The sequence below is a fragment of the Chlorocebus sabaeus genome, chromosome 12, assembly GCF_047675955.1.
Source record: "Chlorocebus sabaeus isolate Y175 chromosome 12, mChlSab1.0.hap1, whole genome shotgun sequence".
Lineage (NCBI taxonomy): Eukaryota > Metazoa > Chordata > Mammalia > Primates > Cercopithecidae > Chlorocebus > Chlorocebus sabaeus.
The window spans coordinates 64,936,416-65,048,729 of record NC_132915.1 but is presented as its reverse complement, the minus strand read 5'-3'; the positions used below and the strand labels follow the sequence as shown (position 1 = coordinate 65,048,729).

Sequence of the window (112,314 nt, the reverse complement as noted above, 5' to 3'; positions counted from 1 at the left end):
TCATGTCTTTACCTCTAGGGCCCAGAACAGGGCCTGGCACATAGCAGGGGTTGAATAAATGTGTGTGTGTGTGTGTGTGTGACGGAGTCTCGCTGTGTCACCCAAGTTCAGTGGCACAATCTCGGCTCACTGTAACCTCTGCCTCCCAGGCTCAAGCAATTCTCCTGCTTCAGCCTCCCAAGTAGCTGGGATTACAGGCGCACACCACTACCGCCTGGCTAATTTTTGTATTTTTAGTAGAGATGGGTTTTCACCATGTTGGCCAGGCTGGTCTCAAACTCCTGACCTCAAGCGATCTGCCTGCCTCAGCCTTCCAAAGTGCTGGGATTACAGGCTTGAGCCACTGCAGGCCAAATAAATGTTTCTTGAATGAAGGAGTGGAGAGTAACACTTGGGCTCAAACTGGTTAGGGGTTGGTGGGAACGGCCCAGTAAGGAGTGAATGTTAGAGGAGGAGCAGGTTTTGGGAAGAGTAAGGAAGGAGAGCAGAGTACCCATGAGTGACGAGGACCGGGCTTCCCACGCTGGGAGGTGCCAAGGGCAGATGTCCAGTAGACAAGCTGGATGATCGCACCCAGGGCTCTCGAGAGAAACCTGGGCCATTGGGTGTTAGCGTGTAATTGTGGCAGCTAAGACAAGGCTTACTTCAGGAGGCCTCAGAAGGAAACCTCCTTTTTAGGAGAGGACTACCCCTTTTACTACTAGAGGAAGATTCCTCCCTTCCAGGTTAGATCCAGGGTGAAGACCTTCTTGCGAAAGGCCTCAGGGGCTGTAGAGAGCCTCCAGACAGGTGGGGAGCCACGCCACCTCTGCCATCCCAGGGCTGCCTGGGGGCCTTGGGCCAACTCCACCTTCTTCAGGACCCTGGGCCTGCTGAGCTGGGCAGGGCTCCTCTCAGCTGAGGGATGCACTGCGGAGACCTGGCAGAGACAGGCCAGAGGAAGGCTGCCATGGCTCCCGTGACTTGCCCAATTCTGGGTGAACCACCTTCCTGGACTTGTGTATCTAATGAATTAGGTTCAAGTCAGTCATTACTAACCCAGGCAGAGTGAGAGCCGCCCGCACATACCACACGCACACAGAAACTGCAACCAGCAGCAATCCCTGGCCCGTGCACAGAACTCAGATGCCATCAGCTCAACTGTCCAGCATCCACGGGGCCCATTGTCCAGAGAGGGCATCGCCTGTCCCACAGGGACTGGCTCACTGTGACACTTCCTAGGAATCCACCACCCAAACCTGACTTGGAACCAAAGGCCATGCTGGAGGGAAATGCCCCAGAGTTTCAGCTCACAAAGATGTGGACAGAAACTCAGGCCCAGGCAGCTATTTCTTTTCTTTTTTTTTTTTTTTTTTGAGACAGAGTCTTGCTCTGTTGCCCAGGCTGGAGTGCAGTGGTGCGATCAGGGCTCACTGCACCCTCCACCTCCCGGGTTCATGCCATTCTCCTGCTTCAGTCTCCTGAATAGCTGGGACTACAGGCACCCACCACCACGCCCGGCTAATTTTTTTTTGTAGTTTTAGTAGAGACGGGGTTTCACCGTGTTAACCAGGATGGTCTCAATCTCCTGACCTTGTGATCCACCTGCCTCGGCCTCCCAAAGTGCTGGGATTACAGGAATGAGCCACCGTGCCCGGCCCCAGGCAGCTATTTCTTTAAGGCTCCTCAGTGCGCTCTGTGAATTGCACAATAAGTAGCCATAGGGGCTGCTTGGACAAAATGCCCATGAGGAGAGAAAAAGCAGGAAGCTGGCAGAAGTCATAGGCACAAAGCTCCTTTCACAGCAATCCACCTGTGGGAAGCCCCTGGCCGAGCTCACAGGGGCTCGCTCCCTGCTGCTGATCTGCAACGCAAGTTGCAATTTCTGCTTCTGGGCTATCAGTGCAGCTCATAATGACAGTATCTGCCGAGGCCCTGGGAGCGGGGCCCGGTCAGCGTCCATTTTGTATGATATGACCTGCCCCCTGTGCCATGGGGTGTGCCTTCTCTAGCATTTTGGAACTGAGGGAGGATGAAAACAGTGATGGCCAGGAGTGGTGGCTCAGGTCTGTAATCACAGCACTTTAGGAGGCTGAGGCCAGGAGATCGAGTCTAGCCTGGCCAACATGGCAAAACCCTGCCTCTACTAAAAATACAAAAATTAGCTGGGCGTGGTGGCAGGCACCTGTAGTCCCAGCTACTCGGGAGGCTGAGGCAGGAGAATCGCTTGAACCCGGGAGGCAGAGGTTGCAGTGAGCTGAGATTGCACTACTGTATTCCAGCCTGGTGACAGAGCGAGACTCTATCTCAAAAACAACAACAACAAAAAAAACAGTGACCGTAGTGGCCACCTTTTCCTGCTGCAAGGCCTAGAGGAGCAGAGAGAACCTGACTGCAGGAAGAGAGAAGAACAGAGCAGAGACAGAGAGGAGCAGAAGGGGAAACAGAGCATCCCGATGGTGCTTCAGTCCCTGATCGTGTCCTACCTGGACTTCAGCTCTCAAGCTCCATGAGACACCCATGGATCCTTAGGACAAATTCCTCATGTTTTGGTTTTTATTTTTGAGACAGGGTCTCGTTCCTAGGCTCCCATCTCAGCCTCCAAAAGTAGCTGGGACCACAGGTTTGTGCCACCACTCCCAGCTAATTTTTAAGATTTTTTGTAGAGACAAGAGGTCTCATTACGTTGCTCAGATTGGCCTCAAACTCCTGAGCTCTAGCAATCTGCCTGCCTCATCCTTCCAAAGCGCTAGGATTACAGGGGTGAGCCACCGCGCCCAGCCAGTTCCCCATGTTTTGACTTGGCTAACATAACTCCAATTCGTTGAGAATCCTAATTAACACCAGGGATGTGCCACTAATTAGCAATGTGTCCGTGGGTCATTCGTATAACCTCTTCAGGCATCATTTCCTCGTCTAGCAAGTGGGGATAAGAAGATACTTCACAGGATCAAAGGGATGCAGATAACTAAGTGAGAATGAAAGTGCCAGCTATGGTATACCCACATGCAGGCTCATTAACCGATGCCTTTCCTGTGTGCAGCCACCTCCAACGGTCTGGAGAGAAGGTCCTGGAATCATTCACATATTAATGATATGTGGCTGAAACTTAGCACTGAATGAAAAATCGATTATTTTGCCCTCGAGAGCATTCAGTTTCTTCTAAATCAAGAGATGTAATCTTGTCTTCTTAAGTTCTTGGGTTTACAGATCTAGACCTTTTGTCTAATGAACATTTTTCATTGCCTACCAGTATCCATCACCATTCCTCGAGGCAAATTATGCAAGAAAGATAGAGAGCTCTAGTCTTTTTTTTTTTTTTTTTGAGACCAAGTCTCACTCTGTCACCCAGGCTGCAGTGCAGTGACGCGATCTCAGCTCACTGCAACCTCTGCCTCCCGGGTGCAAGCAATTCTCCTGCCTCAGCCTCCCGAGTAGCTGGGATTACAAGTGTGCACCATCATGCCCAGCTAATTTTTGTATTTTTAGTAGAGACGGGATTTCACCACGTTGCCCAGGCTGGTCTTGAACTCCTGACCTCAAGTGATCCACCTGCCTCAGCCTCCCAAAGTGCTGGGATTACAGGTGTGAACCACCGTACCCAGCCAGAGAAACCCAATTTTTTTTTTTTTTTTTTTGAGACAGTCTTTGCTCTGTCACCCAGGCTGGAGTGCAGTGGTGCAATCTCAGCTCACTCCAACCTCCGCCTCCCGGGTTCAAGTGATTCTCCTGCCTCAGCCTCATGAGTAGCTGGGATCACAGGTGCCCGCCACCAAGCCCAGCTAATTTTTGTATTTTTAGTAGAGACGGGGTTTCACCATGTGGGCCAGGCTGGTCTCGAACTCCTGACCTCAGGTGATCTGCCTGCCTTGGCCTCCCGAAGTGCTGGGATTACAGGCGTGAGCCATCGCACCCAGCCGATTTTATTTTTTAAGATGAGGGTCTCACTATGTTGTCCAGGCTGGTCTCAAACTCCTGGGCTAACGGATCCTCCCAGCTCATCCTCCCAAGTAGCTGGGATTATAGGCACATGCCATGGCACTCAGCTTTCAAGCCTTTTATAACCTATAGTAACCTTATAACCTATATTGTGGGATTGACTTGCCATCCCTTTGCCATATTCTTTGGTCGCACAGGCCAACCCTGGAGCACTGTGGGAAGGGACTGCCTAAGGGTGTGGATATCAGGAGGCTGGGATCCCTGGGGCCATCTTGGATGCTGGCTACTACAGAGAGTACATTTCAAGATTTCCTATCAAAATATCCCTGAGGGCAGAGGGGAATGACTGTGAATGGACTCTGCCAGGCCTGGAGGTTTGGCACCAACAGCAAATAGCTCACTACAATGGAGAAATGTCCAGACAGCCAATTTCTCTCTCTTAAGTACATAGTAATTACATTACATCCCCTTTTATACCAGAATGTTTAAGTAAATGTGATGCTTTCAGAGCCCCGTGACATACACTGGGTAGGCCCAGTGCTAAACATCTCCCAGTTTAAAGAGCAGGGCAGGGGAACCTGTTTGGAGACTGGTTAGAGGTCTAGGGAGGCGAAGTGACAATCGCTTACAAGAATTGGCAGCTACAATGCCTGAGGCATTTTTTGTTTTTTTAACTTATTTTAAGTTCAGGGGTACATGTGTAGGTTTGTTATATAGGTAAACTTGTATCACAGATTATTTTGTCACCCAGGCATTAAGTCTTGTATCCACTAATTATTTTTCTTGACCCTCTCCCTCCTCCGACCCTCCACCTCCTGACAGGCCCCAGTGTGTGTTATTCCCCTCTATGTGTCTATGTGTTCTCATCATTTAGCTCCCACTTATAAGTGAGAACATGAGGTATTTGATTTTCTGTTCCTGCATTAGTTTGCTAAAGATAATGGCCTTCAGTTCCATCCATGTTCCCTCAAAGGACATGAGCTCATTCTTTTTGATGGCTGCATAGTATTCCATGGTGTATATGTACCACATTTTCTCTATCCAGTCTACCACTGATGAGCATTTAGGTTGATTCCATGTCTTTCCTATTGTGAATAGTGATGCAATGAAAATGTGTGCATGTGTCTTTATAATAGAATAATTTGTATTCCTTTGAGTATATACCCAGTAATGCGATTGCTGGCTCAAATTGTATTTCTGTTTTTAGGTCTTTGAGGACTCACCATACTGTCTTCCACAATGGTTGAACTAATTTACACTCCCACCAACAGTGTAAAGGCATTCACTTTTCTCTGCAACCTGGCCAGCATCTGTTCTTTTTTGGCTTTTTAATAGCCATTCTGACTGGTGTGAGATGGTGTCTCATCATGGTTTTGACTTCAATTTCTTTAATGATCAGTGGTGTTGATTTTTTCTTCATGTGGTTTTTGGCCACATGTATGTCTTCTTTTGAAAAGTGTCTGTTCATATCCTTTGCCCACTTTTTAATGGGGTTGTCTTTTTCTTGTAAATTTAAGTTCCTTATAGATGCTGGATATTAGACCTTTGTCAGATGCCTAGTTTGTAAAATTTTTCTCCCATTCTGTAGGTTGCCTGTTTACTCTGTTGATAGTTTCTTTTGCTGGGCAGAAGCTCTTTAGATTCCATTTGTCAATTTTTGCTTTTGTTGCAATTGCTTTTGGCTTCTTCGTCATGAAATATTTGCCAGTTTCTATGTCCAGAATGGTATTGCCTAGATTGTGTTCTAGGGGTTTTATAGTTTTGGGTTTTATGTTTAGGTTTTTAATCCATCTTAATTTTTGTATATGGCATAAGGAAGGGGTCTGGTGTCAATCTTCTGCATATGCCTAGCCAGTTATCCCAGCACCATTTTGAATAGGGAATCCTTTCTCCATTTCTTGTTTTTGTCAGGTTTGTCAAAGATCAGATGGTTGTAGGTGTATAGCCTTATTTCTAGGCTCTCTATCCTATGCCATTGGTCTACGTGTCTGTTTTTGTACTAGTACCATGCCGTTTTGGTTACTGCTGCTCCGTAGTATAGTTTGAAGTCAGGTGGCATGATGAGAGGCATTGTTTATAATATTAATACTAGCACAGGAGCTCACACACAGATGTGACGTGTATTGTACACACACATAAACAACCCAATGTCCATCAGTGAAAGCCAGTCAAATAAATGATGGTATAGTTATGTGACTGGACATTAAGATGGGATTATTTGTCTCCAATTCAGCTGAGACCTCAAAGTCTGAGAATACATAAAAGATGCATAGTTCCCCTGCATCCCAAGGGAGGGGCAGGATCACACATGCAGAACACACTAAGATATTATGAAACCAGGTCTGCTGGCATCCTACCCCATCCTACCCACCAAAGGACAGAAGGGTTGATGAGTCAGTGGAGTGCTGAGGCCTCCCCAGCCCTCCCTTCCACACCCCTGGGGAGGTGGGAGGACCTGCCTGGGAGGTGGAGAGGCAGGAGGGAGCAGGCTGGGGGGCACTGCCCAGAAGCTACCCTCCCACTGCCCAGTGCTTAGTGCCAGTGCTCCCAGATCACACCAAGGGGCGAGCTGCTTATTTTCATGGCCCAATACTGAGATGCAGATAAACTGGGAAAGAAGAGAGTTTTTATTTCTGTAACCAGGTGCAGGGAAAAGGCCTGGAAATTATCGCCAGACCAACTCAAAATTTCGAAGTTTTCCAGAGCTTATATACCTTCTAAGCTCTATGTGTATGTGTAAGTGTGCATTTATCTAAAGACGTAAGTGATTAACTTTTAATCTATAACTAAGGTCTCAGCCCTGAAGACCTTCCTCTGGAGCCTCAGTAAATTTACTTAATCTAAACGGGTCCAGGTGCTGCGGTGATTACCCTTATCTTGTCTCCTGCTAAGTCACGGAGGTTTGGGGAGTTCCTTTCCACCTCCAATAAATTTGTTTGTGGAGGGCTGGGGAGCTTCTTCAGAAAAACTTGTTTAATCCTAAACAGATCCTGTTAAGAATGCCTTCGTTATTTTGTCATGCTTTAAGGCCCAGGAAAGGCCTAGGCGAAACTCTGGGTGGGGTTTTGTTACATTCCAGCCTTCGTATAAGGACACTGGCTCTATCAGCTTTTAACATTTAACTTCACCGCAGGGTGCTGAAACAGTTGTTACGGAGGCCCGCAATCCTGAGGCCTCGCCTGCCACACCACGGGATTGAAAGGAGTGGAAGAGGAACTGTGATATTTGGATTCAAATACTTCTATATTGTCTAACATAAACATGTTTATATGTTACCAAAAAAAAAAAAAAAAGGAAAATAAAGGAGTAAAAAAGCATGTACAGTAAGCACCTAATAATTAATCGTTTGTTCTAGGAGCATCCCTGGGAAAACATTTCCAGCAATTTCAATTTTTGTTGTTTGAATTTTTTACAATAAGCATGTTTTATTTGTAGAAGTAGAAAATATCCAAATATAGCATTTTATAAATAATTATAAAAAGCTACCAGAAGACCCAGCTTTTCACCCCTCTCCTCCTCCTCCCTCCCTTAAAAACTCAGCCCAGCAGGGTGGGCCTGCAGCCCAGGCAGCCCTGGGAGAACGCTTCCTTTCTCCGGCTGCCCACGCCCAAGACGGGACTTCCAAGCAGGACAGGGAACACGTCCCTGTTCCGGTCCAGGAATCAGCTGGGACACCAGCGCCTTGAACCTGACTTCCCAGGCCAGGACTCACCCCCCTCTGTGGAACCCCATTGCCCCCGGACTCCCCCTGCCTCAGCCTCGCCCACTCCACCGTTTGCCGGCCTGCACCCCAGTTCTGTCCCCTTCTGCCTCCCCAGTCCACTCACCTTCAGCCGGTAGTGAGCTTTCCCAAGAGGAAACTGAGGCACGCTGGGAAAAGGGAGCTACTTCAGGTCGAGCAGCAGCTCAGCGACAGGGCCGGGACCCAGGCTTCCCCGGAGCCGCTGCGGTGCGCTTTAAATAACACCACACACCTGAACGGCTGAGGCGCCTGCGCCTCCCCTCACTACACTCCCTCATTCCAGGTTGAAATGTGCACCGTGCTCCGGCAAAAACAAACAAACAAACAAACAAACCAGGCTTTTCTCACAAAATCAAACCAGAAGGTAAGATGTGTGTGGCAGAAACAAGCTTCTTAACTTCCCTAAACCTTATTTTCCTCCTGTGGAAAGTGAGTTGATTAGTTCCTGCCTCGCGGCATTGCGGGGATCTAATGGAACGATGTGGTGCAGCTGGTGCACCATAGCTGGCAGCTGTGGTTTGTTTCTCCCAAAACCGGCCACTCGGGCCCCAGCCTCTCAGGAGCTATTTTGGGTGGCATTCATCTGGGTGGTGGGGAGCAATGGAACTTTTTCTTTTTTCTGAGACAGGGTCTTGCTGTCGCCCAGGCTGGAGTGCAGTGATGCAATCTCATCTCACTGTCACCTCCCGCTCCCTGTAGCCTCCACCTCCCAGGCTCGAATGATCCTCTCACCTCAGCCTCCCATGTAGCTGGGACTAGGCACACACCACCACGCCCAGCTAATATTTGTATTTTTTGTAGAGACGGGATTTCGCCATCTTGCCCAGGCTGGTCTCGAACTTTTGGGCTTAAGCAATCCTCCTGTCTCAGCCTCCCAAAGTGCTGGGATTACAGGTGTGAACCACCACACCCAGTCCCAACGGAACTTTTTCTTCCTCATCCAACAACGTATACATTTGCTCTTAAGTGAGTAAACAGTTGTTGTTGTTGTTGTTTTAAACAGCACTGGATTCTAGGAAAATTGAAAAATGAAGTGCATGCTTTACTTACTGTGCCCCTGTGTAATAAACATCAACTTTACCAAAAAAGAAACCTGAGGCTGTGTCCACACTGCGATTATCTTCCTAGAATCTCCATTTCTCCTTAATCTACAGATTGGCTGGGGGAAACTGAATGAAATATTCCTGGTGCAGTAAACCTGATGGTCAAACCTTCCCAGAGCTCCAGGGCAGCCAGCTGCCAAGAAGCCTCCCCCTCTGGCCCACGCCCTTCCTGTTGGCTCCTGGCCACACCAACCCATCGCCTGGGAGGATGCTAGAGAAACGGGGTTGCTCCAAGAGTCCACGTGTCCTTAACGCATGGCCAGACTCAACAATAGGCTTCTTAATGAAACCGGGAAACTGCAGAGTTGAAGTGGGTGTTGGTGCTGAGCCTTGGCTCATTCCCTCACGGATCAAATATCAGCAGAGTCATTGGGTAAAGGCCACCAAGTTCACCTTCACCTTCCTGAGGAAAAGACGTTTAGGGTCTCAGCTTTCTTCAGCAGACAGGGTAGCTCCCCGGCACATGATAGAAGCAGGCTAGGAGTTAGAAGGCAGACAGTGGCCGGACATGGTGGCTCATGCCTGTCATCCTAGCACTTTGGGATTACAGGCCGGAGGATCGCTTGAGGCCAGGAGTTTGAGACCAGCCTAGGCAACACAGTGAGATTCCCACCTCTGTAAAAAAGTAGCTTTGCGTGGCTGGGCATGGTGGCTCACACCTGTAATTCCAGCACTTTGGGAGGCCTGAGTGATCCCGACGGATCACCTGAGGTCGGGAGTTTGAGACCAGCCTGACCAACATGGAGAAACCCTGTCTTTACTAAAAATACAAAATAAGCTGGCCATGGTGGCACATACCTGTAATCCCAGCTACTCGGGAGGCTGAGGCAGGAGAATTGCTTGGACCCAGGAAGCAGAGGCTGCAGTGAACCCTGATGGCACCATTGCACTCCAGCCTGGGCAACAAGAGGGAAACTCCATCTCAAAAAAAAAAAAAAAATGAGCTCTGCATGGTGGTACATGCCTGTAGTCCCAGCTACTCAGGAGGCTGAGGTGGGAGGAGCACTTGAAAGCCGAGATCCAGGCTGCAGTGAGCTGTGATTGCACCACTGCACTCCAGCCTGGGCAACAGAGCAAGACAGTGTCTTTTCAAAAAAGCTGACATCTGCTGAGTCTGTCAGGGGCTCGCAGATGCAGGTGGAGGGGCTCAGATTCCCTGTGCCTGGATGCTGGGGCTGGGGTGGGAGTATTAGCCATGGCCTTTTTTCCTCAATATCTCCGTGGCGTTCTACCCATTCCTCTCCACAGCTCCATCCTGTTCTCTAAGTTGGCCCTTGATCAACTTTAGACCGCAACAGACGTGAGCAACAAAGGGCTGTGTGTCTTCTGAAGCGGATATTGAACCGGACCTTCACACAGCTGTGCTTTCAGAGCCTCCCCCTGCCAGCTGCCCTCCTCAGTTCTCACCCTCATGTGCCATGCTCAGCAGCCCGGGGAGGCAGATGGACGGATTCTTGGAGTTATGTTCTTCATGCCTAAAACAAGCACAAAGGACTCCAGACAGAACATGCTGTATTGAAATAGTTATTAAAATGTAAACAAACTCAGGCAAGATAAACACTACTTTATTAACGCATTGCGTGATAAGATCTGGCAGTCGTTCTAATAACAATGACGATTTTGAAGAAGTGACGAATGTAAGACATTTCAAGGTATCTGCAACAAATGCAGTGGGAAGTGAAAATATTTCAGATTCAAATTGCGCCAGAGTCACAGGTGCCTCTGATACACCCTACTTTGTTGCATACATTAACTGAAGGAATAGCTAAAGTTTAGTTAGGGGTTAATGAAAATAAGTGTGTAATTTTTTCTTTACTGAATGTACAGCCCTCTCAGTTCTGTCTGTGGGCCCCTGACTTTGAGTGTCCAGGTCAGCTCGGCTCCTGCCAGCAGTACGATGTTCTCTTTGCCTGGAGGACATCATTTACTAGCTGGTAGGGCTGGTCTGGGCCCTGCAGCCAGGCTCCCACTTTTATTCCCTCACCTCTCTACCTTTCTCCCTCTCTCCCTCTCCCTCCTCCTCTCCCTCTCCCTTTCCCCTCTTCTCCCCCTTTCTCGTCCCTCTCTCCTCCCTCTGTCCCTCCCTCCCACCCCTCCTTTGGTTTCTCCTGGGGTCTCCTCACTTAGGGCTGAGATTTAAACATTTTCAGATTTCGAGTAAGTTGGGAAGAAGCAGGAATTAGATATGACTCTCTCAGCCAGTAGACAGGTAGGTGGTCATGTAGCAGGACCAGCCGCAGACAAAACCTCTCAGACACCGAGTTGTAGAAGGAAGGGCTTTATTCAGCTGGGAGCATTGGCAAGTTGTTGCCTTAAAATCTGAGCTCTTTGAGTGCACAATTTCTGTCTTTTTTAAGGGCTCACAACACTAAAGATTTCACATGAAAGCGTCCTGATTGATTTGAGCGAGCAGGGGGTACGTGACAGGGCCTGCATGCATCAGTGGTCAGAGAGACACAGAACAGGGCGGGGAGTTTCACAGTGTTCTTCTATACGATGTCTGGAATCTATGAATAACATCGGTTTCTAAGTTATGAGTTGATTTTTAACTACTGGGTTTAGGCCAGGCAGGCCCAGGCCTGGTTTTGGGCCTGGCACCTGGCTGACTGTCTTCGGTTTTACTTCCTTGTTTTTTTCTTAAAACAGGTACTGAGTATATAAAACAATATGAGAGGGTCTCTCTCTTTCCTCATTCCCCCCTTTTGAGACTCTCACTTTTTATTAGTGGGAGTTCTTACTCTCGCTTCTTATGTCTTTTTGTGCAATAAATTGATAGTGATTCATATAGTACACTTGTGCGGAAGCATTTTGGTGAACTAAGGTAGCAACAAAGCTTTTTATCATTTGGAGAAGTCCAGGTATCAGACAAGGGAGCAGTAAGTAGGTTTTTATTACTATTATAACTTTTATTATAAGAATTTTAGGCTGGGCGCAGTGGCTCAAGCCTGTAATCCCAGCACTTTGGGAGGCCGAGATGGGCAGATCATGAGGTCAGGAGATCAAGACCATCCTGGCTAACACGGTGAAACCCCGTCTCTACTAAAACATACAAAAAAAAAAAAAAAAAACTAGCTGGGCGAGGTGGCAGGTGCCTGTAGTCCCAGCTACTCGGGAGGCTGAGGCAGGAGAATGGCGTAATCCCGGGAGGCGGAGCTTGCAGTGAGCTGAGATCCGGCTACTGTACTCCAGCCTGGGCGACAGAGCAAGACTCCGTCTCAAAAAAAAAAAAAAAAAAGAATTTTAAATCCTCCTAGTGCTGGGAATTAATTTTTAAACATGGCTTCAGGGTCGAATTTGTGATACACTTGTATGGGCACATGTGACTATGTCTTTAACTACTTGCCTTTGATTATCTATGTGTAGACAGTAATTAGTAAGGTTACATTTCTTATAGATCTTTTTTTCAGCTGCTAGCAAGTAATCGAGAGCTAATCTATTTTGATAGATAGCATTTCTTATCTGAGTTTCTTGCCGGACCAGAATAGTCAAGCCTTGACCAGTTTTATTAGTAACAATTTCTTAAACAGCTTGTAACCGTATAATTCAGTTGAGCAGGTAGATGGGGGTCTGATATCTTCATGAGCCATCTTGTGCTCAAGTGGCTATGCTTCGTTTTTAGTGGGAATCATAGACTGGGAAGCCTAGAAGTTCACTTGTTCTTATGGGCAGTAAGAAGAAAGATGGTTTAATAGTGCCAATAACACAACCGCCTGTCCACTGGTCAGGCCGCTTAGCGTAGGCTCTATGTCTGCATATCCAGTATAACCCGGTGGGGGCCGTCTAGTCCTGGTGGAATTCTGGGTGGGCCTAGACAGTCTGCAACCTTGGAAATTTACTGAATGGGTTTCTTTCTGTATAATTGGAAGTCTACTATGTAACTGTTTTTGCGGTGCTATTATACAGCTTTTGCCTAAGACAACTAAGCCGCCCTACAGGATGAGTGAATGTTTTTCTTCTTCTAGCTATGCAATACTGTCTAATAATTGAGACGTTTAGAACTTAAAAATTGTCAGGGTAGTTCTTTTGGGCTGGGAATTCATCAGGAACTGGGTCTGTAGGAACTAATTCTTGGGCTTCCTATGGCCATTGATCTCCTGTTACGGTTCCTCTACAAACATAACATGAAGTGACTTTTAGAGACTGGGCTACATGTTCGGCTAATTGCAAAAACAAATTTTTAGTTTTTTCTGGAATCTCAGGTACTGGCACATTTAGTTCATCATGGAAAGTCTGAAATACTGGTTCTGGAGAGCGTCTTTGAACTTCTTCTTTTATTAGGATGCTTACACTAGGATCTAGTCTTTGTTTTAATCAATGCCTAATGTTACGTATTTTTTTTTTTTTTTTTTTTTTGAGACGGAGTCTCGCTCTGTCTCCCAGGCTGGAGTGCAGTGGCCGGATCTCAGCTCACTGCAAGCTCCGCCTCCCGGGTTCACGCCATTCTCCTGCCTCAGCCTCCCGAGTAGCTGGGACTACAGGCGCCCGCCACCTCGCCCGGCTAATTTTTTGTATTTTTAGTAGAGACGGGGTTTCACCGTGTTCGCCAGGATGGTCTCGATCTCCTGACCTCGTGATCCGCCCGTCTCGGCCTCCCAAAGTGCTGGGATTACAGGCTTGAGCCACCGCGCCCGGCCTGTTACGTATTTTTTTAATTCTGTTTTGGGTCTGAGGGGTTTGTGATTACTGATTTTAAAGGGTTGCAGCTCCTACTCGTGCAGGAGGGGCTGACCTTTCTTTTTTGGAGCTAAATAGGATCTTTTTATTTTATTTTATTTTATTTTATTTTTAAGTCGCCTAAATGACATAAAACCAGTATTGACACATTTCACATAAATATGATTTTTGACAGATATGCTTATTTTCTGCTGTGTAACTTTTTTCTTAATCTAGAGAACCGCATCTTATCTTATGCTGTTTACTATTAATAGTGGCACAGGCGTCAAATTTTAAGGTTACATTTTTGGGAACTTCTCTTTGTTCTCTTCTAGCTATTACTTTACTTGTGTCACTTAGAAAAAGACTAGTCCTTATTCTTATTTTAAAAACTGTGATCATGGGAGGCTTAAAATGAGTCATAACATGCATCAGGTTGGTTATTTCCTGGGCTACATACCTTGGATAGAATATCATTATACAAACAAGTTTCTTTTAGAGTCCTGGTACACTTATAATAACTATAAAATCATAGAACTGTAGCAATCTTTTGTCTTACCTTAGTGACTTGATGTATACACTGGGAACAGCCCTCAGTCTGAGGAAGGTCAGTTGAAGTCTTTACTGCACAAGTCTAAATTTTAAGGAAAATGAGTCCCCCGATGAGTTTCCTCGTGCGTCAGCCTTGCGTGGACCAGTCAGCTTCCGGGTGTGACTGGAGCAGGGCTTGTCTTTTTCAGAGTCACTTTGCAGGGGTTAGCGAAGCTGCTGCCATCCACGTACAGCTCCTAGTCTACAGATGTTTAAGGATGGTCTCAGAGGTTAGGCCTACTAGAATAAACTGAGTCTAATACTTTTACACAGTTATATTTAACTGAGCTCTTTGATACCAGGAGCAAGGTGGCGGGTTTAGCCTGTTGCAAACTTCAATGGTTATGCAGGGAATTTTTACAGAGCAAGCTTTGGTATGTAGTTAGTCGAGCATTTATTAGCTAATGGTGTCCTTTGGTATTTATTAAAATCACCACAGCATGGGGGGACTTTATGTTTGGGTTTTTCCTAAGAGTTAGCTCATCTGCTTCTTGTGCTAACAGGGCCGTTGCTGCCAGGGCCCTTGGACATGGGGGCCAGCCTTTGGAAACCTTGTCTAGTTGTTTTGAGAGATGGGCCACTGGCCTTGGCCAGGGTCCTACAGTCTGAGTTAAAACTCTAACTGCCATTTTTTTTTTGACATATAGAGTGTAAAGAGTTTTGTCAGGTCAGGGAGCCTCAGGGCTGGGACCAACATGAGTTTTTCTTTTCAACTTATGAAAAACTCATTGCTGTTGATTGTAACAGATGTAGTTTATGTAATCTACATTTTTATTGACTGTCATCTACTAAAATATTGATTTAGATTTTGTAACTATTTGATTTCAAGCTTTAAATTGATCTGGTATTTCTTGTGGGGCTCTAATTGCATCTAAATGGTTGTGAGAGTTGAAAAACCCATAAGGGGCTTCTCTCGCTTTACAATGTCTTATTATTATTATTTCTGATTGATGAAATGCCAGGGTGAAAGGAATAGCCAAATGGACTAAAGCACAAGTGCCACTCTAGTTATTTGGCAGAGTGCCTAGTAAAGGTCCACCACAATACCACCACACATCTGCTCGGGGATGAACAAGGGCTGATAGATAAGCTCTTGAAAATTCTTAAGCTCACTGCATCTCTTCAGGTCTCCAAGGAATATTAAGTCTCCTCTTTGCCATGAGAGACACGAAGTGAACTTAGTGTTGGGAGACGCAAGCTGGATAGCCCTCGGGGGCTGACCTGCAGGGACTTTGGGATATAGCAGAGAGAGCCTGGCATGACTTATTACTCCAGGCTGTAGAATCTTGGAAAAGAGCTACCATGCAGCCCACGCCTGGTCGACTGGAGGACCACCTTAGTGGAAGGGGGACAATCAGGGCCTCTGGCCTGCCATGTGCACAAGCATAACAACTGCTTTTGTTTAACGTGCAGATGGAATATTTAATCCATTTCAACTAGGCATTTGCATCTTGGTATTCAGTCTTAATTGCCAAAGTTTGTTTTAAGTCTTTAACTTCTATGATCTTCTAGTAAAATGAATGTTTTCTTTAGCACCTATTTTTATTAGTTTTTAGACTAAAGAAAAGCTAAACACCATTTTATATTTAATAATGCTTTTTGTATGATTTTTATACTAGATAAGCTAAATTTTACTTTTATATTAGTGTGTTATTAATTTTAATAAAACCTTGTAGACATATTTATCTAATTTTTTATGTTTGACCATCAGATAAGATTTTATAGACTTTTTTTAACCTTTTATAATTTTTGTTAAAGAGCAGGTTGATGTTTTAAGAAAAACCTGTTGCATTTTTACTTTAATGTCCAGTTCACAGAAAAACTGGATGATACTTTTTTAACTTTAGCTATTATGTTTACACACAGAACTTTCTTTACAACTGATGTTTTAAAACTTGCCTAAACTTTCAAAACAATAATTTTTTGACCTTTTAATGTAGGTAAAAATCTACATTCTTATGCCTCTTTATAATCTTTTTACTAAAGGTATATTTTACTTTTTTATATACCTTGCACATAAACTATTTTCTCAATAGTACTCAGGAGGCCTTATTACTTTTAAATTATATAACATTTTTTGCATAAAAAATTTTTTATAACTTTTTTCTTTTATGACTTTCACAGACAATTTTTTGACATGTCTCAACTTTTTGACTTATTACAAACTTTTTTAAAATAACCATTTAATTTCAGGATAAGAATTTACTATATAACATTCTTTTTATATAAATTCTGCTTCCCCCCTCCTTTTTTTTTCCTTAAAATTTTTCAACATAGTTCTTAGTGGGGTGGGCTTATTTTGCGCCTGACCTATGTTTTCTCAAGACAAAATACCACACTCATGCCACACACATTCACCGCAAAACAAAGAATGGGTAAAGAGGGCACACGCACACTTTTATCCTTTATACCAAACTAAAATCAAAATACTGCGAAATTCAAAATCTGAGTACCAAGATATTTAAGCCAAGTCAAAACTAAAACTAAAGTATCCAGCAATTCAAGTCAAGTCAAAACCAGAACAAAAGTGCCAATATAGGTACACCGTGGGTGATCAGGCCACGCTTCTACTCAAATGGAGTGGGGCAAGTTCCAAAGACTAGTCTTACCAAATCAAGTCAAGTCAAAACCAGAACAAAAGTGCCAATACAGGCACACCGTGGGTGATCAGGCCACGCTTCCACTCAAATGGAGTGGGGCACATTCTAAAGACTAGTCTTACCAAGTTTCAGATGTCCGGACTTCAAGTGCCAGTTCCTTCCCCGTGTTCAGCCACTGTGTTAATCTTCTGTGGGGGCCTGCTACACGCTGCTCTGATGAGGCGTTCCACCGGGACAATTGCCTACCCGGGAGCGCTTTTTGGATCACGTCACAGGTTGGCCAGAGTCCCCCGCAGGGATGCTCCACAGGGCAGGCCTAAGCCACCTAAGAGGCTGCCCTGGCCGTCTGTCAGTTACCTCGCTTCCCGGTCAGGGAACCAAGAAATGTAGCAGGACCAGCCGCAGACAAAACCTCTCAGACACCAAGTTGTAGAAGGAAGGGCTTTATTCAGCTGGGAGCATTGGCAAGTTGTTGCCTTAAAATCTGAGCTCTTTGAGTGCACAATTTCTGTCTTTTTTCAGGGCTCACAACACTAAAGATTTCACATGAAAGCGTCCTGATTGATTTGAGCGAGCAGGGGGTACATGACAGGGCCTGCATGCATCAGTGGTCAGAGAGACACAGAATAGGGCAGGGAGTTTCACAGTGTTCTTGTATACGACGTCTGGAATCTATGAATAACATCGGTTTCTAAGTTATGAGTTGATTTTTAACTACTGGGTTTAGGCCAGGCAGGCCCAGGCCTGGTTTTGGGCCTGGCGCCTGGCTGCCTGTCTTTGGTTTTACTTCCTTGTTTTTTTCTTAAAACACGGTACCGAGTATAAAACAATACAAAACAATATGAGAGGGTCTCTCTCTTTCCTCAGTCAGACTTCAAACCTCTGTCTGTCTTTTTCCAAAATCCTGTCTTCCCAGTGGGTCTGGAACTTTCCGGCTCGTCAATGTGTATTTCTCCCAGAACGCCAGGCACTGTCCTTGCCTCCAGAAAGCCAATGACTATCCTTTCCTCAGTCTGGCTCTAGAGAGGGCTCACCTAAAAAAAGGACAGCCTTCGGCCTAGGGAAGGGGACTTCCCAACGCTGTCAGGTACACAGGTGCCTTGGCCATGCCTGTCTTTTCTTCACAGGGCTCTGCCCTTGTGCCCTCCAACGGGAAGGGGTTTCAGAACATCATTTGGCAAAGATTGAATAATGCCCGGCCCCATCACAGACCCTGCTAAAACTGGAAAAAAAGACCCAAACCAAAACTTCTCCTTGCCCAGGCCAGGCACTTGTTTATATTTGTTGTCTCTGTGTCCTACAAACATTAACCAGAAAGCCTCTTTGACCAGACACACGGCGAAACCCCGTCTCTACTAAAAATACAAAAATTAACGGGCGTAGTGGCGTGCGCCTGTAATCCCAGCTACTCAGGGATGCTGAGGCAGGAGAATCGCTCGAATCTGGGAGGCAGAGGTTGCAGTGAGCCAGGATCGCGCTATCACACTCCAGCCTGGGTGACAAGAGCGAGACTTCATCTCAAAAAAAAAAAAAAAAAAAAAAAAAATACTATAAAGCAACTAGACCTAATAGACATCTCTAGAATACTCAGCAATAGCAGAATACATATTCTTGTCAAATACACATAGATGATTCTTTAAGATGGACCATATGGTAGGCCATTGAACAAATGTTAATACATTTAAAAGGATAAAAAACAATTTAAAACATGTTTTCTGACCACAATGGAATGAAATGAGAAATCAATAACAAAGAAATTTGGGAAACATACGTCTGTGGAAATGTGCATGACAATCTCCAAGTATCATTATTCAATTCTGTTTCTCCCCTCCATTCTGTTAATTTTTGCTTTATGTATTTGGGTGCAAAATACCATACCATACATATATGTAAAAATTAACTCAAAACGGATCATATACATAAGTGTAAGAGCTAAAACTATAAAACTCTTAGAAAGAAACAGGCATAAATCTTTGTGACTTTGGATTAGGCAATGGTTTCTTAGTTATGACATCAAAAGTACACACAACAACAAAATAGACAAATTACACATTATCAAAAGTTAAAACTTTTATTTTTATTTTAAATTTTTATATTTAAATATATATTTTTTGAGACAGAGTGTTGCTCTGTCACCCAGGCTGGAGTGCAGTATGGCAATCTCGGCTCACTGCAACCTCCGCCTCTCAGGTTCAAGTGATTCTCATACCTCAACCTCCTGAGTAGCTGGGACTACAGGCGCACATCACCACGCCCAGCTAATTTTTTGTATTTTAGTAGAGTTGGTGTTTCACCATGTTGCCCAGAGTGGTCTTGAACTCCTGAGTTCAGGCAATCCACCTGCCTCAGCCTCCCAAAGTGCTAGGATTGGCACGGTGGCATGAGCCACCGTGCCCACCTAAAAGTTAAAACTTTCATTTTTCAAATGAAACCATCAAGAAAGTGAAAAGACAACCCACAAAATGAAAAAACATGTTTACAAGTCATATATGTGATTTAAAAAAAAATCTACAACTCAATAAAAAAAAGTTAGCCCAGCTAAATGCAGAGGATTTGAACGGATAACTCTCCAAATAAGATCTACAAATGGCTGCCCAGGCGCGGTGGCTCATGCCTGTAATCCCAGCACTTTGGGAGGCCGAGGTGGGAGGAGTGCTTGAACCCAGGAGTTTGAGACCAACTCTGGGCAACATAGTGAGATCTCATCTCTACAAACAATGAACAAAATTAACTGTGCGTGGTGGCATGTATCTGTAGTCCCAGCTACTTGGGAGGCTGAGGTGGGAGGATTGCTTGAGCCCAGGAGGTCGAGTCTGCAGTGAGCCAAGATCATGCCACTGCACTCCAGCCTGGGCAACAGACCCTGTCTTAACAACAACAACAACAACAACAGCAACAAATATATATAGATAGATACACACACACACACAAATGACCAATAAGCACATGAAAAGTGCTTGACATGTTTAACCATCAGGAAAATGCAAATCAAAACCTCAGAGAGATACCACTTCACACCCACTAGGATAATTTAGAAGACAGACAATAACAAGTATTGGTGAGAACACAGAGAAATAGAATCTTCATACACTGCTAGTAGAACTGTAAAATGGTGCAGCGACTTTAGAAAACAGCCCAGAGGCACCTCAAAAGGTTAAACTGAGTTACCATATGACACAGCAATTCCACTTCTAGGTGAATATCCAAGAGAAATAAAAACATACATCTATACAAAAATTTGTATGTGAATATTCATAGCAGCATTTGCTGCGTGCGTTGGCTCACACCTTTAATCCCAGCATTTTGGGAGGCCAAGTTGGGTGGATCACCTGAGGTCAGGAGTTTGAGACCAGCCTGGGCAACACGGTGAAACCCCATCTCTACTAAAAATACAAAAATTAGCTGAGCTTGGTGAGGGGCGCCTGTAGTCCCAGCTACTTGGGAGGTTGAGGCATGAAAACCACTTAAACCCAGGAGACAGAGGTTGCAGTGAGCCGAGATCGTGCCACTGCACTCCAGCCTGGGCCACAGAGCGAGACTCCATCTCAAAACAAAAACAAACAAAACAAAGCAACAAATATTCACAGCAGCATTATTCTAATAGCCCAAATGTGGACACCCTCCAGATATCCCTCCAATGGTGAGTAGATACATAAAATGTGATACAGTGAGACTTTATTGGGTAATACAGAGAAACAAAGTACTTCTAACGAGCTACAAAGTGGAGGAATCTTAAACACCTTATGCTAAGTAAAAGAACCCTCACACAAAAGGCCACATATCATGTTTCCACTTACGTGAAAGGTTGGGAACAGACAAATCCATAGAGACAGAAAGTGGATTGTGGTTGCCTAGGGCTAGGTAGGGAGAGCGGAGGATAGGCAGAGTTGGGGTGGAATGGGGAGAGACTGCTGCTTATGGGTTTGCAGTTTCTTTTAAGGGTGATAAAAATGTTCTACAATTCATTGTGATGACTACACAACACCTTGAATATATTTTTAAAAACCCATTGAATTGTAAACTTTAAGTGGCTTTTCAATATTATATTTCAATAAAGCTGTTACTTAAAAAAAAAAGTTGGTAGTCTTTCTGTGTAAATGAGGAATCTGTAGTTATTTTTAAAATAAAAACTAAAACCAACTTTTTTTTTTTTTTTTTTAGATGGAGTCTTGCTGTCACCAGGCTGGAGTGCAGTGGCGCGATCTCGGCTCATTGCAACCTCCGCCTCCCGGGTTCAAGTGAGTCTCCTGCCTCAGCCTCCTGAGTAGCTGGGATTACAGACATGCACCACCATGCCTGGCTAATTTTTGTATTTTTAGTAGAGACAGGGGAGCTGGTCTCAAACTCCTGGCCTCAAGTGATCTGCCCGCCTCAGCCTCCCAAAGTGCTGGGATTACAGGCATGAGCCACTGTACCCGGCCTTCTTTTTTTTTTCTTGAGATGGAGTCTCGCTGTCTTGCCCAGGCTGGAGTGATTCTTCTGCCTCAGCCTCCAGATTAGCTGGGATTACAGGCACCCACCATCATGCCTGGCTAATTTTTTTGTACTTTTGTAGAGACGGGGTTTCACCATATTGGCCAGGCTGGTCTCGAACTCCTGACCTCAGGTGATCCTCTCGCCTCAGCCTCCCAAAGTGCTGGGATTACAGGCATGAGCCACCGCACCAGGCCTAACTTTTACATAAACAAACAAACAAACAAACTGTTGGAAGGGCAGAAGACTGCTGCTAGTGTTAAGAAAATCAAGCTGTTTAGGAACTACCAATGAATTCAGCTCCCTGCAGCACTGAGGTGAACACCTTGCAAGAAGACACCAGGAACATGTGGCTGAAACCTTTCCAAAGCCTGAAGTCTGCGCACCTGCCTGCCGTGCCAGAAGCAATAATCCTCTCTACTCCTCTCACTCTCTCAATCTTGCAGATACACCATTTATTGGCAGAACCTGCACTGGAGCCCTGAAGATGAGCAGGTACAGGAACCGCCATGTCCCAGATGCCAGCTCCTGTGATACTGGGGACAACACAGGAGGAAGTGGGAATGGCACTGAGCAGCCACACAGAACAGGAAGTGAACTCACCTTCTGTTTAAAATGAGGAAATTGAACCCGAGATCGTAGAAGTAATTTGCTCAAGGTCACATAACTTGCTAGTGATAATGTACCTACTGTTCAGCTTAGGGCTTTCGTTGGCGGGTTGCGGGGGGCAGGTACAAAAACCATCTGTGTGAATTTTAGGAGGCATAATAAACGGACTATCAAGTTACTATTCTGATTTAACACCCAGAAAACAAAGATACCAAAGATGGTTTGTGTAGGAAAAATCCTGGTGCTGTAGATTTCAGGCCTGTCCAAACATTACACTTCAAACAAATGCCTGATACTGCAAAGCAAAAGCTCATTTCATAGGTTTGGTGGTTTGTCAAAAAATCCTTTAACATGATATTTTGGCGCACACACAAAAAATTCCACATATCATGAGCAAAAAGTCTGAGCGGAGTTTCGCTCTTGTTGCCCAGGCTGAAGTGCAATGGCGCAATCTCGGCTCACTGCAACCTCTGCCTCCCAGATTCAAGCGATTCTCCTGCCTCAGCCTCCCTGGTAGCTGGGATCACAGGCATGTGTCACCACACCCAGCTAATTTTGTATTTTTAGTAGAGATGGGGTTTCTCCATGTTGGTCAGGCTGGTCTCAAACTCCTGACCTGAGGTGATCCACCCGCTTTGGCCTCCCAAAGAGCTGGGATAACAGTCATGAACCACCAAGCCCAGCCTGAATTTTTTTTTTTTTTTTTTTTTTTTTTGAGATGGAGCCTTGCTCTGTTGCCCAGGCTAGAGTGGAGTGATCTTGGCTCACGACAACCTCCACCTCCCTGGTTCAAGTGATTCTTCTGCCTCAGCTTCCTGAGTAGCTGGGACTACAGGTGCATGCCACCATGCCTGGCTAAATTTTTTTGTATTTTTAGTAGAGACAGGGTTTCACTATGTTGGCCAGGCTGGTCTCGAACTCCTGACCTTCATGATCTGCCCACCTCAGCCTCCCAAAGTGCTGGGATTACAGGCATGAGCCACCACACCTGGCTAGTCTGATTTTTTATTAAGATTTGCTTACTGAGAACCAGGGCTCCAACTACCCATTCACTCATTCTTAAATTTGTTCATTCATTCAGCAAATATTCCCCAAACATCCCTTAAGGGGCTTTCTTCAGTGAAGGAGACAGAAATGTAAAAAGTGAATAAAATAAGGCCAGGCGTAGTGGCTCACGCCTGTAATCCCAACACTTTGGGAGGCTGAGGCAGGTGGATTACCTGAGGTCAGGAGTTCGAAACCAACCTGACCAACATGGAGAAAACGCATCTCTACTAAAAATACAAAATTAGCTGGGCATGGTGGCACATGCTTGTAATCCAAGCTACTCGGGAGGCTGAGGCAGGAGAATTGCTTGAACCTGGGAGGCGGAAGTTGTCGTGAGCCAAGATCGTGCCATTGCACTCCAGTCTGGGCAAAAAAAGCAAAACACCGTCTCAAAAAAAAAAGAAAAAAAGTGAATAAAATATATATGAGACTGATAAACTTAGTATAAGAGTATAAATATATGTAAACTGATTAATTATAAATATAACAGGGCTGGGCACAGTAGCTCCTGTCTGTAATCCCAGCACCCAGCACTTTGGGAGGCTGAGGCAGGAGGATCACTTAAGTTCAGGAGTTCGAGACCAGCCTGGAAAACCTAATGAAATCTTGTCTCTACAACAAAAGAAAAAGTAAAACGTGACAAGGCACAGTGACTTATGCCTGTAATCCCAGCTCTTTGGGAGGCCGAGGCGGGCGGATCATTTGAGGTCAGGAGTTTGAGATCAGCCTGGCCAACATGGTGAAATCTCATCTCTACTGAAAATATAGAAATTAGCCAGACCAGGCACAGTGGCTCACGCCTGTAATCCCAGCACTTTGGGAAGCTGAGGCGGGTGGATCACGAGGTCAGGAGTTCAAGACCAGCCTGATCAACATGGTGAAACCCCATCTCTACTAAAAATACAAAAATTAGCCGGGCATGGTGGCAGGCACCTGTAATCCCAGCTACTGAGCAGGCTGAGGAGGAGAATCGCTTGAACCTGGGAGGTGGAGGTTGCAGTGAGCCGAGATCGTGCTACTGCATTCTAGCCTGGGTGACACAGTGAGACTCCGTCTCAAAAAAAAAAAAAAAAAAAATTAGCCAGGCATGGAGGTGGCTCTCGTGGAGGCAGCTAGCGTGAGGCTAGGGAGCGCTGAGCCGTGCCTCATGCCCTGCGCTACCCAGACTAGTGAACAATACAGTCAGGATGGCTAAAGGTGACCCCAAGAAACCAAAGGGCAAGGTGTCTGCTTATGCTTTCTCTGTGCAGACATGCTGCAGCGGGATAATGAAGGAATCACAGAGACCAAGGGGTGGAGGAGGAATTATTTATTATTTAGGTGCACCAGCCCAGTTGGATTAACATCCACAGGACTGAGCCCGAACAAAGAGTCAAGCTACCTTTTAAGCATTTTGTGGGGTGGGGGGAGATCTGTGCAGGGTAAAGCATATTACAGAAGCAAGAAATAAAGACAGTTATTTAATTAAGACATGCATTACATCATTTATTACTTTTCAAGGAACAACATGTTTTATGACTTGCGATTATCTGCCTAGTGACCTTGCAGCTGCACAGCTAGAGAAACAGAGTCTTCACAATTCCTGGGAAAGGGAGAGATAAGGCTCACGAGCCACAGAAAAACAGGCAGTTAATTTTTAAAGGACTTCAGCTTTTTTTCTTTCTCAGGGAGAATTGGGTTTTCTTACATACAACTGAGTTTTTGCTCACATATTCTTGAATTTCTTTCCTTTTTTTTTTGAGACGGAGTTTCCCTCTTGTTGCCTAGGCTGGAGTGCAATGGCACGATCTCAGCTCACAGCAACCTCCGCCTCCCGGGTTCAAGCCATTCTCCTGCCTCAGCCTCTGGAGTAGTTGGGATTACAGGCATGTGCCACCACGCCCAGCTAATTTTTTGTATTTTTAGTAGAGATAGGGTTTCTCCATGTTGTTCAGGCTGGTCTCGAACCCTGGACCTCAGGTGATCCGCCCACCTCGGCTTCCCAAAGAGCTGGGATTACAGGCATGAGCCACCACGCCCGGCCTCTTTAATTTCTTTTAATTCCTGTTCCAATGCAAAGAAGAACATAAGAAGAAAAACCCGGAGGTCCCTGTCAATTTTGCAGAATTTTCCAAGAAGTACTCTGGGAGGTGGAAGACAATGTCCAGGAAAGAGAAATTTAAATTTGATGAAATAGCAAAGGCAGATAAAGTGCTCTATGATCGGGAAATGAAGGATCATGGACCAGCCAAGGGAGGCAAGAGGAAGAAGGACCCTAATGCCCCCAAAAGGCCACCATCTGGATTCTTCCTGTTCTGTTCAGAATTCTGCCCCAGGATCAAATCCACAAACCCCGGCATCTCTATTGGAGACGTGGCAAAAAAGCTGGGTGAGATGTGGAAGAACTTAAATGACAGTGAAAAGCAGCCTTACATCACTAAGGCGGCAAAGCTGAAGGAGAAGTATGAGCAGGATGTTGCTGACTGTAAGTTGAAAGGAAAGTTTGATGGCACAAAAGGTTCTGCTAAAGTTGTGCGGAAAAAGGTGGAAGAGGAAGATGAAGAAGACGAGGAGGAAGAAGAGAAGGAGGAGGATGAGGATGAACAAACAAACTGTTTATCTGTCTCCTTGTGAATACTTAGAGTAGGGGAGCGCTGTACTCAACATATCTCTTATTTGAGAAGTGTCTGTTGCCCTCATTAGGTTTAATTACAAAATTTGATCACGATCGTATTGTAGTTCCTCAAAGTGCTTTAGAAATTGTCAGTGGTTTACATGAAGTGGCCATGGGTGTCTGGAGCACCCTGAAACTGCATCAAAGATGTACATATTTCCAAACATTTTTAAAATGAAAAGGCACTCTTGTGTTCTCCCCGCTCTGTGCACTTTGCTGTGGGTGTGACAAGGCATTTAAAGACGTTTCTGGCATTTTCTTTTTATTTGTAAGGTGGTGTTAACTATATGGTTATTGGCTAGAAATCCTGAGTTAACAACTGTATATCTCTATAGTTTGTAAAAAGAACAAAACGACTGAGATAAAGTCTGGATGCTCCTTGCTCGGCGTTGAGGCTGTGGGGAAGATGCTTTTTGGAGGGGCTATAGCTCAGGGTGTGTGCACTGTGAGGCTGGACCTGTTGACTATGCAGTGGGCATCCATTTCGCTTCAGGTTGTCTTGTTTCTGTGACATAGCATTCTGCTGCCATCTTAGCTGTGGACAAAGCGGGGTCAGCTGGCATGATTTTTTTTTTTTTTAGTTAAGTGCAGAAGTTTTTAAACAAACTGTAGAACTCTTCATTGTCAGCAAAGTGAAGAGCCACTGCATTAGTGAAAGTTCAAGAACCTCCTGTACTTAAACACGATTTGCAACGTTCTGGTTTTTTTTCGTATATTTAGAACACTGAAATGGTTTTGAAGTTAAATGAACAGTATTACATTAAACAAAAATTAGCCAGGCATGGTGGCGGGTGCCTGTAATCCCAGCTACTCAGGAGACTGAGGTGGGAGGATTGCTTGAGCCCAGGAAATCGAGGCTGTAGTGAGCCAAGATCATGCCAACTACTCCAGCCTAGTTGATAGAATGAGACACTGTCTCAAAAACAAGCAAGCAAACAAACAAAAAACTCTGAAAGAAGCACTAGCAAAGAATTATGGGAGCATCCAAAAGGAATAATAATAACTCTTTTTTTTTTTTTTTTTTTTGAGACAGAATTTCGCCCTTGTTGCCCAGGCTGGAGTTGCAATGGCGCAATCTCAGCTCACCGCAACCTCTGCCTCCCGGGTTCAAGCGATTCTCCTGCCTCAGCTTCCCGAGTAGCTGGGATTACAGGCATGTGCCACCACTCCTGGCTAATCTTTTGTATATTTAGTAGAGATGGGGTTTCTCCATGTTGGTCAGGCTGGTCTTCAACTCCCAACCTTAGGTAATCCAACTGACTTGGCCTCCCAAAGTGCTGGGATTACAGGCGTAAGCCACCGCACCCGGCCACAATAATAACCAACTCTTATTGGACACTCACTATGTTCTAGGCATCTTCTAAATGCTTTACATGTATTAATTTGTTTAATCTGCACAAAAATCCTATGATGTGAGTGGGTAGCACTCTTTTTTAGAAAACTCAAGCGCAGAGTGTTTTAATATTGAAGGGGAGGAAAAATAACTTTTTCTTCTGCCCTTCATAGTTCTTAGACAGTATGAACCTCTGTAACACAGGACAGATAACAAGAGAAAAACAGGCCGGGCACAGTGCTCACGCTTGTAATCCCAGTACTTTGGGAGGCCTAGGTGGGAGGATTGGTTGAGCTCAGAAGTTTGAGACCAGCCTTGGCAACATGGCTGAGACACTGTCTCTACCAAGAATACAAAATAAAATTAATTGGGCAGTGGCAGGTGCCTGGAGTCTTAGCTACTTGGGAGGCTGAGGTAATAGGATCACCCGAGCCCAGGAGGTTGAGGCTGCAGTGAGCTGAGATTGTGTCACCACACTCCAGCCTGGGCAACAGAGCAAGATCCTGTATCGAAACAAAACAAAACTCCAGAAGTTTAACAACAGGTATACCTCTTATGTATCCATAGGAGATAAACAGAGAAAGGAGTAAACCTCAAAGAGGTGGCTTTGAATTCAGGTTTCAATACCATCGTTTGCCAGACAGAGAAAGAAGGGTGTGGGGAAGGCTGATAATGAGGGAGCTGCCAGGAAAAGCAGAGTAAACAAGAGTGAGGTTTGCTGCACAGATTTAAGCCAGAGCCATCTATACTGATGAGTTCCTAGTGATTTAGAATCATCCTGCTTTTCCTGGTACAGAAAGGAAGGCACCCTTACAAATGGAGACTTCCGGCCAGGCCTGGTGGCTCATGCCTGTAATCCCAGCAATTTGGGAGGCCGAGGCGGGTGGATCACCTGAGGTCACTAGTTCAAGACCAGCCTGGTCAACATGGTGAAATTCCGTTTCTGCAAAAAACACAAAAATTAGCTGGGTATGGTGTCATGCACCTATAGTCCCAGCTACTCAGGAGGCTGAGGCAGCAGAATTGCTTGAACCTGGGAGGTGGAGATTGCAGTGAGCTGAGATCATGCCACTGCACTCCAGCCAGGTGACAGAGCGAGACTCTGTCTCAAAAAAAAAACAAAAACAAAAACAAAAAAACAAATGAAGACTTCCCTTATAGATTAAATTTCCTTTACAAAAGGGTAATTTCTACTGTTTTCAGAGCTTCTCCTGTATCTGTAACTTCTCAAAATCATCAGCTCAAAATAGTCCTTATGCTAAGGAGGCATATTTCATGTTGGCATATGCTGGTCTCCTACAATAACTCGCCAAAGATCACAAAACTAATAAGTGAATTCAGGCAGTCTGGCTCCACGCCTGTGTCCTGCGTCATCTCACTGGAGATCTTTTACAGGACAAGGCAAGTCATGTGGTAACTTCTAATTAGAGGGATCAAGGAAGACTTCATGGAAGAGGCAGCGTTTGAATTAAGGCCTGAAAGTAAAGGAAAAGAGCATTCCAAGTTGGGAGTGTAGATACAGAGATGCAAAAAGAAATATGTGGGGGTAAGCATTTGGCCTGGCACAAGAAGGTGGAAAATATTGAGGGGGAACTTGGACTCTCTGGTAAGTGTTGGCACACTATTGTGAAGGTATTGAGAAGTCAAAGATTTTTTCTGAGCCCTTTTTTCTAGCCCTTTAATACAAAATAGCTAACACCTATGCCCGGCATGGTGGCTCAAGCCTATAATCTCAGCACTTTGAGAGGCCAAGGCAGGAGCATTGCTTGAAGCCAGGAGTTCAAGACCACCCTTGCCAACATAATGAGACCCCCATCTGTATATTTAAAAAAAAAAAAAAAATCAGGGCTGGGCATGGTGCTCATGCCTGTAATCCCAGCACTTTGGAGGGCTGAGGTGGGCGAATCACAAGGTCAGAAGTTCGAGACCAGCCTGCCCACTATGGTGATACCCTGTCTCTACTTAATTTTGTAAAAATACAAAAATTAGCTGGGCATGGTGGTGGGCACCTGTAGTCCCAGCTACTCAGGAGGCCAAGGCAGGAGAATTGCTTGAACCTGGGAGGCAGAGGTTGCAGTGAGCCAAGATCGCACCACTGCACTCCAGCCTGGTAACAGAGTAAGAATCCGTCTAAGAAAAAAAAAACAAACAAAAAAACAAACAAAAAAAAAACCTAACACCTAATATGGGGTGGTGGTAGAGGAGAAAAATTTCTGGTATCTATTCTAGAAGTACAACTTCATTGAAAACACAAGACATAAGAACACTAAAAAAAATGATAGAAAAGTTTAAAAATGTGATACAAGAGATGTTTCAACGTTGTGCATGATTAGTTGTTTAACAAACCACATGGTTTTTGCAAATTTAAGGTTATATTAACTGTTTCTTTGGTTTGAATGGGGGGTTTGCAAGTAGAAGAAGAGTTTGGAAAAGGCTTTGGACAGTTGAGACAGGTTTTGGAAGGAAGCTGCTATGGTTTGAATGTGTCCCCCAAAACTCGTGTGTTGGAAACTTAATCCCCAATGCAACAGTGTTAGGAGGTGGGGCCTAATAAGGTGATTAGGTCATAAGTGCTCTGCTCTTGTGAGAGGATTAATGTCATTTTTGAGGGAGTGGGTTAGTTATCTTGAGAGTGGGCTGTTTTAAAAGTGAGTTTGGCTTCCTTTTGCTCACTTGTCTCGCTCTCTCTTGCTCTTTTGGCTTCTGCCGTGGGACGACTCAGCAAGAAGGCCCTTGTCAGATGCTGACACTTTGATATTGAACTTCCCAGACTCCAGAATTGTGAGAAATAAACTGATTTTCTTCATAAATTTCCCAGTCTGTGGTATCATGTTATAGCAACACAAAACAGACTAAGACAGAGGCCATAAATAATGGACGGCAAGCCCTATTGCCAAATGTGGGAATAAAATGGTTAATGCTGAAACTGACTGCCCAAGAACCCTCTCTCTTTTTTTTTTTTTTTTTTGGAGACGGAGTCTTGCTCTGTCGCCCAGGCTGGAGTGCAGTGGCCGGATCTCAGCTCACTGCAAGCTCCGCCTCCTGGGTTTACGCCATTCTCCTGCCTCAGCCTCCCGAGTAGTTGGGACTACAGGCGCCCGCCACCTCGCCCGGCTAGTTTTTTGTATTTTTTAGTAGAGATGGGGTTTCACCGTGTTAGCCAGGATGGTCTCGATCTTCTGACCTCGTGATCCGCCCGTCTCGGCCTCCCAAAGTGCTGGGATTACAGGCTTGAGCCACCGCGCCCGGCCAAGAACCCTCTCTTTACCTTCATAACGCCCCAGGGAGAGGAGAATCCCTGTAATGAGTGACTGGAAATAATAAACTGGCTCTGACAGGAGCTTAGGTGTCCAGATATAGGCAGCTCCAGGCTGACTTTGTGGTTCCACAATCCAGAGTGAGAAAATTCCAAGGCTTCCTCCTAGACCACATCCTTAATGCATAAGAATTGCCAGAGAAAATTATCCAAGATATGGAAATGGGCAAAGGAGATTATTAGGTTTCCTTTCAATGGAATTGTTACTACTGCCTATTGGAATTTCTGGAATTTTTGGATTTTATAGGGTTGTACAATTTAACTGATTTCTTATTGACTAGGTTATTTTATAATTTTGTAGGAATTGAAGTAATATTGTAAAAAAAAATCTGATGGTAAGGCAAATTCTTATCCATAGCAATGCAAATAAATTTTGCCTGATAAAGATATTGATTTCTCCTCTTCAGAAGAGAGAACACCAAACATTACATTTTATTGCACTGTAGGATATTAACCAGTTTTGCATCTATTTGCAAAACCGTTTTGTCTTTTCTCTTTGCCTCTCTGTTCCTCAAATTCCCTTTGAAATAATCTTAACATCTTACCAGTGCCCTCATTAATTGAATTGAATAAAATCTTTGACCTGTGTTCATTCTATATTTGCACAAAACCATGTTTTTGAATCTTTTTTTTTTGAGACAGGGTCTCACTCTGTCACCCAGGCTGGAATGCAGTGGCACGATCTTGGCTCACTGCAGCCTCAAGCAACTCCCAGGCATAAGCAATCCTCCCACACCTCAGCCTCCCTGGTAGCTGGGACCATAGGCTCATGCCACCACACCTGGCTAATTTTTTTGTATGTTTTTGTAGCGATGAGATTTCACTGTGTTGCCCAGGCTGGTCTCAAACTCCTGGTCTTAAGAGATCAGCCCACCTCAGCCTCCCAAAGTGCTGGGATTAAAGGTGTGAGCCACTGCGACTGGCCCTTGTTTTTACATCTTAAAATATTACACTTTAACACTGTTAATTCCTCCAGGTTTTCCAATTGCTAGGCTAATCAGAAGAAAGTAAATGCCACAATTTTCACAAATGGACCAAAAGTAGTTTCCAGAAACTCTATCTGCAGTGCTTGTTGGCAACTCTGATAATCCTAATGGAGTTTTAAACAGACGTTTTATGAGAAACTAGAAAAGAGGGGGAAAAGCATTTACAGGCACTGTATATTGCCAATTACTGTGCTAAATACACAGACGTTATCTCACTTATTCCTCAGAAAATCTTTGAGATCTTTGTCCTAATTTTGCAGGAATAAGCAGGAAATATTTGAGTAAGTATGGTAATACCCATCTGCAGATCAAGTCATGTAAGTGGAAAATTACAATAATGGTTCATGAACCCTGGTAGTTAAAAGGGCATACCATAAAAAGGGTGGACAATTCAGTAAACATGTGAATGAAAGGACAACCAGCAAGATTAAAGTCATAAACAAGAAAAACTGGGCCAGTGCTTGGGCGGGTGCTCTTAATTACATAGCGACAGCTTGAAGGCGTCTTTGTTTCTTTAGACCTCAGCAACAGATCTTCCGTCACACACCCACCTTCCGCCCTCTGCCTCCCTTCGTGAGCAAGAGAGGGAATTTAGTGTTCACTTCAGTACCTGCCTTCCTACATCAAGACCTATGTACATACCAGGCAAAATGAACTCTTTAAGTATAGAAGAAAAAAGACCTATGTACTGTGATTCTCAAAAGGATTTGTACTCCATGGCCAGAAGGCACAAGAATGACCAGAAGCTGACAGAACTGAGGTAGCCTCTTAGAAACAGAGAGTAGGCCGGGTGCGGTGGCTCAAGCCTGTAATCCCAGCACTTTGGGAGGCTGAGACAGGTGGATCACGAGGTCAGTAGATCAAGACCATCCTGGCTAACACGGTGAAACCCCGTCTCTACTAAAAAATACAAAAAACTAGCCGGGTGAGGTGGTGGGTGCCTGCAGTCCCAGCTACTCGGGAGGCTGAGGCAGGAGAATGGCGTGAACCCAGGAGGCGGAGCTTGCAGTGAGCTGAGATCGCGCCACTGCACTCCAGCCTGGGCGACAGAGCGAGACTCTGTCTCAAAAAAAAAAAAAAAAAAAAAAAAAAGGAAACAGAGAGTAGGTCCCTCCACTGTATCTGTGATATTGACTATCTAAAACACAAGATTTGGCTGGGCCTGGTGGCTCACCCCTGTAATCCCAGCATTTGGGAGGCCAAGGTAGGCAGATCACTTGAGGTCAGGAGTTCAAGACCACCCTGGCCAACATGGTGAAGCCCTGTGTCTATTAAAAATATACAAATTAGCCAGGCATGGTGACATGCACCTGTAATCCCAGCTACTCGGAAGGCTGAGACAGGAGCATCACTTGAACCTGGGAGGTAGAGGTTGCAGTGAGCTGAGATTGCGCCACTGCACTCCACCCTGGGCAAGAGAGTGATACTCCGTCTTTTTTTTTTTTTTTTTTTTGAGACGGAGTCTCGCTCTGTCCCCCAGGCTGGAGTGTAGTGGCCGGATCTCAGCTCACTGCAAGCTCTGCCTCCCAGGTTTACGCTATTCTCCTGCCTCAGCCTCCTGAGTAGCTGGGACTACAGGCGCCCGCCACCTCACCTGGCTAGTTTTTTGTATTTTTTTTAGTAGAGACGGGGTTTCACCAGGTTAGCCAGGATGGTCTCGATCTCCTGACCTCGTGATCAGCCCATCTCGGCCTCCCAAAGTGCTGGGATTACAGGCTTGAGCCACCGCGCCCGGCCACTCTGTCTTAAAAAATAATAATAAATAAATAATATCTGATGCAAAAAGGAATAATGCTAACTTTTTTATTTTTTGAGATGGACTGGCTCTGTTGTTCAGGCTGGAGTGTGGTAGTGTGATCACAGCTCACTGAAGCCTCAACCTCCTGGACTAAAGCAATTCTCCCACCTCAGCCTCCTGATTAGCTGGGACCACAGGTATGTGCCACCACACCTAATTTTTTATTTTTTGTAGAGATGGGGGTCTCACTATGTTGCTCAGGCTGGTCTTGAACTCCTGGCCTCAAGTGATCCTCCTGCCTTGGCCTCCTAAAGTGCTGAGATTAAAGCTGTGAGCCACCATACGTCAGCCAGCATAATGCTCATATTTAAAAGCTTGGTCGTTATATTTTTCTCTATTTTTGCCTCTATACTTGATATATTTTATGAAAAATAAGTTTACTGTCAAGAAAAAGAAAGAAAATCTGGGCCGGGCGCGGTGGCTCAAGCCTGTAATCCCAGCACTTTGGGAGGCCGAGACGGGCGGATCACGAGGTCAGGAGATCGAGACCATCCTGGCTAACACGGTGAAACCCCGTCTCTACTAAAAAATACAAAAAAAAACCTAGCCGGGCGAGGTGGCGGGCGCCTGTAGTCCCAGCTACTCGGGAGGCTGAGGCAGGAGAATGGCGTAAACCCAGAAGGCGGAGCTTGCAGTGAGCTGAGATCCGGCCACTGCACTCCAGCCTGGGCAACAGAGCTAGACTCCATCTCAAAAAAAAAAAAAAAAAAAAAAAGAAAGAAAATCTGGAGGAAAAAACTATTTAAATTATTTGTCTTGATTTTGAACCCCCACCCCACAACAGAAGAGAGATGGGAAAGTAGCAAGGTGCGGGCTGCCTTTTTTTTTTTTTTTTAAAACAGGGTCTCACTTTGTCACCCAGGCTGGAGTGCAGGGGCACAATCTCAGCTCACTGCAGCCTTGGCCTCATGGACTCAAGGGATCCTCTTGCCTCAGCCCACCAAGTAGCTGAGACTTGGGGCACCAGCTAATTTTTGTTTGTTTGTTTGAGACGCAGTCTCGCTCTGTCGCCCAGGCTAGAGTGCAGTGGTGCAATCTCAGCTCACTGCAAGCTCCACCTCCTGGGTTCATGCCATTCTCCTGCCTCAGCCTCCTGAGTAGCTGGGACCACAGGCGCCTGCCACCACGCCTGGCTAATTTTTTTGTATTTTTAGTAGAGACAGGGTTTGACTGTGTTAGCCAGGATGGTCTCAATCTCCTGACCTCACGATCCGCCCACCTCGGCCTCCGAAGTACTGGAATTACAGGCATGAGACACTGCGCCCGGCCACACACTCAGCTAATTTTTGTTTGTTTTTGTAGAGAAGGGATTTCACCCAAGCTGGTCTCAAACTCCTGGGCTCAAGCAATTCTCCTGTCCTGGCCTCCCAAAGTGCTGGGATTACGGGTGTGAACCACCACACCCAGCCTCCAGCTGCTTTTCTTTTCTTTTTTTTTGAGATGGAGTCTTGCTCTGTTGTCTCAGACTGGAGTGCAGTGGTACAATCTCGGCTCACTGAGACCTCCGCCTCCTGGATTCAAGTGGTTCTCTTGCCTTGGCCTCCTGAGTTTAGCTGGGATTACAGATGTGCGCCACCATGCCAGGTTAATTGTTTTGTATTTTTAGTAGAGATGTGGTTTCACCATGTTGGCCAGTGTGGTCTCGAACTCCTCACCTCAAGTGACCCGCCCTCCTTGCCCTCCCAAAGTGCTGGGATTATAGGAATGAGCCACCATGCCCAGCCTCCAGCTGCTCTTTTTTTGTTTGTTTGAGACAGAGTCTCGCTGTTGTCACCCAGGCTGGAGTGCAATGGCACAATCTCAGCTCACTGCAACCTCTGCCTCCCAGGTTTAAGCAATTCTCCCACCTCAGCCTCCCAACTAGCTGGGATTACAGGTACCCGCCACCATGCCTGGCTAATATTTGTATTTTTAGTAGAGTTGGGTTTTCGCCATGTTAGCCAGACTGGTCTCGAACTCGACCTCAAGTGATCCACCTGCCTCAGCCTCCCAAAGTGCTGGGATTACAGGCATAAGCCACCATGCCCGGCCACCAGCTGCTCTTAACCACCCCTCAGGGACCTTGTGCTGCTCTTGCTTCTCCAGTCATGGGCTCTACCAACCAGTGTCCGGCCTCCCTGGTCAGTATCCCTTTTTGTCTTCTACTTGATAGATGTCTCCTTCTCTTGGAAATTTCAGGACAGTTCATGGAGATCCTACACATACAAGATTTGCTGGCTTTGGCCACAAAAGTTTCTTCAGGCTTCATTTTCTTCTCCATCTCCCTAGTCCTGACTTCAGTTCTCACTCTACCCTGCCACCTGTATCTTCTACTTCTCCTGTGTTTGCATGTTTTATTTCATATTCTCATAAACAGATTCCCCATCCACACACACACACTGCCCAGACCTAATGCCTGTGCCTAATGGTTCCACAATTTATCAAAGAATATCTGCAGTTACCAAATCAGAGCCTGGGGACGCCTGCATGGTTTTCCCCAGGCAGCCTACCTGTTTCTGTTGTCACACTGCATTCCAGCGGGGCTGCCCAGGTCATTTGAAGGAATCTGGGCCTCCAGCAGCACTTGCGGGTGGCTCTGGGAAAGCACCCTTCACTCTGCAGGGCGCCTGCTTGCTGAACGGGAAAGCAGGGAGCTCTCTGTGGCCGCAGTCAGAACCTGCTCATGTGTTTTTTGTCTGTTGCTTTTTGAGACGGGGTCTTGCTTTGGTGCAGTGGTGCAATCACAGCTCACTGCAGCCTCGACCTCCCAGGCTCAAACAATCCTCCCACCTCAGCCTCCCAAGTAGCTGGGACTACAGGCGTGCGCCACCAAGCCTGGCTGATCTTTGTATTTTTTGTAGAGAAGGGGTTTCGAACTCCTGGCCTCAAGTGATCCTCCTGTGTTGGCCTCCCAAAGTGCTGGGATTACAGGCATGAGCCTCCACGCCCCGCCCTGCTGATGTTGTAACAGATTTTGCCACTGCCTGGTACCATACTTGTGATGAGGGTGGCTGTGTTAGGGGAGCCCTGAATCAGCAGAGGGGACCAGTGCCTGTGCACAGAAGTCTTAGGGCATGTCCCAGGCCTTTCTTTTCCCTCAACATCTCCTGAGGAGCTTGCAGTCACTCTGACACTGTCACAGTGCCTCTGGAGCCCCTCCTTTCCCTAAGTCCCATCTACAACTCCTTGGGACAAATGGTTTTGCATCACTCTCACCTGGCCCAGGTCTCCTTCTTGTCCATAGGGCTGCATGACAGCCTTTGATGGACACCTCTCTGAGACCAGGTGCCACGCTTGACCTTTTCCTGAACAGCTGATTTGCTTCCTGTCAATGGAAAGCAACACAACTGGTCTGGTATGTCTCATTCTTGATAAATCTCTTTGTTCTTCTGAACCCGCTGGCTCCAGGGATCACACTTCTTTCTGAAAACCTGAGTTGTTCCCATTGAACTTGCCAGCGGCCTTGTCAGGAGGCTTTCTCCATTTCCATTTTTAGTTCTCGGCTCCATGAGAGATGAGAATGAAACAAGATGCTGCAGCCCTGCTCTCTTCTCAGTGAAGGCTGAGGGTGTGTGGTGTGGAAGGTGAGAAGGTGGCACAGATGGGGTCGCTCCAAGAGAGGAGGAGTGCAAGGAGAGAGGAGAGGCGGCCAGAGGATACAGACCTCCGGGACCCTCAGGGGAAGGGCATGAAGATGAGCCAGGAAAAATCTTGAAATGGAACAGCACAAGGCCAGCTGGGGCCAGAGCCAAAGAGAGGGTCATCGGCCGCAGAGGTGGGTGAGGCTTCTGAGCACTCACTGCTGACTGTTAGGCGCTGCTGAGGGTATTGCACTCTCACCATATCAGCGCCATGAAAGGGAGGGAGGAGGCAGCACTGACGTGCAGAGGGCAGGAGGGCAGAGAGAACTGGCTTAGGCCTGGTTGTTTTTGTTTTTTCCATGGAGGAACATGTTGGTCCACAGAGGGGAAGCCTCGAGAAGAAAGGAAGACACTGAACATGCAAAAGGCGAAGGAAATAATTGACCGAGCCAAGTCCCCCTTGAAGGAGGAGCCTTGGAAAAGCATGCGAAAGTGGGAAGCTGCTGTGTTAATTGAAGCAGAGGGTGATACCCCAGGGTGCAAAGTCTGATCAAGTCTGATAAAGGTGGACAGAAACTCCCAGCTCAGCCTAAAGGTGGCATCTCCTCAACTCCTATCCCCCAGTCTGAATCTTGGGGTCTTATCAGTGCATGGGCCTGGAGACCAAAGCAATGTTGGGAGAAGGATGAAGACCTGTAGGGAAAATAAAAAGTGTGAGTGTGGCTGGCTTGTCCTGAGCCAATTGATTCATGGGGGTGCATGGAAAGAGGACATGAAGGAAGAGAAAGAAAGAGAATACACACACACACACACACACACACACACACACGCTAGCCAAACCCATAGGGCAGGCTTTAGTTCATTTTTTCCTGCAGTCACCTATAAGGGAGAATGAGATGAGAAGTGAACACAAGAATCCAGGCCCTAAAATAGATCCCTCCATGCCTTCTGACTTCCCTCCTGCCCACTGCATGGAGGCAGATGAAAAGTAGAAGAAAGCTTCCAGCACCAGGCCTGGGACTGGGTGCCCCCTGACTTGGGTCCTAGGTAAATACATCATGGAACTTCCTAAGTCATCGCTCTTCTCAGACAGGGGTCTGGGATCAGCACAAGTGCTCAAGAGCTTAGAAGTGTGCCAGGCTGTCCTAACATAAAAAGGCACCCTCCACAGCTGCTGAATGCATGACTACTTGAATGTATTCATTATAATGTATATGAGTTATATATTTTACATAACTAGCATGTTTATCCCTTTGAGAGCATAAAAGACACTCTAAATCTCTCTCTCTCTCTCTCTCTCTCTCTCTTTTTCGAGACGGAATGTCCCTCTGTCACCTAGGCTAGAGTGCACTGATGTGATCTTGGCTCACTCCAACCTCCCACTCCTGGGTTCAAACGACTCTCCTGCCTCAGCCTCCTGAGTAGCTGGGATTACAGGCACCTGCCACCATGCCTGGCTAATTTTTGTATTTTTAGTAGAGATGGGGTTTCCATGTTGGCCAGGCTGGCCTTGAATTCCTGACCTCAGGTGATCCGCCTACCTCAGCCTCCCGAAGTACTGGGATTACAGGTGTGAGCCACCACACCCAGCCCTAAATATCTCTTGAATGAATGACTAAATGTATTTACTGTTATTGGAACAAAATATATGATTGGCATGTTAAACCCATGGTTTCACAAATAATATTAGTTAGAAAAGGCTAAGTTTAAAAAAATGAATTGACTTAAAGTTGATTTCAAGAAAGATATAAATAGAACTGGAGGTTAAGTCTGCAGTGAGCCAGACTCACACCGCTGCACTCCAGCCTGAGTGATAGAGTAAGACTCTGTCTCAAAAGGAAAAAGAAAGGAGAAAGAAAGAAAGAGGGAGAGAGAAAGAGAGAGAAAAAAAGAGAAAGAAAGGAAGAGAAAGAAAGAGAAGGAGATAAAGAAAGGGGGCCGAAATAGAAAAAAGAAAGAGACAGATGGAGTGAAGAAAGAGGGGAGAAATAAAGAGAAGAGAGAGAGAAAGAAGAAAAAAGGAGAAAGAAAGAAAAAAGAAAGAGAGAGGAAGAGAGAAAGAGAGAAAAAGAAGGAAGAGAAATAGAAAGAAAGAAAGAGAAAGGGAGAAAGAGAAAAAAAGAAACTCATTAAATGTTGGGTGGTCAATGTGCACTTTGCCTAGGTATCTCCTTCACCTGCTCCCAGCCCTCTGAAATTTATTCCTCCAAAAGTATTATCAACCTTAGAGAAGTTAACTTGTCCAAGATCAATCAACTATAAATGGCAGAGGCAGAATTCAAACTAAGCTCTGCTGACTTTAAAGCTTGCTCCTTTCTACTCTGCCAGCTGAGTGGAAGAGAGCGGTCAGTGTATACAGCAATGTTCAGCTTGGGAGAGGAAGGACAAGGGAGTTGGCCTAGGAGTTTCCCTGTCTTCATGAAGTCAGTGGCGAGACCTTCTGCTGAGCTACTGTGGGGGAATTTGATAAGAAATCACTCTGACTGAAGCTTTCATCCTGTTCTGATAGAAAATTCAAAGAAATAAAAGCACTGGAAAGGGGAGACCCTTGGGGAGTAAATGTACCACCATCCATGACACTTTATGTTGGGACCAATGGATTTATCCACTGGGGTATATACTTTTACACTTATCCCCATGTTTGAGGAAGGGCCGAATTTTTATGATTTTCCCTTACTACAGAGATCTCTAACTCCTTGTTACTCAAAGTATGGTTCATGGACCAGCAGTAGGATGACCAACCATCCTGATTTGCCTGGAGCTCAGAGATTTTCTGGGACAAGGGACTTTCAGTGCTAAAACTGGGGTAGTCCCGGGATGAGTTGGTCACTCTAACCAGCAGCACCAGCATCCCCTGGGGGCTTGTTAGAAATGGAGAATTCCGGGCTTACTGGATCAGAATCTGCCCTTGAACAAGACCATATACACATTCAGGTCTGAAAAGCATTTCTCTAGGTTAAATATTGGCAGACTGGGTTGATTGGTGGGTAGGTTTTACCTAATCAATTGAAGACCTCAATAGAACAACCCCCTATATTAGTCAGGGTTTTCTAGAGAAACAGAATCTATAAACTTAGTTTAAGGAATTGGGTCACACAATTGTGGGAGCTCGATGAATTCAAAATCTGACGGGGGAGACCCAGGAAGGAGCTGCGGTTCAAGTCCAAAGGCAGTTAGGCTGGACACCCAGGAAAAGCCAATATTGCAGATGAGGTCCAAAGGCCGTCTGCTGGCAGAATTCCCTTTTGCTTGGGAAGGTCAGCCTTTTGTTTGATTCAGGCCTTCAACTGATTAAAGCCCAATCACATTATGGAGGGCAATTCACTTTACTCAAAGTCCATCAGTCTAAAGGCAAATCTCACCCAAAACACTCTCACAGAAACATCCGAACAATGTTTGACCAAATATCTGGGTACCATGGCCCAGTTAATTTGACATCAAAAATTAACCAACGCAGCAATCCCTGGAACCTGTGTTATCTTATCTGAAAAAAGAGTCTTTGAAGATGTTAGAAAGGATCTTGAAATGAGGAGATTATCCTGGATTCTCCAGGAAAGCCCTCAACTTAATGATAAGTGTCCTTATAAAAGACACACGAGGCCGGCTTTGGTGGCTCACGTCTGTAATCCCAGCACTTTGGGAGGCCGAGGCAGGTGGATCACCTGAGGTCAGGAGTTTGAGACCAGCCTGGCCAACGTGGTGAAACCCCGTCTCTACTAAAAAAAAAATACAAAAACTAGCTGGGCGTGGTGATGGGAGCCTGTAATCCCAGCTACTCAGGAGGCTGAGGCAGGAGAATCGCTTGAGACTGGGAGGCAGAGGTCGCAGTGAGCCAAGATTGGGCCTCTGCACACTAGCTTGGGTGACAAGAGTGAAATTCCATCTCAAAAAAAAAAAAAAAAAGACACACAGGCTGCCATGGTGGCTCACGCTGGATCGCTGGAGGCTGGGAGTTCAAGGTCAGCCTGGGCAACATAGCAAGACCCCCATCTCTATTTTACAAAAAGAGAGAGAGAGAGAGAAAGGAGAGACATATCAAAGAGATGAAGGCTATGTGAAGGTGGAGAAGAGACTGGGGTAATGTGGCCACAAACCAAGGAAGCCAAGGAATGCCTCCAGTCACCAGAAATCGGAAGAGGCAAAGAAGGATCCTCCCCAAGAGCCTGCAGAGGCAGCGTGGCCTGCCAACACCTTGATTTTGGACTTCTGGCCTCCAGAACTGTGAGAGAATGAATGTCTACTGTTTTAAGACACCAGTTCGTGGCAATTGGCTATGGGAGTCACAGGAAGCTAATACAACTGGGAAATGGCAAGAAGCTTGTCTATCTGACTTCTCTGCAGGGCGGTGGGTCCACACCATGCACTTGCACACACACGAGGAGGGAGGCCAGAGGCAGTCCTCGCTTCCTCAGGGACCCCTTCCTGTTGGTCTCCTCCCACCTCCTGCCTGGGTTCTGCTCTGCCACAGTAGCTCAGCTCTGTGTCCCCACCACTAGCCGGCATCTCCTCCCTGCTCTGCACCCCAGTCCTTTGTGCTTCACTCTGCAGACCCCAGGCTCCAAATATGTCATCTTTATTCTCTCTCTCAGGTCTAGAAGGCCTTCATCCCTCAGCCCTGGGCCCATCTGCTGCCACTGTCTCTCAAGTCACAAGCATTTATTGTGCATCTACTAGGAGTTGGGCACTTGAAGTGCTGGGGGCCCCTAGAAGTTCCTGCCCTCCAGAAGTTCACTGTCTGCTCAATAATTTCCCATCATCTCAACTCTCTGAAAACATGGCCTGTGGCCACTGATTTCTAGGAATCTGCTCAGTGCCTGCACCTGCTCCCCCTCACAGGATGCAAGGATACAGGTGTGTGGGATATTAGAGCCAAAATCTAACTGCAGTCTCTTTCAAAGGTGCACAGTTTAATCTGTTGGTTGTCACTGTGGAAAAAACCATACGCCAAATGAAAGTAAAGCAAGGGGCTGGGTGTGGTGGCTCATGCCTATAATCCCAGCACTTTGGGAAGTCGAGCGGGGGGGGTGGATCACCTGAGGTCAGGGGTTCGAGACCAGCCTGGCCAACATGGTGAAACCCCATCTCTACTAAAAATACAAAAATTAGTCAGGCATGGTGGTGCACGCCTGTGATCCCAGCTACTCAGGAGGCTGAGGCAGGAGAATCATTTGAACCCAGGAGGCACCCGGGAGGCGGAGGTTGCCATAAGCTGGGATCACACCACTGCACTCCTGCCTAGGCAACACAGCGAACTCTGTCTCAAAAAAAAAAGTTATGCTAAAGCTACTCTTCTTGTGCTCTATAAATGGAATAGCAAAGCCTAGATGACATCTTATCTGTTAATTAGCATGGTTTACTGAATATTTTAAGCCCACTATTGAGATTTACTGCTCAGAAAAAAAAAAAAAAAAAGATGGCTTTCAGAAAATTACTCCTCGTTGACAGTTCACCTGGTCACCCAAGGGCTCTGCTGGAGATGTACAAAGAGATGAATGTTGTTTCCATGCCTGCTAACACAACATCCAGTCCACAGCCCATGGATCAAAGAGTAATTTTGACTTTCAAGTCCTATTATTTAAGAAATACATTGGCTGGGCACAGTGACTCACACTTGTAATCCCAGCACTTTGGGAGGCTGAGGTGGGCAGATCACAAGGTCAAGAGATGGAGACAATCCTGGCCAACATGGTGAAACCCTGTCTCTACTAAAAACACAAAAATTAGCTGGGCGTGGTGGTGCGCACCTGTAGTCCCAGATACTTGGGAGGCTGAGGCAGGAGAATCACTTGAACCCAAGAGGTGGAGGTTGCAGTGAGCCGAGATTGTGCCACTGTACTCCAGCCTGGTGACAGACCAAGACTCCATCTCAAAAAAAAAAAAAAAAAAAAAAAAAAGAAATACATTTTGTTGGGCCATAACTGCCATTAATCATGATTCCTCTAATGGATTTGGGCAAAGTAAATTGAAAGACTTCGGAAAGAATTAATCATTCTAGATGTGTTAAGAACATTCATGATTCATGGGAGAAGGTCAAAATATCCGCATTAACAGGATTTGGGAGAAGTTGATTCCAATGCCCATAGTTGACTTTAGGGGGCTCAGGACTTCTGTGGGGGAAGTAACTACAGATGTGGTAGAAACAGCAAGAGAACTACAGATAGAAGTGGAGCCTGAAGATGTGACTGAATTGCTGCCATCTCATGATCAAACTTGAATGAAGGAGGTGTTGCTTCTTCTGAATGAGCAAAGAAAATCTTTTCTTGATGTGGATTCTACTCCTGATGAAGATGTTGTGGACGTTGTTGAAATGACAACAGAGGACTTAGAATATTACATAACATAGTTGATAAAGCAGTGGCATGGTTTGAGAGGATTGGTTCCAATATTGAAGGAAGTTCTACTGTGGGTAAATGCTATCAAGTAGTAGCACATGCTACAGAGAAATCTTTGGTGAAAGAAAGAGTCAATCGATGCAGCAAACTTCATCTTTGACTTATTTCAGGAAATTGCCACAGGCATCCCAATCTTTAGCAGCCACCACCCTGATCAGTCAGCAGCCACAACACTGACGCAAGACCCTCCACCATCAAAAAGATGACTCACTGAAAGCTCAGGTGATCATTACCTTTTTTTTTAGTATAAAGTGTTTTACAAGACCAGTGCTCTAACCCATGAGCTATGGAGCCATAATAAAGTATTTTAAAATTCCAGCTGGGCACGGTGGCTCACACCTGTAATCCCAGCACTTTGGGAGGCTGAGGAGGGTGGATCACCTGAGGTCAACAGTTCGAGACCAGCCTGGCCATCATGGAGAAACCCTGTCTCTACTAAAAATACAAAAATTAGCCAGGCGTGGTGGTGGGGGCCTGTAATTCCAGCTACTCAGGAGGCTGGGGCAGGAAAATCTCTTGAACTCAGGAGACAGAGGTTGCAGTGAGCCAAGATTGCACCACTGCATTCCAGCCTGGGTGACACAGTGAAACTCTGTCTCAAAAAGAAAAAAAAAAATTAAGGTATATATGTTGTGCTGGGTGCAATGGTGGAGGCCTGTAATCCTAGCCCTTTGGGAGGTCAAGGCTGGTAGACTGCTTGAGCCCAGGAGTTCGTGACCAGCCTGAGCAACATAGTGAGACCCTGTCTCTAAAAAAATACAAAAAATTAGCTGGGTGTGGTGACTCGTGCCTGTAGTCCCAGCTCCTCAGGAGGCTGAGGTGGGAGGCTCACTTGAGCCTGAAGGCAGAGGTTGCAGCAAGCCGAGATTGTGCCACTGCACTCCAGCCTGGGCACCAGAGTGAGCCCTGTCGTTAAGAAAAAAAAAAAAAAAAAAAAAAATCAAGGCTGAACAGACCTTTAGCACCAAAGAGACCACTCTGTCTCTCCTCTCTCAGGTTTAACTTTCTCATGAAAATCTTACCCCCAGCCCATTTTAACTTAACTCACAATATATGCCTGGCACTATGCAAGACTCTGGAAATGTGAAGCAGAACAAAATAGCTATGGCTGACCCCTAGTCAGCCATAGTTTATAGTCTACTAGAAATAGTTATCAAAGTGTGGTCTGGGGACCTTGGAGGAGGGAGGGAGAGTCCTTGGAGCCCTTTTGGGGCTGTGTGTGAAGCCCAAACTACATTCCTGTATTCATAATAATATAGCCAGTTCTCATTCTTCATGGTAGTTATGTTCTATAAAGTTGCTGTAACTGCTGAATAAGTGAATACTGAATTATTGCTCTTAAGGGAAATACAAGGTTAGGTTCCTACAAGTTTCTGGTCATTTTTGTCAACCAACCAATATGTAACCTTGTTTTCTGTGTATTTCTATTTAAAGATACATTAACATGAGAGGATGGTGGCATGTATGCCATCTCCCATTCACGTTCCTATCTTCCGTGGAAGGCTATTATGAGATGATTTCTTATGCTTTCCAGGTTCTGATGAGATTAGGGTTTTATGCCATGGCCTCCTCAGAATAGAGCTGCAGAATACTAAAGCCCTTAGCTGCAGCTAAGAATGAGCTTCTCGAAAGGGTGTCCCATGGCTTGCCTTGCAGTCACCTGACCCCTTTTGTTTTGGTGTTTTCCTTTTGGTGAGTGGGACAAAGACCATAGGAGCTGGCACCTTGAGCCACTCTTCCTTTTTCTGTTTACATAAGTGTCAAACAGTCTGATCTAAAAGTAGCCTGTTGTACTTTTCCCTTTCAACCAGGCAGGCCTTGTCCTTGTCCTTGTGTGTGCTCGACAAATAGGAAAGACCAAGAGGCAGATGTTGGATCAGTGTATTGCCCAGGCACTCCGCTCATTACTAGCCCATCTGACCCCTACATCTGCAGCCTGAAACCCAGTGATGAGAAAATTCTCCATGTTACAACCCTCGTAAATGGCATTAACCTCTTTTAGAAGAAGATGGATTGCAAATGATTTTTAGATGTTCTTGTGGATAATACTTGCAGTATCTACACATTTAACGTTTGTTCATATTGCCATCATTGCAGAACCCAGCGGTAAAAAAGCTGCGAGTTGGAGGAGGAATCTTTGCTTCTCCAAAGGAGACTTCTCTCCTCTCTTGCTCTCTCAGGAAAGAGGGGACTCTAAAGTAGTTCACTTACGGTGGACCACGCAACATGGCTAAAAATGAGGCCTGCCCAGAGCCCGAGGCTTGTCACAACTTCCTCTGTCATTCTGTGAAACTTAGCCTTAAACAGACCAGAGTTTTGCCTGGCTAAAAACTGTATTCTCTGCTTTATCTGAAGTGAAATGTATTTCTCCTGTTCCAGCCAGTGACCAATGCAATCACCTTATCCTAGAAAAAAAGTAAATTGTAAGCACCCGCAAGATGCATTCACTTTCAAAGTTTTATTATTTACTGGCTCACAAAGTAAGAATGCACATTGTAAAAAAATGTGCAAGGCCGGGCGTGGTGGCTCGTGCCTGTAATCCCAGCACTTTGGGAGGCCAAGGTGGGTGGATCACGAGGTCAGGAGATCAACACCATCCTGGCCAACATGGTGAAACCCGGACTCTACTAAAAACATAAAAATTAGCTGGGTATGGTGGTGCACACCTGTAGTCCTAGCTACTCAGGAGGCCGAGGCAGGAGAATCGCTTGAAACCGGGAGGCAGAGGTTGCAGTGAGCCAAGACTGTGCCACTGCAGTCCAGCCTGGCGACAGAGTGAGACTCCGTCTCAAAAAAAGAAAAAAAAAAAGTGCAAAACACAAAAAGTAGAAATAAACACACAAAAAAATCCGTCTCACATCTACAAGAAGGCAACAACTGTTAATATTCTAAGATACTTCCCTTTTTTCCTTTACACAAGCACAACTCTATATGTAATCTTGTACCTCACCTTTTGATTCACATCATTTCATATTTCTCCATGACTTCACATTGTAAGTATTACGTTGACTAACTGCATAGTGATTTGTGGATGCATCAAAATTTATCTAACTCTTCCTCAAATGTGGCATCTAGGTTAAGAAGCTTGTCACTTTTGACATAAGCTATCTGAATGAGTGACAGATGGTATGGTGTGGTTGAAACAGCAGTGACTTTGCAGTCACATTTTTTGACCTATGTTTGAGATCTGGTCAGTCACTTGTAACTTGTTTGTGTGACTTTAGGCAAACCACTTAATTTCTCTGAGCCTCAATTCCTTTCCCCATCTATAAAATAGGACCAGTAACTTCCACTTCACTGAGTTGTTCTAAGTCAGTAGTTGACAGACTATAGCTCAGGAGCCAATTCCAGGCCACTATCTGTTTTGGTAAAAAAAAGTCTCAAAGGCACACAGCCATCTCCATTCATTTATACATTCATTTACATATGGCTGCTTTTGTACCACAAGAGCAGAACAGAGAAGTTGTGACAGAGACATGGCCTGCAAAAATATCTGGCTCTCTATAGAAAAGATTTGATGACCCCTATTCTAAATAATGGACGTGAAAGTAATTCTGTAGACAGAAAAAAGCCGAACCAAATGTGAAAGATTATTCTTGGCAGAGCCCACGGTAGGTGCTCATTAAACATTTGTTCTAAGGATGTGTAGCTAGATGGAGAATTTTATTCACCAGAATCCCTGCAGAATGAGTCTCTGTTCAAGAGAAGCATGAAGGAGGAGGTAATTCAGAAGAGCATCAGCATGGGGTGAGAACCCTGTACAGAGGGAGAGGAACAAAGATTTTTAACACCTGGGAAACTATAAGGACAAGGAGAACTGCGTGAAGATGTTTAGAAGTTTTCTGGATGATGCTCTGAATAAAACTCCTATGCAGCCCAATTAAAGTAATCCACAGTAAAGATCAACATGGTTCTTTAAGACTTTCAGAGTAAGACCAGTGTTTATTTAACTTCAACTCAATGTAGGGATTGGATCAAAGGACTATAGCTTTCAAATAGATTATCAAATTGACAGAATAAAAATAACAACTCAGGCTGGGCATGGCAGCTCAAGCCTGTAATCCCAGATCTTTGGGAGGTCAGAGCAGTAGGATCCCTTGAGTGCAGGAGTTTGAGATCAACCTGGGCAACACAGTGAGACTTCATCTTTATATTTTAAAATAAGTCAATTAATTAAATAAAAATAAAAATGGGTGTGGTGGATAATGCCTGTAATCCCAGCACTTTGGGAGGTTGTGGCAGGAGGATCACTTGAGGTTAGGAGTTTAAGACCAGTCTGGCCAACATGCTGAAACTACATCTCTACTAAAAATACCAAAATTAGCTAGGGGCCGGCGCGGTGGCTCATGCCTGTAATCCCAGCACTTTGGGAGGCCGAGGCAGGCGGATCACCTGAGGTCGAGAGTTCAAGACCAGCCTGACCAACATGGAGAAACCCTGTCTCTACTAAAAATACAAAATTAGCCGGGCATGGTGGCACATGCCTGTAATCCCAGCTACTAGGGAGGCTGAGGCAGGAGAATCGCTTGAATCTGGGAGGCGGAGGTTGCAGTGAGCGGAGATCGCGCCATTGCACTTCAGTCTCGGCCACAAGAGCGAAACTCCGTCTCAAAAAAAAAAAAAGCTGGGCATGGTGGTGTGTGCCTGTAGTCCCAGTTACTCAGGAGGCTGAGGCAGGAGAATCACTTGAATCCAGGAGGTGGAGGTTGCAATGAGCCGAGACTGTGCCACTGTACTCCAGCCTGGGCGACAGAGCAAGACTTTTGTTTCAAAAAAAAAAAAAAAAAAAAAACCAGCCCTAATACTGAATTTATAACACAAAATTTTAATTATTAGCACTCCCCCATAAAGCACAGGGAAGAATATCTTATTTAATAAAAAGAGGATAATATTTCACTGGGCAGGCTGGGCACAGTGGCTCACGCTTATAATCCCAGCCCTTTGGGAGGCTAAGGAGGGCAGATTGCTTGAGCCCAGGAGCTGAGCAACGTGGCAAAACCTCATCTCTACAAAAAATGCCAAAATTAACCTGGTGTGATGGTGAGTTTCTGTAATCCCAGTTACTCAGGAGGCTGAAGCACAAGAATCACTTGAAACCGGGAGGTGGAGTTTGCTGAGCTGAGATCGTGCCATTACACTCCAGCCTGGGCGACACAGCAAGACTATGTCTTAAAAAAACAAAAACAGGCTGAGTGAGGTGCCTCATGCCTGTAATCCCAGCACTTTGGGAGGCTGAGGCGGGAGGATCACCCGAGGTCAGGACTTCAAGACCAGCCTGGCCAACATAGTGAAACCCTGTCTCTACTAAAAATACAAAAATTAGCTGGGGTGGTGGTGCCTGCCTGTGATCCCAGCTACTCAGGAGGCTGAAGCTGGAGAATCACTTGAACCTGGGAGGCGGAGGTTGCAGTGAGCCAAGATTGTGCCACTCTACTCCAGCCTGGGCGACAGAGTGCGACTGTGTCTCAGAAAAATAAACAAAAATAAATAAATAAAAACAAAAACAATTTTAAAAAATAGTAGTAAGGTCAGACTTTTGATCATATATTATTTTTGTGAGTTCCCTAGTGCTATTCTGCCAATTTTTCTATTGGACAGCTTTTTCTCCCCCATTGCTTTTGTAAGCTCTCAAGTGAGGTCCTATAGGCAGTCTATGGGCAGTATATTAAATATCGGATATTTTTGTTTATTTATTTATTGAGACAGCACCTTGCCATGTCACCCAGGCTGCAATGCAGTGGCAAGATCACACAGTTCATTGCAGCCTCAAACTCCTGGACTCAAAGCAGTCCTCCCAGTTCAGCCTCCTGAGCAGCTGGGACTACCAGCATGTGCCACCAAGACCAGCTAATTAAAAAAAATTTTTTGGTAGAGATGGGTGTCAAACTATGTTGCCCAGGCTGGTCTTGAATTCCTGGCCTCAAGTGATTCACCTGCCTTGGCCTTCCAAAGTGCTGGGACTATAGGTGTGAGCCACCATGCCTGGATATTTTTACTGGGAGGAGGGGGTGTCTGTCAAGATTAACCAAGGGGAAGTGAAAAAACACAACGCCGAGCGCGGTGGCTCATGCCTGTAATCACAACACTTTGGGAGGCCAAGGTGGGCGGATCACAAGGTCAAGAGATCGAGACCATCCTGGCCAACATCCCTGTCTCTACTAAAAACACAAAAATTAGCTGGGAATGGTGGCACACGCCTGTAATCTCAGCTACTTGGGAGGCTGAGGCAGGAAAATCGCTTGAACCTGGGAGGCGGAGGTTGCAGTCAGCCGAGATCATGCCACTGCACTCCAGCCTGGGCGACAGAGCAGGACTCCGTCTCAAAAAAAAAAAAAAAGAAAAAGCATAACAATTATCCATGAAAGCTGGCAAAGGGGTGCACACTTTTAGTTCCAGCTACTTGGGAGGCTGAGGCAGGAGGATCGCTTGAGCCCAGGTCTAGTCTGGACAATACAGCAAGACCCCACCTCTAAAAAATATTATCCATGGGCCGGGTGCAGTGGCTCAAGCCTGTAATCCCAGCACTTTGGGAGGCTGAGATGGGCAAATCACGAGGTCAGGAGATCAAGACCATCCTGGCTAACACGGTGAAACCCTGTCTCTACTAAAAAATACAAAAAAAACTAGCTGGGTGAGGTGGCAGGCGCCTGTAGTCCCAGCTACTCGGGAGGCTGAGGCAGGAGAATGGCATGAACCTGGGAGGTGGAGCTTGCAGTGAGCTGAGATCCGGCCACTGCACTCCAGCCTGGGCAACAGAGCTAGACTCTGTCTCAAAAAAAAAAAAAAAATTATTCATGGATCCACTCCTTTATCTGCCTGAAAAAAGAAGGTCCTGCCCTGGCACACTTAGAACTGCTCTCTCCTGCCTCTCTATAAAGATGGAGGAAGGGGAGAAGATGACTTTTTTTTTTTTTTTTTTTTTAAACAGACTTTTTAGTTAAGAGAGAAAAAAGAGCAGACTGGATGTGAGGAAACTGATGGGAACAAAGAGCAAAGAGTAGAGATTTAACAAAAAGTGTTGTTGAGGGTTATGTATACCTTTAACATATTTGAAAAATATAACATATTTGAAAATATATGAGCCAGGCGTGGTGGCTCATGCCTATAATCCCAGCACTCTGGAAGGCCAAGGCAGGTGGATCATCTGAGGTCAGGAGTTCAGGACCAGCCTGGCCAACACGGCAAAACCCCATCTCTACTAAAAAATACAAAAACTAGCTGGGCGTGGTGGCGTACACCTGTAATTCCAGCTACTCGGGAGGCTGAGGCTGGAGAATCGCTTGAACTTGGGAGGCAAAGATTGTAGTGAGCTGAGATTGTGCCACTGCACTCCAGCCTGGGTGATAAGAGCAAGACTCTGTCTCAAGAAGAAAAAAGAAAAAAGAAAAACATAAGAAAAAAATAAGTTATTTTAGCATGGTGGCTCACACCTGTACTCCCAGCACTTTGGGAGGCCAAGGTGAGAGGATTGCTTGAACCCAGGAGTTTGAGATCAGCCTGAGCAACATAGTGAGACCCAGTCTCTTTCAAATAAAACAAAACAGACTTCAGACCATGGTTTGCTTCAAAATCTATAAACATATAATAGTTAACTAAGAATTTCTGTGCCTGTGGGGGACACCTTTTAGTATAGTTCCCCTTAAGTGGAATGTAAAGTTGTGTGGTAGATAAGGCTAGGCTGTTCCTGTGGTCAAATGAGCATTGACCAGTGAAATGGAGAGTTGTTTGATAAGCAGATCATTGGTCAGTATCCCTTGCTACCAATCTGCCTGTGAGAGTCCCTAAGCACCAAAAGCAAGACAAGAGCAAGACTCCATCTCAAAAAAAAAAAAAAAAAAAAAAAAGTTTAGAATATATGTATGTGTGAAAACAAAGTGAAAAAAGACTTGAGATTTTGCTTGTAGATTTTTGTTTCTACCTTCAGAAACTCAGAAGAAAACTTTTTCTAGTGGAAAGTAAAATTATTGGATGGAATGGGAAATCCAAAACAGGGAAGTAACACTCAGATGCCGACTGATCACCTACTTTCGAGCTACTCTCCAGGAATACGACAAGAGTTCAGAGCCACATTTTTTTTCTTCCTTTTCAGAGAGGTGGGGCTTAAGATTTAGTCTGGACTTCAGATGCCTATTGGTGACTGCTCCGTGGCAGCTAAACCAAGAGAACAGCTGCTCTGCTCATTATTTCATACCACACCAGGGTACAGAGCTTGTGCTTTGGGATGGAAACCTATGGTTATCCGCAGAGGGAGTCATGCTTTCAAGGACCTCATGTAAGTAATTCGGAATTCAATAGAGCTCTATTATTGAAATTGCAATCAGAAAAAAAGGGGGAAAGAAGGAAAATTACAAAGAGGAAGAGGAAAGCTTTGGTTTTAAATCTATCAAATCCATCATTTTTAAAGACTTTTTAACTGCTAACTCAGGTTAGTCATTCTGTGGCTGCTACTTGCTTCTCAGTTACTGTGCTAAAATTCATGGTCTTTCTGCATTTCCAAACTGAAAGCTGAAATTGAACTCTTTTCTCCAGATTCCTGGCACTTTCATCAGATAAAGTGGGGTTCCTTTTACTTTTTGAGATCTCTGTTTCATAAATACAGTTTATTTTCAAAACATGCAATGTTTGTTTTAACTATTTTGTTTCTTTCCCTTTTGAAACATGGCATGTAGAGCTGCCTAATTTGTACTTCTTTTCCCTCAGTTATTTAACTATTTACTGACCACATGATTGGGGTGGGTGCATTTACTCCAAGTTAATTAGTATCTAAGTCAAATAAGAAGGAAATTGTCACATTTATCAATATATAAATGTGACATATAGTGTGCTACACTATAGTGTAGTTTATTAAACCTAATTTTTCATTGAGGCATATGGAAATCCAAATGTTTTCGGAAATCATCATCACAGTTCAATTAGGTGATTAAAATATATATTCAATTTAAAGATCATCTATAGTTAAGGAATGGCTTATACAAATGTGTGTGTGTGTGTGTGTGTGTGTGTGTGTGTTTAAAGACAGGATCTTGCTCTGTCACCCAGGCTAGATTGTAGTGGCATAATGATAGCTCACTGCAGCTTTCAACTCCTGGGCTCAAGGGATCCTCCTGCCTCAGCCTCCCAAGTAGCCAGGACTACAGACACAGACTACCACACCCAGCAAACTTTTAAATTATTTGTAGAGACAGGGTCTTGCTATGCTGCCCAGGCTGATCTCCAACTCCTGGGCTCAAGTGATGCTCCTGGCTTGGCCTTTCAAAGTGCTGAGATTATAGGTGTGAGTCCCTGTACCTGGCCTTATAAAAACTTTCCAATTAGATGATATTATTCCTGCAATTATTGCCAACACAGTTTACTCCTAGCTATATCACTAATGCATACTTTCTATTTGCCTTCTTCAATGAGAATTTATTTTTATTTTTTATTAGCACACTTAAATTGAAATTCAAGGTCAGACTTTCTGAGCTTCTAGCTAGAACTTGTGCGTTTTTTCCTCGTGTCATCAATAAAATCTGCTTAGAAATGGTTGTTTCCAGTTATGAAAGTAATAGTTGCTCTACTCATCTCTCCATCCATTTTTTTTTTGTATGACTGACTTTAAAAATGTGGCCTGTAGCCGGGCACGGTGGCTCACGCCTGTAATCCCAGCACTTTGGGAGGCTGAGGCAGGTGGATCACAAGGTTAAGAGATTGAGACCATCCTGGCCAACATGGTGAAACCCTATCTCTACTAAAAACACAAAAATTAGCCGGGCATGGTGGCACACGCCTGTAATCTCACCCACTTGGGAGGCTGAAGCAGGAGAGGCGGAGGTTGCAGTGAGCCGAGATCACACCACTGCGCTCCAGCCTGGCAACAGAGTGGGACTCCAACTCAAAAAAAAAAAAAAAAAAAAAAAAAAAAAAAAAAAAAAAAAAAATTATGGCCTGAAATGATCATTTCATTATTTGCCTAATGTTTGGTGGTTTTTGTGGCCACGCAAACTCTGAAATACTCTATATGGCCTTTAAGTTATCTTCCAAGTTTCTCTCCCACTTAATAATTCAATTATCTTTTCCAGTATTCCTCAATAAAACCTTTCTCCTGTCAGGCTGGTCTCCCCTGTATGCTATTCTCATGCCCATTTTATTGTCTTCAATCACATCATGTTCTCTCTTCCAGAAAAATACTCTTTTAACATGTGAAACTGATAGGGTTTCACGGCACACTGAATGTGAAAGAGAAAAGAGGTGGAGAGGCCAAGAATGCCTCCTAAGTTCCAGTAGGTGATAATACTATTCACTGAGAATTAGGACGGAAGAGAAAGCCCAGGTTTATGAGGAAGAAGAAAGCTCAATTTTGGACAAGCAGATTTGAAGTGTTTGTAGAACACATCCAAATAAAGATGTCCGATAAGCAGTTGAATATTTGAGTTTGGACTGAAAAGACTGGGACAGAAATTCACATCGAGGAATCATTTTAAATGATTGTGAAACCATGCAAGTGGCTGAAGTCATGCTGGATATATACTACAATGAGATATAAGGAAGACTATAGAATTCTAAAAAATACTTTTATTTAGGAGTTTGAGAAAGTATAAGAGCCAGAGAAGTTGGAAGTAGGCAGGAAATCAGGTGTTTTGCAAGCCCAGGATGTAAAATGTCTCCAGAATAAGGCAGTGACCAACAGTGTAAAAAAGAAGGGGTTAACAGAAGAGAAGCCAGAGGGCAGAGAAGACTAGGTACATGGGCAGTTGGAAAAAGAGGGAAAGTGGCCAGGAAAGCACCACTAAATATTTAACATAAGGTGCAAGAGCCTGGCACAATGGCTCACACCTCAAACTCCAGCACTTCAGTAGGTTGAAGCAGGAGGATTGCTTGAGGCCAGGAGTTCAAGATCAGCCTGGGCAACATAGCAAGACCCTAGCTCTAAAAAATTACAAAAATTAGCTGGGCATGGTGACACATGCCTGTAGTACCAGCTACTCAGGAGGCTGAGAGGAGAGGATTGCTTGAACCTGGGAAGTTGAGGCTGCAGTGAGCCATGATCCTGCTACTGTACTCCAGCCTGGATGAAAGAGCGAGATCCTGCCACAAAACAAAACAAAAAAAGTACCATAGACCGAAGTACCTGGGTTTCTGCAGAATTTTACACCCCATTAAATTTAGTGATGTCTAACAGTCATTCAGTTGTCTAAGATTTAGACAGCTACTATATGAAAAATACCATTAAAGAGTTCCAAATTGGCTAGGCGTGGTGGCTCACACCTGTAGTCCCAGCACTTTGGGAGGCTGAGGCGGGTGGATCATGAGGTCAGGAGTTCAAGACCAGCCTGGCCAAGATGGTGAGACGCTGTCTCTACCAAAACTACAAAAATTAGCCTGGTGCAGTGGCAGGTGCCTGTAATCCCAGCTACTTGGGAGGCTGAGGCAGGAGAATCACTTAAACCTGAGCCGAAATTGCGCCACTGCACTCCAGCCTGGGTGACAGAGTGAGACTCTGTCTCCAAAAAAAAAAAAAAAAGGGTTCCAAATTGGCCAAGAGTGACAGTAGAACACAGTCAGGGGCAGAAAAATCTGGTGAAACAGGTAGGGTAAGAAATGTAGCTGGTGCTTTGGGCTAAGAGTAAGCAGTGTATTTAAAAATATGTAAGGTTTATGAAATGTGGCCAGGCACAGTGGCTTATGCCTGTAATTCCAGCATTCTGGGAGGCTGAGGTGGGTGGATCACCTGAGGTCAGGAGTTCGAGACCAGCCTGGCCAACATGTCGAAACCCCATCTCTACTAAAAATACAAAAATTAGGCAGGTGTGGTGGCAGGCGCCTGTAGTCCCAGCTATTCGGGAGGCTAAGGCAGGAGAATTGCTTGAACCCAGGAGGCAGAGGTTGCAGTGAGCTGAGATTGCACCATTGCACTCTGCCTAAGCTACAGAGTGAGATGCTGCCTCAAAAAAAAAAAAAAAAAAAAAAAGGTTTATGGAGTGCATTATGTCTAGGACAAATTTGTGTCTTCAATGTGTCTTCAATATCTTCCTGCAGATCCTCAATCTCATGGAAATGTCCTGTAGGTGCTACAAATTCAACATATCCTAAATTAAAGCTCATTATCTTCTCACCTACTCCAGCCCATCTCCAAATCTGCTTCTCTAAGTGCAGTGGTGCAGTCTTGGCTCACTGCAACCTCCACCTCCTGGGTTCAAGTGATTCTCCTGCATCAGCCTCCTGAGTAGCTGGGACTACAGGTGCACGCCACCATGCCCAGCTTTTTTTTTTTTTTTTTTGTATTTTTACTAGATGAGGTTTCACCACATTGGCCAGGCTGTCTTGAACTCCTGACCTCAGGCGATCCACCCACCTCAGCCTCCCAAAGTGCTGGGATTACAGACACGAGCCACTGGGTCCAGCCCCTTCTCCACATTCTTATGATTCCATCCTCTCATTCTCTATTTCCATTATTACACTTTAGTTGAGGTCCTGAAATATTATTCCTAACTGGTTTCCCTTCTTCTAGTCCTTCCTCCTCTTCCCAGTCCATCTTCTGTAGTTCTAATTAAGCAAATATGATTATGCCATTTCCCTGATTAAAAACGCTCCCAATTGCCGGGCGTGGTGGCTCATGCCTGTAATCCCAGCACTTTGGGAGGCTGAGACGGGCGGATCACAAGGTCAGGAGATTGAGACCATCCTGGCTAACATGGTGAAACCCCGTTTCTGCTAAAAATACAAAAAAATCAGCCGGGCGCGGTGGCAAGCGCCTGTAGTCCCAGCTACTCGGGAGGCAGAGGCAGGAGAATGGCGTGAACCCGGGAAGCGGAGCTTGCAGTGAGCCAAGATCGTGCCACTGCACTCCAGCCTGGACGACAAAGCGAGACTCCGTCTCAAAAAAAAAAAAAGAAAAAAAAAAAACCTCTCCCAATTATAGTGAGGGAAAGTCTAACCTCTTTAGTACAACATCATGCAAGGCCCTTGCTGACCTGACCTTGCTCACGTCTTGTCTGCATCTCCCAGTTACTTTCTGCCTCCACACATCTATCTCATAAGACCGCCAAATTTCCCACCTTGTTTTTAAATTCACCATGCGGTTTTATGCTTGACTTATTATAAAGATTGAGCAAGAGTGTTGTGTTACTAAGATCATGAGCCTAGATGGTGGAGGATGACTGGTGCAGGCAGTTCAGCACAAGCAACTTGGCCTAGCCAAAGAGAAAAGAACAAGGATGGCTAGGAATCTTTGGTAGAAGATGTGATCCTCCTTTGACTAAATGTTTATTGACTGTGTTTCTTACATAAGGTATGATTCAAGGAACTATCAGGGAGACAAGCATACCAAATAGAGCTAACTTCAAGGAATTTATGATCTGATTTTAAAAACGTAGGTCATGTATAATGAGGTGACTAATATGACTGATTTTTCTCGGGTTCCTTATAATACATCAGATATCTAATATTACAGTCACAAATATATACATTCAAAGATACCAGGTAATTCATCATAAGTATAACTAATAATAAGTGTGAGGCCAGGCATGGTGGCTCACGCCTGTAATCCCAGCACTTTGGGAGACTGAGGCAGGCGGATCACCTGAGGTCAGGAGTTCAAGACCAGCCTAGCCAACATGGTGAAACCCTGTCTCTAGTAAAAATACAAAAATTAGCCAGGTGTGGTGGCAAGTGCCTGTAGTCCCAGCTACTTGGGAGGTTGAGGCAGGAGAATCCCTTGAACCCAGGAGGTGGAGGTTGCAGTGAGCTGAGATCGTGCCACTGCATTCCAGCCTGGGCAACAGAGCGAGACTCATCTCAAAACAAAACAAAACAAAAAATTTGAGATGAGTTAAGACAAGTGCTCCAGGAATTCAGAGAAAGAACAGATTATTTTGGGATAGGGTGTTCAGATTAGGTTTCACAATAGAGATAGCATTTGAAACCTGATTGGGTGTAAGTAGCAGACAAGGAAGAGCCTTCTAACTTTAAGGAATGATACAAAGGTAGAGAAAGAACTGTTTGGGGCAGATGGATCCAGGAGGGGAATAATGTTGGTAAGATCAGCAAAAGGTCAGGACCCTTAAATTGTGGAGGACCTTAAATGACAAACTTGTTCCCCCTAGGTATACTTTATCTAGCAGGGAATAGGGAGCCACTGAAGTTTTTCTTAAAGAATTAACTACATGAAAGTAGTCTTTTAAGAAGATTTAGTCAGGCAATAATGTGCAAGATAGATGAGAGGAGCAAGGGAATGCAGGCAGGAAGGGCAAGAAGAAAGAGTAATCCAGGTCTTTGTTAATTCCACTTATTTATTTTATTATTAAAAGGTGGGGTCTTACAATGTTGCCCAGGCTGGACTCAAACTCCTGGGCTCAAGAAATCCTCCTGTCTCAGCCTCCCAAGTAGCTGGGATTACAGGCATGCACTATTGCACCTAGGTTAATAGAGGGCTTTGATGCCTGATTTTCTTGATTCTAAAACACTACTGATATAATAGTTTTTATAATAAAAACTCTACCTTAAATGTTTACATCGATTATAAATATTGATTTTAGGTATGTAAAATCACTTAAAAAAGCATCTCAGAATTAAGGAAATAAGATGATAAGACCTGAACTAAGGCCAGGTGCAGTCGCTTATGTCTGTAATCCCAACACTTCGGAAGGCAGAGGTAGGAGGATAACTTGAAGCCAGGAGTTCGAGACCAACCTGGGCAACAAAGCGAGACCCTGTCTCTACAAAAGTTTTGATAAATTAGCTAGGCATGGTGGCATGTGCTTTAAGTCCCAGCTACTTGGGAGGCTGGGGTCACAGGGTCACTTGAGCCCAGGAGTTTGAGGCTGCAGTGCGCCACAACCATACCACTGCACTATAAGCTGGGCTACAGAGCAAGACCCTATTTCTAAGAAAACCCAACAACCAGCCGGGCACTGTGGCTCACGCCTGTAATCCCAGCACTTTGGGAGGCTGAGGTGGGTGGATCACCTGAGGTCAGGAGTTCGAGACCAGCCTGGCCAATATGGTGAAACCCCGTCTCTACTAAAAATACAAAAATTAGCCAGGTGTGGTGGTGGGCGCCTGTAATCCCAGATACTCGGGAGGCTGAGGCAGGAGAATTGCTTGAACCTGGAAAGCAGAGGTTGCAGTGAGCTGAGATCACACCACTGTACTCCAGCCTGGCTGACAGAGCGAGACTTCCACCTCAAAAAAAAAAAAAAAAGAAAGAAAGAAAAAAGAAAACCCAACAACCTAAACTGAGACAACATTTTGAGTTATTTGAAAGACTGCAAGACTGAATGTTAGAAGTCAGAGAGAGCGAAGATTAAAACATGACTCCATGATTCTGAGTCTGAATGAAAGTGTGAAGTTAGTACCATTAAAAGAAATAGCAAAGTCAACAGGATAAAATGAATGAACTTTTATATATTGAGTTTGAAGTGAAGAACTATCTAGTAGGCAGTTGAACATATGGGCCTCAAGCTGGGAAGAAAGGCCAGGCTGGAGTATGTATCCCAGGAATTACCTACATGGAAGTGATAATGGAAGGTTGAGAGTGAGTCAATTTCTGAAAGAATGAGTATGCAGAGGGGCAGGGGAAGGAGCTAATCACAAGAGAGTGTTCATGTGTAGGGGCAAGAGGAGGAGTAGGGACAAGAAAACAAATAATTTGAAAGGTAGAATTAGATTCATTCCAGAGTAGGGACATGAAAAACATGAGGACAAAGAGGTTGAGGCCTTACGTTCATGCTTAGGATTTTTTTTTTTTGAGATGGAGTCTTGCTCTGTTGCCCAGGCTGGAGTGCAGTGGCAAGAACTCAGCTCACTGCAACCTCCACCTTCCGGGTTCAAGTGATTCTCTTGCCTCAGCCCCTGAAGTAGCTGGGACTACAGGCGTGTGCCACCATGCCCAGGTAATTTTTGTATTTTTAGTAGAGATGGTGTTTCACCATATTGGTCAGGCGGATCTTGAACTCCTGACCTCATGATCCGCCTGACTCGTCCTCCCAAAGTGCTGGGATTACAAGCGTGAGCCACCATGCCTGGCCACATGCTTAGGCTTTATAGATATCAATTATGTATATTTAGAGACGTCTTGAACACTCATGCAGATGTTAAGAACCCCACTTGAGTGCTCCACAGGAATGTCCTTATAGGACCCCTGTTTCATCCTTAGCCACATGCTGACCCCCAAATGTGGTCTATTCTTTTTTTGTTGTTGTTGTTGAGAGAGAGTCTTGCTCTGTCGCCCAGGTTGGAGTGCAGTGGCACAATCTCGGCTCACTGCAATCTCTGCCTCCCAGGTTCAAGCGATTCTCCTGTCTGAGCCTCCGAAGTAGCTGGGATTATAGGCACACAGCACCACACCCAGCTAATTTTTATATTTTTAGTAGAGATAGGGTTTCGCCATATTGGCCAGGCTGGTCTTGAACTCCTGACCTCAGGTGATCCGCCCACTTCGGCCTCCCAAAGTGCTAGGATTAATAGGTATGAACCACCACGCTCGGCTTCCCACATAACTTTTAATGAGAAGTTTAGAGCATAATTGTGTTGATCCAACTTTTTATAAGAGAGTCAAAGTTAAAGGCAAACTAGTTTTTAACACATTTCCAGTTCTTCTGGAATAGCTATGCCAATTAAACTTTCTGAATTTCTATTAGACAGGGATGACTGAGCATTCTCTGACTCATCTCATTTCCCAAGCAGCCAGATAAGAAATAATTTATTGGTTTATAATACGATACTTTTTTTTTTTTTTTTTGAGACGGAGTCTCACTCTGTTGCCCAGGCTGGAGTGCAGTGGTGTGATCATGACTCACTGCAGCCTTGACCTCCCAGGCTCAGGCGATCCTCCCACCTCAGCTTCTTGGGTAGCTGGGACTACAAGCAAGCACCACCATGCTCAGCTAATTTTTTTTTTTTTTTTTGTAGAGATAGGGTCTTGCCATGTTGCCCAGGCTGGTCTCAAACTCTAGACTCAAAGGATCACAAAAGTGTTGGGAATACAGGCGTGAGCCACTGCACCCAGCCTGGTTTACAGTATGATACTTTCAATTAGCAATAATTGCACCTCAGATAAACCTCATTGACTATGATACTGCCACTGCGCAAAGCTACAGTATGATACTTTCATAGCCCATAAAGAAAAAATAAAAATAAAAAAAATATATATATAGTAGAGATTGGGTTTCACTATATTGCCCTTGCGGGTTTTGAACTCCTAGGCTCAAGTGATCCACACAACTCAGTCTCCCAAAGTGCTAGGATTATAGGTATGAACCACCACACCTGGCTTCCCACATAACTTTTAATGAGAAGTTTAGAGCATAATTGTGTTGATGTAACTTTTTATAAGAGAGTCACTCTCACTGCAACCTCCGCCTCCTGCATTCAAATGATTCTTGTGCCTCAGCCTCTTGAGTAGCTAGGATTACAAGCACCTGCCACCCACGCCTGATTACTTTTTGTATTTTGGTAGAGACGGGGTTTCACCATGTTGGCCAGGCTGGTCTCAAACTCCTGACCTCAAATGATCCACCTGCCTCGGCCTCCCAAAATGTTGGGATTACAGGCATGAGCCACTGCACCCAGCCGAAAAATGTATTTTAAAATCCCAAGAAAAGGCAATATTTCACAAAAACAAAGTCATTATGTTAATTCGTACCTTTCTTCTATGATTGGAAAAAGTAGCATAGGGATGGCTCACCACCATAGGTGCTCTAAAAATCTGACTGGTTGTCATGATAAACTGATTGGTAATTGGGGCTACAAATAGTGATTAAGTATCTTAATCAGTACATTTGTAAGTGTATCTTTCAATGTCATGCTCTTGCAAAGCTTAAGCTGATACAGTTTAGGATATTGCTGAATTATTTTCAGCCAATATAATCTTTTTTTTTTTTTTGAGACTGAGTCTCATTCTGTTGCCCAGTCTGCAGTGCAGTGGTGCAATCTCAGCTCACTGCAACCTCTGCCTCCCAGGTTCAAGCAATTCTCCTGCTTCAGCCTCCCGAGTAGCTGAGATTACAAGCGCGTGCCTGGTTAATTTTTGTATTTTTAGTACAGACATGATTTCACCATGTTGGCCAGGCTGGTCTTGAACTCCTGACCTCAGGTGATCCACCTGCCTCGGCCTCCCAAAGTGGTGGGATTACAGGCATGAGCCACTCCTGCTGGCCTCAGCCAATATAATCTTAATCCTTACATGCTTTTCCTAGGAGAACATAATTGCTTTCCACATGTAGTGTAGCCTCACAAGGCTACTCTGAAACAGGAGCAATTTTTGTTTTTCCGGGGAGGCTATAAACAATCTGGCGTACGCAGTGATATTTGGCTTATAAGGTGTGTTTTACCTCTGTATACTCTAGAGTAGGGGGTCCCCAGCCCCTGGGCCATGGACTGGTACTGGTCAGTGTCCTGTTAAGAACTGGGCCGCAGGCCAGGCCGGGTGCGGTGGCTCATGCCTATAATCCCAACACTTTGGGAGGCTGAGGTGGGTGGATCACTTGAGGTCAGGAGTTCTCGACCAGTCTGGCCAACATGGTGAAACCCCATCTCTACTAAAAACACAAAAATTAGCCAGACCACATGCCTGTAATCCCAGCTACTCAGGAGGCTGAGGCAGGAGAATCACTTGAACTTGGGAGGCAGAGGTTACGGTGAGCTGAGATTGCGCCACTGCACTCCAGGCTGGGTGACAGAGCGAGACTCCATCTCAAAAAAAAAAAAAAAAAGAATCGGGCCACATAACAGGAGGTGAGTGGCAGGCAAGCAGGCAGGCAAGCAAGAATTACCGCCTAAGTTCCTTCTCCTGTCAGATCAGCGGTGGCATCAGACTCTCATAGAAACACGAATCCTATCGTGAACTACGCATGGTAGGGACCTAGGTTGCGTGCTCCTTATGAGAATTTAATGCCTGATGATCTGAGATGAACAGTTTCATCCTGAAACCATCCCCATCCCGCTTCTCAAGGAAAAATTGTCTTCCAGGAAACCAGTCCCTGGTGCCAAAAAGATTGGGGACTGCTGCCCTACAGACTCTGGTAATTAAAACTGTTGTGGCTGAGATACGGTATGGGGTGATATACTTCCCAGCTAGGGAAAGATATTTACTAAACAGGAATATCTAGCTTAATATGGTGATGAATCCACCTCTTGTTGATTTCTTCATGATATTGGCTTAGGGCAGAGATGGCAAATACATGGCAACATTCTTGACTCCTTCCATCTCCCTAGAAATCAACATGGCAGACATCACAGTATATACTCTTTTCCAGTAAACTCTTAGCCTCAGAGTCATTTTTGACACAGTTCTCCAGGCAGCCACCATCAATTGGTTGGAAGTGGGGATTGAAATAAGGTTGGGGATTTTCCTTGGCTCACAGTTTTACTGTTAATAACTTCTGAAAGCAAGGAACAGGGCGTCTTTTTTCAAAAGAGGATTTAGGCTGGGCATGGTGGCTCATGCCTGTAATCCTAGCATTTTGCTAGGCCGAGGCAGGCAGATTGCCTGAGCTCAGGAGTTGGAGACCAGCCTGGGAAACATGGCGAAACCCTGTCTCCATGAAAAATAATTTTTTAAAAATTAGCCGGGCATCGTGGTGCCTGCCTGTAGTCCCAATTACTTGGGAGGCCGAGGCACAAGAATTACTCGAACCTGGGAGGTGGAAGTTGCAGGGAGCCCAGATAGCACCACTGCACTCCAGCCTGGGCGACAGAGTGAGACTCTGTCTCCAAAAAAAACCCCACAATTGAACAAATAAATAAATAAAAAGAGGATTTAAGGATACATGTAGATTAAAATCAGAAAGTTGTTCAGGATTCAAGTTAAGTCAGGGCCTGGATTCTCTCCCCATGGCCTCCCTGTACTACCTTTCACAGCATATCTGCGACTATGTTTTGTTTTGTTTTGTTTTGTTTTGAGACGGAGTCTCGCTCTCTCGCCCAGGCTGGAGTGCAGTGGCCGGATCTCAGCTCACTGCAAGCTCCGCCTCCCGGGTTCACGCCATTCTCCTGCCTCAGCCTCCCGAGTAGCTGGGACTACAGGCGCCCGCCACCTCCCCCGGCTAGTTTTTTGTATTTTTTAGTAGAGACGGGTTTCACCGTGTTAGCCAGGATGGTCTCCATCTCCTGACCTCGTGAGCCGCCCGTCTTGGCCTCCCAAAGTGCTGGGATTACAGGCTTGAGCCACCGCGCCCGGCGACTATGTTTTTAAGGTCCCCCATTTTCCTTTCATTTCCAACTGGCCAATCCTCTCTGTATTCCCCAGTCCAAATGCTTGGGAGAGCTACTTTAACATGCACATTAGCTAATTACCATTGTCACTGTTAGCTAGCCACAGGCTTGGTGCCAGGTTTTTTCATGGGTAATGAATAGGCAGGCAGCTCTTGAGGAGGCAGCCCATGGGCACAGGTGATGTTTTCTTTCTTTAATTTAGTGACGGTTTTTACTTTATGAAAATTCGAAATTCAACTGTGCTGCTTAGGTATTTATTAACACTTCAATAAAAACCTTAAGAACAATTTGTGCCAAATAATGTTCTTTTCTTTTTTGAAAGCCTCACTAAACTAATACATCAGGAGAATGCCATAGAGATTAGACCTTGATTTTAAAGAAGATGTCTTTTAAAATATCTTAAGACCTTGATGTGAGCCATTCAGAGAGACGTGGGCTGGATAATATAAGAGTTACGTGAACTCTTAACTAATGGAACAACTTAGCCAAAAAGTGATGACTGTAGGCCAGGTGCGGTGGCTCACACCTGTAATCCGGGTCCTGGCCGAGGCGGGCAGATCATTTGAGATCAGGAGTTTGAGACCATCCTGGCCAACATGGTGAAACCCCTTCTCTACTAAAAATACAAAAAGTAGCCAGGCGTGGTGACACATGTCTGTGATCCCAGCTACTTGGGAGGCTAAGGCAGGAGAACTGCTTGAACCTGGGAGGCAGAGGTGGCAGTGAGCCGAGATTGTGCCATTGCACTCCAGCCTGGGCAACAGAGTGAGACACTGTCTCAAAAAAAAAAAAAAAAAAAGTGATGACTGAGATGAACCTTGAGACCTTGAGATAGGTTTCTGTCATAAAGTGCAATGCTCTAGTTAGTATAGAAGAAATACTGGGTAGTAGTAGCTAAGCAAGTGGGATCAAGGGCGGGGCTCTTCTGTTTAACAGCTGTGCAACCTCAGGCAACTTCACCTTCTGTATTTTGGTCTTTTTATCTGTAAAGTAGGGGGTATATACAGAATTTACATCTTAATGTTGTTATGAGCACTGATGAATATAGATACAATGTTTAGAATAGTTTAGGCTATTTTAATTTAGAAATGTTTAGGCTATGAAATACATGGGTAGAATTTACAGAGAGGCAGAGTACTTTAAAAGAATTAAATCACCAAATAAAATAAGACAAGTCTATGACAAGAAATGTTCCCAAAGTGGCCAGATGAGCATCTGTCGGGGTGCTGTAGGAAGGTCTCCCCCTCTGATGAAAAGGTTAGATGAGAGGATCTCTTAAAGCCTAGAAATCATTGATAGCCTAATTATGCCCTAAATGCTTGAAGTTATATTTATGGTTAGGGAGTAATCTCTAGAAAAATCTGATTTTATTATACTACAAAGCCATAAGTAATTTTTTTGCAAACTTGTAGAGTTCTCAGACTAAAGTCAAATAAAACCAAATCATACAAACCAAACTTAACTAGTGACGATTTTTGGTATGTCAATTCACAATGTTAAACAGTAAAGTAATAGAAATCCAGAAACATAATTTACCCATAGAAAAGTGATCTCAAAAAGCCAAGAGAGCCGGGCGCGGTGGCTCACGCCTGTAATCCCAGCACTTTGGGAGGCCGAGGCGGGCGGATCACAAGGTCAGGAGATCGAGACCACGGTGAAACCCTGTCTCTATTAAAAATACAAAAAATTAGCCGGGCGCGGTGGCGGGCGCCTGTAGTCCCAGTTACTCAGGAGGCTGAGGCAGGAGAATTGCGTGAACCCGGGAGGCGGAGCTTGCAGTGAGCCGAGATTGCGCCATTGCACTCCAGCCTGGGGCACAGAGCGAGACTCTGTCTCAAAAAAAAAAAAAAAAAAAAAAAAAAAAAAAAAAAAAAGCCAAGAGAAAATGCCTCCTAAGGGTCCTTGCTGCAATTTCATCTCAAGAAAGCAGAGAAGAAAATTCTAAAAAGATTATTCATTTAAGGTTAAATGATTATGGAAATATAAAATTCTCAATGTTGGTCAAACACAAAACTTACAAGTGGCTTAGAAAGTGCATACAATTTTCAAAATGTATTGCCTGCTGTTAAAAGCATTTATATTTATAATTACATTTTTCTAGCTATATTAAGCATTGTTTTTAAAGCACATTACAGTAAAATACACATAAAAAGTACATATATATTACTATGAGTTTTTACAAACTAAACACATCTATGTAATCAGCACCCAGATTTTAAAGACTGAACGTTAAGCATTGTTTTTGAAGTTAATTTTTCTTATCTTTCAAGAAGAAAAAAATTAATGTTCTATTCTGCATGTCTGGAGGTACAATATGTAACTTTAAAAGCAACATACCCATCTTGCCTTCAAGTGATTTTCAATACCTCTTGTGGTAGCCAGAATAAATAGCTCCCCAAAGATATCCACATCTTTTTTTTTTTTTCCGAGACAGTGTCTCACTCTGTTACCCAGGCTGGAGTGCAGTGGCGTGATCTGCAACCTCTGCCTCCTGGGTTCCAGCTATTCTCCCGCCTCAGCCTCCCAAGTAGCTGGGACTACAGGTGTGCACCACCATGGCCGGCTAATTTTGTATTTTTAGTACAGACAGGGTGTCACCACGTTGGCCAGGCTGGTCTTGATCTCCTGACCTCGTGATCTGCCCACCTTGGCTTCCCAAAGTGCTGGGATTATAGGCGTGAGCCACTGTGCCCCGCCTGGATATCCACATCTTAATCCCTGAACCTGTGACTATGTTTCCTTATTTGGCAAGAGGGACTTTGCAGATGTGACCAGGACTCTGAGATGGGAAAATTATCCTGGATTATTGAGTGGACCCAATGTAATCACCGGGATCTTTTCAAGTGAGAGAGGGAGGCAGCAGAGTCAGAGATGATGTGGCAAGGGAGGTAGAGGTCAGAGGTGCCACGAACCAAGGAATGTGGGCAGCCTCTAGAATCTGGAAGGGGTAAGGAAATGGATCCTCCCTGGCAGCCTCCAGTAGGAAGGCAACCCTACTGACACCTTGATTTTGGTCCCTTGAAACCCATTTGGACTCTGAACATCCAAAACCGTAGAATAATAAATTTGTGTTGTTTTGAAGACCCTAATTTTGTGGTAATTTGTTACAGCATATATGAAACTAATAAACCATTTATAGTCTGGTGAGTCTGTGTTCAGATTCATAAATCTCACTGCACATTTAATAGCTTCATGTGGCTCACACACATCTCAATCATAGCATGCCCTGAATTAAAACTTTACTTTTTTCTTCCCCAACCAGGTCACTCTCCCAGCCTTTCTCATCTTAGTACACAACCAACCACCCAATTACTAATGGTAGAAAGCTGGAAGTCATTTCTTTTTTTTTGTTTGCTTTTTAAGAGACAAGGTCTCCATCCGGCACCCAGGCTGGAGTGCAGTGGTGTGACTGAGCTCACTGCTGCCTCGAACTCCTGAAAGCAAGCGATCCTCCCACCTCTGCCTTCCACAGTGCTGGGACTGCAGGTGTGAGCCACCACACCTGGCCCGGAGGTCATTCTTGAGTCTTTTTCCCTGTCATCCCCTTATATCTAACCTATAATTAAGTCTCATCAATTTTACTTCCAAAATAAACATCATATCCATCCCCTTCAGTTGAGTTTCACTGCTACCAATCTATTTTCCACACAGCAGCCAATGGGATTTAAAAAAGAAATCTGGGCTGGGAGTGGTGCCTCATGCCTGTAATCCCAGCACTTTGGGAGGCTGAGGCGGGTGGATCACCTGAGGTCGGGAGTTTGAGAGCAGCCTGGCCAACATGGTGAAACCCTGTCTCTACTAAAAATACAAAAATTAGCCGGGCATGGTGGCATGGGCCTGTAGTCCCAGCTACTCAGGAGGCTAAGGCAGGAGAATTGCTTGAACCTGGAAGGTGGAGGTTTCAGTGAGCTGAGATAGTGCCACTGTACTCCAGCCTGGGCGATAGAGTGGGACCCTGTCTCAAAACAAACATCTGATAGCACTTCCTTGCAAAAATCCCTTAATGTCTTTTCTTTTGTGGCTAATGTGACCCTTTTGTGGCTCCAAGCTAGCTGCAGGAGAACAAAGAGTTCATAAGTATTTACAAATTAGAGCTTAATTATTAATTGAAATGCATCACAAACTGCAAAAGTTTGATGAGATTTGAAATTTGCTGTACAGCAAGAAATCTCAGTAAGCTGTTAGACTTAGTTTCACCTGTGGTACATTTTTAATGCTTGTAAAAAAAAAAAAAAAAGATGTTAATATTTTGTATCATCAACTTCATTCAAAGTTTTTTGTCAATGGTGACTTAGGAATCTGTTGCCCGGGCTCGTTTCAAACTCCTGGCCTCAAACTATCCTCTCACCTTGGCTTCCTAAAATGCTGGGAGTGACTCAGAAATTTGAAAGGGTCATTAAAAAGTCTTAAAGCTTGATTCGGTGACATGGGCCTGTAGTCCCAGCTACTCAGAAGGCTGAAGCCAGAAAAGATGGCTTGAGGACAGGAGCTCGAGCCCAGCCCTGACAACATAGTGAGACCCTTGTCTCAAAAACAACAACAACCCAAAGTCTTATTTATCTTCAGGAGCTGCGCAAGCCCTTTACCACTGCCACGTTTCTCCCTGGATGTCCCTAGGCCTCGGGACTGGCTGGGGGTTCCCTGTAGTGGAGGACGCCGCTGAACTGATTATAAAGATCAGGAAGGCTCTGCCCTGCCTTGGTCATCAATTCACACTCCACCAGTGTCTTCTAGCAGTCACGACAAGGTTTAACGTCAGGGACAGCTGTGGGGTGGCCGCGCTACACGACAGTATTGTTTCGGTCCTGGTCTATGAAATAACTGAAGGAACGAGAGGCGCAAGAAATCCCTCCTTGGGTGCAAGACCAAACAACTACCCCGCGGGAAGACTCGGGCTTCAGTGCGTGTGTCGCCAGCGGAGGAGGACGCTTCGGGGCAGGAGCACAAGCTGCCTGGACAGCCCCGCAGCAGCTCCAGCGCGGAAGATACAACGGAAGACGCTCCGCTCTGGTCTGCACCCGGCCGGCCTCAAAATACCGCCGGAAAGGGTGGGGGGCGGGAACGGGGGCAGCCAATCACGGGAGCCCTCTCGGGCAGTGTCAGGGCGCGCTCGCGGATTCGGCGCTCCAGGTGGGCGTGGCTGGGCAAGCCGGGAGTGGGGACAAGGTCGAGCGACGAGTCATCTACCCGCGCGCCCGAGCGCGGAAACCGAGGGGCGGGCTCGCGCTCTGCCTGCTTCGTGGCGCTTGGTTCGGCTGTCGCCCGAGGAGCGCGGTGGCGGCGTGGGAGGGAGCTTCTGACTGCGTCTGGTGAGAGCCGCGCGGCGGCGGGGGACTCCGGGAGACCATCCTGCCCACCCCCAGGGCCGCCTCCTCCGGCCTCCTGCCCCAGGCCTCCCCTCCCCGGCCACTTTCCACCCCATCGCGCCCAGAGGCCCACACTGGACTCGGGTCTCGCCCAATGTCCTGCAGGCCTGCACCATAGGGCCCCTCTTTGGCCCAGTTCAGGGCTCCGCCATGTGGCTCGGCGTGGGCCCCGATGATCAGGGGAGGGGATGTAGAGGGAGGCCCAGGTTGACTTGTCCCCTGGGACAGTGCTGTCCAGCCAGGGGGGATGCTGAGTGTCCCTTGAGGAGCGGGGCGGGGCGAGAGAGGGTGGAGAGCTGCCTGGCAGGCAAGCTGTCCTGGCGTGAAAAGGCTGGGCTAAAAGGTCTCCTCCCTGCTCTGACTCTACTTTCTGAGTCAGGGCTTCCTTGTATATTTGAGAAGTGTTAATTCTCCGCCTTCCCCCCAAATTTTATTTTTTATTTTTATTTAATTAATTAATTAATTTATTTATTTGTTTGTTTGTTTATTTTTGAGACGGAGTCTCGCTGTGTTGCCCAGGCTGGAGTGCAGTGGCGCAATCTCGGCTCACTGCAAGCTCCGCCTCCCGGATTCACGCCATTCTCCTGTCTCAGCTTCCCGAGTAGCTGGGACTACAGGCGCCCGCCACCACGCCCGGCTAATTTTTTGTATTTTTAGTAGAGGCGGGGTTTCACCATGTTGGCCAGGATGGTCTTAAACTGACATCAAGTGATCTGCCCATCTCAGCTTCCCAAAGTGCTGGGGTTACAAAGGAGTCAGCCACCGCGCCCAGCCAATGATGAACTATTAAACAGTGATTTGGGGCAAGTAAATTATTTTCTCTGTGCCTCCTGTCTGTAGAATGGGGCTAATAGGAGGGCTGTGAGGATGAAATGAGTTAATACGTGTAAAGAAAGCTATTAGCACAATGTTTGGCACTTCAGAAGCACTCAGCAAATGTTTACTGTTGTTTCCTCTGTTCAGTGACTGCTTGAACCAAGTGTTCATTATTTTCAGTTGATTGCCTTAAAAATACTCTCTTCACAAAGAACTCTTTCCACGGTTGAGTGGGACATTATTTTTCTGGAAAGTGTTAACACCCTTTTGCCAGCATTTATAATGGACAGTCCTGAGTTGAGAGAATGCAGAAAATAGCCTTTAAGAATTGGGTTTCCACGAGGTGCGGTGGCTCACGCCTGTAATCCCAGCACTTTGGGAGGCCAACGCAGGCGGATCACCTGAGGTCAGGAGTTCGAGACCAGCCTGGCCAACATGGTAAAAACCTCATCTCTACTAAAAATACAAAAATTAGCTGGACATGGTGGCGGGCGCCTGTGATCCCAGCTACTCAGGAGGCTGAGACAGGAGAATGGCTTGAACCCAGGCAGCGAAGGTTGCAGTGAGCTGAGATTTCACCACTGCATTCCAGCCTGGGCGACAGAGTGAGACTTGGTCTCAAAAAAAAAAAAAAAAAGAAAAAAAGAATTGAGTTACGGTGGCTCATGTCTGTAATCCCAGCACTTTGGGAGGCCAGGCAGCAGATCACCTGAGGTCAGAAGATCGAGACTAGCCTGGCCAACGTGATGAAACTCCGCCTCTACTAAAAATACGAAGAAATTAGCTGGGCATGGTGTCACATGCCTGTAATCCCAGCTACTTGGGAGGGTGAGGCAGGAGAATTGCTTGAACCTGGGAAGCGGAGGTTGCGGTGAGCTGAGATTGTGTCACTGCACTCCAGCCTGGGCAACAGAATGAGACCCTGTCTCAAAAATATAAAACAAAAAAAACAAGAATTGGGTTTTTCAGCGATTGCCAGTGAGTTCAAGATGAAGGCAAACTTGTCTGAAAACTATCATCTATCTGTATATCATCTGTCATCCATCCATCTGTCACCTATTATTTGTTTTTCTGTCTTTCTTTTGGTGGCTCAGGTACAATTATAGAATTGAAGAGTGAAATGGATGCAAGTATTCAGTCCCGCCTTCTGACTTTCTGAGCTCTGGGCTGGACAATGCACCTACTTCATAATGTTCATTTAAAAGATTGCTTGTTTTTATTTTTTATTTAAATTTAAATTTTTTTAAAGATAGGGTCTCACTCTGTCACCCAGGCTGGAGTGCAGTGGTCCTTTTCCAATTTGTACTATAGTTTCTTTGAGGGAAAAAAATTATATAGCTGGGGAACACATATGAGAAGACTTTTTGCTATTTAGCCTCTTGTGGCTTTTAATTTAAATTTTTAATTTTTGTGAGGCAAGGCCAAAGCAGATGACTTGAGGTCAAGAGTTCGAGAACAGCCTGGCCAACATGGTGAAACGCCGTCTCTACTAAAAAAATACAAAAATTAGCCAGGCATGGTGGTGTGCACCTATAATCCCAGCTACTTGGGAGGCTGAGGCAGGAGAACTGATTGAACCTGGGAGGTAGAGGTTATAGTGAACTGAGACTGCGCCACTGCACTCCCCTGGGTGAGAGAGTGAGACTCTGTCTCAAGAAAAAAAAAAAATACTGTGAGGCAAAACAAATCATTCATGGTTTGTCAATTTGTATTTATTTTACAAAGAATAGTAAATGTTCCATCTGGCGGTACTAAAATGCCTAGTACTTACCAATTACTCAAAGGTTATTCTACCTAAACTGGGAGCAAGCTGGCTATATGAATAAACTGAAAAATAGAACAATGTTACCTAAGGCCAGGTTTATAGACAAGTTTGCCTTCATCTTGAACTTACTGGCGATCTGAGAAACCCAGTTCTTTTTTTTTTTTTGAGACGGAATCTCGCTCCTGTCACCCAGGCTGGAGTGCAGTGGCGAGATCTCAGCTCACTGCAACCTCTGCCTCCCGGGTTCAAGGGATTCTCCTGCCTCAGCCTCCTGAGTAGCTGGGATTACAGGCCTGCCACTATGCTCGGCTAAATTTTGTATTTTTAGTAGAGACAGGTGCCCGCCACCACACCCACCTAATTTTTTTGTGTTTTTAGTAGAGATGGGGTTTCACCATGTTAGCCAGGCTGGTCTTGAACTCCTGGCCTCAGGTGATCCGCCTGCCTCGGCCTCCCAAAGTGCTGGGATTACAGGCATAAGCCATTGTGCCCAGCCGAAACCCATTTCTTGAAAGCAGCTTTTTGCATTCTCTCAATTCAAGACTGTCCATTGTAAGTACTAGTGAAAAGTGATTGCATCCTTACAAAAGGAAATTTACTTGCCCCAGGCTGGATTTAAATTTTAATTTTTTTTTTTTTTTTTTTTTTGAGACGGAGTCTCACTCTGTCGCCCAGGCGGGAGTGCAGTGGCCGGATCTCAGCTCACTGCAAGCTCCGCCTCTCGGGTTTACGCCATTCTCCTGCCTCAGCCTCCCGAGTAGCTGGGACTACAGGCGCCCGCCGCCTCGCCCGGCTAGTTTTTTGTATTTTTTAGTAGAGACGGGGTTTCACCGGGTTAGCCAGGATGGTCTCGATCTCCTGACCTCGTGATCCGCCCGTCTCGGCCTCCCAAAGTGCTGGGATTACAGGCTTGAGCCACCGCGCCCGGCCTTAATTTTTTTTAAGATAGGGTCTTGCTCCATCATTCAGGCTGGAGTGCGGTGGCACTATCATAACTCACTATAGCCTCAAACTCCTGGGCTCAAGCGATCTTCCTGTCTCAGCCTCCCAAATAGCTAGGACCGCAGGTGTGCACAACCACGCTCAGCTAATTAAAAAAAATTTGTTTGTAGAGACAGGGATCTTACTGTGTTGCCCAGGCTGGTCTTGAACTCCTGATTTCAAGGAGTCCTTGCCTCAGCCTCCCAAAGTGCCGGGATTACAGGCATGAGCCACCACGTCCAGCCAGATTTCTTGTTTTTATTTTTATATATATATTTTTGAGATAGAGTCTCACTCTTTTGCCCAGGCTGGAGTGCAGTGGTGTGATCTCGGCTCACTGCAACCTCTGCCTCCTGGGTTCAAGTGATACTTGTGCCTCAGCCTCCCAAGCAGCTGGGATTACAGGCACACGCTACCACGCCTGGCTAGCTTTTTTTTTTTTTTTTTTTTTGAAATGGAGTCTCAATCAGTCTCCCAGGCTGGAATGCCATGGCGCAATCTTGGCTCACTGCAGCCTCCTCCTCCCAAATTCAAGCAATTCTCCTGCCATAGCCTCCTGAGTGCTGGGATTACAGGTGCACGCCACCACACCCTGCTAAGTTTTGTATTTTTAGTAGAGATGGGGTTTCACCATGTTGGCCAGGCTGGTCTCCAACTCGTGACCTCAGGTGATCCGCCCATCTTGGCCTCCCAGACTGCTGGGGTTACAGGCATAAGCCACTGTGCCCCGCCAAAGTTGAATGTTTTTGCTAAATTTTAGGGCTCTTATAACTCTTTGTATATTTGAAAAGTTGATGGCCAGCAATTTCCAAAACTTTGCCCTTTTAGATTTGATATTTCCAATATCTTTAAACATTCTCATTCTACCATTTAATTGAGTCATAATCAAAAGCATTTTAAAAAGTAAGATTTGTGGCTGGGTGCGGTGGCTCACGCCTGTAATCCTAGCACTTTGGGAGGCAGAGGTGGGTGGATCACATGAGGTCAGGAGTTTGAGACTGGCCTGGCTAACATGGTGAAACCTCATCTCTACTAAAAACACACAAAAATTAGGTGGGTGTGGTGGCGGGCACCTGTAATCCCAGCCACTTAGGACGCTGAGGCACAAGAATCTCTTGAACTGGGGAGGTGGAGGTTGCAGTGAGCCAAAGTCATGGCACTGCACTCCAGCCTGGGCAACAGAGGGAGACTCTATTAAAAAAAAAAAAAAAAGTAAGATTTGGCCCAACAGTTTGTAGAATATGTTACCAATTTTGTAATATACGTCGTGTGTGTGTGTGTAGTGCATATATGTGTGTGTATACACATATATACATTATATATATACATATATATAATATATATACACACACACACATATATATATATTTAGATAGAGACTCATTCTGTTGCCCAGGCTGGAGTGCAGTGGCACGATCTTGGCTCACTGCAAGCTCCACTTCATGTGTTCAGGTGATTCTCCTGCCTCAGCCTCCCAAGTAGCTGGGACTATAGGCGTGTGCCACAACACCTGGCTAATTGGTTTTTTTTTTTGTATGTTTAGTAGAGATGGGGTTTCACCATGTTGGCCAGGCTGTTCTCTAATTCCTGACCTCACATGATACACCCACCTCAGCCTCCCAAAGTGTTGGGATTACAGGCATGAGCCATATATTTATTTATATTATCATAGTTTATCCATGGAAGGACAGTTAAGAAACCAGTAACCATTTGCTTCCAGGGAAAATAACTAGCTAGCTGGGGAACACAGATGAAAAGACTTTTTGCGACTTAACCTCCTGTGACTTTTCAGTTTTAAACCATGTGAATATACTACCTAATCAAAAATTGAGTTATTTAAAATTATTTTTTAAAACCTCCCCTTAAAAAGGCATTTTACCTTAATATTATTTTTAAGATTTGATTTCTTTCCTTAAAAAAACTTTTGACTTTTTTAGGTTTTTTAGGTGTCTAGGTAACAATGTTGTATTTTTCACCGTTTATTTATGTGGTCAGCTTGCTCTCAGTTTAGGTAGAATAACCTTTGAGTAACCTGGTAAATAAGCATTTTAGTACTGCCAGATGGAACATTTACTGTTCTTTGTAAAATAAATACAAACTGACAAACCATGAATGATTTGTTTTACCTCACCCAGCAAATTAAATATTACCAACAATTTATTCAGCTCAAATTTGATCACTGGAAGGATTATATACAAGAACACTTAGGACAACCATTTCTGGAAGAATATTTTTGTCTCTTTAAAGATTAGATAGTGTGGCTGGGTGTGGTGGCTCATGCCTGTAATCCCAGCACTTTGGGAGGCCAAGGCAGGCGGATCATGAGATTAGGAGTTCGAGACCAGTCTGGCTAACATGGTGAAACCCCATGTCTACTAAAAATACAAAAAATTAGCCCAGCGTGGTGGCGCATGCCTGTAATCCCAGCTACTCAGGAGGCTGAGGCAGGAGAATTGCTTGAACCCAGGAGGCGGAGGTCGTAGTGAGCTGAGATCGAGCCACTGCACTCCAGCCTGAGTGGCAGAACGAGATTCCTTAAAAAAAAAAAAAAAAAAAAAGGCCAGGCGTGGTGGCCGCGGTGGCTCATGCCTGTAATCCCAGCACTTTGGGAGGCCAAGGCGGACGGATCATGAGGTCAGGAGATCGAGACCATCCTGGCTAATACGATGAAACCCTGTCTCTACTAAAAATACAAAAAATTAGCCGGGCGTGGTGTCGGGCGCCTGTAGTCCCAGCTCCTCAGGAGGCTGAGACAGGAGAATGGCGTGAACCCGGGAAGCGGAGCTTGCAGTGGGCAGAGATTGTGCCACTGCACTCCAGCCTGGGCGACACAGCGAGACTCCGTCTCAAAAAAACAAAACAAAAAAGACCATATAGTGCTTAGGTCTTCTGAATATAACTCTCTTGGTGGAATGCCCGTTTCATTATATTGTAAGCGTTTGTCATTGGGTGAAATTAGCTTTTACTGGGGATTATAAATTCAGAGTGGGCCTAATGATGGGACAGTTTGCATGGTCACAGAATTTTAGCTTGAGAGAGATGAGGTACCAACAGCAGAGGGCTACTAATGGAATTTCCAGTGAATTTCAGAGTTTACCCTCATCTAAAGGATGGCACCCCTAGAATTGGAATCCTTACTGAAGTGTCTCTGGATTCCTAATTACAGATTCTAAATATTGATACACTTACTGAAACATGAACATTGAGATCAGAGTCCATGAGGTGAAATTTTATGTTGATTTAGAGAAGTTTAACATGTTCCAGGCCTGGCTCAGTGGTGTATGCCTGTAGTTCCAGCTACTTATGAGGCTGAAGGTGGGGGGATTGCTTGAGCCCAGGAGTTCTAGGCTGCAGTGAGCTATGATCTTGCTTGTGAATAGCTACTGCACTCTGGCTTGGGCAACATAGCAAGATCCCGTCTCCAAAAATGTAAAAACTTCTAAAAAATATTCCATAAAACAAATCTCTCATTCCTTGCTCCTGATTTTACTTTTTGAATGGAGGGTATAGCATGGCAGGGAGGGATGAGCGAGCAGTGGAGCTAAGCAATAGTATATCTGTGAATGGGAGGGCCATACGCTCAGAGCAAGGCAGCAACTGAGAAACATGGGGGAGGAGGACCTGAGGTTTGTGTGAAACCTTTCCAGAAAGGATGACACTTAGATTGAGTTTTGAAGGATGAGTAGAAGACCAGGCAAGGGGGAAGGGAAGTTTGAGGAAAAAGTAGGTAGCATCTATAAAGGTACAGATATATGGAGATTCACTAGTTGAACTGGAGGCAGTTTGGTATGACTGGCACTTTGGCACAGAGTAAGTGTAATTTTAGGCAGGGAAGAGATAGTGGGAAAGGAAGATCACTTTGAAAGTTTGTAGGAGGCCGGGCACAGTGGCTCACACCTGTAATCCCAGCACTTTTAGGAGGCTGAGGCAGGCAGATCACTTGAGGCCAGGAGTTCGAGACCAGCCTGGCCAACATGGCAAAACCCCATCTCTACTAAAAATACAAAAATTAGCTGAGCATGGTAGTGGGTGCCTATAATCCCAGCTACTCGGGAGGCTGAGGCAGGAGAATTGCTAGAATCTGGGAGGCGGAGGTAGCAGTGAGCCAAGCTCATGCCACTGCACTCCAGCCTGGGCGACAGAGTGAGACTTTGTCTCAAAATAAAGAAATAAATAAATAAGAAAGTTTATAGGAGGCAGGCAAACCACTTGACAGCGTTACGGTCGTCCAGACCTAAAATGAGGGACTGGACTAGTGGAAGTCCTTGTAAGGATGAAGAGGAGATAGATTTGAAAGACATTTAGGGGGTGGAATTGACAGCATTTTGGAGATATGGGGTGAAGAACAGAAAAGACAAGGATTTCAAGGCATTTGGATGAATGAAATTGCATAACTCAGAGAACAATTGAGGAGGAACAGGTTTGGAAAAGAAAATGAGTTCAGTTTGGGACACTGACTTTAAGGTGGTTATAGGACATACAGCAGGAGATATCTGATAGGCATTTGGAGTTGTCAGTTTTGTTGGCACTGCTGTGTAGGTACTAATGAGGGCTTGAAGGTCAGGTTTTTATCTTACTTATCTTTCTCCTGCCCAGCATTAATCACAATACTTTGTATTTAGGGAGTGTATAGTGTGAGAGTGAATAGACTGTGTTTCTTATGAGACGTGATCTTGAATGTTGGGGCAGTAATTTTCCCTCTCAAGACGTGTGTTACCCTTTCTATAAAGTGATGGGAGTTGAACTAGATCAGTGGTTCTCAACCACTGATTTTGTGACAACCTGCTATGTTGGGCTCATCTGTGAGTTATGGCAAGTAATTTTTAATAATAAAGAGCTGATATTTGCTCACATTTTAAACAAGAGCTGATTTATCTCACTCCTTCTTAATGGCATTCCAATGTGTTTTCTTGAGTGTGAGAGGATGGGGTGGTGTTATAGTTAGTATGCTGGAGTTTCTTTTTTTTCTTTTTTTTTTTTTTTTTTTTTGAGACAGAGTCTCGCTCTGTCGCCCAGGCTGGAGTGCAGTGGCATGATCTCAGCTCACCGCAAGCTCCGCCTCCCGGGTTCACACCATTCTCCTGCCCTAACCTCCAGAGTAGCTGGGACTACAGGCGCCCGCCACCACGCCAGGCTAATTTTTTTTTTTTTGGTATTTTTAGTAGAGACGGGTTTCACCGTGTTAGCCAGGATAGTCTTGATCTCCTGACCTCGTGATCCACCCGCCTCAGCCTCCCAAAGTGCTGGGATTACAGATGTGAGCCACTGCGCCCAGTCTTGGAGTTTCTTAACTCTGGATATACCAATGGGAGAGTCACATAGAAGTGGAGGTGTATAAAAAGATTAAGAATCACTATATTAAATAGTGGTTAAGGACTTGAGACTGAAAATTTCTCTTTCTGATTTAGAGAAGTTTAAAGTTTAGTTATATCTAGGAGTTATTCTGATTATAAAGTTTTTATTTTGGCAATTTCAGGAACTCTATTTTAAGAACCTCTCAAAACGAAACAAGCAGATCATGGAGAAGAATGGAAATAACCGAAAGCTGCGGGTTTGTGTTGCTACTTGTAACCGTGCAGATTATTCTAAACTTGCCCCGATCATGTTTGGCATTAAAACTGAACCTGAGTTCTTTGAACTTGATGTTGTGGTACTTGGCTCTCACCTGATAGATGACTATGGGTAAGACGAAAGCATTTTCTTATTCTTCATTGCAACAGTGTGCTAGAAGGAGCTTGGGTTTTGTTAGCCAAGCCATATAGGCCCAGCTTCAAATTCCAGTTCTGCTGCTTAGTTTTTATGTGGCCTTAGAGAAGTCACTTAGCATCTCTGAGATTCAGTTTCCTCATTATAAAATGTAGTGAAAACTTATATTGTAAATTATTGTGAGGAATGGAGATCATGATATACAGCATCCATCACAATGATGCTGCTTAGTAGATGATTGATAAATGGTAGCTATAAAAATATTACTGTTAGTTATTAGTTGTTACATTCAAAGAAATGCCACTTATAAATACACATTATATGCACATAACAATGTGATTCCATTAATCTGTTTTGTGAGCTCTAATGGCAAGTCTTTAAAACTGGTTTATAGGCCAACAGCATATAAAGTAGTAGATATGGAACAAGATTTTAAAAATCTAAACTGCAAGGTAAAGTAGAGAGTTACATTACTGTGACCATTGGCATTTATTTTGGTGACATTAGGTTTGTTATTAATCACAGGCTACATTTAAAAAGTGAAAGTTGGGCCTGGTGTGGTGGCACACGCCTATAATCCCAGCACTCTGGGATGCTGAGGTGGGTGGATCATTTGAGGTCAGGAGTTCGAGACCAGCCTGGCCAACATGGTGAAACCCCGTCTCTACTAAAAATACAAAAAAACAAATTAGCCAGTTGTGGTGGCACATGCCTAGTCCTAGCTACTTGGGAGGCTGAGGTAGGAGAATCGCTTGAACCCAGGAGGCAGAGGTTGCAGTGAGCCGAGATCATACCACTGCCCTCCAGCCTGGGCAACAAGAGTGAGACTCCGTCTCAAAAAAAAAGAAAAAAACAACAGCAACAGCAAAAAAACAAAGGTTGGACAATTTTTGAGAGAACAAGGTGTATTATATACATCTTGATGTATATAATAAAAAGGCATTTAGTGCACCCTTGTGGCATGAATACATTAATGCAGTCTCCAAAGAGGGTCACAAATATAGTGAAAGAACCTTGCATTAAAATAAAATTGTCCTTTTCAGACTATTCTTTAAAAACAAGGTAGGAATTCACTATTAGGAAATACTTAAAGAGTAGAGAAGAAACTTAATGGATAGCTCAGGGATCCATAGATTTTTTTTTAATACAAAATGAGCCGGGCGCGGTGGCTCAAGCCTGTAATCCCAGCACTTTGGGAGGCCGAGACGGGCGGATCACAAGGTCAGGAAATCGAGACCATCCTGGCTAACACAGTGAAACCCCGTCTCTACTAAAAAATACAAAAAACTAGCCGGGCGAGGTGGCGGGCGCCTGTAGTCCCAGCTACTCCGGAGGCTGAGGCAGGAGAATGGCGTAAACCCGGGAGGCGGAGCTTGCAGTGAGCTGAGATCCGGCCACTGCACTCCAGCCTGGGTGACAGAGCGAGACTCCGTCTCAAAAAAAAAAAAAAAAAAAAAAAAGAATTCTGGCTATTTAGGAGCATCCTCTCGGTAGAATAGAAATTTTAGCTAGAACCTGAGATGAAAGTCTGAGTGGGTTCTCTTAACTGCTGGGAGAAAGCTTTGACAGGAAGACTAGTGGAAGAGAGGCTCTCAGGGAAATGGTAGTAGGTTTTTTATCTGCCTACCACAGTTACCAAGGGTGGAAAAATAGTTATCTGATGAGACCGTTAAATAGGAAATTTGATTAGTACTTAATGAAAATGCATGTTTAAAGTACATTCTAACACAAGAAATTGGCTGCTTCCGGGGAGAAGAATTGGATGATTGGGAGACAAAAGTGAGAGACTTTTCACCGTGAAATGTTTTCTTAAAGAGAAAAGGGCTGTCTGGGCGCGATGGCTCACACCTGTAATCCCAGCACTTTGGGAGGCGGAGGTGGGCGGATCACGAGGTCAAGAGATTGAGACCATCCTGGCCATCATCGTGAAACCCTGTCTCTACTAAAAATACAAAAATTAGCTGGGTGTGATGGCACACGCCTGTAGTCCCAGCTTCTCAGGAGGCTGAGGCAGGAGAATCGCTTGAACCTGGGAGGTGGACGTTGCAGTGAGCCGAGATCGCACCACTGCACCCCAGCCTGGGCGACAGAGCGAGACTGTGTCTCAAAAAAATTTTAAAAAGGGTAAAGAACATTTTCCCCTAAGTGTATATAAAAAGTGCTGACCACTGTTAAAAGTTTAGTCTCTTTCTTCCTAATAAAAAAATTCTCTGGCCGGGTGCAGTGGCTTACGCCTGTAATCCCAGCACTTTGGTAGGCCAAGGTGGGTAGAGCACCTGAGGTCAGGAGTTCAAGACCAGCCTGGCCAACATGCCAAAACCCCATCTCTACTAAAAATAGAAAAATTACCTGGGTGTGGTGGTACATGCCTGTAGTCCCAGCTACTCAGGAGGCTGAGGCAGGAGAATCGGTTGAACCCGGGAGGCAGAGTTTGCAGTGAGCCAAGGTCACGCCACTGCACTCCAGCCTGAGCGACAGAGCAAGACTCCATCTCAAAAAAAAAAAAAAGAATCTTAATCAGGCTGTTTACATTTATGGTCTATGCTTTTTATGTTTGTAAGTTATACTTAAATTTATTTATTTTAATGTTTCTCACTTCAGGGTTGGTGTTAGATTGCTTTTCTTGTATGTTATGGCTCTGTGTTTAAGAACATGTTCTTAAATCTTTATTTCTTCCTGGTTTTAGAAATACATATAGAATGATTGAACAAGATGACTTTGACATTAACACCAGGCTGCACACAATTGTGAGGGGAGAAGATGAGGCAGCCATGGTGGAGTCAGTAGGCCTGGCCCTAGTGAAGCTGCCAGATGTCCTTAATCGCCTGAAGCCTGATATCATGATTGTTCATGGAGACAGGTTTGATGCCCTGGCTCTGGCCACATCTGCTGCCTTGATGAACATCCGAATCCTTCACATTGAAGGTGGGGAAGTCAGTGGGACCATTGATGACTCTATTAGACATGCCATAACAAAACTGGCTCATTATCATGTGTGCTGCACCCGCAGTGCAGAGCAGCACCTGATATCCATGTGTGAGGACCATGATCGCATCCTTCTGGCAGGCTGTCCTTCTTACGACAAACTTCTCTCAGCCAAGAACAAAGACTACATGAGCATCATTCGCATGTGGCTAGGTGCGTATCTCAGATTTTAGGCAGTCTAATGGCTGTTTTTGTCAGAAAATGTTCCGTCTATTTCAATCTTTTTGGAAACTATTATGGATAGAATACTCTTAGCAATGAGAAGGCCAAGGTTTTAGTTCATAGACCTTGCCCTATGGTATGACTTTATCTCTCTAGGTTCACCTTTTCTGCGAAAAGGCTTAGTGGATTGATTTTTAGAAATCTCTGCTATATTTATAGAATGGAATGCTTTAATCCATTAAATATATTAGTTATAAGAACGATCCTAATATGTAAAGGGGGGAGCTATAAAATTATAATATGCCATTTCATTTTATTTATTTAATTTTTTTTTTTTTTTTTTGAGACGGAGTCTTGCTCTGTCGCCCAGGCTGGAGTGCAGTGGTCGGATCTCAGCTCACTGCAAGCTCCGCCTCCCGGGTTCACGCCATTCTCCTGCCTCAGCCTCCCGAGTAGCTGGGACTACAGGCGCCCGTCACCTCGCCCGGCTAGTTTTTTTTTGTATTTTTTAGTAGAGATGGGGTTTCACCATGTTAGCCAGGATGGTCTCGATCTCCTGACCTCGTGATCCACCCATCTCGGCCTCCCAAAGTGCTGGGATTACAGGCTTGAGCCACTGCGCCCGGCCTTATTTAATTTTTTGAGATGGAGTCTTGCTCTGTTGTTCAGGCTGGAGTGCAGTGGCATGATCTCGGCTCACTCTATCCTCTGCCTCCCGGGTTCAAGTGATGCTCCTGCCTCAGCCTTCCCAGTAGCTGGGATTACAAGCGTGTGCCACCACAACTGGCTAATTTTTGTATTTTTGTATTTTTAATTTCACCACGTTGACCAGGCTGGTTTCAAACTCCTGACCTCAAGTATCTGCCCACCTTGGCCTCCCAAAATGCTGGGATTACAGGTGTGAGCCACTGTGCCCAGCCATAATATGCCATTTTAATAAAAATTGTAATAATGGAATGGTTAGGAAGTATGTACACCAAGTCATTTATTATATTTATTTCTGGTGTGGGATTATGGGTGTTTTTATGTTTGATTTTCTGATTTTTTTTTTTTTTTTGAGACAGAATCTTGCTCTGTCATCCAGGCTGGAGTGCAGTGGCACAATCTCAGCTCACTGCAACCTCCACCTCCCAGGTTCAAGCGATTCTCCTGCTTCAACCTCTTGAGTGGCTGGGATTACTGACACATGCCACCATGCCTGGGTGATTTCATATTTTTAGTAGAGACAGGGTTTGCCATGTTGGCCAGGCTGGTCTCGAACTCCTGACCTCAGGTGATCCGCCTACCGCAGCCTCCCAAAGTGCTGGGATTACAAGTGTGAGCCACCGCACCTGGCCTGATTTTCTGAATTTTTTTACTACATTGGCAAAATGGTCATTTTTATTTTTAATGCTTTTCTTATAGGATTGTTGAGATTATGAATGTTGGAAGCAGTAAGTCATAAGTACTTGTTAATGTAAGGGATTATGATGATTATTATCAAAAAGCAAAAGTCATAGTTGTAGCATTAGAGTATATCTTTGTAAATAAGCCTTATGTTCCAACATTTTTAATGTTCAGTGCTCTAGCTTCCTAGAAATTATCTTTTGCTAATAAGAGGTAAAAAAAAAAAAAACCAAGTTTACAAACAGAATGTCGGTTGGTTAATTTATAGTAAGAGTACTACCTAGGGGACAAATTAGGACTAATAATCTATTTAGGACCTTTCATTTCTAAAAGGCAGATCTATTGAATTATAAAATTAATGAGCAGAAAATTGATTTGGTTGGGTCAGGTAGGGTGGCTCACCTTGTAATCCCAGCACTTTGGGAGGCTGAGGTGGGAGTATTGCTTGAGCCTAGGAGTTACAAGGCCAGCCTGGACAACATAGCAAGACCCCGTCTCTACAAAAAATAAGAAAATTAGCTGGGTGTGGTGGTGCATGCATGTAGTCCTAGTTACTTGGGAGGCTGGGATGGGAGGATCACTTGAGCCTGAGCAGTTGCAGCTATAGTGACCTGTGATTACACTGCTGCACTCTAGCCTGGGTGACAGAGTAAGACCCTGTCTCAAACAAAACAAAACAAAACAAAAAACAATAACAAACAGAAAGAAAAAGAAAATTGAATAAGCAAAGAGATTTTGTATATTTTTAATCTAGATTGTTACATCAGTAAAGGAATTGGGCTTTCCTGCTATATAACATAAACCATTCTACATATTTCTGTTGTTCAGTCTGGAGTGCAGTGGTGCAGTCTTGTCCTCCTGGGCTCAAGTGATCCTACCATCTCAGCCTCCTGAGTAGCTGGGACTACAGGCATGTGCCACCATGCCCAGCTAATTTTTAAAATTTTTTTGTAGAGATGGGGTCTCACGATTTTGCCCAGGCTGGTCATGAATTCCTGGGCTCAAGCAATCCTCCTGCCTTAGCCTCCCAAACTGCTGGGTTTATAGGCATAAACCACCGCACCTGGCCCATTCTAAACATTTCTTATCCTTGGACAGATTTGTAGTTATCAAGGGATCATCTAGATAATGCTGGTGGAACAACCTTCTGTCTCTTCAGTCCTTTTTGTATGTTTCCAATGAAACACTCTTGGATTCTGTTCTAATTATACCATTAGTTCCATATGTATTCTGGAAAACTTGTATTACTGAAAAACTTATAATGAATAGAAAATAATAATGTGCCAGATGTGGTAGCACATGCCTATAATCCCAGTACTTTGAGAGGCCAAAGTGGGCAGATCACTTGAGCCTAGGAGTTTGAGAACAGCCTGGGCAACATGGTGAAACTCTGTCTCTACAAAAAATACAAAAATCAGCCAGGTATGATGGTGTATGCCTGTAGTCCCAGCTACTCTGGAGGCTGAGGTGGGAGGATTACTTGAGTCTAGGAGGTCAAGACTGTAGTCAGCCATGATTGTGCCACTGCACTCCAGCCTCGGTGACAGAATAAGACCCTGTCTCAAAAAAACAAAACAGTAGTTTTGGCTGGGTGCAGTGGCTCACGCCTGTGATCTCAGCACTTTGGGAGGTCCAGGCAGGTGAATCACTTGAGGTCAGGAGTTGGAGACCAGCCTGGCCAACATGGTGAAACCCCATTTCTACTAAAAATACAAAAATTAGCCAGGCGCGCTGGCACGTGCTTGTACTCCCAGTTATTTGGGAGGCTGAGGCAGGAGGATTGCTTGACCCCAGGGAGGTTGCAGTGAGCCAAGATTGCACCACTGCACTCCAGCCTGGGTGAAGAAGCGAGACTCCGTCTCAAAAAAAAAAAAAAAAAAAAGCATAAAACCCAGGGCAGACGCGGTGGCGCATGCCTGTAATCCCAGCACTCTGGGAGCCGAGGCGGGTGGATCATGAGGTCAAGAGATTGAGACCATCCTGGCCAACATGGTAAAAACCCCATCTCTACTAAAAATACAAAAATTAGCTGAGCCAGATGGCGCACGCCTGTAGTCCCAGGTACTCGGGAGGCTGAGGCAGAAGAATCACATGAACCCAGGAGGCAGAGGTTGCAGTGAGCCAAGATCGCGCCACTGCACTCCAATCTGGCAACAGAGTGAGACTCCATCTCAAAACAAAACAAAAACCAGCAAATAACCATTAGAAAGCAGAATGTAGCAAAATTGAATGGTACTTGTAGGGCTTAAGGTCCTATTTGGGACAATTTAAGCAGTTCTTTATGAAAAGAAGGACAACAGACTAGCTAAAACTGCATTTTTGTTTGTTTGTTTGTTTAAATCTTTAAACCAGTGAAAAAGAAAACTCAAGACAATGAGGCAGAGCCATCTACCACTGGGCAGTAATACATTCTGTATAAAATCTGTGCCTGCTTCTTGATGTGCAACTTCTTTTTTTTTTTTTTTTTTTTTTTTGAGACAGAGTCTTGCTCTGTTGCCAAGACTGGAGCTCTGTCACCTAGGCTGGAGTGCATTAGCACAGTCTTGGCTCACTGCAACCTCTGGCTCCCGGGTTCAAGCAATACTCTTGCCTCAGCCTCCTGAGTAGCTGGGACTACAGGTGCATACCACCACACACCCGGCTAATTTTTGTATTTTTAATAGAGATGAGGCTTAACAATGTTGGCTAGGCTGGTCTCGAACTCCTGACCTCAGGTGATCCGCCCCCTTCGGCCCTCCAAACTGCTGGGATTACAGGCGTGAGCCACTGCACCCAACCTTGATGTGGAACTTCTCATGTTATCACTCTGCTTATAAGAAGATAGGGTTGGGTAGGCAGTATATAACATTGCAGCTTTGTAACCAGAATGTTCATGTATTACAATCTTAATTTTAAAATTAGCAAAGTTAAAAAAGCATGTTAAATTCCTAACAATGAAAGGTATATCACAGTAAATATAGGACTTTACAACAGAAAACAAAATGCCTTTATGGAGAGGATTTATGAAAGGGCTGAGGCTGTTGAATTATGGATAGATACAAAGACAGACCGGTAATAATATCAGAAGTGCAGGTGGAGAAGCAGGTGCAAACTTTGTATGAAATGTATTATTGCCAGGGATGAGTTGTTCTGGCTTATTGTCTTGCGTTTTACTTTTCCCCCTAAAAAGACTTCTAGTTTTTGCCACTTTGCCATCCTTCTTTCATAAAGAAACTGCTGCCAGGCACAGTGGTTCGCGCCTGTAATCCGAGCACTTTGGTTGGCCGGGCGTGGTGGCTCAAGCCTGTAATCCCAGCACTTTGGGAGGCCGAGACGGGCGGATCACGAGGTCAGGAGATCGAGACCATCCTGGCTAACACGGTGAAATCCTGTCTCTACTAAAAAAAATACAAAAAACTAGCCGGGCGAGGTGGCGGGCGCCTGTAGTACCAGCTACTCGGGAGGCTGAGGCAGGAGAATGGCGTAAACCCGGGAGGCGGAGCTTACAGTGAGCTGAAATCCGGCCACTGCACTCCAGCCTCGGCGGCAGAGCGAGACTCCGTCTCAAAAAAAAAAAAAAAAAAAAAAAAAAAAATCCCAGCACTTTCGGAGGCTGAGACGGGCAGATCACGAGGTCAGGAGATTGAGACCATCCTGGCCAACATGGTGAAACCTGGTCTCTACTAAAAAATACAAAAATTAGCTGGCCATGGTGGCACAGGCCTGTAGTCCCAGCTACTCAGGAGGCTGAGGCAGGAGAATTGCTTGAACCCAGGAGGCAGAGGCTGTAGTGAGCCAAGATCGTGCCACTGCACTCCAGCCTGGGCGACAGACTGAGACTCTGTCTCAAAAAACAAACAAAAAGAAAGTAAATGAAACAAAAAGCTGGTTCTTTGAAAAGATAAATAAAACTGTTAGATCACTGGCAAGATTAACCAAGAAAAAAAGGGAGAAAATCCAAATAACCTCACTAAGAAATGAAACAGGAGATATTACAACTGACAACCACTGAAATACAAAAGATCATTCAGTGAACACCTTTACGCACATGAACTAGAAAACCTAGAAGAGGGGAACAAATTCCTGGAAAAATACAACCCTACTAGCTTAAATCAGGAAGAATTAGATACCCTGAACAGATTGGTAACAAGTAGCAAGATGGAAATGGTAATTTAAAAATTACCAACAAAAAAAATTCCATGACCAGATGTATTCACAGCAGAATTCTACCAGACATTCAAAAAAGAATTGGTACCAATCCTTTTGACACTATTCCACAAGATAGAGGAAGAAGGAACCCTCCCTAATTTATTCTGTGAAGCCCCCATTACCCTAATACCAAAACCAGGAAAGGACATAAAAAAAAAAACTATAGGCTGATATCCTTGATGAACATAGATGCTAAAGTCCTTAACAAAAATACTAGCTAACCAAATCCAATAACGTATCAAAAAGATAATCCATCATGATCAAGTGGGTTTCATACCAGGGATGCAGGGATGGTTTAATGTATACAAGTCAGTAAATGTGATGCACCACATAAACAGAATTAAAAATCACATGATCATTTCAATAGATGCAGAAAAAGCATTCGACAAAATCCAGCATCTCTTTATGATTAAAACTCTCAGCAAAATTGGCATACAAGGGACATACCTTAATGTAATAAAACCCACAGCCAACATAATACTGAATGGGGAAAAGTTGAAAGTATTCCCTCTGATAATTGGAACGAGACAAGGATGCCCACTCTCACCACTCCTTTTCAACATAGTACTGGAAGTCTTAGAGCAATCAGACAAGAGAAGGAAAGGGCATCCAGATCAGTAAAGAGGAAGTCAAACTGTCCCTCTTTGCTGACAATATGATTGTTTACCTTGAAAACCCTAAGGACAGCTCCAGAAAGCTCCTAGAACTTATAAAAGAATTCAGCAAAGTTTCCGGATACAATATTAATGTACACAAATCAGTAGCTCTTCTATACACCAGCAGCGACCAAGCAGAGAATCAAACCAAGAATTCAACCCCTATTACAATAGCTGCAAAATAAAATAAAATAAAATGCTTAAGAATATACCTAACCAAGGAGTCAAAAGACTTCTACAAGGAAAATTACAAAACACTGCTGAAAGAAATCATAGGCTGGGTGCAGCCTGTAATCCCAGCACTTTGGGAGGCTGAGGCGGGCGGATCATTTGAGGTCACGAGTTTGAGACCAGCCTGGCCAACATGGTGAAACCCCGACTCTACTAAAAATAAAAAAATTAGCTGGGTGTGGTGGTGTGTACCTGTAGTCCCAGCTACTTGGGAGGCCGAGGCAGGAGAATCACTTGAACCTGGAAGGTGGAGGTTGCAGTGAGCCGAGATCACACCACTGTACTCCAGCCTGGGCAACACGAGTGAGACAACATCTCAAAAAAGAAAAGAGAAGAAAGAAATCATAGACAACATGAACAAATGGAAACACATCCCATGCTCATGGATGGGTAGAGTTGATATTGCAAGAATGACCATACTGCCAAAAGCAATCTACAGATTCAATGCAATCCCCATCAAAATACCACCATTATTCTTCACAGAATTAGAAAAAATAATTCTAAAATTCACATGGAACCAAAAAAGAGCCCTTATAGCCAAAGCAAGACTAAGCAAAAAGAACAAATCTGGAGGCATCACACTACCTGATTTCAAACTATACTATAAGGCCATAGTCACCAAAACAGCATGTTACTGGTAGAAAAACAGGCATATAGACCAATGGAACAGAATAGAGAACCCAGAAATAAACCCAAGTACTTACAGCCAACTGATCTTTGACAAATCAAACAAAAATATAAAGTGAGGAAAGGAGACCTTTTTCAACAAGTGGTGCTGGGATAATTTGCTAGCCCCATGTAGAAGAATGAAACTGGATCCTCATCTCTCACCTTATACAAAAATCAACTCAAGATGGATTAAGGACTTAAATCTAATACCTGAAACTATAAAAATTCTAGAAGATTACATGGGAAAAACCCTTCTAGATGTTGGCTTAGGCAAGGATTTCATGACCAAGAACCCAAAAGCAAATATGATCAAAACAAAGATAAATAGCTGGGACCTAATTAAACTAAAGAGCTTTTGCACGGCAAAAGGAACAGAATAAACAGACAACCACAGAGTGGGAGAAAATCTTCACAATCTATACATCTGAGAAAGGACTAATATCCAGAATCTACAATGAACTCAAATCAGTAAGAAAAAAACAATCCCATCAAAAAGTGGGCTAAGGATATGAATAGACAATTCTCAAAAGAAGATATACAAATGGCCAACAAACATATGAAAAAATGCTAAACATCACTAATGATCAGGGAAATGCAAATCAAAACCATAATGTGATATCACCTTACTCCTGCAAGAATGGCTATAATCAAAAAATAAAAAAACAGTAGATGCTGGTGTGGATGTGGTGAACAGGGAACACTTTTACACTGCTGGTGGGAATGTAAACTAGTACAGCCACTATGGAAAACAGTGTGGAGATTCCTTAAAGAACTAAAAGTAGAACTACCATTTGATCCAGCAACCCCACTACTGGGTATCTACACAGAGGAAAAGAAGTCATTATTTGAAAAAGATACTTGCACATGCATGTTTATAACAGCACAATTCACAACTGCAAAGTCATGGAACCAACCCAAATGCCTGTTAATCAACAAGCAGATAAAGAAACTGTAGTGTATATATATGATGGAATACTATGCAGCCATAAAAAAGGAATGAATTAACAGCATTTGCAGTGACCTGGATGAGACTGGAGACTATTATTCTAAGTGAAGTAACTCAGGAATGGAAAACCAAACATTGTATGTTCTTACTGATATGTGGAAGCTAAGCTATGAGGACGCAAAGGCCTAAGAATGATACAGTGGACTTTGGGGACTTGGAGGGAAGAGTGGGAGGGGGTGAGGGATAGAAGACTACAAATAATGGTGCAGTGTATACTTCTCAGGTGATGGGTGCACCAAAATCTCACAAATCACTACCAAAGAACTTACTCATGTAACCAATTACCACCTGTACCCCAATAACTTATGGAAAAAGTAATTTAAAAAAAGTGAGTGGAGCTCACTTTCAGTTTTATGGGATAATATAGGCCCTATTGATAAATATCTTGCATTGTTTGACATAGCACTGTCAATCTAAACTTTTTACATTTTAAATTTTTGCTGAGGAACTGTCCTTGGGATCCCAGCCTAGGGATGAGCGAAATTCTCCTAGTCCTTTAACAGAATTAGAAACATTTGCCACTTGAATCTGGTAGGTGATGGTATAGGGAAGCTCCTGTGCATTCTAGGAAATATGTTTAATGCTTGTTCAGCCTCAAAATGCCATGATCTGTAACATTATTATTCATTGATATTGCTGAATACTCACTAAAAACATTAGTTAGACGTTGGGAAGAGTCACATTTTTCCAGTGCTTTGGAATAGTTTGGATTTTAAAACAGTGAATTTCTAGCGCCTGCTATTTAAAGTTATGTTTGTGGCACCATGTCTTTGTAAAATGTTAAGTTTGCTGAATCCTTGGATTTGTTGCTGTAAGTTCTTATCATTTGACTCTAATTTGGATGCCCTGCTCACAATTTGACAAATTGTTTCTATCTTAGAATTTTTAAAAGCGCAGACTTGGAATCTTGCTTTCTGAATTTGCTTCTTTCTCTTTTAAGATTCTTAACTAATGAAGCAATGTGGTTTGATTTTCTTTAAACAGGTGATGATGTAAAATCTAAAGATTACATTGTTGCACTACAGCACCCTGTGACCACTGACATTAAGCATTCCATAAAAATGTTTGAATTAACATTGGATGCACTTATCTCATTTAACAAGCGGACCCTAGTTCTGTTTCCAAATATTGATGCAGGTAATTGAACTTGAAAATGAAATTATGCCACCTACTTTTTCCAATTTTATGTTTCTATTACTTCTTCTTTTAACTGCCTTCCTATCTTGCTCATCTTATCATTGAAGGGCACTCTATTCTGAAATGCATTCCCATTTTCAAAGGATTACCAATTTTGCTATAACTCAAAAAGTTTGTAATGTTTTTGCCAAGTCCAGTAGAAACTTAATAATAAAAATAGTCTGTCTACTGTCTACTTTAGTCTCATGTTTAGTACTAACATTTTCCCTCCAGTTTCTACCAGTTAAGAAACTGCAGTAGCCAAGAGACATAAATCTTAGAAGTTGAAGTGAAAGATGGCCGGGCACGGTGGCTCATGCCTGTAATCCCAGCACTTTGGGAGGCCGAGGCAGGCAGATCACTTGAGGTCAGGAGTTCGGCACCAGCCTGGCCAAGATAGTGAAACCCTGTCTCTACTAAAAATACAATAATTAGCCAGGCACAGTGGTGGGCACCTGTAGTCCCAGCTATTCAGGAGACTGAGGCAGGAGAATTACTTGAACCTGGAAGGTGGAGGTTGCAGTGAGCTGAGACTGCGCCACTGCGCTCTAGTCTCAGTGACAGAGCGAGACTCCATCTCAAAAAAAAAAAGTTGACGTGAAAGAGAAGCTCTAGAAAAGTAGTGATTCCACTGTCCACAGCAAAATAGCCACTAATATTTTTTCTTGCTTTCTTTCTTATTTATGTTAGCTATACCTTAAAGTAATCTTGAGCTGAAGCAGTTTCAATCTGGAGTCCCCAGCCAGTCCCAACCAGTTCATCCTCAAGCCTGCCCTGGTTGATCACTTGCTTCCTGGTGGATGGTACCATAGATTTTGTTACTGCTGAGACCTTAGGCGAGTAAATGGGGGTGTGAGATATGAGAAATGCCAGAACACAGCCTAATACTGAAGAATTTCCAAATACTGATTATCATTAGCTGACACCACTCATTGCTGAGTTCTTAGGCTTTTTTTTTGGTAAAGGAGGCAGAACCCTTTCTCTGCAACGTCAAGATATCACCAACTTACTCTGAAAGAACCTCTGTCTTAGTATTCCCTTGAATAATCTTTTGTGTTAGGGAGAATAAAGTAGGATATTAGTGGAAAAAAATTTAAGAATACCCAACCCAGATTTTTTCCAGGTAATGTATCCATATTTCAAAATCATTAATATTTTTTCTTTTCTGATCCTTTAAATTTTGTATAAATATTTGTAATGTAACTATGTGTCTCTCTGGTTCAACATTCATTGTCAATGATATATTCTGTTTATAATGCACTTTCCTGACTGTACATACTTTAGAATTAGAGGGTTTTTCTATGAAAGTAAAGGGTCCCAGGCATATCTAAGTCATGCCTGCCACTTGCCTCTACCCTCCACAGGGTTTTTGATACGACATACCCAGGGAACAAAAGGAAAATAAGAATCAAGGCATCACTTTATCATTATCTGGCTTAGTGCCCAGTTCTCCAGTACAGGACTCCCTCTAGAAAATGGATTATTGAGGCCTTAAGCCAAAGAGGAGCTTTCAAGTGAATTGAAACCTGAATCTTGGAATAGTAGTGGTGCCTTCTGGTGTGCCATGTACTATAGTTTGAGTATCCCTAAGCCAAAAATCTGAAATCTGAAATGCTCCAAACTCTCAAACTTTTTGAGCACCAACATGACGCTCAAAGGAAGCAACTGGAGCAATTGGATTTTGGATTTTCAGATTAGGGATGCTGATCTGGTAAGTATTACAGAATGACAAATATTTCAAAATCCAAAAAAACTTGAAACCCAAAATATTTCTGGTCCCAACCATGTCGAATAAGGGATGCTCAACCTGTACAATAATTATAGATGACACGCTGGCAAGACTGTATACAGAGAGAAGTGGCCAGGCCTTCTCCAGAGTTAGACCCTGAGTCCATTTACCTACCTTGCCACACAGTGAAAGTCAAAAAGATTGAGAACCAAGCATGCACAGCTTTGGTTAAATGAGTGGCACCTGCCCACTGGTGAGCATGGTGTGGTCAGACTTCTGCCTTCTAACCAATCAGGTAGCAATTTTCCTCCCTAGGTATGGGGTAGTTAGGAGAGGGTCAGTTGAGAGGCAAGTAGAGGGACATTAAATATTGCCTTCCCTTCATGTATCTTTAAGTTTCTATTAAGTCATGCAGTTAAAATATAAGCCATAGTGTCAGAATCTATTTGTATTTTCTTGGAGTGTAGTCCACATAAACGGGAGTGCTATCCCGCTGAGTTCTTGTTAGTGTAAAGGTGAGTGTAGCTGGGCAGAGGGTCTCTGATCAGCGTGGTATGGGGAGCCTGAGAGGGTTCTGTTTGGGAACTTTGAGGTTAAAAGATACAGGCTGTTGGCCTGTCTTTAGCCTCTTAATTGTTGTTTAAGGTAAAGGTTTTTACTAGGGCATTGATAAAAGTTATTTGCTTTGCCTAGTTCTCTTTGAAAAGTCCCAACTGCTGCTTTCTGAGTTCCTAGATGAGCGAAGCAGAGGACATTTTAGATACCCATCATTCATGAAAAAGTCAGTAGTTAAAATTACTATTTCCCTAATAACTGATGTGAGGTTTTTGTAGGGAGATTTCTTTATGTGGGCTACACTTGCCAATGAAAATGGTTTATCTCACAAACCACTTACCAATTGGTTCTTTTCATTTTCATAGGGAGCAAAGAGATGGTTCGAGTGATGCGGAAGAAGGGCATTGAGCATCATCCCAATTTTCGTGCAGTTAAACACGTCCCATTTGACCAGTTTATACAGTTGGTTGCCCATGCTGGTTGTATGATTGGGAACAGCAGCTGTGGGGTTCGAGAAGTTGGAGCTTTTGGGACACCTGTGATCAACCTGGGAACACGTCAGATTGGAAGAGAAACAGGTATTTACCTTTGCTCATACTTCAACTGACTAGGCTTTATACACACGTGAGTTATTATAAGGTATGCATATATGAGTGCTGAGCATATATTTTGTGAACGAGTGAACGAGGTTAATAACCAGTTGAAGCCTAAAATCTATAGTCAATAAATAGCACACAGTGATTACCAAATATTTTAGATTTTAGATCTCTACTTACATTTTTTTTTTTTTTTTTTTTTTTTGAGACGGAGTCTGGCTCTGTCACCCAGGCTGGAGTGCAGTGGCGCGATCTCAGCTCACTGCAAGCTCCGCCTCCCAGGTTGACACCATTCTCGTGCCTCAGCCTCCGGAGTAGCTGGGACTACGGGCACCTGCCACCATGCCCAGCTAATTTTTTTTGTATTTTTAGTAGAGATGGGGTTTCACCATGTTAGCCAGGATGGTCTTGATCTCCTGACCTCATGATCCACCCACCTCGGCCTCCCAAAGTGCTGGGATTACAGGCATGAGCCACCGCACCCAGCCCATTCTACTTACATTTTATTATCTTTGTAATATCAGTTAGCATTAAGTGGTTGTTTAAGAGAGAATATGGTTGAATGTTTCATGAATATATGAATGCTAGGCTTTTATTTTCTGGGCCTAATATAGAATTTCTTCAGTCAGTAATTTATAGTATGGTAGTTCTAAGTAAAGTGCCCCTTAAGTATAAGTAGGATTATTATTAATGAATTTGCTAACTGAGCTAGGTCCTGTTATTAACATTAGTTCAAGTTCTAATCCTATTTACACGCAGTGGTATTTAATGGAAAAGTGTGTATCATTAAAGGAAAAAGAACTGGACTAGAACCAAGGAGATTAGTTCTAGCTCTGCTCTCTCTCCAATTCTTCATAACTGCCACCTTTCTGTTATATTTAGATCTTCTTCCCTTCTCATTTCCAGCATATTACTTTACTCCCCACTTCATAGAGAAAATGGAAGCCATGAGATGGAAATTCTTTCAAATTCCTCAATTCAATCACTTAGAAAATGTTTAGTAAGCACCTACAATGTACTAGGCACTGGAATTTGGCAATGAACTAGACCAAGAAGGGCTGAGCTCTCATGCAACTTACATTCTAGTGGGAGAGGAGACAGATGATAGACAAACGCAAAAGAAATAAGAAAAATGTCAGCAATTCTATATGCTGTGCCTGCTGTAACACAAGGTATATGATGGACTCCATTAGACTGGTTAAAGGAAGGCCTCTTTAAGGAGGTGACACCTAAGCTGAAATCTGAATGACAAGGAGTCAGCTATGTGAGGATCAGGGAGAGGCAGTGGGAACAGCCAGTGTGAGGGCCGGGAGGTCAACTTGGTATATTTGAGAAATGGAAGCGCCAGTGTGGCTATAGAGTAGTGAGCAAGAGGCAGAGTGATACAGATTATGTTAGAGAAGGAAGCAGATGCATGTAAGCCAGGGTAAATCATTGGGAATTTTTTCTAAGTGTGATGGGAGGGAATGACATGACATGACTTGCATTTTGGAAAGATCACTCTGGTTGCTAATATGGAGAATGGAATGTCGAGGGGGGGCAAGAGTAAGAGCAGGAAGACCAGTAAGGGGGCTGATTCAGTTGCTCAGATGAGAGACGATAGTGACTTTGATGAAATATTAGAGATGGAAAAAAGTTAGATTTGGGTTTTGTTACAGTACTTGCCGATGCTTGGATGTGGAGGTGAAAGGAATCAAAAGGAAGCCTAGATTTCTGATTGGGCAGTGATACGCTGGGAATGAGAAGGGAAGAAGATCTAAATATAAGAGAAAGGTGGCAATTATGAGGAACTGGAGAAAGAGCAGAGCTAGAACTAATATCCTTGGTTCTAGTTCAGTTCTTTTTCCTTTAATGATACACCCTTTTCCATTACAGCCTAGATTTCTGATTGCGCAGTGATATGGGGACACTGAGGGAGGAACAGATTTGGGGAGGGATTGAATTAAGAGTTCTCTTATAGCTATGTGAAGTTTGAGATGCCTATTAGATATCAAAGCAGACATGGCTAGTAAACAGCTAGATAGTTCCAGAAAGAGTTAGAGTTGGAGATAGAAATTTGAGAGTCATTGGTATAGAGATGATGTATATAATTGGTTGTCAGTTTGGCTGCTGTAACAGAGACCCTAAATAATAGTGGCTGAAATAAGTTAGATGTTCTTTCTTTCTCAGTGGATGGCAGCTCCACAATCATCAGACTTAGCCCCCATCTCTTTTCTTAGTGGTTGCTCTAGCTATTGCTTGCAAGTCTGTTTTAGCCTTTGGAAGAAGGAAAAGAGAAGATGCCTTTCCCTTTAAAGGCAAGACCTAAAAGTTGCAAATCTTTCTTCTCACAGCCATCAGAACTTAGTCACATGGCCACATCTGGCTGCAAGGCAAGCTGAAGAATATAGTCTTTTTTTTCTTTTTGTCTGAGATGATATTGTTCTGTTGCTCAGACTGGAGTGCAGTGGTGCAGTCATAGCTCATCGTAACCTTGAATTCCTGGGCTCAAGTTATCCTCTCACTTTAGCCTCCCCAGCCATGCCTGGCTAATGTTTTTACAAAATGTTTTGTAGAGACAGGGTCTTGCTTTGTTGCCCAGGCTTGTCTCAAACTCCCAGTCTCAAGTGATCCTTCCTACCCTGGCCTCACAAAGTCCTGGAATTATGGATGTGAGCCATTGTGCCCAGTCTGTTTTGTTTTTTTTTTTCTTTCCTTCTTTCTTTCTTTTTTTTAGGCTAGTCAAGTGAAGCAGTGCAGGGGGAGAAGGAACTGGTTGTGATCAATTAGTTGTAAACACCACTGTACTTGGACCAGCCAGAATATAATCTTTGACTGGGGATCAGATGCCCGGCTAAAAATTCTGTTTCTAGTATGAAGAAAAGATATTGAGGATAATGGCACCAGCCATAGACAGTATTTAAAACCCAGGCCAGGTGCGGTGGCTCAACGCCTATAATCCCAGTGCTTTGGGAGGCCAAGGTGGGAGGATTGCTTGAGGCTGGGAGTTCGACCCTAGCTTGGGTAAAGATAGTGATATTTTATCTCTACAGAAAAATTTAAAAATTAGGTGGACCTGGTATCATGCGCCTGTGATCTGAGTTACTCAGGAGGCTGAGGCGGGAGGATCACTTGAGCCCAGGAGTTTGAGGTTACAGTGAGCTATGATCGTGCTACTGCACTCCAGCCTGGGTGACAGAGCAAGACTCCATCTCAAAAAAAAAAAAAAAAAAAAAAGGCAGAGAATGGAGCCCAGGACCAACCTCTGAAGCCCTTCAATCTTTAGAGTTCTGATGAAGAGGTAAGGGCCAGCAAGGAAGACTAAAGAGGAACACCAGTGAGGCTGCAGGGAAACGAGAAGAGTGTGCTATCCATAAAGCCTGCAAAATAAAATGTTTTAAGGAAGGGGTGGTGGGTACTGCTGAGTTCATTTAAGATGTGAAAGGAGGGCCATGCGCGGTGGCTCATGCCTGTCATCCTAGCACTTTGGGAGGCCAAGGCAGGTGGATCACTTGAGGTCGGGAGTTCAAGCCGACCTGGCTAACATGGTGAAACACTGTCTCTAAAAATACAAAAATTAGCCAAGTGTGGTGGTACACGCCTGCAATCCCAGCTACTCAGGAGGCTGAGACAGGAGAATCACTTGAACCCAGGAGGTAGAGGTTGCAGTGAGCTGAGATTGTGCCACTGCACTTCAGCCTGGGCAACAGAGCAAGACTCTGTCTCAAAAAAAAAAACAAAAAAAAGTGAAAGGATAATTGAACCATATGCCAACATGGTCTCTGTACTTTTTGCCACTACACTTAAATAAACTTATATAAATGTACATGCCCATCCATCCTTTCCTTCTTACCTTCTTTATAGCAGGGTGTGGGCGTGGGTGTGGGTATGGGTGTCTCTCCTGCCTGTCCACTGCCCATCCTTCTACCTGTTTTCAGTCCCTACTACTGCCTTCTCAGGGACCTATCCATGAGTCATCGTTTCTCCTCTTTCTTTATTTAACCTCCTCATCATTTAAATATGCCTAAGCCTCTCGCATCTTAAAAACAAACAACACGAAACAACTTCTTTCTTGACCCCACACCTCTCTCCAGCTGTTACTCGTTCACTCTTCTCTTCTTAGCCAAGCCCATTGAACAGCGTGGCCATTTTCGCTAGATTTACTCCCTCATATTGGTCAGGAAATGTCTGGAGGGAAAGTGACTGCCTGACTAGCTGAGTGAACCGCTGGCTGAGTAGATGGAAGGCAGGGCAGGTTGAAAGAGAGTGGATCTCATAGATGACTAGGCAAATGGTAAGTGGATGCCCGTTAGTCCACCTTATTTATTTTAATAAACAAAAACTTGATTTGTTCTCTTTGGGAATGAAGGACCCTAGTGCCCTTGATGTACTGAAATCTTGCCAAGAGTACTTTAAAAGGTATAAAGTAGAAAAGTTGATTTTTCCCTAACAAAAGAAGACTCAGTCAGCTGGATTTCAGGTCTAATTATGAGCATAGTACACTGATAATTTCTTTATTATTTGAATATTCCCACTTCCAAATCCTTGTAATGTGTCACTGGTTTTACCTAGGGGAGAATGTTCTTCATGTCCGGGATGCTGACACCCAAGACAAAATATTGCAAGCACTGCACCTTCAGTTTGGTAAACAGTACCCTTGGTGAGTCTAAAACATTTTTTGTTGAGTGATTAAAAGGGGAGCTACCTTCAGTACCATTTTAGAGCTACAATCACTGTTTAATCATCCTAACATAGCTTTCCTTCTTATGCCTACAGGCCCCTAGTTGCTGGGGAGACAGAGATTGCTAATATCATACCTGTTATTACTGTACCAAAGGTTCCAATGTAGAATATATATTTTCTATTTTTTTTTTTTTTTTTTAGATGGAGTCTTGCTCTGTTGCCCAGGCTAGCACAGTGGCGCAATCTCAGCTCACTGCAACCTCCGTCTCCTGGGTTCAAGCAATCCTCCTGTCTCAGCCTCTTGAGTAGCTGGGATTACAGGTGCGCACCACCACACCCGGCTAATTTTTGTATTTTCAGTAGAGATGGGGTTTCACCATGTTGGCCAGGCTGGTCTCAAACTCCTGACCTCAGGTGATCCGCCTGCCTCGGACTCCCAAAGTGCTAGGATTACAGGCGTGAGCCACTGCGCCCAGCCTTATTTGTTTCTCTTAATTAATACAACACTTTTGCTACACTTATTTAACCTTATTTGACTTTCTGTAAGTATTAGAAAATAATGTAACTGATTTTTTAAAAAAGTCTAGTTCAGCTTTTTAATTAATTTTGACCACCCTCCTTTCTGTTTCAAATCGATGGGATTTCCCTGTATTTGAATGTTTCTTTCTGAAAATAATTTTGTTTTCTCAGAAATACAAAGATAAAAACTAAAAAGGCAAAAAAAGACAGGCACTTAGTTACAATGTTGCTGAAGTGATCTAGATATTATTATATAAAAAAATTTTAGTCCTGTATAATTATGATTTACAGTTTTTAAAATGACAGATAAAATTATATATATTTATTGTGTATAACATGATGTTCTGAAGTATGTATATATTGTGGAGATGTTATTTTCTTTTTTGGTTTTTTTTTTTTTTTTTTTTTTTTTTTTAAGAGTCTTGCTCTGTCACCCAGGCTGGAGTGCAGTGGCGCAATCTCGGTTCACTGCAACCTCTGCCTTCTGGGTTCAAGCAGTTCTCCTGCCTCAGCCTCCTGAGTAGCTGGGATTACAGGCACCCACCACACCTGCCTAATTTTTCTGCTTTTTAGTAGAGATGGGGTTTCACCGTGTTGGCCAGGCTGATCTTGAACTCCTGACCTCAGGTGATCTGCCTGCCTCGACCTCCCAAAGTGCAGGGATTACAGGCATGAGCCACGGTACCCAGCCTATTTATTTCTTTAAACATGATTTTTTAAAGTATTTTTTTGTAGAGACAGGGTTGCCATCTCTATGTTGCCAGACTGGTCTCAAACTCTTGGGCTCAAGCAATCTTCCTGCCTCAGCCTCCCAAAGTGCTGGGATTATATGTGTGAGCCACTGTGCATGGCAGGAAGATGTCATTTTAGGAAGAAGCATGAATTATTTTTACCTGAAGTCTCAGATTCCACTATATTATGCCCTTACTACCATTTAACATGTATGGCAGAAGCATTTAATTTAATTGACTTTTTGTATATTGCAGTTCAAAGATATATGGGGATGGAAATGCTGTTCCAAGGATTTTGAAGTTTCTCAAATCTATCGATCTTCAAGAGCCACTGCAAAAGAAATTCTGCTTTCCTCCTGTGAAGGAGAATATCTCTCAAGATATTGACCATATTCTTGAAACTCTAAGTGCCTTGGCCGTTGATCTCGGCGGGACAAACCTCCGAGTTGCAATAGTCAGCATGAAGGTAAAATAACTCCTAAACTCCTAACTTTATATCCCATATAAGCGATTGATTTTTTTTTAAGTATATATAGTTGGAAGGTAAAACTAGAAACATACACAAGAACTTGCAATCATTTGCTCATAGTATTGACTTGTGGATCCTTTACAATGTTTGTCTCACTATTTTACTGATCATTAACATTTCAAAGAAGTAACTTCTTTGGGAATCCAAGACAGTAGACTTGACAGTAGGAAGACCCCTTTAGGCATCAGATCAGGCTTTTGCCACCCACAAGATCTGAAATTCTATACTTGGTAACAGCTTGGAGTGTGGAGTATGCTGATCACTCACTGCCCAGGTGAGGGGTATCAGCAAATGGTGAAGGGAGCTGCCTCTTCTCTAGAATGTCATCAGTTGTGTGGATTTTCCATTTCGCATTTTTACAGTTCTGCTCTTTGTTGAGTACAGCATACCTTCAATCTATCAACCAAACCATCACCCAGTGTTGATAGGTGAGAGAACATTCATAAAAATAACAAACTGATCGTGTTAAAGTGATCTCTAATGACTTAGAATAAACCTACCAGAAAACTCTTTGTTTGAAATAGTGTAAGTGTATAAAGCGTCCAGAGACGATGAGATATAGCAAAGATTTTAATGTAAAGTTGTAGGAAATTTATTAATACCATTAGGTCAAATAAGGAAAGCAAAACAAAACATAATTTTCTCAAGAAAAGCCAAGAGGCCTCCCTTATAAATACTCTTTTAAAAACTAATAGAAGGCTGGATGCAGTGGCTCGCACCTGTAATCCCAGCACTTTGGGAAGTCCAGGCAGGCGGATCACTTAAGGTCAGGAGTTTAAGACCAGCCTGGACAACATGGTGAAACCCCGTTTCTACTAAAAATAAAAGTAAAAAAAAAATTAGCCAGGCATGGTGGCAGCCACCTGTAATCCCAGCTACTTGGGAGGCTGAGGCAGGAGAATCGCTTGAACCCGGGAGGCGGAGATTGCAGTGAGCCAAGATCGCACCACTGCACTCCAGCCTGGGCAACAGAGTGAGACTCCATCTCAAAAAACAAAAACAAAAACTAACAGAAGAATAGTTTCTTAACAGTAAGATGATTTATTCCATATGAAAGGCCAATATCTTTTTCAATGGTAAAATTCTAGAGGCATTCCTGTTGAAATCAAGAAGAAAAGAAAGGTGTTTTCTGCAGCATTATCAAACATAATTGTGGAAGTTATGAAGGGAATAAAGGAAGGAATAGCAAAAATGGAGATTATTGACAGGGTAAAACAAAAAACATTATTAATAGACAAAAAAATGCTTGGCTCCCACCCCAGACTGCTTAAATTAGAGTCTCTGGGGATGAAGGCCAGGCATCGCTCTTCGTTAAAAGCTGTCCAGGTGATTCTGATGCACAGTGAAGATTTAGAAGCACTACTCTAGATTTTTTATTCTCTTAATTAAAAAAAAAAAAAATTTTTAGAGATAAGGTTTTCCTATGTTTCCCAGACTGGACTGAAGGTCCTGGGCTTAAATGATCCTCTGCTTCAGCCTCCCAAGTATAATAGCTAGGACTACAGGCACATGCCGGTGCACATTAACTGTGCCTGGCTCTAGATGTATTTTTATTTTTTGAGACAGAGTCTTGCTCTGTCGCCCAGGTTGGAGTGCAGTGGTGCAGTCTCAGCTCACTGCAACCTCTGCCTCCCAGGCTCAAGCGATGTTCATGCTTCAGCCTCCTGAGTAGATGGGACTACAGGCTTATGCCAGCATGCCTGTTTTTTGTAGATACAGTGGTTCACCATGTTGCTCAGGCTGCTCTTGAACTCCTGGGCTCAAGGGATCCTCCAGCCTTGACCTCCCAAAGTGCTGGGATTACAGGTATGAGCGACCGTGCCTGGCCTACATTTATTTTTAATGACAATCCTAGTGACAGCTCTAACCCTGTATTTGATATATTAAAACCCACTAATAACAATATAATATAAATGGAAAGAGAGATCTTATTCAGAACAACAACAAAAACTCCTAAGAATAACTGAAGCCAGAAACGATGTGATCTATATAAAGAAAATTCTAAAACTTTACTGTAAGACATAAAGCCTTGAAAAAAATGCCCTGGATAGAAGTGTTGATTATTTTTAAGATGTCAGTGTTTTCCAAATTGGATTTATAAGATCAACATAATTCTAGTAAACATTTCAATGGTATTTTTTTTTACATTTAGTAAAATTATTGTAAATCACAGTGGAATTTCTCGAAGTTTATCATTAAAAGTACAAAAGTCGGTTGTGTAAAGAAAATATATAAAGACAAATAATCAGGAGGGACTATCACTGTTTGGTATTCAAACATATCAAAAAGCACAGTAATTTATTTTATTTTTTTTGAGACAGGGTTTCACTCTGTCGCCCAGACTGGAGTGCAGTGGCGCAATCTTGGCTCACTCCATCCTCCACTTCCTGGGTTCAAGTGATTCTCCAGCCTCAGCTTCCCAAGTAACTGGGACTACAGGTGTGAGCCACCATGCCTGGCTAATTTTTGTATTTTTTATAGAGATGGGGTTTCCTCTTACTTCCCAGGCTGGTCTTGAACTCCTGAGGTTTAAGTGATCTACCTGCCACGGCCTCTCAAAGTGCTGGGATTACAGCCATGAGCCACCACACCTGGCCATACAGTAATTTAAACAATGTGGTATTTCTGCCAACCAGGATAGAAATTTACCCTAAGGAAACAGAGTATCCAGACCATCACTGAATTCAATTACAGGAGATGATTAAAGCTCAGCTACTTAGTTGCCTCAGTATTTTTTTTTTTTTTTTTTTTTTGAGAAAGGGTCTCACTCTGTTGCCCAGGCTGGAGTGCAGTGGCGTGATCTCAGCTCACTGCAGCCTCAACTTCCCAGGCTCAAGAAATCCTCCCAGCTCAGCCTCCCAAGTAGTTGGGACTATAGGCATATGCCAACATGCCTGGCTAATTTTTTTGTCGAGACGAGGTCTCACAGTATCTCCCAGGCTGGTTTTAAACTCCTGGGCTCAAGCAATTCTCCCGCCTTGGCCTCTCAAAGTGCCGGGATTACAGGCATGAGCGACTGTGCCCAGTCACCTCAGTAAGCAAGAAAATTCTGTCAACCTGAAAGAGTAAAATATGGTCTTTTAATGAACTAGGCTCAAATTAGCCAACATTGAACTTAAGCTTAAGAGAGGGGCCCAGCTGGGGGCAGTGGTTCACGCCTGTAATCCCAGCACTTTGGGAGGCCAAGGTGGGCGGATTGCTTGAGGTTGCGAGTTTGAGACCAGCCTGGGCAACATGGTGAAACCTCATCTCTATTAAAAATACAAAAATTAGCCGGGCGTGGTGACAGGCGCCTGTAATCCCAGCTACTTGAGAAGCTGAGGAAGGAGAATCACCTGAACCTGGGAGGTGGAGGTTGCAGTGAGCCGAGATCGCACCATTGCACACCAGCCTGGGCAACAGAGCGAGAAGCCATCTCAAAAAAAGAAAAAAGAGGGGCCCATCTTGCTGGCTGTGGAGTTTTCATTGCTTCAACAGCCCCATATTAGGACAGATTACAGGAACTACTTGAGCTTATCCCAGGGCTGGCCCAGGCCAGGCAGTGGCTCCTTCCCCAAGCAGTCATCTTAAGACTGCGGAGTCATCCTATAGCAGTATCTGATTTATCATGAAAAAGATCACAACACTCACAATATGCTGCTTAGCTAAGACCAGTGAGACAGAACTTGTTTTCTCTTTTAGGGTGAAATAGTTAAGAAGTATACTCAGTTCAATCCTAAAACCTATGAAGAGAGGATTAATTTAATCCTACAGATGTGTGTGGAAGCTGCAGCAGAAGCTGTAAAACTGAACTGCAGAATTTTGGGAGTAGGTAAGATTGTACATTATAAATCCAAGAAATGCTCATTTTAATGTACAAAAGTTACTAAGTTGTGATGCATGCCTGAGCATCAAGTCAGTGTCTGCCCTGTGCACAGATGGCTCTAGGTACTGTCTGTGGGCCCCAAGCATGGGGACTTCCTGAAACACCAACAAGCATTAGGAGAGAAGCACTGATGGTTCTAGAAATCTTCAAGGCGCTATGGCTTTAATTCACAACTGTCTAATATTTCCTTGCAGTCCTTGGTAATGTTTGTCTTAGGAGATCTGGGGTGAATGAATCTGTGTTCTAAGCCAAGAAAGTCAGCACACTTTCCTGAGATTGCTCATCAGCATTATTTTCCTTGTGTTCGTGGTGGAGCACAGGCATTTCCACAGGTGGCCGTGTAAATCCTCGGGAAGGAATTGTGCTGCATTCTACCAAACTGATCCAAGAGTGGAACTCTGTGGACCTTAGGACCCCCCTTTCTGACACTTTGCATCTCCCCGTGTGGGTAGACAATGATGGCAACTGTGCTGCCCTGGCAGAAAGGAAATTTGGCCAAGGAAAGGGACTGGAAAACTTTGTTACACTTATCACAGGCACAGGTAAGAAGGGGTAGCGGGAGGTTGGTTCAGGAGCTAGAATGTATATTGGAGCATGTCTTCAACATGGTCAGGTGGTTACAACTCTGCCTTAGCCTTCACTTCCTGCTTGACTAGAGCCTGAAGGTGAGCCACATGTGGCCTTCTCATGTCTTTTCTGAGCATGTGCCCAGCCTTAGACATGCATGTGACCTTCTAAATTCCAGGAACTTGTCAGAGCTATTCAAAGCTCTTATTTCCCACAGCTTCTCATTTCCCAGCTTTTCCTCCCAGTCTTTTTGGTTAGTGTGTTGGGTGCCCCAGCTGTTATCCTTTGCCCTAGGCAGCAGAGACTAATATATTTTACCTTGAAATGTTTTTGATAAACACCCTTCATGTAACCCCCTCAGCACTGGGTAGTTCCTAGTTAGTTGAGATGAAAGCAGGCCCTTTGAGGTGGTCCTCCAGGGAGCTGACAGGCAGGTCAAAACAACCACAATTTTTTGAGAATAAGTTTGTCCTGCCCCATCAGGTACTGGTATCCAGTACTGTATCTGTACACCAGTACTGGGAGTGTGGACTGTTGTTCAAGGTCACCACCAAGCTGGAGAGCGGGTGATGGGACCAGGGTAGGTTAAAACACCAGAAAGTTCTCTTAGCAAGATTCAGCTGGTTTTGTTTTTAGACAGGATTGCACCATGTTGCCCAGGCTGGTCTTAAACTGCTGGGCTCAAGGGATCCTCCTGCCTTGGCCTCCCCAAAGTGCTGGGATTACAGGCATGACTCCCAAAGTGCTGGGATTACATGCACCTGGCCCTGGTTTTTGTTTTTTAAATTAAGCATTCTTCTGTTTGTTGCAAACTGGTTAGTTTCCAGAGTTCCAAAAAGGTTGACTCTGACACTTTTACCAGTTTTTTCCTGGCTTTAGTGGCAGAATGGACTTTTGGAGTTCCCTGCTCTGTCATTTTTTTATGACATCCCAATTTGTTACCTTTTTTTTTTTTTTGGGATATATTTTAAGTGTATAACTTGATTTTTAAATGAGGAAACAGACTCGGCTAATAAGTGGTTTAGCCAGTTTTTGATACAGATATGTCTAACTTCAGAACCTATATGTGCTTAAATTCTACATTACACCACTTCCCCTTTAAGCTCATGTACTTATTTATTTATTTACAGAGTGAGTCTTGCTCTGTCACCCAGGCTGGAGTGCAGCGGCACAATCTCGGCTCACTGCCTCCCAGATTCAAGCTATTCCTGTCTCAGCCTCCCGAGTAGCTGAGATTACAGTCATGTGCCACCACACCCGGCTAATTTCTGTATTTTTAGTAGAGACAAGGTTTCACCGTGTTGGTCAGGCTGGTCTTGAACTCCTGACCTCAGGTGATCCACCCGCCTCAGCCTCCCAAAGTGCTGGGATTACAGGGGTGAGCCACCACACTTGGCCTAAGCTCATGTACTTTAGCTCATGCTCATCCTCTTTTAGTTCCAGACACAGTTTTAGCAAACTTGGATACCATTTCCTGGCTCAGAGCAGTGACTAAGCTGTAAATCAGAGGACTAGGGGTTGAGGAATAAGTGCCCAAGATGTGACAGATGGCAAGACAACCCTTAAAAGCAGAGCCTTCTCAGGCACAACATGCTTTACTCCTTTGTAACTGCTAAACACCATAACAAAAGACAGTCACTGATATTTGTAATTATTGAATCACAGATTTTTAGACATGGCAGCATCAAAAGAGGCAAAATCATATTTCCTATTTTCTGCTTCGGGAAGCAGGTAGTGTGTGATACAGTTTAGAAAGACTTCGGCCGGGCGCGGTGGCTCAAGCCTGTAATCCCAGCACTTTGGGAGGCCGAGACGGGCGGATCACGAGGTCAGGAGATCGAGACCATCCTGGCTAACCCGGTGAAACCCCACCTCTACTAAAAAATACAAAAAACTAGCCGGGCGAGGTGGCGGGCGCCTGTAGTCCCAGCTACTGGGGAGGCTGAGGCAGGAGAATGGCGTAAACCCGGGAGGCGGAGCTTGCAGTGAGCTGAGATCCGGCCACTGCACTCCAGCCTGGGCGACAGAGCGAGACTCCGTCTCAAAAAAAAAAAAAAAAAAAAAAAAAAAAAGAAAGACTTATCTTGGGTTTTCCTGAGCAGAGCCTGAGACAAGGATTTAGGTTCAGGTATGGTAAGAAGCAGGAGGGAGAGTGGGAAGAATGAAACAAGAGCAGGAAGAAAGCCTTTAAGGATATATTAACATTATTGAAGTTGACTTGGGGGCAAAGGGGGCTGAACTCCACCGGCACCTCCTGAGAAGCCTGCAGAACAGCATCCAGAATTGTCCTGTGGATCTGCTGGCTCCTGCCTTGCCTCGGTTGCAGGTTGCCCCTGGGTGCTGTGCCTGCATGGCTGGGTAGGATCTTGCTTCAGTGTTGGAGAAAGCCTTGGTGCAGAAAGATGGGCAGTGTGTGCTGGACCAGGGGGTCTACTACCCACAAGGTGGGCATGCACTTGCGCTGCACTGTCCCCACAGCTGTGTTTGAAATCACAGTGGCCCAAGCAGATGGGTCACAGGGCATCAGAGGATCTGCTAAAAACATTTCCATCCAAAATGCTACCAGAGAATGCTTTATGCTTAGTGGGCTTCATCTGTCTAGAGAAATATATATAGACCCTCACATGCCAAAGCTCTGCTAAATAGATGAGGCGTTGTGATATCAGTTTTCTGTTTCAGGTAAAGCACCCTCAGTGATTTCTGTCCCTCACTGTAGGAATCGGTGGTGGAATTATCCATCAGCATGAATTGATCCACGGAAGCTCCTTCTGTGCTGCAGAACTGGGCCACCTTGTTGTGTCTCTGGATGGGCCTGATTGTTCCTGTGGAAGCCATGGGTGCATTGAAGCATACGCCTCTGGAATGGCCTTGCAGAGGGAGGCAAAAAAACTCCATGATGGTTGGTGTCCCTCTCTCAAGGAATTAAGTAACCAAATAGTAGACAAGTACTTCAAAGTGGAAATTCCAAAGAGAGCTGAACACTGAAGCCAGAAGTTTCCCCCCTTTCACTTCTTAGAGAAAAAGCAGGGCTCCCTCACACTAAAACAGCACAGCCTCCTTGATCCTGACCCATACTGCCACTCTTCCTCCCCAGGGGTGGTGGTGCACAGAAGTCTAGAGTTCCAAGATAGCAGGGAAGATTTCCTTCAGTTTTGTTTTCTCAGCCAGTAGCACAGGGTGGGTACTTAATACACATTTTAATGAAGAAATAAATGGACAAAACATGTTATGTATATACCACACATACATGCACTGTATGTGTAGTATATCTGTGCTTCATACATAAAAAGAGTGTAGATTTTTGGCCCCCAAAACCAATTTGTGAGCATATGCTGAAGGAAAGGAAATGGGGAATGGAGGCCAAGAGTGCAGGAGAGAAGTGTATAGAGCCCTACACAGTAGGGTTCTGAAGAGGTGGGAAGAAATGAGCTGCAAAACCAGGCACAGGGCCCACGAGAGGGCATGGCGAGCCGAGATGATGGGTGTATAGGATGGGAAGCAAAAAGGTAGGGGATCATTGCCTGGTGGTGCCCCCTATGAGAGAGGTAAGAAGTATGCTCGTCTGTTGGCAGTGGGGGTAGAAGGACTGGGAAGGTGGTGAAGGTATAGAAGAGAGCAGTCAGGGAGAATGCGTGAGAGCTGTGAGGGCCCAGGGGAGACAGGAGACCACCAGTTGATGTCTAGGTAGCAGTTTGCACAGCTGGGGATTTTTTCCCTTCAGGGTCCAGATATTCTAGCAGATTAGTAGGAGGCAGATTGATCTGAGTTGGTGACAGGCGGAAGACAAGGACTAGAGATAACCACAGAAATTCCTGCTGCTTACTGAGCATTTCTCTGGCCAGCACTTAACTAAGTACTTTATGTTCATGATCTCATTTCATTCCTCAGATAACCTTGCCAGGGTAGGCACTATTGCCCTCATCTTCCAGGAAGGAGGAATGTGTAGAGGTGAGGTGACAGGCATGGGGTCATGCAGCTGGGAGAGGCAGAGCTGGCACTGACCCCAGGCCTGTGTCTGTTCCTCAGCTGCTGTGCCTTGCTGCCATAGAATGTGTGGTGCTGGCAGATGGCACAGCATTGTGTCTGGGATGAGTAAGGAAGGAGTGAATGTGGGAGGAAGGTGATAATTTGGAGAAAAGAACACTTCAAAGACTGTCTGCTCCTGGAAGTGAGAAGTGAGGGAGCCAGAGGGGTAGGAGGCTGTCGTCAGACTTGAGGTTTTTCCAGGAAGATAGGTTCTGGGTTATGTACAACCAATTAGCAAGAGGGTAGCAAAAGCTTTAGGGGCAGTGTATAGAGATGTTTGTGAATGATAAGCTTTGCAATTGTGAAAAGAAAACACCATCTTCCCATGTAGGGGCTTGCTTTCCACAGGCCCAGTGGTGAGCTTGGCCTCCCCAAGGCTCATTAGTGACTGCTTTTCCTTCTCACTCTGCTCAGAGGACCTGCTCTTGGTGGAAGGGATGTCAGTGCCAAAAGATGAGGCCGTGGGTGCACTCCATCTCATCCAAGCTGCGAAACTTGGCAATGCGAAGGCCCAGAGCATCCTAAGAACAGGTGAGCATGTGGCTGCAGGTGGCCGTGCTGCAGGCGGTAGCCTCAGACATCATATGGCCCAGCCCGGCCCCAGAAGAGACCCTGCTTCTCTTAGGGACAGGTGCTTTGTAGTGTCTGTTCAGAGGTTTCTTTCCTAATTACTCAGAGGTAAAAAGGGAATTGCATTCAAAGTATTTGGCAGAATTGCCTTTTTCAGCAGGTGTTTGGTTTGGTTTGACAACTATAAAAATGCTCCGTGTTCATTTTACAGGAAATTTAGAGAAATATAGGACAGTTGTAAGAAAAAATATCACTTAGTTTTCCCATTTGGAGATACCAACTATTAACATTTCCTTCAAGTCTTTCTATTCATTTTTTTGCCTAGTGGAGATCGTGTGGTACACCCTGCTTTTTCCACTTGAGGCTGTCACATGATCATTTTCTCATATTAAGAATCAACCGTGAACTGCTTTTAAAACACTGCCTCCCACTGCATGCTGTGGATGTTCTTTATCCTTTCTGCTGCTGTTTCTTTTCTGCCTCCCTCTTTGGTATTTTGATTTTGGCTTCTCTCGGAAACTCATTTTAATTTTTATCTCCCTGTAGCTGGAACAGCTTTGGGTCTTGGGGTTGTGAACATCCTCCATACCATGAATCCCTCCCTTGTGATCCTCTCTGGAGTCCTGGCCAGTCACTATATCCACATTGTCAAAGACATCATTCGCCAGCAGGCCTTGTCCTCCGTGCAGGACGTGGATGTAGTGGTTTCGGATTTGGTTGACCCCGCCCTCCTGGGTGCTGCCAGCATGGTTCTGGACTACACAACGCGCAGGATCTACTAGACCTCCAGGAACAGACATGGACCATCTCTCAAGAGCTCCTGAGTGGAATCAAGTTTTTGTCTTTAGGATGACCATTTCTTAACAATCAAATCTGGTATTGAACTGCAGGTGACTTTGGCAGAGAAATTTTTTGCTTTTGGTCTCCTCTTCCAAAGTCACCTTTCCCAACTCCTATTTTTGTAGATGCTGTTCTTTCTGATATTTTCCTAGTAGGGGTCATTTTAGCTTCAAACCCTGTAAGTTCCAGTCACAATTTTCTGTGCCAAAGTAGCTACAATAATAGAGAGGAAGCCTTAGAACTCTGCTTAGTAATGTATTAATACCACTGAAACCTGCAGGCCTTGCCTGGGATGTCACTTCATCCTGAAGTTTGCATTAATAATCCTTCCAGGCCGGGTGCGGTGGCTCACACCTGTAATCCCAGCACTTTGGGAGGCTGAGGTGGGTGGATCACGAGGTCAGGAGATTGAGACCATCCTGGCTAACATGGTGAAACCCCATCTCTACTAAAAATACAAAAAATTAGCCGGGCGTGATGGTGGGCCCCTATAGTCCCAGCTACTTGGGAGGCTGAGGCAGGAGAATGGCATGAACCTGGGAGGCAGAGCTGGCAGTGAACTGAGACCGCGCCACTGCACTCTAGCCTGGGTGACAGAGCAAGACTCTTGTCTCGAATAATAATAATAATAATAAATAATAATAATAATCCTTCCAGTCGGGCACAGTGGCTCATGCCTGAACACTTTGGGAGGCTGAGACACGTGGATCACCTGAGGTTAGGAGTTCGAGACCAGCCTGGCCAACATGGTGAAACCCCATCTCTACTAAAATACAAAAATTAGCCACGTGGTGGCATGCATCTGTAGTCCCAGCTACTTGAGAGGCTGAGGCAGGAGAATTGCTTGAGCCCGTGAGGCTGAGCTTGCAGGGAGCCAAGATCATGCCACTGCACTCCAGCCTGGGTGGCAGAGCAAGACTCCATCTCAAAACAAAAAAAATCCTTCTTCCTCTAACCCCAAACTAAGATCACAGAAGGTGATCCAGTCAAGGAACAGAGGGAAGTCTTACCAGGAAGGGCTTAAGTACGCTTTTTTTTAAACAGCTTTATTTTTTTTTTTTTTAAGCCTACGATTTGATAAGCCTTGACATATGTATACCTGTGAAAGCATCACAATCAAGACATTGGACATATCACCCCCACATCTCAGATATCCCCCCTAATCCTGGATACCATTTGTTGAAAGATGTTACTACTCTAGCTGAACTTACAAGAGACTTTAGACCAGGGATCTAAATTACAGTGGCCTTAGTGACCTTGTCCTTATCTTCTTAGGACAGCTGAGAAGCCACTGGGACTTAGAGCCTTTAAAAGGAGATTAACTGTCCCAAAAGGATCTTTGCTACTGACCAGCAGACACTTCTTCCTTCAATAGCCTTTCCTACTGTGTTGAGTAACACCCTAGGGTGTCTATTAAAGCAGTGTTTGTATGAGTTTTACGTAGAGCCCAGAGCCGTGAATCAGGATTCTGGCTACATAATTCACGTTTTCATTGGTGTCAAAATACAAAAGCCAAAGTTCTGGCTATGAACTGTAACTTCAAAGAAATACTAACTGCCACCACTTATTAAGTGCCTACTGTGTGCCAGGCTCTGAACTAGGTGCTTCATATACATTATCCTAAATTCTCTCAACACATGAGGTAGGTGTTTTAATTTTTATTGTATAGAACTTGGTGTGTTTGACACTTGGTGTGTTTAAGCTATGTGGCTAGAGAGAGGGTTTGATTCCAGATCCCTCTGTGCTTTTTCTGCTAAGCCACACAACCTCTCATTTCAAAAACTTTCAAAATGCTAACATACTCTAATTCACTCTAGGCCACCAAAACCTTTAATACTAATATCTGATTTGTAAATGACTTAATGTATCCTTGACCCTATCAGCCGAATTTAATCAAATATTCCTCTCTGCTGTGAAACTTTACCAGTATAGTATTTGGTCTAGTGACAGGTGTTTTATTTTTTTGAGACGGGGTCTCACTCGGTGTCACCCAGGCTGGAGTTCTGTGGTTCAATGTAACCTCCGCCCCCCGACTTCAAGTGATTCTCTTGCCTCAGCCTCCTGAGTAGCTGGGATTACAGGCGCATGCACCACGCCTGGCTGATTTTTTTTTTGTATTTTTAGTAGAGACAGGGTTTCACCACGTTGGCCAGGCTGGTCTTGAACTCCTGTCCTCAGGTGATCCTCCCACCTGGCCCTAGTGACAAGTTTTTATGGGTACTTTTAGATATTTAAAAAAATCATGTGCATATATTTTTCAGATTTTTATTTTGGGAAAATGAAGGTTTCTACAGCATATTGTTTCAGTGTTCAAATAAACTGAAGGAATCAACATTACATTTGAACTATATCCTTCCTAGTGGGTTAGTGTGAAAAAGTTTGGCTGGTTCCTAAAACTCTACCAGCCCTGCAGTAATCTCCAGGGCCTGGTTATTGTTCAGACATTCCATGGTGATTCCTGGGAAGGAAGCTTGGCTGCTCAGTTTCTGAGTCTGGGGTGAGATGATGTTCCATGAAGGGACATCTGTTCTTTGGTGTAATCTCTTACGGTGAAATTTGCTCTGTACATGAGACAATTGCATTGCTACCAAGTTTCATACAAAATACTTGAAAGGATGGTATTGAATCTAAAACCAAATATTAGTTTTTATTAAACTTATGGGAAGGCTAATATATTCCAATGTAAATTATTACATATGGTTAAGTAATTGCATGTTAATTTATTTTAATGTAAATATTTTTATGTTACTGTTCTGAGCCAAATTCTAAAGAAAAAATACATTTCCTTGTTGAAATCCTGTTGCATTTTGTTTTGTTTGTAACTCACTAGCCAAAAGCATTTTCCTTCCCAGAAGAGATTTAAAGTTGTTGCATTGCTTACATTTTGAAGGTTATATAACTTCCTTAAGGCCTCTAATATCACTGCTTTCTTAACCAAAAAGTCTATTAATAGAAAGCATGGCTGGGCGTAGTGGCTCCAGCACTTTGGGAGGCTGAGGCGGAAAGATTGCTTGAGCCCTAGAGTTCAAGACCAGCCTGGGCAACATGCCAAAACCCTACAAAATAAT

The 112,314-nt window shown here is 44.3% G+C and overlaps 2 protein-coding genes and 1 pseudogene across 6 annotated transcripts; 2 read left to right on the top strand and 1 right to left on the bottom strand.

Annotated features, from left to right (window-relative positions):
- Nucleotides 1–23,668: 23,668 nt before the first annotated feature.
- On the top strand, nucleotides 23,669–27,449 carry LOC103219190 (high mobility group protein B3-like). The gene is made up of 2 exons (XM_007968743.3): nucleotides 23,669–23,996; nucleotides 24,796–27,449. The coding sequence occupies exons 1-2, from the start codon at nucleotides 23,924–23,926 to the stop codon at nucleotides 25,347–25,349; spliced, it is 627 nt and encodes a 208-aa protein (XP_007966934.1). The 5' UTR covers nucleotides 23,669–23,923; the 3' UTR covers nucleotides 25,350–27,449.
- A 32,266-nt stretch (nucleotides 27,450–59,715) lies between these two features.
- On the bottom strand, nucleotides 59,716–59,845 carry LOC119624523 (U4 spliceosomal RNA; annotated as a pseudogene).
- Nucleotides 59,846–68,125: 8,280 nt separating this feature from the next.
- On the top strand, nucleotides 68,126–112,041 carry GNE (glucosamine (UDP-N-acetyl)-2-epimerase/N-acetylmannosamine kinase). 5 transcript variants are annotated; one of them, XM_073021772.1, is made up of 13 exons: nucleotides 68,126–68,273; nucleotides 69,057–69,133; nucleotides 77,369–77,574; nucleotides 80,285–80,736; nucleotides 89,866–90,018; nucleotides 92,707–92,919; nucleotides 97,489–97,576; nucleotides 99,105–99,315; nucleotides 103,060–103,189; nucleotides 103,564–103,785; nucleotides 106,527–106,709; nucleotides 108,251–108,367; nucleotides 108,953–112,041. In XM_073021772.1, exons 3-13 carry the CDS (start codon nucleotides 77,411–77,413, stop codon nucleotides 109,186–109,188), a joined length of 2,169 nt encoding a protein of 722 aa, XP_072877873.1. In that variant the 5' UTR covers nucleotides 68,126–68,273; nucleotides 69,057–69,133; nucleotides 77,369–77,410; the 3' UTR covers nucleotides 109,189–112,041. The 5 variants fall into 5 exon arrangements, with proteins under 5 accessions (XP_072877873.1, XP_072877872.1, XP_072877871.1 ...); XM_073021771.1 differs by having other exon boundaries at nucleotides 68,991–69,133; XM_073021770.1 differs by having other exon boundaries at nucleotides 68,988–69,133.
- The last annotated feature ends 273 nt before the right edge of the window (nucleotides 112,042–112,314 follow it).

Coding starts and splice junctions, on each gene's coding strand:
- LOC103219190 (XM_007968743.3), top strand. CDS start 23,924: ATGGCTAAAGGTGACCCCAAGAAACCAAAGGGCAAGGTGTCTGCTTAT. Junction 23,997..24,795: donor CTCTGTGCAGACATGCTGCA/GCGGGATAATGA, acceptor TCCAATGCAAAG/AAGAACATAAGAAGAAAAAC.
- GNE (XM_007968744.3), top strand. CDS start 77,411: ATGGAGAAGAATGGAAATAACCGAAAGCTGCGGGTTTGTGTTGCTACT. Junction 90,019..92,706: donor GTTTCCAAATATTGATGCAG/GTAATTGAACTT, acceptor TCATTTTCATAG/GGAGCAAAGAGATGGTTCGA. Junction 106,710..108,250: donor GGCAAAAAAACTCCATGATG/GTTGGTGTCCCT, acceptor CACTCTGCTCAG/AGGACCTGCTCTTGGTGGAA.